Consider the following 136,168-nt stretch of genomic DNA (forward strand, 5'->3'; position numbering starts at 1 on the left):
ACTTTATTGGAAAACTCCTTGAAATACATGAGGAAAGCTATGCTGGGGTTTGGGGTCTTTTTTCAGTAATGATAAAAATAGAGCACTCATTTTAATGATTCAAAACGCTAAACCCATTTGAAATGTAAGGCTTCAGCTTGACATGTTTCTCTAGCCAGACCCACACTGGGGGCTGTATGCAAAGGTTAACCTGAGCAGGCTTAGGAGGATGTGGAACTTGTCTTCTGGTACACCAACACAATAGACTTGGGAAATCATGTTTGCAAATACATTCTTATCTGTAGACCCTCCTTACATATTTGTGACAACAAAGGCAAGAACTTGGTTTTCCCTGCAGGAATTTCACCTGCCTATAATCTTCCCGGTAAGTTCATAATAACCCAGCTTTGCACTAACATGGGTTCAACTGTTTCATGGAGTCATAAGATTGTTTCATTTGCTTTTGTGGAGTAAAGGCCAAGGAACTTTTTTGGAGCAGTACAAACTGCCTCTTGTATTCCAAGACTGTTACGGGAATGGCAGCTGTCCATAGTAAGTGGAAAGGGATTTTGCCCACCATTCACTATTTCAGTCTCTCTTGGGCCCTGTTAAATAATCCTCAGCAAAGTCGGTGGTTGATATAAGTTGGGTCACTGGAGGTACCAGTCAGGAGGAGGTAGGAACCAGCTCCTTTTGACTATAAATGAGACTTTTACCCCAAATGCAGACCTAGATGATCCAACTCATTTTCAATTGAAAAAGGCATTTTTCAAGCAACTGAGACTTTCATAACAGTCCAGGGTGTTCAAACTGATAGGAGAAGACTCCCTGTTGGCAAGTCTGGCACTGTTCTGCTCAACCCAGCCCCAGAGGAGCAAGCTATGCTTGCCAGTCAAAACTGGAGTTGCAGTTGTCTTGGGTTTAGCCATCATTTGGAGAGGGCAGGGAGCTGGAGGAGGGCTGGTTATCAAGGATCTTTGCTATCAGGCTAAACTCAGATGGTGTCTTAGGGCAAGAATGTTTTCTGAGGGAGTAAACGAGCTGGTTTCAGCATGGTGAGTGTGGGTTTGTGGATGAGGAGTCTTCATGTAAGTGGGTTGTGGTGGCTGCTGGCCTGGCGCTGCCATTCCCATAAATACAAACGCACCCAACTTCCACTTTCAACTTGTGTGTGTACCTCAAGGCTATCCTTTTATTAGTGTACTGGGCACTTAAGGAAGTCTCTTGTTTCAATCCAAACCATTATACTTTAAAGCTGCTTTTTATTACTTGCTTTTTAGATCTTAAAGCCTTTTGATATGGGGTCTGTTGGGCCTTGGGTTTGAGTCTTGCCTCTGATTAGCATACCAGGGCCAATGTTTTCCTTTTAAACCTGGAGCAGTTTGTTTTGTGCTGCTTGCATTATAAAGTTGGGAAATGCAAAGCAGGTAGGTCCTTGCTGTTAAAGAATGCACGTTAGCTTTGGTGAGCACAGAAGATTGGAGGTTTAGAAGATATAACACCTGAAAACACAGAACACAGAAATAACCTATTTTTAGTGAACCAATGCAGCTGGTTTGATACCAGACTCTATTTTTAACTACAGGCAATAATCTTTTGCATATATCATCAGTAATACAACACAATTCAATACGCTTTCACCCCCAAACACTTCTCCTTGCTATAAAGTAAGAACTTGTCACTGAAAGGCCACAAGGTTCGTTCATCTCCCACACAGTTACAGCCCTATGTGATTCAGCAGGGCCCTTTGGGACACCAGGCTGTGGAGCAGCTCCTTTCTGCCCCCAAAGCATCACCTTACACTGTACAGTAATTCCAACACCTTTAGTTCCTGTTAGCTTACTTCTGAGGACCATAAGATCTTTACTTTTTATGCAATCACAATTTATTTCTGTAGACTGACTGTCTGTGGTAATATTCCTGGTGGACTTGTGCAAGTCTCTTGTTGTGGGGTATAACAGAGTTTGGGATTGGGGGTTATTTTGCAGGTAAGGCAGTGTGTCTTGTCTGGAAGATCTCTCTGTTTTGCGTTAATTCTGCGAGACGTTTGGATATCGTTTGTGCAGGAGTACCTCCTGTTTAACACCAATGAATCTTGGAGGCAATGACGTGTGCTTGTTTGTTCAGAGCTTGACTGGTTTAACCCTTGCAGCACCTAAAGAAACCTGCATCCTGCTGCAACCCCCACCATGTTGGAGCTTCCACCAAAGCGAAGTAAGTTGGCAGAAGTGCCAGGCTGTGATTTGTATGGAGGGAGTTTATAACGCACATCATGGAAACCCTGTTGTGCTTGAACAACAAGGTTTTCTTTGCCCCAAATAATTTGTGACTTACATTTGTCATGAGAGCTGTAATGGTTTATCAATGCAATGCTCAGTTGGAATGCCATCCAGAGGGATCTTGACACGCTTGTGAGGTGGGCTGATGCCAACCTGATGAAGTTTAACCATGCCAAGTGCAAGGTCCTACACCTGGGTCGGAGCAATCCCAGGCACAGCTACAGGTTGGGCAGAGAAGAGATTCAGAGCAGCCCTGCGGAGAAGGACTTGGGGGTGTTGGTCGATGAGAAAATGAACATGAGCCGGCTTCAGTGTGCGCTCGCAGCCCAGAAAGCAACCGTATCCTGGGCTGCATCAAGAGGAGCGTGACCAGCAGGTTGAAGGAGGTGATCCTGCCCCTCTACTCTGCTCTCGTGAGACCTCACTTGGAGCATTGTGTGCAGTTCTGGTGTCCTCAACATAAAAAGGACATGGAACTGTTGGAACAAGTCCAGAGGAGGGCCACGAGGATGATCAAGGGACTGGAGCACCTCCCGTATGAAGACAGGCAGAGAAAGTTGGGGCTGTTCAGCCTGGAGAAGAGAAGGCTGCGTGGAGACCTCATAGCAGCCTTCCAGTATCTGAAAGGTGGCCTACAAGGATCTGGGGAGGGACTCTTCATCAGGGACTGTAGTGACAGGACAAGGGGTAACGGGTTCAAACTGAAACAGGGGAAGTTTAGATTGGATCTAAGGAAGAAATTCTTTACTGAGAGGGTGGTGAGGCACTGGAATGGGTTGCCCAGGGAGGTTGTGAATGCTCCATCCTTGGCAGTGTTCAAGGCCAGGTTGGACAGAGCCTTGGGTGGCATGGTTTAGTGTGAGGTGTCCCTGCCTGTGGCAGGGGGGTTGGAACTGGATGATCTTAAGGTCCTTTCCAACCCAAACTATTCTATGATTCTACAATGTTAGGATCTGTAACATGCAGGTAGGAAGCACGTGGCATCAAAAATTATAGGCCATAGTAGAATAAAGGATGTTGCTAAAGTTAGCTGGTCCAGAATGCAAATGTAGGATCTGGCCTCTGCCAAAGCAAACCCTTTGCTCTACACACCTCTAAAATTGTGGGAGAAATTCAGCTCCTGCCACAAGGAGCAGCTCAGCCTCAACCCTGGAGAAGTGTCAGCACTTCCCAATTTAGAGAGTCATGGAATGGTTTGGGTTGGAAAGCACCTTAAGATCACCCAGTTCCAACCCCCTGCCATGGGCAGGGACACCTCCCACTAGACCGTGTTGCCCAAGGCTCTGTCCAACCTGGCCTTGAACACTGCCAGGGATGACCAGAACCTCCAAGAATTTGGAAGGAAAATAGATGTGGCAATGGGAGCTGGAATCAAACTGCCTCTGTGGCTGTGATGTGTGAGTATTGGTTTGGAAAGCGATACAGAGAACCAAGTAGGGTTGGGACAAATGTGCTTTAAATAAGAGCTGAGGATGTGCCGTGCGGTGGACGTGTAGCATCTTGATCATGTGCAAGAACAAACTGTGAAAGAAACAGCTTTGTGTGGGAGAAGTGACATCAAAGCCTCAAAGAACCAGTGCTGTAATAGGAAACATTTGCCTTTTGAGGACTGTTACTGCTGCTGGTCACTTCTCTTTTATTTATTCCTTATTTGTTTCCCCTCCAGTACTAAACCCCAGCAGCATGAGCAATGTGAGGCAGCTCGGGTAGGGTGGGCCAGATGGGCAGCAAGGAGGGGTGCAGAGGGCTCGCTGAACTTGTGTGGACTTCCACAGCTTCCCTCCTGCCCCCTTTACACTCAGTTGCATCAGCCTTGAAGGTTCTGGTTGCATTTGTTGGCCAACCAAAGCAGGGCTGGATGCTCAAGCAGAATAGTTACTGAACAGGATTGCAGCTTCCATCAGACCTGTGCCGGACAGCAGTGGGCAAAACTCCTCATGGGGGGAGAGGAGAAATGAGAAAGGGAATTGAGGGTATAGGAGTGGGACAAAGATGCCCAAAAAGCTGCTGGGGCAGTGGGGGTCATGGGGGACCTGGTGGCACAGAGTGCCATAGTGGAGGAGCAGGAGGAGGAATGTCACCCATCAGGAATGAGATGGCATGGCATGGCAGGAGGCTGGTGTTGGCTGTGTCCGGCTCTGGAGCAGCAGCACAAGAGGGACGTGGAGCTGCTGGAGCGAGTGCAGAGGAGGCCACGGAGATGCTGCGAGGGCTGGAGCAGCTCTGCTCTGGAGCCAGGCTGAGAGAGCTGGGCTGGGGCAGCCTGGAGAAGAGAAGGCTCCTGAAGGGGAGACCTGAGAGCAGCTCCAGTGCCTAAAGGGGCTGCAGGAAACCTGGAGAGGGGCTTGGGACAAGGGCCTGTAGGGACAGGCCAAGGGGAATGGCTTTAACCTGCCAGAGGGGAGACTGAGATGAGCTCTTAGGCAGAAGCTCTTCCCTGTGAGGGTGCTGAGGCGCTGGCCCAGGGTGCCCAGAGAAGCTGTGGCTGCCCCATCCCTGGCAGTGTTCAAGGCCAGGTTGGACACAGGGGCTTGGAGCAAGCTGCTCCAGTGGAAGGGGTCCCTGCCCGTGGCAGGGGTTGGAGCTGGAGGAGCTTTAAGTTCCCTTCCAACCCAAACCAATCGGGAGAGCATCTGAAGTTTTTCAGCCTTGCTTTACAGCAGCAAGAAACACAGAGCACTTAGAACTGCTGATGTAGCAGCAGTGCCAGCACATACAATGCCCGTTGAGCTGGGTTGGATACTTGGAACAAGCTGTGCGAAGTTCCCGGGATGGGATGACCACGGGATGGCGTCTCGTGGCTTGCAAAGCACGGAGCAGTGTTTGATGAGCACTCGGAATCCTGCTGGAGCATCTAAACCGGGCTCATCCTGAGGCTCCTCCAGCTTTCTCCTCACTCACAGTGTAACCTCTTCCTTTCCCAGTAAATGCCAGTTCCCAGGGTGAGGTTTGCACTTCAGTGTACAGATAACCTGAAAACCGATACAGGAGAGGCAGATGCTCTTTAGTTATAAGGAACAACACAATCCTGCTCTAAAGGAGGCTTTGATCAGTTTGCTGACAACCCGAAATGAACGAACAGGCCCTATCACAGCAGGAGAGCTTTTCTAGGAGCACTTTGCACAGTGCCTGTCTTCCCAGCCCTGTGAAGTCCTGTAGAAGCATGCTGGGCACATTTCAGTTGGTTTCAGTGAACTGCAGTGTATATGCTGGGGGTTTTCCCATCAGACCACAGGCAGGAAGCACATTTCTGTTATGTGTCTGCGTGGGCACACACAGAACCTGGATCTTGGTGAATCTGCAGCGGTTCCAGGTTTGTAACCTGCAGCACACAGAGAACACCAGCCCGCATGGAGCGAGCATCCCTCCAGGCAACTGCTCCAGTGCTGTGTCCAGGTGAGTGCTGGCTGGAACATGGCTGCTGCTGACACAGACTGTGTTATTTGCTGAAAGAGGGTCGATTTAGCTCTACCCTCTATTTATAGGTCTATTTAGAGCTTTAAGCTGAAGAGGGGAGATTGAGATGAGCTCTTAGGCAGAAGTGCTGTCAGGGCACCCAGAGAAGCTGTGGGTGCCCCATCCCTGGCAGTGTTCAAGGCCAGGTTGGACACAGGGGCTTGGAGCAAGCTGCTCCAGTGGAAGGTGTCCCTGCCCGTAGCAGGGGTTGGAGCTCAATGAGCTTTAAGGTCCCTTCTAACCCAAATTCTATGATTCTCTGTAAAGACAAGCAAGCATCAGCCTCGCTCTGTGTGCTGGGTCCGTGAGGGTCCGACCGCTGCCCTTCCAGCGCTGTGGTCTAACCCAGCTTAGCAAGGAGGTGAGAGAAGATGAGTGAGCCTGCTCTTCCTTGGGACCTCTCCATGGCAAGCACTGTGCCGGGCTGAGTGCCACCAGCACCACTGTTGCTGGGGATTCTGGTTCGGTGCCTGGCGCAGCGGCTGGCCCTGTTACGCTTGCGCCGCACGTAGCCCTTCCTTGCGCTGCGAGCGGTTTCTCTGCTCTTTCATAGTTTGCCTTCTCCTTCGCACGTCTGCAGCAGGAAGTGCAGATTCAGCAGGCATTGTGTGCCCCAGCAGCCTGCCAGCTGCCTTGCTGATTCACCATTCCAGTCCCTCCTGATAAGTTTGCAAACAATGTGCAGTGATTTCGGTGCTAGATAGCAGCTGAGCTGAGCTGCTCGGCCTCCAGCCACGTCTGCTGAGTGGGGCTGGGCGTTTGCTTTGGAAAGCTCAGGGGTTAAACCTGGTCCGAACGTTTGGTGCTGCTGTGACGCGTCGCGGGCTTCTGATTTGTGGAGCAGTAACTTTGAGTCTCATCGGTGTTATTAAAACTGGGTTTGGAGGCACAAAGAGGTCCTCTGTTGGTTTAATAGGAGCTAGGAATTGAACCCAGGGCTTCTGACTTGCGGTTTAGTTTGTTTGATCACTGGATAATTCTGTTCCCCCCTTTATAACCCTCTGGAATAGCCTGGGAATAGCTCCAGTGACAACAAGAGCAACCTTTTCTCTTGGGTTAACTTCATGCGGCAGCCACTGAAAGGGTGCCCTGAGGAACTGCCCAGAGGAAGCGACCACACTCCTGGCTCATCAGCTGGGCAGGAAACAGCAGGTCAGGGTTAGAAGGAACTGACTTAAAAGCTAATGACTGAGCTGTGCAGCAGGCACTGAGAGAAAGCCTGGTTCAACAGGCAGCACAGGGGCTTGGGGGTCTCCATCTCAGTCCTTGCTCCACTTGCTCTCTGTTGGCTCACATCTGTTTAACCAGGGATGCGGAGGAGATGATCCATCAAACGCAGGTCTGTAGGTGAGAGGTGCCCCCTCCTGAGCTGTGCTCAGCTCTGCCTGCTGTTGGTACAACACACACAGAGTTCAGCCTTCATGTGCCTTTATGAAATGAAGTCCTTGACTCTGTGATTCTGACTTTGTATCTCAGCTCAGCACATAGTGCTTTTTTCAGGTGTGTGTGAGGTCCGCGTCCCTTCACCCTTAGGACTGCAGGGTCGGTTTCACACAATCACAGAACGTTTGGGTTGGAAGGGTCCTCAAAGATCATCCCATTCCGACCCTGCCACGGGCACCATTCTGTGCAAACATTGGTACAAGGCAGGGGCAGAAGGAGGAATCTATCGTGCTCCTGCCACAGGACAGCAGGGTTTTATTCATAGGTGAGCTTGGGGACACTCACCTTGATGCACTTTCCATAGGGCGTGAGGCCACAGCATGGGCAGACTGAGGTTTGAAGTGTATCTGTCACTGTGCCACACATTGGGGTTTTGGGGTTTTTTTACTTCTCCTTTAGTACTGGAATTGAAAACTCAAGTTGGAGCAATGTGAAAGCAATTGGGCCTAATCCATCCCTGTTGTTACTCCTTTTGTTTTCACTGGAGTTACTCCAAGGCTGAATTCAGCAGGCGATGAACAACTTGTTCTCCAAAGTTGGAACTAAGGGGAGAAGGTTTCAGGGATGCTCACGCAACTCTGAGTCTACTTCTTGAGCCGCTGAAGCTCCCACAAGAGGGACAATGTGTGGTGAGTCCAGGTTATTGAATTTGGTACAGCATTCTAGCATAATAAGACATTATTATTCATTAGAACAATTACTTGAATGAAACCCAACTGCTGGCTCGTTCAGATTGGATGGAAAAATCCTAGCTGTTGATCCCAATTTCTAGTTAGCTGAACAGATATTAACCAGGAGCAAACAACAAATGGTTCTGAGCCTGGTAATCCTCTTCCCACTTCCCTTTCCCCTCTCTTTTCTGGAACCAGCTCCACCAGGGTTGCCACTTACGGAATGTTGCCTGCTCTTCATGCATTGAGCATCTCAGCTGCAGCTCAGGGAACTCTGTGAAGAGGTTACAAGCCCTAGGTCTGTTTTGGTTAGATGGAAAAAGGAGAGTGCTGTAAGCTATGGAGAAGGAGCACATTAGCAACTGAGGACGAGGTGGTGTGGTTTGGGAGGGGGTAATTGCAGGAGAGGGGATATTTCTGTTGAGAACTAAGATGAAACTTCATAGATCTGCAAGAATGAACCAGTCCTCACTGCTGGTTAATGCCTCCTGTGTTCCTGTGAGCTGCCGGAGGGGTCATGGCAGACACAAGATCCCCATGGTAAAATTAAGCTTTTCTTTCTTGGAGAAAGAACCATTCCTGTCTCTCTGGCTCAAGCCATTTACTTTCTAAACAACTCAGGTCACAAAGGGCTCCAGGAGGGGTGCAGCACTTGCAAAGAAAAGGCCTGGATGATTTTCTCCATAGGAGAGAGTCCCATGAAGGTTTGGCTTCCTGCTCTTGGCCAGAGAAGAGGGTTTATAGCAGATGCTCCTGCAGCCTTCACTGTGTGCAATTCGGAAGGCGGAGGATGCACCAAGCCTGGGAGAGCAGAGCAGCTTCTGCTCAACAAGGTGAGTCCTACCCGGCTAATGGGACACCTCTCTGTCCCAGAGCCCAGCTGACACTGAGACAGGAGATCCCAGCCTGGTTTGTGTTGAAGGGACCTTAAAGCTCCTCCAGCTCCAACCCCTGCCACGGGCAGGGACCCCTTCCACTGGAGCAGCTTGCTCCAAGCCCCTGTGTCCAACCTGGCCTTGAACACTGCCAGGGATGGGGCAGCCACAGCTTCTCTGGGCACTCTGTGCCAGCGCCTCAGCACCCTCACAGGGAAGAGCTTCTGCCTAAGAGCTCAGCTCAGTCTCCCCTCGGGCAGGTTCAAGCCATTCCCCTTGTCCTGTCCCTACAGGCCCTTGTCCAAAGCCCCTCTCCAGGTTTCTGGTAGTCCCCTAGAGACTAGAAACCCCTTCTCATATTAGCTCTGACACGCTGGGACCTGTCTCCTCTGCAGCTCTGCTCAGGCAGTTTTCAGTGCCACAATCACAGTTGTGTTCTCCAGCAGTTGTGTAGTCAATAAGCAGGAAGGAAGAACAGTTTTAAACCCAAACTAAACCAACTTCCCATCTTACTTGCCTTGACTGACTTCCCTCCACCACAGAAAATGCATCTCTAATAAGCTGGTTAGTGCCATGGTCAGTGAGATGCTGCTTTGCTTCTTACTTTGTCCCCTGTATGGGCTTTTGCTTCACATTTGGCTCTAGGAGTTGGTGCATCTCATCTTTCACTTTGAAACCCTCTGTTCCTCCTAGCTATTGAGCCACCTGGGAATTGGGGATCCTAAGAGGTCAGAAACTAGAAGACAAGCAAAAAAGCCATCAAAAACTGTATTGTCTCAACTCCTGGGTGAGGCAGATTGTAAGCGATGTTCTTGGAGCCTGTGGTTAGTTGTTCAGCCCTTCTCTTCTGCAAGCTGTTGCTCACTGTTATCTGGTTTGCCCCATGAAGTATTTGCCTAAGGACTTTATTCTATTCCCAGGTTAGCAGTAATGCCCGTGGAGAAAGACTAACTGCTGCTTAAAGACCTGAGTCCAATCTAGGGGGAGGACACAGATCAGCCGCCTGGCATGGAAAGCTGATGGGGATGTTTTGGATGACTTATTCCTTGAGTGACACCATCCTGTGCTGTACACGTTTATCTGGGCATGAGCATTCCCGAAACAGGGAAGTTTGGGGTCCGGGTTCAGCGGAATGCAGGTGTTTGTGCCTCTCCTTGAACAAAACCATGGCTCAGCCTTGGCCATCGAGGCACCAGATTTCAGCACTGATGCTCTCCTTGAGCCCCAGGAATGCTCCTGTCCCAGAGGGGCTGTGCCCAGCTGGGCTGGGGCTGTTTGTGTGCAGAGGCTGCTGGAAAAGACAGTGCCAAGAGGTGCATCTCTGAGTCTGGCCCTGGCAAATGCTGAGGTTTCTCTTTTCCTTTTTCCTTTTTTTTTTCCCCTTTTTCCTTGTTTTTCCCCTTTTCCCCTTGTTTTTCCCCTTTTCCACTTGTTTTTCCCCCTTTTCCCTTTTTTTCCCCTTGTTTTCCCCTTTTCCTCTTGGTTTTCCCCCTTTTCTCCTTGTTTTCCCCCTTTTCTCCTTGTTTTCCCCTTTTCTCCTTGTTTTTCCCCTTTTCCCCTTGGTTTTCCCCTTTTCCCCTTGGTTTTCCCTTGTTTTTCCCTCTTTTTCCCTTGTTTTCCCCCTTTATTCCTTCCCCTTGACCTTTGCTGAGATGCCCAGTCACCCTTCAGGACCTCCCAGGGCCGCTTCTCTAATCTCCCTAGCAGGATTAATGCTGCTGGAAATCACGAGGGCTTGGACCAGCTATCAACTTTATCAGGAAAGCTTCTTTCCGGCCAAGCTTTGCTAAGCGGGAATCTTGGGCTGGAGCTGCTCTTCTCATGTTTCACAGATGGCCTCAATGAATGATTTACTAGGAGAGTAAAAGATTAACCAGATTCCTCCAGCGGCATCTCGAGCCGCATAAAGCACTGGGTTTTACTGGGGCCTAGGCAAGGCCTCGCTCTTTACCCTCGTTAGCCTGTTTTACAGTGACTAATTGCCCTGCGCTCCCTTCCCTGGGAATGGGGAATCTCCTGGTGAGGAACCCACGCTCCTCGCACGAGCAGCTTTGGAACAGCCACAGCAGCGAAGGCTTCTCCATGCAGTCAGGTACCCAAAGACCCCAGACGCTGTGTCTCTGGCTGTGTTTTATTGGGGAGGTTACTGGGGCTTCGGGGAGGGAGACGGCCAAGGGAATGCTTGAAATATGCAATGAGGTGTTCCCATAAAGTTATCGAAAGCTTTGCAGAATCCTCCTATGGAGAAGAGCCATTGCTGGAGAGGTCACACAAACGGTGCTTTGGGTAGGGCAAACCCTCTTGCTTAGTGCTTTAGGGCTCAGCTGAGCTCTTTGGGGGGAGGGAGATTACCCCATGTTTGCCTGTTATGGAGTTTGCCTGTTACAGAGTCAGACACAGGATTCTGTGTCTGTAGGCAATTCCTACAGTTAAAGGACTGCAGCACTGATTTAGACATCCTAATTGGAAAAGAGGGTTTAAATGGACCTACCTTTCCTTTTGGAGTGCGACTTATTAAAGATGTGGTCATCTCCACAAGATCAACAGATCTTTGCATTTAATCATTTGCACGACTTCCATCATGCTTTCCCCCTTTGTTCGTTAAATAGAACCCCATAATAACCACAAGAGCACTAAAGGGCTGGCAGGGATGGGTTGCCCATCGTTATCCATGGATGAAGTACATGTGCTATGAAGTGGAAAGCAATGTCCGCATGTGCTGATCTCATGTCAACGGTCTTTGGTTGACAGCAGTCAGAGATGAGAGCTCTGAGGCTTGCTGGGGGCATCAGCCCCTAGCAGAACTGTTTAAATCTACTGGGTTTAGCCAAGAGGCTGAGGAAAGAGGGTTCGGTGCCTTCCTTTGCTGTGATCTCCTCACACAGGCTAAAAGCTACCTAGGGAACAGGGACGAGAAGCCCTGACAGTCTTGTCCTCGAGGCACCAGAAGTCAGAGCTGCTCAGTCTGCCCCAGAACCATAGGGGTAATAAAACTGGCTTCTGTTCTGATTTTTGCACGGCTGTTCATACATATAAATTGGTGCTGAACCTACTCCCTGGCAGTCCCTTTTGGATGAGTCTATGGCATAAAGAAGGCGGAAGCAGCCCCTGGAGCCTCCTTGATAAAAGCTCCCCAGCCACAGTTCTTCAAGGCTAAAGTTTTGCCACAGGCTATAGCAGGGGGAGTTATTCAAAGCACGGGAATGCAGAATCCTGTCCTCAGCGAAACGAAACCAGGGTGCATTTCCAGCATAGAACATAACCAACCATCATCTGTGGCTAGCACAGATGAGCTGTGCATTGGCATCTGCTCTATGTACCAGTTTTGAAGTGTATCAGTTAGCAGAACAGCTGCTGCAGCATTTATTTGGAGGTGGCTATGTCCTCCTCACAATGCAAGTGACTTGTAGACACACAATATTATGACTAAACATCACTTTCAAAGCAAATGTGAGCCTTTGATGCTTAAAAAAGAACGAAAGGCAGTATTTGCCAAGCCCGTGTTTATGAGGGCAGCACCAAATCTCAGAGGATTACTCACCATGGCAATTTTTGAGGCTATTAAGTCACTCACGCAGGTTTTATACACAGACTGTCAGAGCAGGGGATCCCTGGGGTTGTGATCTCCCATCAGTGACCATCCATGGTCTTGGAGCCCTGCAAGACCTTGCAAAGCCTGTGTCTGCCCTTCTCGCTGCCAAGCAGATGGGGCTATAGATAAGGAATTGAAGAGGCACAATCAAAAGATGTTGCAATTAACAGGGTCAGTCCAGAGCTGTGAGGCATAAAAGTGAATTTCCCTGATTTTTTAATATCACCCTCATTATTTTTAGCTGTACAGTCTTCTTGCCAGATGCATTGAATGGATGCCTGGGATCCTGACTCCGAAAAGGCATCAGGCCGTGATTCCAGCCTTTTGCTGAGCATCCCACCACTTTTGGAAGCCTGTGTTGGCAATGGTGGGACAACTATGCAATGCACTGCTATAAAACACTCCTCTTGCACTGTTGTCTTGCTTTTCATTCTATCCTTCCTGGAAACTGTTATTGTCAATATAACAGCAGCTCTGCTCCTAGAGAAACGGCTGGTCCCTGAGTGCCTGCCCTCATCCATGCACAGGGATCAAAGATGCTCCTTTCCAAAACCAAACAGGAATCAGGAAAAGGAATGAGCTAAAAAAGAAAGTAAATGGATAATGAGTTTAAAAAATTACTTAAAATGCTCATTTCCCCCTGATATTCCTTGCACTTTGTCAGGATCGCATCTGAGTGTGTCCCAGAGCGTGGTAGCCCAGGCTCACACCCAGCATGAGGATGATTGCTCAGTGGTAAGGGTAAGTAAGAAAGGAAACAGCTGTGATCCCTTTCTGAAGCATTTGCTCTTATTCATCCCCTCAGATGTATCCCAATGTAAATAACCTTTCATATCGCTTTACAAAGTGATTGCTGAGTGGGCTGGAGGAGAAGGTATTCTGTAATGTAATAATTTCTGTCTTTTCTCTTTATTTTCCTGCTTGGTCATCGAAAGGAAATCTGGCTGGTTGTTAATTTGAAAGCATTTGGAGTGGTGATGGCATAATAGATATGGAAGTTCACAGGACTCTGGCAACTCCTGATGTATGAGGCTTTTGGATGAAGAAATGAAAGCTGCCTGTGAAGGATTCCCATTTGTTATGAAAACCCCACAGTACCACGGGACAGCTGTTTGCCTGGGATCTGTATCTCAGATGTAAGGAACCAGAACAGACATGTGCTCTGTTGTACAAAGACCATAACTCCAGAGACAGGTAAATCACCCTTTATAAGGAAAAAGCATCACACAGAATTAACTTTTTCTATAAAAGATGCTTTTCAGGTTTTATTCGCTATTCTACATAATCAAAACCATGGCTTGAAATGCGTAAGTTGTGGTCTTTTATATTCTTGTTCTCTACTCACTTTTCTGGAGGTGGATTTGGCATTGCTGCAAGCGTGGCTGGAGAGCTGGCGGGGTTTGGGTTGGCAAAGAGCTCTCTGTTGTTATACAAGAGCACTTTTGCAGGTGGCAAAAGTTTCCTGGGAGATACTGGGTCCAGAGTCTTTACTCCCCTCAAGCCACTCCATGCTCTGCCTTGTTCCCCATATCAGAAGTCAAGAAACCCGGAGAGGGGCTTTGGACAAGGGCCTGCAGGGACAGGCCAAGGGGAATGGCTTTAACCTGCCAGAGGGGAGACTGAGATGAGCTCTTAGGCAGAAGCTCTTCCCTGTGAGGGTGCTGAGGCGCTGGCACAGGGTGCCCAGAGAAGCTGTGGCTGCCCCATCCCTGGCAGTGTTCAAGGCCAGGTTGGACACAGGGGCTTGGAGCAAGCTGCTCCAGTGGAAGGGGTCCCTGCCTGTGGCAGGGGTTGGAGCTGGAGGAGCTTTAAGGTCCCTTCAACCCAAACCATTCCATGATTCCATGAAGCTTCACCAAGCTGTGATAAAAAGAAAATACAAATTTCATGCGAAGGCCAAACCTCCTGGGAAATCTTCCCTGGTTTTCTTGGCGTGTTTTTGTTTTCCATATGGCATCTTCGCCATGGCTGAAACATAGCATTGGGCTTAAGCGTGACCTGGTTGCTCAGGAGGCCAGCAAACAAAGGTCTTTGACAAAGCAGAGGTGCTGCCATGAAGTTCAGGGTGGAGAAATAACCCCCCTGAGCTCCCCACTAGCTTCCCAGGGGTATATTTTTAGCAATGACTCTTTAATTCATTCTGTGTCAGGAAGCTTGGTGACACTGAGCTTCCCACTGTGCCATGCTGTGCTGGTGCATCACCCAGGCAAAGCATGGCTGCATGGAAGACTTTACCTAATATGAATTTCCTTAACTTTGGAAGGTCAAAGATTTCCTCCCATCCTTCCTTCTCCCCTATCCTTTTTAGTTGTTGCTTCAAACGCATACGATGACAAACCTTGTCAATAAGGGATGTCAACTATATGCAAACAAAAAGGCAAGATCAACCCAACTCAGTGCATGCAGGCATAGGAGATACTGAAGGAAGCTTTCAAAACTTTGTTTCTTTGCCATAGCTCTATCTCCAGAAACCAATTTAGCTGTACTAGTAATGCATTTAAGTGGGTTCCTCTGTTAAGCAATATATTCCCTATGGAGCAGTTCTGGAGCAGCCAAAGGCTGAGGTCTTTGGGTCAGGATCACTTCATCTCCCACCAGCACATCCCCCTGAGCTGCTGCTCCAGGCAAGGAGGGTTCCAGGTTTCAAAGTGCTTTGGTGATGCAGAGGCTGAGGTGGGCTCAACTGCTCCCTGCTGGGCACAGCATCATGTGTGGAGGAGACTCAGCACTGTCCCTGCTCCCATCTCAGCTGAACATAACACCAAGTTCCCTGCAAGGAGCTCTGCTGTGCTGCTGCATGCTCCCCGCAAGCTGCAGAAGCCAATGCTCCCATGCATTCAAACACAGACACCTGATTTTCTGTAAGCTCTTCCTTTTCCTCCATCATCAGACATGAAATCATGGAAGTGCACCGGTGGTTGCACAGGGCCCCGGCAGGGTGACACCAGGGCTGAGGGAGGACAAGCTTGACTTTGTTGCTGCTAAACCCAGAGGTTATTTTTCAATGTAAAACTTACTGTCTTGGGCAGCCTTCATCTCACCAGTGCACAGTTTCAGAATGCTTTAAATTAAGTCTGGAGGCTAAAAGTGTGTTAGTCATTGCCCATACATCTTAGGGGAAGCAGGGCTCTCTAAAGTTATTGTTAGCATTAGGCATCTGGTTCGTGTTTATGATGATTTATTCAATGGTGGGAGACAGGTAAGGAGCCATCATGGAAGACAAACTAGAAAAGATTGGGTTTTTCAAAGCTCTGAAGCCATTGCTAAATCAAAGTTGTCTGACTTCAAAAGGAACACATAACTTGATTAGATTCTTTAAACAATGTCCGCTGCTCACAAAGTTGGCAGATATTATTAGAGGCAGAGTTGGTAGCACAGCCTGCGCTGCAGGTTGCTTGTGCCTTCAAAGTGCAAGATCCTTGTGTCCTGACTTCGGCTTTTTCTTTTCCTTCTTTTTTTAGGGAACATTTCAACCCAGCCCTTCAACTGCCTGCAAAGGCCAGGGCGCAGAAGAACACATCGCTTTGTCAGGGTTAGAATAATGCAGGAAATCCTTTCTTTGGAAAGACCCAGTGCTTCCATACTTTGAAGCAGGGACTTGAAATCCAACAAGAAGATAGGCTTTGTGCTAGAGGCGGGCGCGTTGCCACTGCCATGAGGATCCGACCACAGTTGTTTCAGTTCTGTGAGCCTCTGGAAAAGCCTGGTTTGTGGATGTGCAGGAGGGTTTGCAACAGCTTTGCTGAGATTGGAGAAGAGTCTCTGCTTGTGTCTCCTGGTGCCCGGCGCTCACTGGGTTGAAGTGAAGCAGGAGCTGGTGGGACAGGGCAGGTTGGGAATGGGAGGCTGAGCACAGAATCACAGAATCAACCAGGTTGGAAAAGCCCTTTCAGCTCATCCAGTCCAACCGTTCCCAGCCCTGCCAAGGCCACCACTAACCCATGGCACTGAGGCCTCGTCTCCACGGGGTGTGAACCCTTGCAGGGACGGTGCCTGCAGCCCTGCCCTGGGCAGCCTTTTCCAATGCCTGAGCACCCTCTGGGGCAGGAATTGTTCCTCAGCTCCATCTAAACCTGCCCTGGTGCAGCTTGAGGCCGGTTCCTCTTGTCCCATCCCTTGTTCCTTGGGAGCAGAGCCCAGCCCCTCCTGGCTCCATCCTCCTGTCAGGCAGTTGTAGGGAGCGATCAGGTCCCCCCTGAGCCTTCTCTTCTCCACACTGAACCCCCCAGGTCCCTCAGCCCTTCCCTATCACACTCATGCTGTAAGGCCACGGCAATGAAATGGCCACTTGGATGTGGGGACAAAACGCTGCTCATGGAGAGCTTCCCAGGGCTCTGCTATAAGCTCAGCACTGTCCCACCAGGTTCAGCCAGCATGGGGTAGTGTCACTGCTGAGGCAGCCACAGCAACATGCCTTCCCCATGGGGACAGCTTGTTGCTGACCAACATCTTCCAGACCTGCAGCTACCCCACAATGGACATCAATGACCCATGTTTTGCACTGGTCCCATTCAGCTGGGGCAAGCCCGGCATGCACCAACGAGCCTGTTGCTCTTTGCCTTGGCCGAAGCACCTTGTAACAGAGTTCCTGGGGTTGGGGAAGAGCACAGGGCTGGACACAGCGCATCCTGACCAGCTCCTGGGGATGCGCACACCATGTCATATGGATGGCACAAAGACCACATGGATGGCACGAGGACCAAACCAATGCTTGGCCTGGGAAGTTTGTGGAGCTGCTGGAAGGGAGCCAGCATCCTGCTTCTGCTCAGGTTGGAAAACTATCCCGGTGCTGGATCCATCCAACCCAGCTATAGAGCAGGGCTGCTTGGCCGGATGACAGGCCTGGCTCTGCCTCCACAGTGGACGGGTGCCAAGAGGGATTTTTAATTTCCAGATGCTTTTAAAGTAAAAATAAAGGCTCTGCTGTAAACTGGCTCTGAACGGCTGCCTCCCCTGCAGCCAAAGAGCCGACTGATACGGGCTAGAGGAGTGGGCAATAAAACCTTTTACTGCAGTCTGGTGCATCGGGAGTGCTGGGGTGGGCAGCCTGTGGTCCCTGCCCAGCCTGCTCACCCCAATGCTCTCCAAGGGCCCAGTGTCTCTGGATAAAAACCTTGATGTGCTTTTTGATTTCATTTGTTGCTCTTTTGCAGGGGAAAGCTCCCTGGGAGAAGGCCGCTGGCAAGCGCAAAATGGGAAGTAATGGAGGGAATATTGTTCTGAACGTGCTGCCAGGAGCCAGGCGAGGCTGGTGACAGGGATGCTGCAGGACCCCTCCATGTGCACCTCGCTTCAGACCCGGCCACAGGCACATTTCTAAGCCAGCTGCAAGCAGCTCCAACCTGGCCGCTGCCCATCGACATGATGAGACTGGTGAGTTAATGTCCAGTGTCCATAGGGATGCAGCTCCCGGGACAGCCACCCAGATCTGCTCCTGAACCCTGGAGCTGGGGAAAGTCCTCTATGGCGCCCTGTAACCACGTTTTCCTGGCACACCAGGCATTCAGGCATCCCGAGCCTGCACAGGGTGTTTCGCATCATCTCAGACCTCCAGAGCAGCTGGAGGTGAGCACAGCCCAGGACCTACACCATGGCTATAGGCACATATGGAAGATGGCTCCTGTGTCCCTGCTGATGCCAGTCAGGAAGGGCCATGGTGGGTTGGGGGATGCCTGAGACTGAGTTTGCAGACAGATAACCTGCCTGCTGGCTTCCTGCTGCCAGTCGTCACTCCCAAACTGAAGGCAATGGCTTTATCTTGATGAATTCCTTACCGCTGCAGGCATGGCTGCCTTCCCTGGCCGGCCAGGTTTCACTGTGCTGGGATTCACCCCATTCCTGGCACACAGACGGGCAGCAGAGCCAGAGATGCTGGTGTTCAGGGAGCTCAGGGTGCCATGGGGACAACACGGGGCTGGAGTCTGCAAGCAAGCCCAGGAGCTGCTCCCGGGCAGGTGATCCTGGAAGAGGAGCCAGTTTGGGCTGTTCCCACAGCCTGTGGCTGGCTGCAGCAGGCAGGGGGTGAGGATGGGCTTGTCATGGGTCACAGCAAGGCTGTTTCGGCAGGGATGGCCATAAGAAAACAGAGCAAGCCTGGACCTGCTCTGCTGGTACCAGCAGAAATGCCTGTGATGGAGACCTTAGAGCAGCTCCAGTGCCTAAAGGGGCTGCAGGAAACCTGGAGAGGGGCTTGGGACAAGGGCCTGTAGGGACAGGCCAAGGGGAATTTCAGAGTGCGATGGATCAAACCAGGCACTCCTGGAGGGGTGGTCTGGGAGAGAAGCAGCACTCCTCTGAATGCAGCAGCATCACTTTGGCTTTGCAGCTGCACTGGGCTTATACTTGAGACACTCCAGCATCAAAGCTCTGCCTGTTCTCTTCACAGGCCAATGGACACCACCACACACCCGGGTTTCTGCTCATGCATGGACCAGCAGCATCCAGCCCTGGCCATGCCATGATTCCATGGATCCATGTGCCCGGGCAGGGCTGTGGGTGCAGGCTGTGCCCAGGGAGGTGTGTGGTGCTCAACTGGTCCATGCAGTCCTGTTTGCTCACCCTCTGCAGGGGCTGGCTCCTGTGTGCTGCCCTTAATTCTGCTTCTCCTCCACGCTGCTGGGGGACATGAACCAAACAACAGGGAACAAAGCTTCCCAGGAACCACACACGCTTCCTCCCACAGCAGCAGGGCTGGGGTTAGAGTGCTGCAGAAACACCCTGTGCTCGAGGTGGCCGCGAGCTGGACCGGGATGGGTGAGCATCCCTCCTGCTGGTGTCCTGGTTCAAACCACAACAACAAAGAACGATTCACGGCTTATCCCATTTGGATCTCCAGCAGTCTGGGGGAGGTGCTGGAGCAAGGACCAGAGCACTCGTGGTTTTGCACATTGGTGTTTCAAGGACGGCTCAGGAAGTGCTGATGAAGCATTTGGACTCCGGTTCGTACAAACTGGAGGGGAACGCACATAGGGAGAGGCTCGTTCCCATTGCTCCTCCAAACAAATCCTTGCCAGGGTGCGTTTGCAGAGCGGGCTGCATGTAAATGATCCATAAATAAGCTTAACATCAGCGAGCAGGTGGAACGGGGCAGGGCTCAGGAAATTATGCAAAGAGAGCAGACAAAGAGCCGGGCTGCCAGTGCGCTTTGTCTAGGGGAGCCGGGCTCACTCTCTGCAGTCACAACGAGTTAGCGCAGGGCACAATGGGGAGCAATCTCAGATCTGATTAAACTGTTTGACAGCATTCATATGTTAAATGATTCTATGCTGCTATCTGCTGCTGCAGTATGGCGTATCTCAGGAGAATCACCAATGGATCTGCTGAGACCACAGTAATATAACAGGAGACGTAATTAATAACCAAAAGGGGGAAAAAAGGGCATTTGTTGTGGTTTTCAGCCAATGACCACGCAGGTCAGAACACAGATGCATTTTATGGCATTTGAGAGTCTAATCTGGATGCAAATATTTCAGGCAGGATCTTCTCTTCCATCTCCAAAACTTCAGACATGAGAGCTGTGCATCATCCCCTGCACCAGCAGATGCCTGCGGAGGCAGGTCAGGGCTATTCAAAGGCATTCCCAGTGTAAGGATTATTTTGCCTTTATGTTTGCTGCCCATTCAAGTCTTTTGTGAGATGCCACGAGAAATGGAATGGCATTTGAAGCAAGAGTGAGGATTAGGAGCCCCCCTGTCAGCCACACAATGTCCATGTGGAGGACCCGTGGAGGATGCTGTGAGGCAGAGGAGATGCACACTCTGCATCACCTTCACTGCAGGAGAGGACCACAGGGACCTTGCACCCCATAATGCTGCAATCAACCCTTGCCTTCCCCTGCACATGGAGAGATGTCTCTGGAATGCACAGCTTCATAGAACCCCAGCCTGGTTTGGGTTGAAGGGACCTTAAAGCTCCTCCAGCTCCAACCCCTGCCACGGGCAGGGACCCCTTCCACTGGAGCAGCTTGCTCCAAGCCCCTGTGTCCAACCTGGCCTTGAACACTGCCAGGGATGGGGCAGCCACAGCTTCTCTGGGCACTCTGTGCCAGCGCCTCAGCACCCTCACAGGGAAGAGCTTCTGCCTAAGAGCTCATCTCAGTCTCCCCTCGGGCAGGTTCAAGCCATTCCCCTTGGCCTGTCCCTGCAGGCCCTTGTCCCAAGCCCCTCTCCAGGTTTCCTGCAGCCCCTTTAGGCACTGGAGCTGCTCTAAGGTCTCCCCTTCAGGAGCCTTCTCTTCTCCAGGCTGCCCCAGCCCAGCTCTCTCAGCCTGGCTCCAGAGCAGAGCTGCTCCAGCCCTCGCAGCAGCTCCATGGCACTGCAGAGCAGATTTCCACACCGAAACCTCTGAACCTGACTTCTGAAACAGTGAGGCCAGGTGAGGACGTGCTTCCAGGTGCAATGCTTCAGATGCAAGGGGTATTCCTTCAAGGCAAAACCCAACAGAGGCTCCTCTACCCACGGTATTTCCCACCAGGTCCCCAGCTTTGCTGTTGGTGTCCTTCCATGATCTCTTCAGCCAAACCCCCAGGAGCCAGCTCCATAACATGCCCCATACCTTCAATGCTCATTACTTCTGCTCACAAGGTTCTACAGCCCAGTGCTGCTCCCTCCAGGGGCTGGACACCCCTCTGTGCCCCCCAGCCCTCCAAGCACCCCTCTTTGCCCATGGGCTGCAAGGCCAGAGCAGGCAGCCAGGATCAAGCCTAGCACAGCAGTGCCAGTGCCTGCCCGAGCCAGGGACTATCGACACATCTTGGCACAGGGAGTGATGCATTGTACCAAAAATAGGGCTTCCACCATTGTGTTGTTACGCAAACATGTTCTGTGAGTAAATCAAACTCGCTGGGATTTTCCAAGCCGCCTGCCTGGGATTTCTCGGGGTCATTTCACTCCAGCTGCTGAGATTGCTACCGGGCACACCAAGACCCCAAAGCCCTGGCAAAGAGGGGCCTGGAGAGGCAGAGGCGACGCTGTGTGCTCCATCGGACAAGGAAACTCCATCTCCTCCTGGTCCCCTGGCATCCCCATGCCTCTGCATCGCTCTGCCAGTGCTGCACCTCCTGGGATGCCTGGCAGGCAGAGAAAACCCAGGCTGTGTGCTGAGCAAAGGGTCCAGGAGGAGGGAAAATAAACACAGGAAAAGCCACAACGTAAAGAATGTTGCTGGATGCTCAAACGATGCCAAGGTCCTTAAAAGCTGCTGGCGTTTGCAGAAATGCCTCAGAAATGGCATAAATTCTCCATGAAGTGAAATATTAGCAAGCAAGACAGCATCACAGATAGTATCTGTCTCTGCACTGCTGATGGGGTGACCTCCAGCCACAAGGCTCTCAGGCTCTTGAACGGCAGAGTCAGACCCAATGGAGAGACAGGGAGCCAAGGCACGAGTGCATGCCACAGCTTTTCCCCAGAATGCTGGAATCAGGAGGGAACTGCCCCTGGATGCTGCTCTGGGACCCCATCCTGCCCTATCCCCATCCCAACTCACTCCAACCCATCCCACTCGATCCCATCTCTCATCATCCCACCCAATCCCAACCCTTCCATCCTATGGCTCTCCATCTCCTGGCCATGTTGGACAACAACCCACCACACTGGGGACCCTCGGGGACATCCTGCTCCCATTCCAGATGCTGCACCAGTGCCACAGGAAGGAACCCACAGCAGCTTTTGTCTGCAGGGGAAGCCTGGACTTGATCCAAAGTGGTCAAACTCCTATTGAGTGGGCACCAAATCCTTCTGGCTTCCGGTGCAGAAAAGAGCTTCTCCGTGGTCTTTTTCTGTGTAGGGAATGAAAGGGAGTTTGGGTGAGCTGAGAAGGACTCTTGTTCCCAGTGGTTGTAAGGGACAAATGGTGCCTTAAAATATTGCAAAGACTATTTAAAGTCTTACTGATAAAAGGCAAGAAGCTGGGAAAAGAGACTGGATGGGGCTATTTTTAGAAGCGATGGCATCTGGACAGCATGAGAATTGCTTTGTATGGAGTTAGTGCAGCTGATCTGGACAGAGGGTTTGCTGGCTAAGCACAGCCACTGGCACCAACCCACCACCCAATGAAGGCAGGAACCCCACGGCCAAGAGGTGCTCAGAGACACCCAGAGCAAAGACCTGAGGCTCCCAGCCAGCCCCAGCGCTCGGGCGGGCTCTGGCTGAGGTTGCGCTGTTGTGATGCTCCCAGTGGGGATGGCTCCTGTGTCCCTTGGTTAGGCTGAGCAGCGCCTGTGCAGGCAGCTCTGCTCCAGGTGGGCCCGGAGGGGAGGCTGTGCAGAGCTTGCGGCCAGCAAACAGACCCCACCACCAGTTTAAATAGCCAGACTGTCTAAAAGCCAAGTGCTGGCGGCTCCTGACCACAGACAGGTTTGCCTGCCTGCAGCTCTGCAGCAGCTGGGCTTGGAAGAGGAAGAAGCACTGCAAGTGCAGTGCCAGGCTTCCTGGCGAAGGGATCTACCCATCTCACATCCAGAGAGCCATTTAAATTGCTGCAGGAAACCAGCCGTTCCCTGGGATGTATTCTCGCCACCATGCAAGGAGTGAATCTCATGTTGTCCCTAATACGTCCCTCTTGCTGTTATCTAATGATGATTTGGATTTGAAATCAGCCTCTGGCTGACTCCAAGTGGGACTAAGGGGATGTTGGCCTGGACCAGTGATGTCTGAAGAACAAGTGACACACTTTCCCCCTGCAGACTTGTAGGGTAGAAGAGGAATGTGGGGAGACCCAGCCAGGCACGTGTCTGCAACTGCAACCCCCAGTTTGCAGGGTAACAAGATGCAGTTATCCCCTGCAGTGCATGGGACCAAGCACTGTGGGTGCTGCATGAAGCCCAGAACCCTTTAGGTACCCACCCTAAGCCCAGACACCAGCCTGGACTCCTGTGTGCCTTGAGGAGTGGGGTGCTCCCTGTGTGATCAGGCAACATCTTCTCATAAACCTGTGTAGTCAGGGCTGATGCCAGGGCTCTGGGTGCTGTGATCGGCGCATGGGTGCTGAGCCCTGGCCTGATACATCCCCATCCCCACCAGCATCATCACCTCCCAGGGTCCCTCCCTGCATGGCCCATCTCCTTCTCTATCCCTGTGGGATGTGGCTCTGATGGCTCTTACCCTGCAATTGGACCCTCTCTGAACACAGCAGCCCCTGCACCTCTACTCCCAGTATGGCTGTGTATGGAGACACTGGTCCCAGTGCTGGCAGGAGAGGTGCAGGGGCTGCCCATAGACCGCAGCCAGGGCATGGTGTGGGGTGAGAGGGAACCCTCCAGTCACAGCAGAGATGCTCCCAATGGCTGCATGGTGATAGCGGTAATGAAAAACCACTCGAGCTAAACCCTTGCCGTCCGTCCTTGTCTTGCTAACCCACTTCCCTGGCTGGAGCTGTCATCGTAAGCCTCACACGGCCACAGACCTTTTGGAGGTTGTTGAAGGCAGCATCTTGCCACAGCCAAGAGCTCCCAAGGTGATTTCTGCATGGAAAAAGCTCTGGGTGAGTCCTAGACACAACACTTGGACATGGACAGGGCAGTTGTGTGCTGCTGGGAGCCCCTCAGAGCCAGCACAGCCGGTTTGCAGCCCACCAGCTGCAGAAGGGGCAGGCACGGGGAGAGGGAACTGGGACCATTGAGGGGATCTGGGCACAAAGCATCCTTTAGTGGCCCAGACACACAGCAGCCACAGCATCCCTGAGAGACCTGACAAGTCCCTGTCCCCTTGCTTGTGTCAGAAAGCAAAGCAGTCCCCTTCTCCATGCTGCATTCGCTGTGGTTCCTGCTATCCACTGTTTGTATCTGGACAGCTGCTGGTGAAAGCACTCAGAGCCTAGACTCACAGTCTCATATGTTTCAACACCAGTGATTATTCACCCAAACCCCTCGGGATGGATGTGTTATTCCTGACTTGCTACTCTTCAGTCTCCTGTTTAAATGCCCCCAGACCAAGCATGGGAACAGCCGCCCCATGCCCAGGCACCATGTACCTGAGTACCCATGTCAGGGCTCATTGTCAGTGTGGGCACAAAGCACTGTCCATACGTCTGTTGAGCACCTCAGCACACAAAGGCAACCCAGCTCTGCCCAGAAACCCTTCTCTTCCCCCAAAGGAGACTCATTTGCTATGATCATTACCTCTGTCTCCACCAACAATCACTGTATCACAGTATCACAGTATGTTAGAGATTGGAAGGGACCTCAAAAGATCATCTAGTCCAATCCCCCTGCCAGAGCAGGAACACCTAGATAAGGTCACACAGGAATGTGTCCAGGCAGGTTTTGAATGTCTCCAGAGAAGGAGACTCCACAACCCCCCTGGGCAGCCTGTTCCAGTGTTCCGTCACCCTCACTGAGAAGAAGTTTCTTCTCAAGTTTAAGTGGAACCTCTTGTGTTCCAGTTTGTACCCATTACCCCTTGTCCTATCATTGTTTGCCACTGAGAAGAGCCTGGCTCCATCCTCGTGACACTCCCCCTTTATATATTTATATACACTAATAAGGTCCCCCCGCAGTCTCCTCTTCTCCAAACTATAGAGACCCAGCTCCCTCAGCCTTTCCTCATAAGGGAGATGCTCCACTCCCTTAATCATCTTAGTTGCCCTGCGCTGGACTCTCTCCAGCAGGTCCCTGTCCTTCTTGAACTGAGGGGCCCAGAACTGGACACAATATTCCAGGTGCGGTCTCACCAGGGCAGAGTAGAGGGGAAGGAGGACCTCTCTCGACCTACTGACCACCCCCCTTCTAATACACCCCAGGATGCCATTGGCCTTCTTGGCCACAAGGACACAGTGTTGGCTCATGGTCATCCTGCCATCCACTAGGACCCCCAGGTCCCTCTCCCCTACACTACTCTCTAACAGGTCGTTCCCCAACCTATACTGGAACCTGGGGTTGTTCCTGCCCACATGCAGGACTCTACACTTTCCCTTGTTATATTTCATCAAGTTTCTCCCTGCCCAACTCTCCAGCCTGTCCAGGTCTCGCTGGATGGCAGCACAGCCTTCTGGCGTGTCAGCCACTCCTCCCAGCTTAGTGTCATCAGCAAACTTGCTGACAGTACACTCAATTCCCTCATCTAAATCATTGATGAATATATTAAATAATACTGGTCCCAGTACTGACCCTTGAGGCACTCCACTAGATACAGGCCTCCAACTGGACTCTGCCCCATAGACTACAACTCTCTGGCTTCTGTCCTTCAGCCAGTTCGCAGTCCACCTCACCACCTGATCATCCAGACCACACTTCCTCAGTTTAGCTATGAGGATGCTGTGGGAGACTGTGTCAAATGCTTTGCTGAAGTCAAGGTAGACCACATCCACCGCTCTGCCATCATCCATCCATCGTGTTATTTCCTCATAAAAGGCTATGAGGTTGGTCAAGCACGACTTCCCCTTGGTAAAGCCATGTTGACTGCCCCTCATAACCCTCTTATCCTTGACATGCCTTAAGATGGCATCAAGGATAAGGTGTTCCATCACTTTCCCAGGGATGGAGGTGAGGCTGACCGGTCTATAGTTACCCGGGTCCTCCTTCTTGCCCTTTTTGAAGACTGGAGTGACATTTGCTTTCCTCCAGTCCTCAGGCACCTCTCCTGTTTCCCATAATTCTGTAATGGAGTATTTATTCCCTATCTTCTCCTGTTTACCCCGGAGGATTGTGTCCCAGGGTCAGCAGCCCGCAGAGCCTGAACAGAGGAAGAAGGGCAGCAGATGCCTAGTGTGGTGCCTTGAGTTACCTGCCCAGACCCCACCAGAGGATGCCTTCAAGAGCCTGGATCTGCTGCCTGCCCTGATTGCACATCCCAGTGGATGCCCAGTGTGCAGGGAAGAGCTGTGCCACCCGCCTGCCTCGCGCCGCTTGCAGTGGCAGTGCTTAGTCATGTCCAAAGAGCACATCTGGGCTTGGAGTGGAGGGAGCATCAACCCAGCCAGACTGTTGGGCTAAAAATAGAGCAGAGTCTGGGTGGAAGCACGCTGTGGTCAGCCGGGGGGGTTGCACCATGAGAAAGCCTGTGCTGAGCAGGGTCCCTTCGCTCCCGTTATTGTCCACTTGCCCCCTCTCCCTCTGGAGACACCCTGGGGATTCACCAGCAAAGAAATGGCTTTCCCCAGGACAACAATGGCTTCTGCAATCAATCTTCATGAAATGTGGTTTGGGAGCTCTGCAAGAATTGAGCCCAGAATAAAGGAGGGAATAAATGGGGATGGAGAGACAAAATGCTCGGGCCTCCTTGGGGGTACCACAGGAATGGGGAGCCAGGGATGGAGCCAGGGATGGGTGGCCCCTGGGAGCTGCAGTGTTGGCTCTGTGGATGCTGCAGAGGGAAGACAATCAAGAAAAGACAAGTTTAGGGAAGTACTGACTAAAGGAGCTCATCTCAGGGCACTTCGTTTGAGCAAAGAGTCAGGCATCTGTGGGCTCTTGTTCAGGAGCCTCTGTAACTTACCCTGGTTTGACTTGGATGGTTGGGGTTTCCTTGAAGCTCCTTCCTGAGCCACAAAAGCTGAATTCCAGATTAACCAGAGTTTGCTGCTGCAGTTGCTTATGTCAAGTTACAGCATTCAGGCTTACGGCTGAAGTCTGCACCAGACCTTACCCATGCGGCTCCTTCATAGATAGAAGCCCTCCCCCTTGGCTTTTCACTGTCCAAATGGAAAAGCATAGGATCAAACAGGGTGGAAAAGCCCTTTCAGCTCATCCAGTCCAACCATTCCCAGCCCTGCCAAGGCCACCACTAACCCATGGCACTGAGGCCTCGTCTCCACGGTGTGTGAACACTTGCAGGGACGGTGACTGCAGCCCTGCCCTGGGCAGCCTGTTCCAATGCCTGAGCACCCTCTGGGGCAGGAATTGTCCCTCAGCTCCATCTAAACCTGCCCTGGTGCAGCTTGAGGCCGGTTCCTCTTGTCCCATCCCTTGTTCCTTGGGAGCAGAGACCAACCCCCTGCCCCATCAATGCCTGTTGCGGAACCAGTCCTATCGCTCTCTCCCAGCACCCCAAGCAGCATCCCTGGAGCTTACCAAGGCTCATGCCATGGAACATGAAGGAGGTGAATTAAGATTTCCCACCTTTACAGCACTTCGGAAGCCTTGAAATTCTTACCCGGTGCGAAGGAGGGGGTTCAGTGCCCCATTGAAGGCTGGGCACTCACCCAGCAGTTGGAGCATGGGTTGGCTGGGACACTGCTGTTCCCTAGGGAGGGTGCCTCGCTGCCGCTGGATGTTATTGCTGGTGGAAAAAGAAGTTTGTGGCTTGCTCAAGGCAAATAAATCCTTGACCCTTTACAGGACCTGTGCAGCAGTGGCGCCGGTGACTCCTTGTGAAAGCGGGTGGGTGGGAAAGCAGCCGACGCCGACGTTCCTGCTCCGTGTGAGCCGAGCACGGCCCCTCGGGAGATGCCTGATAACGCTCAGCCACCCCTCCGCTCGCAGCCCCTGCAGAAACACCGGCTGCAAGCACGGAATCAAGAGTCTCCCACTCATTACTTGAGCAGGACGCGGCTTTCACAGCCAAGAGGCCTCGAGTTGCCTGGGGGGAAACGCGTGCTTATCTCTTCTTTGTGTGATTTATGCCTTGAGATTAATGCATCGCATTGGCTGGCTCCCAAACTCGCTGCAAAGTCTGGGTTTTTGTGGGACTGTCCCAAACCACGCAAAGTTTCCCTGCTTCTGTCTTCTGAAACTGAGAGGAGGGGTTTTATCTCGGTCGTAAAGCTGAAGCTGGGGGGTTTGCAGATATAAGGCAGGCAGCATTGTTTTGATCTGCAAGCAAATGATAGCCCTCTCCGAGTTCAAGGAGGGTTATTAAATCAGCCCTGTGGAGATAGAGCAAACAAAACCAGACGGAGCAGAGAGGGGGAATGTTTCTGTTCATGTAAGAAGGCACGAAAGCAAAGCAGGGGAGGCGAGTTAATGATCAGCTCATCTGGGGTGTTTACTTTCACATGCCACTGGGGTAAACAGAGCCATGTCATCCCTCCAGCCTGCTCTTGTTCATAAATACACACTAACGTTTACAGCTGAGCCAGATGGATTCCCCTGGGTCCGGCCTGGAGAAGCCAGAGGGGTCTCATCTCCCACTCCTGCATGGGGCAAGCCCTACTTCTAGGGCTCTGAGGCTGCAAATCCACCTTCCAGCTCTGTGTTTGCATCTGCCTGTGCCAGAAAGGCATGTGTGCATCTCCCAGTGCAGCCCCTCGCAGATGCCCCATTGGAGATGCCCCATTGGAGATGCTTCAACAATGTCTTTCCCACCTGATCCTTGTGGATACTTGAAGTTGCCTTTTTGCGTTTCTGAGTTCAAAGCAACAGTAGGTCCCAAAGCCCTGTTGGTGCTGTAAAACAGCCTGAGCATATACAGAAACCAACAGGCTCATCTTCATGTCAGCCAACCTACCATGATGACAGTCAGAGCAAGGACTGGTGGTTAATGACTGCAATTCACGGTCATCCTTGAAAGAAATCACAGTTCACCTAAAAATAAAGTTTCTTAAATGCCATATGTATACATATATATATAAGCTCCTATAAATGCTATAAGGTTCATGTGAAAGTTACCATTCAGTGAGATCCAATGGAGGAAGCAGAACAGCCAACACCACCGGGTGATCAATTCATCGCGGCTGATGCCTGAGTGCAGCTTTCTGTCCCCAGTTCATTGATCACCACAGACAAGCCTTAGTGATCTCCCATGTTTTCCAGCTCCTGCTGCCCTAACTCGTTGTGCTGCCCTGGCTTGCAGGCAGCACAAGAGGCACAGCGTGCTGTGAGTGAGCCGTGACCCTCCACAAGGACACGCCACGCAGGGCTTATCTGCGCGCCAGCTTGCATCGGCTCAAAGGCACTGAAGCAACTTCCTGCACAGGCACGATCGGGGCGGTTTAGAGCAGGCTTTTTTGTAGCTTACTTAAAACCCACTCCTAAACAATATAAATGGGGCGTATTCAGAGTAAGACTTACTGGTGCTTATATAGGGATTTTTTACATCTTAAACGATGCATCTGTAGTTTAATCAGTGCAATTCATTTCCATGTGTGTCTATAGATCCATATGGATGCATCGAATCTAAATGACGTTTCTAGGAATCACAGATCCCAGGCTGGTTTGTGTTGGAAGGGACCTGAAAGCTCCTCCAGCTTCAACCCCTGCCACGAGCAGGGACCCCTTCCACTGGAGCAGCTTGCTCCTAGCCCCTGTGTCCAACTTGGCCTTGAACACTGCCAGGGATGGGACAGCCACAGCTTCTCTGGGCACCCTGGGCCAGTCATTGAACAGTCACTGGTGTTTAATGATTTTCTCTTAAATAATTCCATTGGCACATTTGTCCAGAGGAGGCGAGAGTGCAGGGTGTTCTGGTGCTGTAAATGACCGATGTAAAGAGTAGGGAGTATTCCTCCTCGTTTTCATGACTAAAACCGTGACCCATAATGATGGAAGTCATAGTAATAATGAATAAACTGGTTTACACAGGAATACATATTTGCAGCAAGTTTTTGTTCCCCGCATGTGCAGGCCTGACAAACACATCTCCCCATTTGCATCTGTCCCCGAGGGGGACTCGCAGAGCTCTTAATAACATTAAAAATAGCCAAATGGGCATCAGAGAGTTGTTTGTTTCTGAGGGGGAAGTAAGTCTGAGTTGCTTGATGTTCCTGGCCTATAGAAAGCCAATAGTGCCCCTGTTGGCATGGATGCTGGCTCTTGTCATCACGCTGCTGCTGTTTCAGGCTCGTATTGAGATTATCAAAGGGTAAATACTAGACAAAATGTAATCACTAATTATTATGCAATGAAAACAAAAATGCCAAACTTTGCACAGAACCTTATTCACAACAGATTATACAACCAGCTGCAATCAAGGTCATTTCAATCTGAAAGCATTCTCTATTGAATTCCACAACAATATTCAGCGAGGAAGCCACAATTGCTCTTGTGTGTCTGGATGCCCCAGGGTGGTGGGTGCGAGGATGCACCCACCAGAGCCCTTATGCCTGCCGAGGGAACTGGCACAGGCTGCACATCTCAGCCTTGCTATCTGGAATGTCAGACCCAAGCATGATTCACGCAATTCCAACCCTGGCATTAGCTCTGTCCCTTTCCTCCATGGCAGCTCCAGGTGGATGCTCCCTGTGCTCTGTGGTTTGTGTTTTAAGCTGAGAAGGTGCTTGGATCCTTCAGGTCACTCTTGCTTCATGGACTTCATTCATGGTGTTACCTGCACCCACATCCCAGGGACCAGTGCTGGGGTCTGCAGCTGGGCATGGGTGCCAGGGCAAGCTGGAGCTGGAGCTCGGCTGGTCTCTGGGAAAGCTGGCTGCAGGCACAGGGAAACCGCTGGCAAAGGGTCATGAGCAGGACGGGGGATGCTGTGAAACCCATTGCTGGGCACACGGAGGGCTGCAAGAGATGGTTTTGTAGTTAAGGCTCAGGCCAAGGCCCCCAGAGACTGAAGCTCAGCCGCTGTGAGCCCCTGAACACAGCTCTGCATTTCCCATCCGCACAATGGGACAATAACCCTCCCTCAGCACAGCTGGGACACGGACCCACTGCCCCCCTACGTAAAGCAGCCAAAACTGTGCAAAACGCTGGCTATGCTTTCCTATGTACACGCTGGAGCTTTGCTAGACAAGACCGAGCAGTTCTCCCCACAGCAGCACCAGAAGTAACTGTGCAAACTCCCCAGTGTGATTTAATTCCTTCTCCGGAGTGACTAACACCTCCAGTACTCCCATCTGACCTCTGCAGACATCCTGCCACACAATTGTGCTCAACGCTGCGGCAAGAACGATAACCCGGCCTAAAATTAAACCATCCAGCACGTTTTTAATATTAGCACAGGCAAGGAGAGAATTCCTGCCGGCTGGAATTCACCTCTGCTTGAAAGAGCAAGGAAAGCCAGCCCTCAGCACCACACTACTGGTGACGGGCTGCAAGTTGTCTTTTCCCTTTGTGAGCCCCTGTTTCAATCGCCTGGCCTAGGAAGAGCCTGTTTGGTGCAAGGATCTTGGCTGCTGCTGCCAAGCACAGGGAGTCCCATCACGGGCATCACTTTGCAAATGCAGACAGTCATTTGATGAAGACGGGCAGCTCCAGACATGAAACATGAGAGCAGATCCCCCCTCCCTGTGAATAACCTGGTGCAAACTGGAGCCTCGTGGTATCTTTGGCTCTGGGAGGAAAAGCGTTGCAGAAAGAAAGGCAGCGCCAAGCTGCAGCGGGGATATCACCAGGTCCTCTGGGTACAATTGGGTGGCTGCTCTGGTTTCATTCTAATACAGTTTTCCATCAAAACCAACCCCCTGGATTTTGCCATGGTGTCTTTTACACAGTGAATTCCAAACTTGAGTGGGGTTTGGAGGTGCTGAAAGCTTCTTTGCACAGCCAGAGGGCAGCCGGCACTTGGAGGTGCAGAACATGCCTGCTGCCTCTTCCCCTGGCCCCAGCAGGGTTGGGGTTAGGGGTTTGCTCACCCCAGCAGTGTATGGAGGAGAACAGCTTGGTTTAGGGGACAGGAAAATCTGAACTGAAATGAGAGCTGGTGAGCCTGAAACATCGCTCTGTGCCGATGCCTTATGTTGCGTGCCTGCGCGGGCTGTGCGGTGAACACAGGACCCGTTATCTCCACCGTCTCCCACCAGACAACATTGCTCGGAGGCTGCTGACGGCCAGCACAAGAGACGGAGGCTGCTGCAGGTCCCGCGGGCTGGCACTGGGGAGCCCGCAGCTCGGGGATGGGGCAGCGGGTGTCTCTCCCGTAGGGCAGAGGTGCCGTAGAGCCCACACTGGACCAGTGCACCCCAGGGCACCCCAGGGCACCCCAGGGCACCCCAGCACGGCCGCAGCCCTGGTCCCCCCAGCTCCCAGGTGGGATTTCTGCACTCTTGTGCTCCCTCTGCTGGTCCTCAGCCCGGCGCTGTCGGCACCGCATCCGCACCGCACCGCACAGCACCGGCACCAGCACCGCCAAGCGCTCGGGCCAGCAGCACCCCAAAGCACGTCTCCGAGCAAGGCTACAACACGTGGCTATGGTGAGGATTACACAAACTGCACTGTACTGCAGGGATCACTGTATTGAATTGTCACACATGGGAAGCAGCTCCAGTGCCTGAAAGGGCTGCAGGAAACCTGGAGAAGGGCTTGGGACAAGGGCCTGTAGGGACAGGCCAAGGGGAATGGCTTTAACCTGCCCGAGGGGAGACTGAGATGAGCTCTTAGGCAGAAGCTCTTCCCTGTGAGGGTGCTGAGGCGCTGGCACAGGGTGCCCAGAGAAGCTGTGGCTGCCCCATCCCTGGCAGTGTTCAAGGCCAGGTTGGACACAGGGGCTTGGAGCAAGCTGCTCCAGTGGAAGGGGTCCCTGCCCGTGGCAGGGGTTGGAGCTGGAGGAGCTTTAAGGTCCCTTCAACCCAAACCATTCCATGATTCCATGATTTGTCAACCCATGTTTTACAAACAGCTTTTTGCACCAACACCTCCACAGCTCGCACTGTGTAACCTGCACAAATACCACCGCTGTCAGAGGTGCCCCCCCTTGCTCTCCCATCGCACAGCCGCAACGTGCCACCAGCGGGAAGGGGACAGCATCACGGAGCAGACGCTGCAGCTCAGCTCGGTGGCCACCGTCCACCACCCTGCAGAAGGGGACAGGGAAGCGCCAAGCCAGGCTCAGACATCACAGAGCCAGGTCTGGGTTGTAGGCTGCGCCCCGCGATCGCGTGCGGTTCTCCTGCGTTTCTGCCTTGGCAATGTCTGCCAGCTCTATTAGAAAGCTGGTTGTTGTTTCAAGGCTGCTTTGTAGGGGTTATTGCCAACAAGGGACGGCGGTGGGGGTCTGCACACTGCACGGTGTAAGTGACAGCTGCCAAGACACCTTCTCCAAGGCCCTGTTAAAGCCTGGTTATGGCTCAGGCTGCCTCGTCTCAGCCAGATATCTCAGAGGGTGACCCCGAGCAGGAGGCTGCTGTGCAGCCAGCCCTCCCGGCTCAAAGCCTCGTGTTCCCATCCCCATCCCTGTGCACACAACTGCTGCCCCACTCGCTGCCATGGTTTGGTCACACTCCCGAAGTTCCTGGGGTTGGAGAGGAGGCGCTGCTTAGGGAAGGAGGTGGAATACCTGCTGCAAGTGAGCTGAAAGCCTCGTGATGCCCCAGGAGCAGCCCGGCACAATGGGGAGCTTCAAGGCATGGGCGAAGGAAGAGAATGGAAACTGAACAACAATAATGCTGTTATCCTTTCCTTCCGTCCAGCACTGCCACTGCACCCCGGGAAGCCACAGTGACCCACTGAGCAGCACCAATGAAGGAGGCTGTTGTGCCAGGCACACGTTGCACCCCAGCTTTTCCACCACCCCCCCCCCAAACCTGGGTAGCTCCACACAGGGTCCAAGTCCAACCTTGTGCGGACTCAGCTTTCGGAGCCGCTTTCCAGAGCAAACAATAACTCCTCAAACCAAGTGTGGGGTTCTCTGAAAGCGGCTGGCTTCAACAGCTCAGCCCTGCAACAAAGGCCCTTCCTGAGCGCGGTGGCTCCTTGCCCACCACATTCCCAGTGGGACAGCAGAGAGGAGGTGAGCGCTGGCTCCACTTTGGTTTGTGAACTACACTGCTGGGGCAAACAAAACCAGCCCAGAACCTCCAGTAGGCATCCATGCCTTCTACTCATGCAGCCCAGAGGTGACCAGCACCATGCGCTGTGGCTTCTCGCAGCCCTAAGGCACCCACCTTGCTATGGGCACCCTGTTGAAGCCCCCTCGACACCAGCTGCAGGTGCTGGGTGATGCCCCACAGACACTTCTGCTCATGCAGGGCTCACTGTTGGTTTCCGAGCATCACGGAGCTGTTCCCATCTAACCACCACCACCACAAGTGGTGTCCTTGGCAGCACGGGCAGGGGACAGCCTCCCATCAGTGCAGGCACCCACCCACGATCCTAGAGCTGATAAATGAAACAGTCAAAGTCTTTCCATGGTTAGGAACAGCGCTGTTACCTCTCAGGGAGGCAACGCTTCCTCTCTAAGGAGTAGGTGAGGAGGCAGCACCAGGCAGGGCAGCCCTGGCACACGTGTGCTCAAAGAGAAACACCACCATACATTGCCATACGCTGGGAGACACAAATAACCCCCATCACCGTGGTTCATTCTGCAGCGAAATGAGTTTTCCAAATCTCCCCCAAACCAGATGTGGAAATATTGAGCTACCTCCGCAATCCTCCAGCCCCTGAACAAAGCGTTTCGAGGCAGATGAGAGGCAGGGGGAGGTGGAAACCGTGACTGGTTTCAGTGAAACTCACGGATTTCCCAATTCGTGGTATCATTTACTGACATCAGGAAACTAATTTGGGCTTCTTCGCCTGTCTCTTTACTGAAGTATTTTCCCCAGGAGGCTGAAATTTCACTCTCTTTCAAACAGAATTGGATTTCTTTCCCGTGCCGAGTACAGAAACGTGGATCCCGGTCCCAGAAGCAAGATTCAGAACTCTTTATTTCCTTTTATTAGAGTATTTTATTAGCTGGAGTCAGTGCGAAAGACTAAACTGAAAGGCAGCGGCTCCAACAGACCATCCCGTCAGCACCTCTCCCACATCCCATATCCGACTGGAAAACAAAAGGGTGCCCCCTTGCTTTCCACCTCGGCTTTGCCCTGTGGGTTCCACAGCCCTGCTCCTCCATAGGTTCCCATGTGTCCCACCTCCTTGGCACGCTCCCATGAAGCCAAGCTGCTCAGAACCGGGCACTGCACGTGTCTCCTTACCCTCCATTAGAAGATATTAATGATTTCGCATGGTTTTCAGCATCCCTGGCAGTGTTCAAGGCCAGGTTGGACACAGGGGCTTGGAGCAAGCTGCTCCAGTGGAAGGTGTCCCTGCCTGTGGCAGGCGTTGTAACTGGATAAGCCTTAAGGTCCCTTGAACCCAAACCATCTAGATACACAACACTGGGTGAACTCAGACACTGTACATGCTTTTCAGATCGTGCTGCTCACAATGTGGATGAATAAAACTCTGCCCTACACAGCTTTTAAACCTGTATGCGCATTCCCGCAGGCAGCTCTGCTCTGCCCCATCACACCCCATTGTGTCCCCCCCCACCAGCACCATTCAAAACCAGACCCATACCCAGCAGGACTGGCTCTGGGGCTGGCACGGGGCCCAGTCCCGCACCCCATCCCGAGGGCAGCCCGGAATGCCTGCCCGCACCCTCTCCTTGCTGCCTGCACACCCTTCTCGCATTCCCCCCAACGTGTTTTCGCACCTCTTTGACTTGAGATCTTGAAAATGAATGAGAGATGAGCAGGGAGAGCAGAGGGAAGCACTGATTTAGGAAAAGCACCAATTAAATGCGTTCTGGGTGGTCTCATTCTGGCGTTCTGCCTTTTGGGTTAGACTGATTTTGCTGCTGCTTCCCTCTCCCACGTTATCTCCTCTCTTTGTGCCTTTCCCAGCACATTTGCAAGGGATTTCCTCAGAGGCTGGTCCTGGTGCTGGGGATGGGGGGGGGGGGGTGCCTTAAAGCCCCTCCAGCTGCTCCTTGCTCAGTGCAAGGAGTTTACCTGCATCTCCCCGAGCTGTGCTGCATCCGTCCCTGCATGCAGAGCTCCTGTTGCCTGCAGCCACAGGCACAAGCCAGGGCAGATCATCGATGCAGAGAGACACAGAGGCATTGAAACCGCAGGAATGACTGCAGCTCTCAAGGGACAGCTGCCCAGCCGTGGTGTTAAGCATAGACATACATATACTATTTCTTTCTTTATGAACAGAACCATACAATCCCAGACTGGTTTGGGTTGGAAGGGACCTTAAAGTTCATCCAGTTCCAACCCCCCCTGCCACGGGCAGGGTGGAGGAGCACGGTACAACAAATATTCAGCTGGAAATATCAGTTATCCTACTACACCACCATAACAAGAACTATTGCAAATACCTGATTTGGGACTGGTTTGTGTTGCAAGTGTCCCTGTCTAATCTATAGCTCTTTATTAAATAACACCTTACCCAATCATGACATCTTGCTTTGCCGGGAGAGCACACCACTTACACATCCAGAATACAGTATTAGTGACAAACTGCAGGGTTGGTAACACAAGTCAAGGAAGTTTAAACCCACCAGCTTTGGGCAGTAAGAGGAGCTTGTTCAGACATAGGAAAACCACCACAGCAGACAGAGTTATCGCACGGCATGTGAAGAAATACTGATCTTCAGAGTTGTTAACAGCTTTGCACTCAGAGGCCAGAGCCCTGCTGTAATAGATAATGTCTCAATGCTGTGTCAATGCATGAGCATAGCGCTGCTATCAAGATGCCCATTTGAAGGCAAAGCCGGAAGACATCTCCCCAGCCGCTGTGCTGGTGGTTATCCCATGAAGAGCCATGCTTCTGCTTCTCACAGCGAGAGAAAACCGAGTGCAAAGTGTTCCAGCCCTTTTCGGAGTGCAGCTCCCCTCCTGCCCTTCTGAGCTCTGCTTTTCATATCCTGCCTCTGTTCCCTCTCACGCTGCATCAAAAAGCCTCCGCAGCAGCTCCAGGTTGTGTCTCCTTTGCCCTCCTTTCCGTGCTTTCAGTGTTTGGTGCATCCATGGGGAAGGCTCACACTGCAGCCAAGCTCTCAGACCAGAGAGGGCTGGAAATATCCAGGGAAATGGGTCCAAACTACACCAGGCTCTGCACAGGTCCAGGTCACAGCAAGGGTTTGCTTGGGACAAACTGGAGGATCTCACTCTTCCCTGCCCTGAATGCAGTTAGAACACTTCACAGGCAGTTCGAGCTGCACAACCAACCCATCCCCTCCCTGCACAGAATCACATCTTTTGATATCCAGAACCTGTCAGGGAATGCAGCAAATTCTGCGGCCCAAAGAACTGCAAAGACAAGGAAGGGCAGAGCGAGGAGCGGGTGCAGAAGGGCTCCATCCCCAGAAAACAAAAAGATCACAGAATCCCAGCTCGGTTTGTGCTGAAGGGAGCTCCAACCCCTGCCACGGGCAGGGACCCCTTCCACTGGAGCAGCTTGCTCCAAGCCCCTGTGTCCAACCTGGCCTTGAACACTGCCAGGGATGGGGCAGCCACAGCTTCTCTGGGCACCCTGAGCCAGCGCCTCAGCACCCTCACAGGGAACAGCTTCTGCCTTATACGCATTTTGGGGCTGTTCAGATGCTCCTCCAGGAGCTCAGTAGCTGTGGAAAGTTTCCAGACCAGGCTCAGTGCTCTTCCTGCAGCAGGAAAGCAATGGCAGCATGGGCAGCACGGCTCTCGAAACCCAGGGGCTGCTCTTGAAGAGACATCTCTCTTCAGCCATTTGTCCCTTCAGATGTCCCTTATCCCCACCAACAGCACTCTCGACAGGGCAGGTAGCCTCCAAGCTGTTTCCTTTATCCTCCTTCCACTGTTTGACACCAAAGGTGAGCCTGGTACTTGGGCAGGAATTGGTCTCTCCAAAGAGTTTCCCACCTTTGCCACAGCACAGAAGGAGCAGCCACATCTCATCCCCCCTACAAGGAGCAGGCCACGTTTAGCAGGTATGGCGTGGGGATGCTGATGTCTTTCATGGGTTCTGTAGCTGACAGCTCTGCAAAGGCATCACATGTTGGGTGTTTGATAAGCCCCAACCCGGCCAGGGGTCTATATCCTGCAGGAAAGGGAACGCCAGCAGGCACTAGTGCTGCTTGACACTTCGTCTGGAGCAGAATGGTGATGGAGCAAGAGCTGGGGCTGCCGGGGAGGCAGCACCCAGGCAGCGGTACCCATGGCAGGGCAGCATGGGGAAAGCAGCAAACGGCTTCCCTGGGGAATGTGGGGCTTTGTGCTTTCCGCCCAAGTGATCTCTGGGGCACAACTCAGCTTGAAGGCAGCATCCATGAAGCATCCATCTGCAAAAACAGCCCAGCGAACACAACCCCTGGCCCTCCCCCTGGTTTCTGCAGCAGCATTCCTTCCTTGCTCTCGCTGTAGATCCGGCATGCTGAGTCCTTTCTCCCCAAGAGTATTCTCCCTTTACAAAGCAAGACCATAAAGCAGTGACATAATCCAAGCTTGGCAAACACTTTTGCTGATGTGAAGCCAGTGCCTTTCGTGGTTCTCACTGCAGCTTTGGAGCCCGCGATGTAGATGGTGCAACCGGCTGATTAAATGTGCAGGAGCCTCCCAAGATACCATTCCATGTGAAACGCTGACATTTATATTTGACATTCCAATAAGCGTGGGGCTCTTTGGGTTTTTAATTACTTCTCACAAGGGTGCGGGTCAGACGCAGGCACACAATGAAGTTCTCCATAGGATAGGTAGGATTCCTGGCCGGACTTCCTAACCCAGCTACCTTGCAGCGGTGCCTCCAAGCCAAATTAATTAGAGGCCACCCACAAGCAGATGTGAGAGGTGTAGAGGAATCTCTTCACCCATTCATTCCCCGCCGAGGTCTCGATGTAGGCGCTAAGGGTGAATGGGAGGGCTCTGGTGCTGAAGAAATGACTCAGTTCCTTCCAGTTTGGCACCAAAACGCAGGCAGCCACTGAGGCTGAGTAGTAAACAATAGTAGTAATGCGGAAAAAAGAAGGAGGAGAAGAAAACCAGCATATAAGATGCCTCAATGAAGAGGTGTGAGAGTTGGCAAAATGGGTCCTGTTTGAGTTTATGGGATGTACAGAGTCTTTTTATTAGGGATACTTTTTGCCATTCGTGTAATAAAAAAAAAGGACCAATTGTTTCTGCCATCTGAGAAAACTCTTGGTGGAACAGGCAGAAATCCAGGGATAATTAAGAAAATAATAGCGCACACCCAACAAGAGAATCATTATTTGTTTAAAGATGAAGTCCCTCCAGAATACTCGGCCGTGATTGCGTTGCTTTCAGAACAGGGGGGGAAAACCCCTGCTTAAATGAAAAGCAGCAGCCATCAGCTCATTTCTAAGACCTCGAGTGGAAAAAGCGCAGGGCTGCAATACCCTTCCGTGGTAAAGGCTTTTTCCGCTTGCACCGCTCTTATCAGCCTTGGCAAGTTGCAAAATAATAGTGTTTTGCCCTTACATGTTTCCATCAGAGGCTCAGAAGCGCTTCACGAAGCAGAATTAATTGCGCTTCACCGCTCACCTGTGAGAACAGAGCAATTATTTAGCAACAAGGTTCGGGGTTTGGGGTTTTTTTGTGCTCTTTGGGGTGGGGGTAGAGGTAAAAATAGCCACAGGAAGATGACAAACCCACCAAGACAGAGAGAGACTTCACAGCTCTGCCCATTCCCAACAATGCACGTGGCAAACCTCCGCATATGGGTTCTCCCTTTGGAAGGAACTGCTTTGCCCCAGCATTGCTTCTACCCAGGTCTTGGCTTGCCTGGCTTCCCACTGGCACAGTCAGAGACTCATAGAACCCCAGCCTGGTTTGTGTTGGAAGGGACCTCAAAGCTCCTCCAGCTCCAACCCCTGCCACGGGCAGGGACACCTTCCACTGGAGCAGCTTGCTCCAAGCCCCTGTGTCCAACCTGGCCTTGAACACTGCCAGGGACGGGGCAGCCACAGCTTCTCTGGGCACCCTGTGCCAGTGCCTCAGCACCCTCACAGGGAAGAGCTTCTGCCTAAGAGCTCATCTCAGTCTCCCCTCGGGCAGGTTCAAGCCATTCCCCTTGGCCTGTCCCTACAGGCCCTTGTCCCAAGCCCCTCTCCAGGTTTCCTGCAGCCCCTTTAGGCACTGGAGCTGCTCTCAGGTCTCCCCTTCAGGAGCCTTCTCTTCTCCAGGCTGACCCAGCCCAGCTCTCTCAGCCTGGCTCCAGAGCAGAGCTGCTCCAGCCCTCGCAGCAGCTCCATGGCCTCTTCTGCCCTCGCTCCAACAGCTCCACGTCCCTCTTGTGCTGCTGCCCCAGAGCTGGATCAGGGCTGCAGGGGGGGTCTCCCCAGAGCGCAGCAGAGGGGGAGAATCCCCTCCCTCAACTGCTGCTCACAAGACTGCAAGCACACATTGATGGGTCAAATCACCGTCCTCCCAAACTCTGACTCCTCAGATTAAAAGATGTTCGGTACATTGGGTCTCCAAAACACGATTCTTTCCCATGAGTGTGTCCTGGTGCCATCCCGCAGCCAGGGTGTGTGTTGTGGGCTCCCAAATCCCACTTTCCACATCCCTGTATGGCTCTTGGCAGGTTACAAAGCTGTGCCAGCTGCCTGCCGGAGCAAGGTGTGGAGCATGGCCAGGAAGTGAAGGCTGGAACTGGTGATTGAGAACTCAAGTATCACAGTCAGGGAGGAAAAAAGACCCCAAAACAGTTAGAAACCTGGCTCCGATCTCCTGTGCTCGGTCAGAACCACGCACTGAGCAGTAAGACATCATCTTGTACCTAAGGAGGGCTGAAGGAGCATCATCCCTCCTCGGGGCGGTTTGTGACCCGCGGAGGGAAGAGGCCGTGCAAGGAACCCGTTTGCCCAAGTGCAAAGCTGAGGCTCCCGCGCTCCTCCAGTGACTTACAGAGATCGCCTGCCCCTATTCCCCTATTGCGGGTGTTTCCCTGCACGCAGCTCCGGGGGCGCAGGGGCCCGGTGCCGGTTCAGGTGAATCCCCGCCGGGCACCGCGCATCCCTTCCCGGTCCTAGCGCTACCCACGGCGCCGCTCACCCCCTCGACGTGCCCGGCCCCGCCCCGCGCCCATCCCCGTCCCGCCCCGTCGGGCGGTGCGGGTTCCCCCCCCCCCTCGCTCCCAGCAGCCCTTGCAGCCGCCTACAATGAAATTTGCGAAGTTTTTTCGGTTTCGGCGCCATTTTCGAGTGGACTCGGAGGTGAGGAGGGAAGGAGGGAGCGCGGGCAGGGCGGCGGGCACGGGGGGGGGGGGGCACGGCCGGCACCCGCCGCCCGCTTCCCCGCTCCCACCACCGCGGGCGGGACGGCTCGGCCCGGCCCGACGGGAGGGACGGGGTTGGGGGGGGCACAGCGCGGTGCCTCCCCGCGGGAAAGACGGACGGGGCGGATGAGCGGCGGCACCGGAGCGGGAGAAACTGAAGGGAATGGGGTGGAAATAAGGGGAAAACCCCCAGAAAAGAACTTTTTAAGGGGGGGGGGGGTCGGCGACCCGTGACGCAGCGGCAGTGACAGCGGGAGCGGCCGGGGCGGTGCCCCCCCCCCCCCGGACCGTTAGGGCGGGAGCGGGACGGTTCCCACGTGGATGCTGAGCGGCGACCCCCCCCCCCCCCGGGACGCCTTTTCCTTATGGGTTTGTCATTAGTAATAATCGTTTTAATAGGATTTGGGGGAGCCGCGCCCGCCCCCCCGCAGGTGGGGTTCGGGGTCCGGCGGTTTTATGCGGTTTTACCCGTTTTAAGCCGTTTTTTTACCCGTTTCTTACACGTTTCCCTCTTTCTCATTAAGGAGACCTGGAGCCCGGTGGCCACCGGCCCCTGCTTCACCCGGGGCTTCACTGTACTTTTCTATATAGTGTTATACCTGAAAAATAGGTTGATACATTAAAAAATAGTAGTATCACCAAAAATGAAGCAAAAAAATGGGTGGAAATAATTTAAAATACATTAAAAAAGGTACTGATTCGCACCCCGTTTCTGCTGTTTTTTCCTCTCCCCCCTCCCGTGCTGGTGACTTGCTTTGTACAGGAAATTTGAATATCCTGGCAAAGGCGACGTCCAAGTGCGGCCCTGGGAGGTTTTTCCCTTTCTTAATGTACCCTAAATACAACCTTTTCCCCCCATCTCTGCGTCAGGTTTATAAAGACAATTTTTTCCTTGCATCCAGAGTGGGTTTTCCAAGGTGAAACCGGGAATTTCTCCCTCCAACAATGAACCCCAGGGATAAGTTGTGCCCGGGCGCTGCAGGCGGGTGTAGGTGAGGGTCCTTCTGCCAAGTTTCATCATCTTCTGCGCTGGAGAAACCCAAAGAAGCTGCTGTCAGCAGCTGAGTTATCCCCCTGTGGGGGGATGCTCTAAAAGGGAGCTGCGAATGCAATAACCACTGATGAAATGCAAGAGGAGAGTTTGCTGCAGGCAAAGGGACCCGAATAGATTTCATAGCGTAAATGCAATTACTGTGTGCTTGTTAGGGTTTGAATTATTGCTCATCTGACCAAAAACATATATTATTATTTTCTGGGGGTTTTTTTCCCCCTTCTTCTTAACAAATCAACTTTGTAGGAATCGGGCTTCCAGATCCGTCCCTTGTTGTTTAAAACTGGATGAGATGACAGTGCAAAAAACCCGACTGGAACTAACAAGGAGCATCCTACTTTTCCTCTCCTCAGCCGTGGTGAGAAAAAACTGTGGATCCCGGAGTTTCCCTGTGGATTGTTCTGGTTTTCCTGGAGCACTGTAAGTTCAAGCCTTATCCCCAGGCCTGTTGAGCACCAGGCGCTCCCGTCGCGATAGCTCCGACAGCGCTGGCAGGAGCCGCTCCGGGGTTGAGTTTCAAAGGGATCCAAGTTAACGAATTGATGCCGTGCGTTGTTTGAATCCACCCTTTGGAGCTGCCATTTGGTTTCGGGGCTTCAGCCCCACCTCGGTGCACGGTGCTTTAACGGGTGGAAGGTGCGCCGGGTTGAGCTGGGATAGCGCTGGGAGCCGTGTGGGGTGCTGCTGCTCCTGCGTGGATTGGTGAGGAAGACGTGGGTTTCATATAGAACGTGAGCAATGACCCGCTCTGCCGTAGCTCGGAGCAGCAGATGGGGACAAACCCCGTTTTATGCATTTCCTGCCACCCAGGGTGAAGTCTAAAACTCAGTAAGGGTGGGTTTTGGGTGCTCCGAGGGGATGCAAGTGAACGTAACGTGGCTGCGTGCAGTTCCCTCCGCGACAGTCGCTTCTCCTCCCGCTGCCTTTCGTGTTGGAAGTGTCAGAGCTGGAAGCGCTTGGGGGTTGTGGATGGAGCGTCGGGGCTGATTGCGGCTGTTGGCCACGTCTGTGAAGCTGAATACGTGACTTTGGGGTCAGTTTCATTGTTCCGACGGGGCAGGGATGGACGTGGTGGGGTTTTGCAGCCCCGGGCACACACGAAGGGTTCCGCTGGTGCCGCTCAGCCCCTGATTACATTATGCACCGTAATTCTGTGTCCCTGATTTACAGCCGGGACCTTCAGCTGGAACGCGGTGCTTTATTTTTAGGCTTTTTTTGCAAAATAGGAAATGCTGTTTTGTTTGGGTTTTATTCTTTCAAATGAGAACAATGACTGCAGGGTTTGCCCGTGTGCGTCTCCTGCGTGCAAACTGCCTGATAGCAGAGTTGTTTCTTGTGCTTTATGAATAGAGGAAATACTTCATATTTACTTGTCTCTGGGCTTAGCCCTGCTAAGTAAGTGAAAGCTCTGTATGCAAATCGGCCCTCTCACTGGCTCCTGTCTTTATTTCCTTCCCTTTCCCATGGCGTGTGCTCTCACTTCTTTTTCCCCCTTTCCATTTCTGGTGCCAGTGGCAGTGAGGAGAGCCCCGGTTTTAAGGGAATCCTCTGCTTCAGGGTGACTTCGGTTTAGTTCTTAGCACGGCTTTGGGCTTGGGGTGGGAAGGGGGGGGTTACTTAATTGCCCAATATACTTTGGCAAGCAGAAGCCACATTGTTTTGTGAGCTGCATTAATGGGTTTCTGCGTGTTCCAATTCCCCGGTCCTTTGGGGGATTTAATTAAACCTCTGTAGGTGGTTGGCTTGTGCGGATGACAGGTAGGAGTCTTGATTCCTAGAAATAGCTGGTGTCGCACCCCAGGCACGGAGCTGTTGCCGTGCTTTTGCATCGAGGTGGAACTTTTGGGGCAGCTCTCTTCATGGTTGGGGCTACCAGCACGGCAAGGACACCCCTGTTCATGGCTGGCAGGGTGCTCCTTGGGTGCTGCCTCCCCCTGGCAGCAAGTGGCTGAGCACCCATCAGTGCCACCACAAAACCCCAAGCCCTGAATAGCCTCTCTGCATCTTAGCTGCTTGTCCCAGGCGTGGGTTATCACATCCATAAGATGTTCCTTTAAGGCCAATAGGTTGTTCTACTGCTGCTGGTTTAACCCCTTTAGGGAGGGGAGGTGGGCTTGATGCTGGCTGTGCTTTTGCCTGGCAGCTTCCCACTCACTGCCAGAGCTGCCACTGGTTTTGGCTGGTGGGACCTGTGTTGTTCCTCCTCGCTGGGTTATGGTTTGGTCACCGTTGTGCCTTGGGTACCACTGCCCCGAGTCACACTCCTGGTGGCAGTGCTGCCTGTGGCCCCAGCTGCAGGGATGGGGAGAACAGGGAGAGGAGGGATGCAGTTGCTCTTAAGCACTGCTTTGTAAGTGCTGCTTCGTAGTCTGCCCTCTCCAGAGGTGAAAACTTGATTATTTGGGGTTTTTTTCCCCCTAATTTTAAAACTATTTGTGCCCATCCGAGTCTTTATGGTCTGCATGGGCCTCGGGAGGGGATGCTGCACCTCATAAACCCTTCTCTGTGTTGCTTTCTAGTTCTTGTTGAGACAGTGATTGCCTTGTGTCCAGGGAGGGTGAGTGCAGGAGGAGCCGATGTGCCAGCATCCCCAGGTGAGTTGGGGAGGTAAGTTCACGTGTCCAACCTGCTCTGAAATGCAGGAGCATCCCCCTGGATAAATAAATACAGGTTCCAGTGAAACATTCCTGGGGCACTGCTGGGAGCACCTTGGAGAGGTCGGGATGAACTCAAACCACTCCGGTCAGCCGCCGTCTTTCCGATTCCACATTGAGAATCCAAAGGGATTTGAAAGGAGCTGCAGTGTCAGATGGGATGAGTCAAGCACAGAACTTTCTAGCACTGAAAATAATTATGCTCTCATGTCCTAAGCACACGTATACATATCTCAGATACGTGTTTCACTGCCCGTCCCAGATTTCCACTTGCCCAATACTTGGTGTGAACGTTGATTTTCCCTTTGCACTAGAGAATAGGCTGATGGAGGTGTATTGAGCCCTCACTTTGCAAAGTCCTGCTTGCTCCTTCTCAAACTAGGGTAAAGATAGGGGTTTTTTTATATATACATATAAAACCATCAATTGAAACATGAACGTCAAACACAGAATGGATTTCAGAGCTGAGATTGATTGTTCACAATTGCTTTCTTTTTGAGTCACTGGAAGAGATGAAAGAAATAACTGCACAGGTACAGTCAAGTAAAACGTTACCGAAATACTCATGGTAATTACAGGGGGGTTGTTTGCTTTCAGGTTTTAGCTTTAGGTTTAACTTTCTCTGGGTACTTGTTGGCTCTGTAGCGGTTTGCTGGGGAGTTGGACCCGGTGCTGTCAGTGTTGAGGATGCTGAAGTGGTGAAAAACTGCTGGGGGTTTTTGCAGGCAAACATTGGATTTAAGATCTGCAGTGATTTGGGTCAGGAGAGCGTCTGGAATTCCTGTGTTGGGGTTTGCAGCAGAGGCAGGGACGGGGAGCAGGACAAACCCACAGCGTGTTCAGTGCGAGGGGACAGCACCAGCCTTTGAACCGGCGGCGTCATCTCTGGCATTGTCCAAGGCTTCTTGTGATGCTGCTGCTGAAGAGAATGAATTGAAGGAAGTTGTCCCGTGAAGGGGAAAGGAAGCACAGGAGATGCCAGGCTGCCTGCATGGCTCCTGCACAGGCCTGCAAGCGCCTCCCGTAGCTTCTGCTCTGCCCCACGCTGGAGGTCACTGGTACAGGCAGAGGGGGTGATGGAGTTCTGGGGTGTCTTTAATGTCCAGTCACGTTGGGTTTATTCGTTCAGGCACTAACTGAGCATAATCTGGTCTGTCCTAAAAAATACGGGGCTTTATTTTTTACATTTCTCAGAAAAAGAATATTTTCAGGCAAACTGAACAGGTTTGAACTGTTGGAACCTGGATTGATTTATCTGACATGTTAACATTGGGACTTCTGGAAACATCCTTGATGTTCAGCAGCCTCTAAGAGGAAAGCACAAGGTAACGTTTCCCCATAGAGCATTTGGAAGGACCAGGCTCTTTACAGCAGCAAAAGCAGCAGATCTGCGGGATGGACCCACATATTAAGGATGCTTAGGGGTTCAGGGGGGGACAGTTAATGGGTGGCTTTGTTTCTGACACTGTTTGCCCTGTGTAACTGCTTGTTCTCTTCTAGTTACAGACTTTCTGATAGCACCCGTGAAGAAAAACCAAAGTCCTGTGGCGGTAATGCATGCACGTTAAATGTCTTCATTGTAGAGTGTTCTTCAGTGCCTTATATCATGGTTTCAAAATACATACACACACATATATATATATATAAATCCAAAATACCATTTGGAATGTCAACATTCAGTGGGCTTTGAGGAGATGTAGCAGCACATCATGGTTTGTAGGGACAAGGAGATACAGACCATTCTGGGCTGCCTCATTACCTCAAGGATAAGACAAGAAAGTGAGCTTCTGGTTATCATAGATGTGGGAGCTAACGCATTCCCATGTATCTCTTTAGTTGAGTTGAACAGGTACGTGTAGATCTTGGTGCTTGATCCTCTGCAGCTCCAAATACATTCCCTATGAGCTCGTGTGTCCATGCGTGTCTCAGCGGGGCTGGCCCCGCAGGCAGGAAGGACTCGAGGCTCCTTTTTGCCCTGCAACATGGGCACAACCAACGTTGGCACGAGCACGGTGCCTTCAGCTGGTGCCTTGCCTATTGCTTTCCCCAGCGAAGGATCAGCCCAGGTACTCTTGCCCTGTGTTTTGGGGGGGGGGGGGAAAGGTGGGGTTTGGGGGCCGTGGCGATGGACAGTTGTCAGCAGTGCTCTAGCAGCACGGAAATACTGGAGTTGGGGCTTGCCTGTTGCTCTCCAGTATTGCATTGCTGCTTTAGTGAGGCTGGAAATCGGTCCCTGCCGCAGGAGCCGGGCTCTGCTGCTGCGCACGGGGGCTCTCGTCTCCCACCCCAATAAATCACTGCGGAGGCAGCAACCACCGCGGGCTCCGTGTTGTTCGTGGGGAGAGGGGTGCACCCCGCACCCCTATGCTGGTGGCTGCCCCATAGCCCAGTGGGTGGGGGGGCTTTGGCTCTTCTGCATCTGTGGGGAGGGAGCTGGGGGGGGGCCTGGTGGCAGCGGGGACAATGGGTGATGCTGGGCGCTGTGATGGGAAGAGTTTGGAGGGCCTGGAGCATCTGAGGGGTCTCTTGAATGTCCTAAAGCCTCGTTTTTAGGGTGCAGAGCTCTGATTCTGGGGTTGAAAAACTCCTTTTGATGCTCCAAACCCTGTTTTTAGGATACCGACTAATGGAGGAATCCAAGCCTTGTTTTCTTCAAGTCCAAAGCCTCTTTGACCACCCAAAGACCCATTTTTAGGTGTAAATCCCCATTTCCAGGGCCAGAAATCCTCATTTTCAGGCTCCAAGCCTGTCTTTTAGTACCTACAGCCACCTTTTAGGAGCCAGGGTTTCAGTTCTACATTCCAGACCCATGGTGCTGAGGGTTTCAAAGCCTCCTCGGTAAGTCCCAAGGTTAGTCTGCGGAGTCCAGAGGCTCATTGCAAGGGCACAGCCTCTTCCCCAGGCAGGGCTGGGTGCAGTGTGGGGCTGAGCACCACCAGCAGCTTGTCCCATCCGAGGTGCTGGAGTGGGGCCGGAGAAGGGCAATGGAGCTGGTGCAGGGCCTGGAGCACAGTGTGATAGGGAAGGGCTGAGGGACCTGGGGGGTTCAGTCTGGAGAAGAGAAGGCTCAGGGGGGACCTGATCGCTCCCTACAAGTGCCTGACAGGAGGATGGAGCCAGGAGGGGCTGGGCTCTGCTCCCAAGGAACAAGGGATGGGACAAGAGGAACCGGCCTCAAGCTGCACCAGGGCAGGTTTAGATGGAGCTGAGGAACAATTCCTGCCCCAGAGGGTGCTCAGGCATTGGAAAAGGCTGCCCAGGGCAAGGCTCCTGCACTGATCCTCATGCCATGGGGGCACTGGTGCAGCCAGGGGGGGACACAGGGCCAACACTACAAGCCCGAGCAGCCCCATGGCAGCAGCCGCTCTCCATCAGCGCTGTGGTCACCTCCCTGTGCACGATGCCCCTGTACAGCCTGGCCTGGTGGGCACTGGGAGCACTGGGAGGGTGGGATCTGAACCCCCTGAGATCCCCTGGGGAGGGCTGGGACCCCTGGGGGTGATGGGGAGCATCCCAGAGCCTTGTGGAGGCCCTGGGGGAGACTGGGAACCCCTGAGGGCAACCCAGGGCCTTTGTGGGGCAACTGGGAGCAATGGGAAAGCATGGGGAGCCTCTGGGTGGAACTGGGAACCCCCAACAGGTAATGAGAGCCTTTCTGAGGGCAACTGAGAGTAACTGCGAGCCCCTTGAGAGACCCTGGGAGCAAATGGGAGTACCTGGGAACACCTTGAGTCCCTGCAGAATACTGGAGGTAACTGGGAACCCCTAATGACAAATGAGGACCCTTCTGTGGGCAACTGGGAGGAACTGGGACTGCGCTTCACAGCTGCACAGGAGGGGGTTTGCCCAACTTTGAGCAGTGTGAGCGCATCCCAGGGCTCATCTCCCAGATCTCCCCCCTGGAAAGAGTTTGTGCCGGGGGGGGATTTTTGCCCTGGGGAGCACCAGGACTCCCCTGGAGTGATGTTGGTGCTCAGGGACAGGACAGAGACAGGGAATGGTGCACGGTGGGGCTGCAGGGGGGGGTTCAGTGTCAGTGCCGCTGCCAGGCCCTGCCCCTCGCTCAGCCCCTGTCCCCCATGAGAATGGGAAGAACAGGAAACCCTGGAGGAACAGTTTAATGAGTGAGGTGCCATGGCACAGTACTGATAATGCCAATAGTAATCAATAATGTACAATGGAATAATAATAACTGGAGGACAACCTAACACTAATAACAATATCTAACGTATAACAATAGAACTGCTGGCTGCTAATGTATATTGGAATCCTAGCACTACTAATAACAACGTAATGCTACGACTAACAATAGCAACACCTATAGGATAATGTAATGCTAGGAACAGGAATAACAATGAAAATATCATCAATGAGAACAAGAAGAACAAGGGGAATAACGATGGGAGGGGACCTGAAACTGCAGCGGGGCTGCTGCACTCTGGTGGTATCACAGTTGTGGTGGAGGAGCTCAGCCCGACTGGATGGCGGCAATGGGTCTTTGTATGGGAGTTCCTGCCCTGAGTGGTGCTGAACGCCCTGGAAGTTAGAAAACACGCGGGGATTTGTGATTCCTCTTGACAATCCCAGCACCACCCTCAAGCCAAGCTCCCGAGTTTCAGATTTGGTGGGATTTGGGCAGGTCAGTGTTCAAACAAAGCACATGGCCGGGGTGGAAGCTGGTTGTAAAGTGCAGGAAGGCCGAGGGGGATCCTGAGCTCCGCCTCCCTGCTCGGGACTTTCCATTTTAGCCCAAATCGGTGTTTCCAGAAGCAGCTAAATCCAAGTCCCCTTTGGCACCCAGGGCAGGGGAATCCACTTCGGTCATCGCCGCCACGGGGCTGCTCTGGAGCCTGGTGCCGGTTCTGCTGCTCTGGTGTCACGTTGTGGTGTGGCAGAACACGGCGCTTCTTGTTGGGGCTGCAAAGGGTCTGTAAACCAGAGAGAGCTTAGTGCTTTATTCCTTCTTTTTCCTCCTCTTCCCAGAAGGTGGAGGAGAGCTGAAGGGCAAAAAGAGCTGGGAAGGGCCGGGCCCATGGGGATGTGTTACATCCAGCACAGAGCCCAACTGTCAGCCTGAGCCTGCCCCAGTGAGCTCCCCTGAACACCAATGAGCCCAAAAATGCTTTAATGGGATGGTGAGGACGGGCACCTTGGCAGAAAACCGCGAGGATTGGGAGTGCTGGGAGCGGGGTCGCCTTTCCTGCCCCAAAGTTGCAAGTGGGGAATAACTGAGCACCTTCTCTTCAGCCTCCTCCACCTCCTGCAGCAGCCTCTTGGTCTCCCCTCCCATCAGTGGAAATCGGTTGCAGCCAAACTGGATCTTCTTAAACGTGTAACAGCGTTCAGTGCATTCAGACACAGTCTTAGCTAGAATCTGTTGTGAGCAAACCAGAAGCAATCTGTAAGGGCGACGTTGGAAGCAAACCCTGAAGGCACACACATACAACACATCCATCCAGCAGCTTTACCTCCTTCTGTAGCTGGTGGAAATTGTTCTTGTATTGGCAAAACGCTTTGTCAAAGAGCTGCTGCTCCAGCAGGGTGCACGTGTCCGTACCTGGGAATGACCCACAAGGTATAAATGAGATCACCGCAGGCAGAGAGATGTCAGCACAGCTCCTCACGGCCCTATCGATATCTCTGCTCCTTCAGAGAGCAAGTGCCCAAGCCCAGAGCCCCACGCTGGAGGTTACCTGAGTGATGGTACCCAGCCAGAGGATGGTGTTGAGTTGGCTGGGGACCCCCCTGGCGCAGCAGCTCCAGAGCCTCCTGTGGAAGTGAATGGAAAAAGATGTTACTCAGCCCCAACAGCGCTTGGTGACAGCAGCTCCAGGATCCCCTTGGCCATGGGAAGGTGGGGGAATGATTCACACATCGAGGCAGGTCCGTGCTCCACCAGCCTTTCACTACCTGGCTGGTGCTGGCACCATCCTTGTCCCGGCAGCCCTTGGTTCTTCCATGGTGCTGAAGCTTTGCACTTTTCCAACCCTCTTCACTGTGATGGCTGCAGTGACTGCGACCTTGCTGGGCACTGGCAACTTTGCAGGGCAATTTCCCCATCAGAGCAGTCATCAAACGACATCTGCTCGTGAAATTCAATACATCAAAGTCCTTAAATACTACAAAAAAGAAGAACCCCAGCTGCTGTGATGTCTCATATTGCTTATACAAGTACTTGCAGACAGTCGAGATCTGTGAGGTGTAACCTGAATAGGAACTAAAGGCAGCAGACACCACAGGCAACCCTTGAATGGATCATGAGCATCCAGCTCCCTCGCAGTAGTATTAGCTCCTCCGTGCTGGATTACCCTGGACAGGAGAGCATCACACACACTGAAGCACCAACATGGAATCACTCAGGATCTACACCCACAGGGCAACTTAAAGACCTCCAGGTGCCTCACTTTTCCAACCGGGATTCACCCCCACACACAAGTGAAGTGCCAGCTCTGTTCACATGAAGACTTCTCAGCCCATCTCCCAGCTCTGCCTGGAGCACTCTGGTTCTGAGCAGTGAGAAGAATAAACAGCACAAAGCAGAACCACCCATCTGTGGTACAAGGCAGGCAGATGTCGGAGGGTGAGACAGCGCAGCAATGCCTACAAACAGCCAATCCCATTTTTCCAGCATACATTTGTGATTCATACAACATGGAACTAGAATGGATTTCGAATGCCACATCAATGTTCAAATACAAGATTTTCCCTGAGCTTTCATAATGCTTTAACAATACACGTCTGGCTTGCAGAAAGTTGGCATTTAACTTGCAAAGTTGTGACTAAAACCCCAGCCTTTTACCCAAAATGTCTGAATAAAAGTACCAATTCCATTTTCAACTTTGGTCAAGGGAGAATTTCCCTTCCTGTGGGTGCTGTGAATGGCTGCAGTGTTCGAGCTGGTCCAGCAAGGCTGGAGAGTGGTTACCTTCTTCTCTGAACCATTTTCATAGAGCAACAAAAGCCTTTGAAGGAGGAATCCCTCTGGGGTGATGAACTTCATTGGACAAACACCTACATGAAGAAATGCAACCAAAGCCAAGTGCCTGTTCCCCAGTGTTTAGAATGTGGGAACATTCAGCGAGGCTGGGGTTTCTAAACCTGAACCTGCTCCGTCTGCTCCAGGTGAGGGGTGTCAGGAGGCAGAGCTGGGCTCAGTGCAGCTCAATGGCATCTTCCCAAACGTCTTTTGTGACTACCCCGCATGTCCCTGCAGTTCCAACCCCCTCAAGGGCTGTGATTTCCCCACTCCAGCTCTTGTTTGGGAGATAAACCCCTTGTTCTGACTAATTCAACCTCTCTGCCCTTTCCCAAATCACAGCATTTGTGTAAGCATTTTAACCGAGACAGGTATTTTAGGGCTGCTGTGAACTACTACAGTTGTAACTGGGCATGCCATGGATGGACAACAGGACAAGTACAGAAACATGACTCAAACTTCAAACCCACAGACAAAAGCCTTCAAAACAAGCTCTCAAAACCTTCACTACATGTTGAGCACTGAGGAGTGTTACATCCGAGCATACAGTGGAAGAAGGGCTGCCACACTGAGAATTAAAAGGCAGTGCAGAGGTGTTAATGAAACAAACCCAAATCACAGAATCCCAGCCTGGTGTGGGTTGAAAGGGACCTTTAAGCTCATCCAGTTCCAACCCCGTGCCATGGGCAGGGACTTAGAAGAAGGTTGTATTTGGATTTTTTACACGTGTGTGTGTTTCATGACCATACAATCTCCACTCTCTTTCTGCCAGGACAGAACAAAGGACAGTGCTTAAACCATCTCCGACATCCAGTTTGGTTACAGAACATGCAGGTGTTTCAGTGTTTTCCCCCAGCACTTTATCATCTCCCTTACAGACAGGACAACATCACCCAAAGGCTCTACAAAGATAAACACAGAGTTTGCCTCCACTGACAGAAACACTCAGGAAAAACCTCACTGAGAGGAAAATGTCAAGAGCACTTTAATATACAGAATGAGGGGCATCGATGGATGGGGCTTATTTTAAAGAGACAGCCTTTATTTAAAGTACTTTGTTTTGCAGCTCTTATAAAGTAAAACATTACAATACCTTTTTTTTTTCCCCCACAAATATATTAAAATTGTTTAAATTTCAAAGGCAATTCCACTGACTGATGGATAGTTGGAAAGACAAAAGAAACCTCTAACAGAAACAGGCAGCTCCACAAGAATGAGACTTTAAACATTCTGCTTTGTCACTCCAGCTCCTTAAAAAGGAAAGAAAACTACGGAACAAAAAGGACATTTTCCACCCAGACTTTCCTTTACAGCAGTAAGGCAACTCCAGGAGACCTCAGCAAGCTCCTTGGAGAGTACAGATACTGTAACTGGCTGCTCCTCATGCTTTCTAACACCCAAAGGTGCAACGATCCATTAACCACAATCACATTTTGTGCATTAAAATATAAAACTTAAATTACAGCTTTTAAAAATATTACTAATAGACTTCCCTATCATAAAATGTTTGACATTTACAGTACTTGGAACTATTTCAGTTCTGGGTTGATGAGGTTTAAGCAATTTACCACTGCAAGAGTTAGACTCTGGAGCTCACAAACAGCACAACCCAACCAGGGGCAGCAATAGTCGGTAGAGTCATAGTGCAAATCAAAATCAGGAGTGCAGAATTGCACTAGTTGTTTCCATCTCTAAGATACAAATGAACAAGACGAGCTCTTATATTGTACATGCAATAAATTATAGTAAGCACAGGACAATGGGGGCATTCTACAAGTTTAGCTGGTGGACCAGAGTTGAAGCCTGTGAAAGATGGGACTCGGTAAACAAAACCTGTGAAAGCTCTGTTGCCACACACAGCACTCCAACTGTGCTTTCATGCCTTGTACTTCTGCTTCCCCGTCTCGCTGATCACACAGATATGCTGAAAGAAAATGAAGTTAGAAAAGTCATGTAAGAGGCCAATGGTTCACATGCATTTTCAGTGATGTGCTTCTGAGAGAAGCACAAGCACGCTACACGTTTCAGTACAAAAGCCACTTGTGATGCTGCTTATGCAGAACGCATCAAGCCTTTTTTTGGTCTAAAAATCTCAACATTGCCTTTTTCCTCCTCCCCCCCTCATTGCCCCACCCAACGTCTGCTGAGTGAGACCCAGATGAAGAATTAACGACTTAGAATTAAAGCTGAACCCCTTTTAACGTCCAAGGTCTCTCTTTGCTAACTCTAACATAACCAAACCGATGCACTTATTTGTTGTAGACATCTGGTAACCTCAGAAACTTTCACAAACTGATTTCAGAGCTCACAGGAGACGTGTTGCCTCAATTCTGCGTGCAGCAAAATAGCTTCTAGTTTCCTAAGAGCTCCAAAACGCTCTCCTGCTGCTCTAGGATTTGCACTCATCGTTGCATCACCAATGGAACATTTGCACAAGAGGCACGATTTAGGGAGAAGGGAGGGTGATGTGAGGAGCCTTCCCTTCCTTCCTCCTCCCTGGTCTGAAATGCACAAAACCATACAGAAGAAACGACTTACGTTCAAATCTCTGAAGTATTCATTGTAATCTAGGGCGTATCCCACAACAAATTTGTCTGGCACTTCAAAGCCAACAACTGAAAAAGACCATAAGGCACCATCATGTTAGAAAAGAACTTCCCAGAGTTCACTGGACCTTTTTACAGAGGCAGTGTGGAACGCTATAGGGATATAAACATCCCCACTCGTTTCATTTCTTCCACCCAAGTACCCTCAGATTAACACTTGAGCTGTTTTACAAGTCTAATTGACTTTGCTGATTTAATTTAACAAGCAAAATTAAATGGATACATTTATTGGTTCCCACACAGCAGCATGGTGCAGGAGAGGTACCCACAGGCATGATGAAAAGGAAGGTTCAGCCGTCAGCTCCTTCAAAACTAAGGATGCTCAAATCCAATAGGACTTTCTGTGAAAGGCTGGGAGAGTGAGCACGGGATAATGTGAGTCTGCGACCCACAGTTACTGCAGGGAAACCAACACTTCCCTTTTCAGGAACTGCCTGCATGGAGGCTGCTCTTGCAACTTGCAGGCAATGGCCTGACATGCAGGAATATACTATGACTGCTAAAGCACATCTTAGATGCTGATTCCCTGGTATAGAGAAGAGTGAAGAGCAAAGAGCACTCTGTTCTCTATGGAGTCACTTGCAGGTTACAGAAACAGGTAGTTTGGGTTGTTCTGAAAGGCTCCTGAGCCCAGGGAAGCTGCGTGGTTTCCTCTATAAGGAAAATAGAGATGAATTGTACAGGTCAAAGAAAAGGCTGTGTGCACTTGTGGAAACATTGAGGTGATGTTTACTGTCTACTTGGCCTCAGAACACAGAGATAAAAGAGAGGCCCAGCCTTGTTGTCTCTTCTTTCAGAGCTCCCATGTCCTGCACTGAACAGGTTGCCTCTGTGCACAGATGGCAAAATAAAGCTTCTGCAGCAAGATGCTCAGAAGCAGGCCATTAACCCAGCTAAGCCCATAATAAGATCTCAGGAATAAGGGGCATCCTTGACTGAGGGGAGCACCTCAGTCAAGCTTTAAGGCATTGAAAATCTTCAGCTCCAGAATATCTTACAACGTGGGAAAGAAGGAGGAAGAGGATGTGATTCTGCTGCTAAATTCACTCCACTTCCACAGTGAAAGTACGTGGTTCAGATCAACAGGAATGTAGCCTCTGGAGCTGGATTACAACACAAAGCCCTTCCCAAGGCAGGAGGAGCTGTCACTCTGGTATCAGTGTCTGCTGTGGATCCTGTTCCTTTCTTTATGGCCTTGGGATAGACAGGAGAAGACAAGAAGGGAGTAACCCAGATGCCCAGACATAACCCGGTTTCTGCCAATTTAGGCATCTTATCACAGTAAACTTTTATCAGACCTGCTATCCCACGTGGTCCTCCTACATTACCGGGGACATACAAGCAGCATGAGGCAACTAGGTGCAGGCACTAAAATCACTCCCGAGTGTCAAAGGGGTATCCAACAAGTTCTGCTGACCAAAGCATGTGACTACAACCGAGCTGGGAGGATTTACCCATCAAAAGGGTGTAACTCAGACCAAAATACCAAAGTTTGCTTTACATATAGCAAAATGTTACAGAAAGGGGAAGAAAAAAAAGCATCAGATCAAATCCAGATTAATTCTGTCAAAATAAGAGCAAAAGGGTACACGATACATTGACATCTGCTTAAAAATGAGGAATGGTTGTCAAAAGGTCACTTACAGTCTGGCCGATATCCCACGCTTCGAGGAGTTCTTTTTACCAACAAACTGTCAAAGAAAACCAATATAAAACTGAAACACACAAAAGAATCACATCCATCTTGATGACAAACAAGCCGAATCTGGGCTTTGTGTGCATAAATGAAGCCATCGCTACACATATTTCAAGCCATTATTTGCAGGTGTAACAAATCCTAACGACAAAAGCAAAACTTTCTCAAATCACGAAAGGTTCACAGCCTAAAGGATAACTAACAGGTCTGCAAGAAAGGGGCCGGGAGATACTGAGCTGGATGGATTGCCATTGTGAAAAGTGTGCTAGGAACTTCAGGTGCAATTTAGCTTACAGCTAAAGAGCTCTGGCCAGACCAACGGAGCTCTTTTCAAAGGCATCAGTATGACAAAACAAAAGTTCTGCTGCCTCAATGCAACCTCCACTGCACCAGTGCAACAAGTCCTCAACTGCTTTTTACTGTCAGTACTAATAACTCCATGAAGAAAATGTAATGGGCTCTGATGATCCTTCCAGAATTAAGTCAGAGGTGTAAAAAGCATGGAGATACAGAGCTGGGGGTACTGGAGCAGAGAGAAATGCCCTGCTAGTTTAGTTTGATTCGCTCTTTATTCAGTTGAGCACTTCTAACCCTCAGAACACAACCCCCCAGGCCTGACATCTGTCTGTCTGTGAGATACAGAGGCTTTAGGAGGAAAAGAGAAGGTGGCTGATAGCTGAAGAGGAACAGAGGTCATCTTAGCTCCGTGCATTAAGCACAGAGCTCCTTCTCTCCTGGGTCACCCCTCAAGGTGTCAGAGTCAGTTTCCATTTTAAACAGTTCTGAAACTTGTAGTCATGAGAACTGGTCTCAGATTTGATCAAAGAAACCCCCAAATCACAATAGCATTAATTCACATCTCTCTGCTACAGCTGTTTAACTGTCAGAGAGGAGGACGGGAAAAAGAAAGAGAAGAGGCAAGTGAAGTGACTTGAGAACATTACACTCAGAACTATCTAGACCAGCTCAAGTCTTGAACAGACCCAAATTACTGCAACAGGTTCAAACAACAGGAAACTGGATTCTGCTCATACCATCTTATATTCATGCTGTACACTGCAGTGTGAGGGCACTTGTCAGTGACAAACACTTAAAATTTGGCACACCTAATCCAGCCAGAGAGAAATCCTCAAGCACCTCACCTTCAGCAGGTCACCTCCAGATTATCAGCAGGAAGAGCTGTTCTCCTGTGTCTAATGACTGCTTTGACATTGTTATGGCAACACAAACTGATTAGATATCACTCACAGCTCTGCTTTATCTCTAATCCCCAGCAATCACTATGCTTTTCTTGTAAAATGCACACCCACAGCATAGCAGTGCAAAAGATGCAATTTTGAAAGGGAAGTAGGAAGAATGTTGATACTGGTCAATAATATAGTTTTATCCTCAACATTTTGTGGTGTTTGCAAATTATTTAATTACAAACTGCTTCAAAACTAATGGATCCAAGTACACCGAAAAGCCTGGAAGAGCATATGGCTGGGTGACTGTCACAGAATGACCTCTAAAGCTCAGCTGCACCATGGACACTACACAAACAGTGATGTTAGTGTGCAAACTAATTTAATTCTACCATTAAAGAAGGCAAACTGAAAAAGGTTTCTATCGCACAGGGACACCACAAGCAGAAACAAGTATGTTTGAATAGATACTACATATATGTGCATGGCAACCACTGATTTTTTTACCTCCTTTTCTAGTAAAGGTGTACACTTACGAAGTAAATGTGTGTTGAAAATAACTTTACCAACTTCAGAGGGTGTTTTTAAGTGCAAAAGATTCAAATTCTTCCATATCTTTCTAAACCTAATGTGGACTTCAGTGGTAAAATCCCACAAATCTCACCATAATATCAGGAAAGACCTAGCATTTTGTAGGCCAGGCTGGAAAGGGCTGGGACCAACCTGCTCTAGTGGAAGGTGTCCCTGCCTACGGCAGTGGGTTGGAACTGGATGAGCTTTAAGGTCCCTTCCAATCCCAAACCATTCTATGATTCCATGTACCAGGCATACACAAGCTATTCCCTTCTGAAGCACTGAAATTCTTCCAGCAGCAAGACTGGAGAGGGCCAGCCTTAACCATATGTTCTCATAATAAGCAGAAGTGCTTTTGGAGCTTATATACTTAACTTCAACAGATCATATCACATAGGACTCCTGCAGAAATGTCCCCAGCCTTTTCTCTCCCATGGAAATCTATTATGCACTTTTTTCTTTAAACACTGTGTGTCCTTCTTAATGTGAAATACAGCACAAATAATCATAATGGAAAACTTACCTGGCTACCTTCACCATCTTTGGATTGTACTGCTTAAGTAGAGACAGCAATGTCTTCATTGTTTTACCAGTATCAATTATATCCTGAGAATAAAAGAACCTCACATAAGAAAGAATAGTAACCATGTCAGAGAAGCATTTTCAAGTTCCTATCACAGAAACTGGTCATCCTCAACAGCATCAAAATATGCCAAAATCCTATCTGCGATCAAATATATGTGACACATAACACCACGCTGTGCTTATGCAACTATGCTCAGTCAAGTGATCACACACATTAACAATAGTCCTTAATTGTGGATAACTGTGACTTTGAAAGCAGCTACTGAACTATGACATTCTTGGCTCCTTTTGGAGATTTTATGGCTTGTGCTCCTTGTAGCTATTAGACAAACAATGTTTAATTTGAACATGATAAGAGTAACGTTAGTCTTGTGCTGAGCTCAGTTACAGCAAAGGGAAAATAAGCAGAACAACCCATTATTGCAATTAAAGAAAAAGGAGTGCAATATACATTACAGATCCAAGCAATAGCTGGAGAAATTGAATATCTAGATGTAGTTCTGAAGCCTACACTCAAACATGCTAAAAAGCAATTTTGACACACACTGCTTTAATCCCATCCACTGCACAGATAAGCACAAAAGCAGAATATATGGCTTACAAGTGAGGATCAGAAATGGATTCCTCATCTGGACTGAAATAATAACACTGTCTTTAGAGGAACAGTCCATACCCTGGCCTGGAATCAAGGCTGTTTGGAGTGACGGAGGCAGATAACACAGAAGCAGCAATGTCCTGGTTTCAGCTTATTTTCCCATGACTCCCAATTAAAATATCAAACAAAGAACTCGACAGAGCACCCAGCAGCCATACCACCTTTCACATGTAATGCTTTTAATCAGGGTTATAAACTCAAGAGAAGTTAAAGACATACAGATACACAGATTAAAACAGAAGCTGGGGAATAAACAGACGTAGCTCCTTCCACACTGTAAAACAGAGCTTATTACTGGGCATTTATTGTGTGATTATCTGTATATTGGAGGTGAATCTCCATTTTGATCAGCTTCTTCTGCACATTAAAGGGATGCAATATAGGAAAGCCTGGTGCTCTGGAGCACAAGATACTAAACCCCCAATAAATGTGCATTTGTATTGTTTGACAGTTAAAACAGTGATCTGTAAAAGGTTCGTATTTGACAGTGTCTAAGACAAGTCATGGGGTAATGATTCACTGAACACATGAGAAACTAACCTAGTTAACTGTCTGGGGCTTTAAAGACATACATTCATCTGCAATGGAGCGGATATGTCATTAAATGCATCTGCCTATCTGAAGCAAAATCTACTTCAAAGGACACCAGTGGTCACACAGATGACTGCTGTATACATACTATTTTAGTAGGAGTTTTGGAACTGAATGTGCTTCCTGTGGAATAATATAACCTTCTCAAAGAAAACCTTCAACAACAAAACATCCTTAAAACCACATTTTATGAGAGGAAACATCCTTCCTTTTGGCTGTTGAAGCAGTTGCCATAGCTGTTTCTTTGCTTACAAACAAGCCATTTCCATTATTGGGGGCGTGAAGACATTATTAGGCTGTACATCCATTTTTGCTGCCTACTGCTGCTGCCTCCCTATCCTAAAATTGGCTATCCTGAAATTGCTCCTTCCCTATCCTGAATTACTCCAGAACAGCCCTGTCAAAGCCATGATTTCCAAACATAAGCGACTCTGCCCATCAAGAGAGAGGTGTGAGAGCAAGAATTAAGCAACTAGGCAACCAAACTGAGGTGTACTGTATCTGCTATCACCCAAAGCACCATGACAAAACAGAGGAATAGGAATTTAGCCATTGCAAGATGCTCATTGAGAATTACTGCTCTCTATGTCACCATTGTCTAAACAAACTACACACAGGGACACTGGGCTCAGATGTGTTTCTCATGTATTCTAGGATATTCCTTCAAGGAACATCTTCCTACCCTTGCAGTTTAATTTCTAGCTTGCTGCTTTACAAACACAGAACAATAATAAGCTTTAATACCACCTGATCAGGCTACTTTCTAAAACTAAACAACAAAAGACATTTTAGAATTGCAAGAATCCCCGACAACTGAAAGCAAATGTGAACAATTTTACATGGGTATTTTCCTTGTTAAATTTAGCAGCTGAATGCAACTGGAAAATTCAAAGCACAGATAATTGCAAATTCAGAGCCCACTTGCAAAATTCAGGCCTGGAATCAGAAGCCAGAAGCCTTGAAACCAGAAACCATAGGTTTTCTGGCTTAAGAACAACTTCCATTAGAACTCTTTCAGCAGTCACACATGAGAACATGATACTTACTTCTACGATCAAAACATTCTGGTGGGAGGAAAAAGAAAAATAAGAAAACTCCATTAACATTTACAGAATGTACAATTCTTTATATATATTAATCTCTAACTTATTTATTTTAATTGCAGTTAAATAGTTGTACCAACATCACTTACGTCGGTTTACACACGTAACAGTGAATTCTACGTAGTTAATGAATCTGATGCTCCAACAACCATTAGCTGGCAATGAGATTCTCCTCAATGTCTCATGCTGAGCACAAAATGGTCTTTAAATTATTTAGACTCTGAGAATTCTAAACATATGCAAAAGAGATCAAAACAGAGTCTACACCATTTGTATTCTTCTAAAGCAGAGTGTCATACTAGAGACATGCACATACCTGTTATTACCTACATCCTTTATGTTGAACTGTGACATACCTGCCTTAGACATCACATGTGTAAGGAGAAGGGTAAGGTAACGTATTCTGACAGAGCAGGAGGCAGTGATGCTTTAACCCCAGATATCTGGCTCAGTGATCTCCATAGAGTCACTGGAGAACAGCAGATTCCCAGTTTACATTCTCCCATTTCCTTCTCTTCTCACTGACTGTAACAGGAATCTCTGTTCTTACCTTGGGCTGCACATTACACATCTTAACAACACGAATTCCCCCCCCTGTTTCAGTGACACACCACTACAGCAAATAAGTAAAGCTGCTGTCTTTTAAAGGCAGTTTGTAGACAACAACCCCCACAAGAGCATTCTTCTCAGGCACTGCAGAAAAACAAATCTCATCAAACTTTGCTGATACTGAATGGGGTTTAGTTAGGTTCAGACTAAACTCACAGCCGCGGTGGGGCTTATCCACTCCCCTATATACAGTGGCAAACATTCAAATGAAACTCATTAGTTTTCATTTAACTCTATTATCTTCATGCAGTAAAAGAGCAGCCTTAACACCATGCAGGTATGTGTGTTCTTGTGGTTTGGTTTGGTTTTAAACATACAAAGAGCCATACCTTTCCAGTCAAGGTTGAGAGGTCATCTCCACCAATGACTTTTATATCTCCAGTTGACTGATCATTCTAAGAAAGAAAAGAGTGAGCATTAGCATTACCAGAATTAAAGTAATTGGGGGTTCTATTCCAGTAAATATCAAACCTGCAAAGTACATAACCAGTGACTGCTAATGCTTGCAAGAAATAGCACCAGAAGCGTCTATTAACTAAGAAACTGCAGGTGAAATTAAAAGGTGGTATTTCAGATTCAAGACTGTTCGACAAGCACTTTCAGTGCTTCTGTAACAATGCAAACAATCACTCCACTGAACAGCAGCAACCTCACTGCACTGAGAAAGTCCCAAAACAAAGATGTCCCAAAGGGTGCTGCTTGACGTAGCAGATACACACACTGCCACTGAACGCCTGAGATACTGCCTAGATCGACCACAAAAATGTGATTCAGTTAAGCACTGTACTCATAAAACTAAAGGACATTTCCTGTGTTCACCCTATCTTAAAATTATCTTCTTTAAGCTTTGCCTTGTTTATGTTACAGGATTCTGTCTTATCTATTCCTACGCTAACAGGGACTTCATCCTCCTTCCATGGAAGGCTGTAAAAAAAATCATCGTTCCTTACAAAATAACAATACAGCAGATATTACTGCTATTTTTTCCCATTAATTTATGTGCAGAGATGACAGACTTGTACTCCTCAACAAATGCACAGGATCAGGTGTCTGATAATCTGTCTGGCTACAAAGCAACGCACTATGCTCAAACAAGACATCACAGAACTGTAGGTTACCGTAAACCTTTGGATTAGGCATGCTGAAGTAAGGTGATGAGCAGAGGAAAACCAACCTAACCTACAAAGCCTTTCCTGCACCACAAACCATACCAATTGCTACACTTTTGAACAGCCACATAAATCTCCATTAGCCCATAAACCTGCATTCCTATGCAGGGGCTGAGTTCCTGAGCACTGAAAGGATAGAACAAACCAGTTGAAGAATTTCTGACACTGGTTGTAACCAGATTTCCACTGGAAAGAACTTTCTTTAATGATTAAGCAGTGTTTAAATTACCTTCAGGTGCATTATTTCTGATTTCAGGACTGGTAAAGCTTTAATGCTCTGTGGTTTAACACATCAGAGTTTTACTGTCTGGATCTGTTTTCACTGCCTCCTCCTTGTCACAACTAGAAAACAATAATGCTTCACAAGATTGTAACTCCTGACTCAAGCGATTCCAAGTTCACCTTTTAAAAAGGCATTGTAGGTTCCTTATGGCATTTGCTCCAAGGCTTGATGACCAGAGATCTCTCAGAAAACCGCTGTGATCAGCCTGACCAGAGTTTATCATGTACTCCACTGACAATCCCTATTGCCCCAAGTGACAGAGCAACACATCCATCGTCTTTTGGCTGCCCTTCATGACTACAAAAGCAATGCTTGCTCATTTCCAAGTTGAAATGCAGGAGCCTGGTGAAAACCATGCTTCCTGCAGCACAAACAAAATCAACTGTTTGTCAAGAATACCAAGCTCTGGGGCTGTTCACAAACACCGTCTTTCCATTTCTTAACAGCTTGCCAGATCATCAAAATTCATCTATAAGGGCTTGGAAAGCTGGAGTTCTGAGCAAAGTTTAATCACAGCTTGCTCACGTCAGTATCCTTACAGAATTATTTTTGGGTGCAGAACAGTATGAACTTTGCAATGCAACACAAAAAAAACCCATATGCTGGTAAATCTTAAATGATCAGTTTGAAACAAGAATAGAACCTCAATTATATCAATTGCAGAACCATTACAGAAGTTCAGCTGCTTTGTTTATGTGCCCAGGGTATTTTTAACATCTTTTATCCAGTGTGTAAAGGCAGGCAGTGTGATCTAGTAATCACATCCAAAGACAGCAACAATGAGCTAGCTTCACTTTCAACTGTCCATCGCAGTTTGTGATGGTTTTCTCCTCATTAAACATAGATGCTTCCATCTAGTAAAGCACAGATTAAGAACTACAGAGCAGATCCAGCATTTGGACTCTATTACGGATGGAAGACCCAGTCAATCTGTTACACGCAGTTCGTGTTAGGACGATTTTATCTGGTCTATCAAGTTATGCAATCTAAAGGACATATGTCTGGATATTAATAACCACCTAAGAGAATCCACAGAAATTAAATACTCATAAATGCTGTAGTGGAGGCAATAGGTAACAAGAGCTCCTCACTCATCTAGGACAAGAAAACATTCTTTTACAGAACTGGCTGACAGAACCCAAAACCCTGAAGCCAACACCTCAAGGAAAACATTCTGCTTAGACAGCTTTCTGCCTAAATTCCTCCACTTTTCCCCTATTCTTTTCTATTACAAAAACAGGCTTTTAACTTCCATAAAACTTATTTTGCTGCTCACTCCCCTATTGATATCAAGGTACGGTAGTTCTGTGGAGTTATAAAGGAAAGCAGCTAGCAGTAATAGTAAAGAAATTAACCAAAGCATGCTCACACCACTATGAGCAAAGAGAACATGCATGTAATAAGGCAGCCTTGCTTTTTAACAGAGGGTTTTCTCCAGGTGTTTCAAGCCATTTCTCCACTAGTTTTTTCCAAGTTAGCAAGTGGAGAGAGTGAAAGCATGCAGTCCTTATATTGCTTTTTAAACAAGCCAAGTAAGTGACTGGAAGTGTTCCCTTCTAACTTAAATACAGTGCAGAAGCACAGGGAGTGCCTGTGAGATACAACCAAAGCTGGCACAAAGCTTTCTGCCCAGCCTTGCCTTCTCATTAAAGAGCATAGCTAAATTACTGCCTCGTGTACAACAAACAGGAGCACGGTCTCCAGGGAAGCGCTGGATGGCCCAGCAGTGTACATGCCTCAGACACCAAGGCTGCTGGTCCTGCAAACCGACCTGCCCAAAGCCCCACACAGTTCTGGGCTCCACCGTGACATGTTAGCAGATAGCTCACCAGCAATCATGAACTGATGAGGTTCTTTGACAGTCCAAACTAAGTCAGCAATAACTCCTTCTCTGGTTGCACAGTTTAATGAAATGAAGGATGAGGTTGAGTTTTCAATTTAGTAATCTATCTGGTTTTTTCTACTGGCACAGGCACTCGGCGACAACTGCAGCAAATAAACTATAGCGTTGACTTGAATGCAGAGCTGCTGAGACAGAACTAACAGCCGAACCTTACAAAACAATTCATTCCAACACTAAACTGAAACAAAATAAATGGAATTATTTCCATGCCACAGGTGGCCTTATGGAACAAATCATAAATACCATCCTAACATGAGTCCAGGCTGCTGCTAAGCCAGGAAGCACACAGTACTGACATACACCTGCTTCTGCCTTTGACCTGCACAACATAACCTCGTGCTTCCTCCTGTAAAACTTACACATGACCTCACATTACAGAATGTTCCATTTCCCCATAAAGTTAAATCCTTGTGTTCAGAATGAAAACAAATCCTTTTCCAAAAACACAAACTCAAAGCAACCTATGGCTAGTCTTGAAAAGGTCAAGCCACTGATCATAAATCTACATTTACGCATATAGTATTTCCTCAAGGACAAATACAGCTTATTTTGTTCACTGCATGGTTGAGCCAAACAAAAGATGAGATAGGGAACTGGGGCAGAACTGCTTGTGCAGCTCTCAAGTCTTCCTGTCCAATGAATGACGTCTAAATCACATAAAAATCCCTAGAATTAAGTTTTTATAACTGTAATTGTGGGAGAATCCTCTGTGTTCTTCTAGATCCAGAGCTTTAGAGATGGGGTAGTGCGCTGAGAGGAAATTGTTTAACAAGTAAAGGACATGGTCTCTCGGCTCTGCATGATTTTACTGGGCTGCGGAGATAAAGGTCTAAAAGATAACAGGTTATATAATAAAGTAGAAAAAGAGTAAATAAACTTGTGACTCTTAATTCCCTTAATTATTTAATATTAGCACATTCTGGCAGTAACAATATTAAACCATGACTGTTAGTAATTTGAAGTTAGTCATATTTATAGAGAAATAGCACAGTACTGTAGAGATACTTACACAATAACTCTTCAACCTAATGAAGTCGACAGTCATGGGGATCGATTTGTCACTGTTTCTGTTCAGTGCTTTGATGTAGTCTAATAAATCAGCAAAGAATTTATAGCCACCCTTGAGTACGCAGAGTGCTACAATGTGGTGTCCTCCCATGCCCTTCATAATTTCCCGTGCCAGTCTCTCCGTCCTGTACAAAACCAAGAGAGAGTTAGCTCTCACAACACCCTGCATTTGTTCGCTTACAGCAGCAAACTTGGAAACACGTTTTGCTCAGCAATAATTGCCTACCACTTCGGTCACTTTTACACATTATTGGTTAACAAAGTTCTGCTTTTCAAGGTTAATCTAACAGCAGTGTTGCCAAACGCCTTTGTTTTCATACGCCACGCTCAGCCAAAGCAAAGCTTAACACTCTGAAGTTGTTTCACGCTGGGTATGTGACACGAAGATGTGTTTTCTCCTTCCAGAGACAGGTTCAGCGTCATGCAAAGAGCAGCATAACACAACCCAAAAGGCAGCAGCCCTAACTGAGGAGCAAGGAAACCCTCAAACTGTAAACTAAAGAGTGTATTTGCCAAGTCAGAACGCCAGCAACTTGTCCTAACTGCAAGACACAATACCAAGGAAGCAGAGGAAGAGAACACTGCAACGGCTCCTCCGCAATCACTGTTCCTAAATTTATCCTGTCATTTCTTTCAGAAGCACGGTATGTATTTGTTGTGTGCCAGCTGACACGAGATTTCCCACAGAAAGCCTACGACTGCTTTAAGTCAATTACTTAATGACATGTACTTTGTCCAATTTTTTCCTTTATATGGACTTGCAGCACAAAGTTTTTATAGTATTTAAAAGCAATAATTACAAGAAGGTTTATATCTAATCAAGCAGGACCACACAGGATTTAGAGGCATTCCCGTTCACAAGATCTCCAGGAAGATCTTCCACATCACATCATACGTTTTGGCAACCACAGGAGTGACAGGCTGATACTTGTAGGAGCCAATGGCTATCCCAGAAGGCAGGAGGAAGGCGGGTATTACTTATCTACCACACGGACATGAGAAAGTCAAGGTGATGTGATTAATAATTTACTCTTAATAATATCCAATGGAAACCCAAGAGACTGTGCTTGTTTTCAGACTGAACTGGCACAACATCGTCTAGTTGGGTTTTAAGGAGGTAAAAGATCAAAGAACACTGGAAAGAAAGCCACAGATTGCAATATTCCACAAAATTTCATGTCAGAATTATGCCAGATTTCCAAACAACAGCATAACCGCAAATGTACAAACTCTTTACCAGCCAAACACCAGCTACTCAGCACTTGTGCTTCTTGGTCTCTAAATGAAATCTATTTAGACAGTCACCAGGCAGCAAAAACTATCCCTGGAAGACTGTTTCTTCCAGCGTTAGGGCATCAGCTGGAGCAGTGCGCTGTGTGAAGTCAAACCAACCTGTCCATGATGAGCCCATGAGGAATATAGACTTTTTCCAGATCATCCGCATAATGTTTAGGTATGCAGAACAAGTCCAGGTCGTAACCTTGCTCATCATCGCCAATCTGAAAGGGAAGCAAGGTGAGATTTTTACCAAGCCTTACGGCAAGTCTGTGGTGAGAAGCTGCTTTAGTAAACTACCAAACCCATTGCTCTCATCAGGATCACCTTACTTCCCTCCCTATGGAATTGTCAGTCGCACTGAACACAGTGTAAAATGTAATCTAACAGAACCTACAGTTCTGCTGGATTCCGTTAAAAAGATAATCCATTAAAAAACAATCAAGGAGCTTTCTACACCTTGGATTTTCCCAGTGTAACGCAAAACCTGCATTTGCAAGTAAGCGAGCGGAGGTTTTGACACGGACATTGTCCAAATCTCCAGAACAGAACACGGAACAGCTTCCGGAGCATGCCAGGTCCTGCTGCTGTGAAACAAGCTTCCTCAGGCCACCATGTGCAAACTGTGGAGGCTCAGGATCCTTCCAAATCTGAAATACAAGCCCTACTGCAGCAACCTGTTCCACATGGGCAAACTCCCTGTAGTGAACAGCCTGCAACATTAGCAAGCGTATATTAATTAGGACAAGGAAATAGTGTTTGCGTATCATTATACCAAATGCAGCATCAAGAATGGCTTTAACCCTACTACAACCTGAAAATTACAATGTGCTTTTCAGTTACTTCACTCTCCGGTTTTGCAGCCAAATGTTATTCGATGTAAAACGAAGGTAAGAATTCCATAGGGAAAGCTGAAGCTCATTACTCATAGTTCACTAGGGCAAGCATTTTAAGCATCCGTTCTGGCTACTGCTGCTCTTGCAGGGTACAATCATTTCAGTGCCTAAGGAAGCACTTACCCGGCCCATGATCTGTTTACACGGGGTTGTGGATCACCTAATGGGGAATTTCATGTCTATTTCACCCTCCCATCCAAAACAGACCCTCCATGAGCTCCCCCGGCACCGAGCCCCTCATCAGGGTGCCTGCAGTCCAGAGCGGGCTGGTACTTCAAGCAAGAAGCCAAGTCGCTCCCAAAACACACGGCATTTCCCAGCGGTCCAGACCCATCGTTATACCCAGCGTGTCTCCTAAACTTTCCTTCCTGCATTGGGTAAGGAATGGGCCCTTCCTGCGGGTTTGTTACTGCCTGCAGGGATTTACAGCGCTCAGCCATCGGGCACCACATGTATTTCATGAGCACTCGGCGCCGGCTTTGTAGAACACCCCAATAATACCTAAGAACCGTAGCAGACAGAGCAATAACGCAACGAAGCACCCTCCGAACGCTCTCCCTGCGGGAATACACCCAAACATCAGCCCCTAAGGGACCCACGGGCAGCCCGGCTCTCTCCCACCGCCCGCAGCCTCCCCAGCACGCTGCGGAGAGCAACAGGAATAGGAAGTTGAGCCGCGCCGCGCTCCGACCTGCCGGGAAGTTCCTTCACCTTCATCCCCAAGACGGCGACTCGGCTGCCGGCGCCGTGCCCGCGCTCCCCTCCACCCGGCACCGCGAACCCCCTCCCCGAGGGTGCAGCAGCAGCCCCGGCCCCGCTCGGGAGAGGGAAAGCGCCTCGGGAAGCAGCCGCGGGCCCGGCGCCGGGATCCTCTCAAGGTGACTCGGCGGGGCCGCGGCTCCCGCCGCTGAGGGACGCCCCGCCCGGGCCGCGCTCCCTCGGTGAGCACCAGGTTTAAGGGAGCAGGCGGGACCCTGCTCCCCTCGGCCGGCGGCGGCAATGCGGCGGGCACCGCTCATGCAGACCCCGGCCGCAGCGGGCCGGCTTCCCGCGGAGGAACAGGGGGAGGCCGCGGCCGCACTCACCACGATGCAGGGGCTGGGGGTCGCCATGGAGCGGGGCGGCCGCCGGCGGCGGCTGCGGGCGGCGAGGAGGAGCGGCGGCGGCGGGAGATGAGGAGCGGGAGGCACCGCGCCCCGCAGCGGCCCCCGGCGCCGCCTCCGCGCCCACCGCGCTCCCCGCCCTCAACATGGCCGCGGCCTGCAGTGGTGCGGCCCCGCGCGGGGACAGCGATGGGGACGGGTCCGCCCTCCCGGCCGAGGCCATCCCCGCGGCATGGCGGGTGCCCTTCCCTCAGGAGGGTTGTCCCCGTCCACGCAGCGTGCATGGCTCATCCCCATCCCTGCTCCTTCAGAGTTGATCTTCCCCAGCACGATGTGGGGATCACAGAATCGCAGCCTGGTTTGGGTTGGAAGGGACCTTAAAGCTCCTGTCCCTGCATCCCTTGTCCCAAGCCCCTCTCCAGGTTTCCTGCAGCCCCTTTAGGCACTGGAGCTGCTCTCAGGTCTCCCCTTCAGGAGCCTTCTCTTCTCCAGGCTGCCCCAGCCCAGCTCTCTCAGCCTGGCTCCAGAGCAGAGCTGCTCCAGCCCTCGCATCGTTGTTGATCATTTTGGGTATTCCTGGAAATCCCAGGATCTGGTGGATCCTCCTTCTCCTCAGGTGTAGCAAATCCAACCCCTTGGCACAGGCAGCTGGAGGGGGGTACCAGACCTGCGCTTGTAGTGGGGTGCTGGGGTACCAGCAGTCCTCAAGCACTGGGGCAGGGCAGAGTCACCCGCTGTGACCCCAGCACACCAACAGCAGGGACAGCTTTGTGTCGGGACAACCAGGATAACCACATCTGGTGCTTCAGGGCTGCAGGCGACCATTTGCAGGGTTGGCTCCCTGCTAAACACACTGGGGGGTTTTCTGCTCTGCTTCCTATGAGTGTGTTCACAACCAGCACCTGCCCATGGCTCTGGCACGGTGCAGGGAACCCTTCACAGATGCTGCACCACATTGGACATAGAGATAGGGCAAGAGGAACCGGCCTCAAGCTGCACCAGGGCAGGTTTAGATGGAGCTGAGGAACAATTCCTGCCCCAGAGGGTGCTCAGGCATTGGAACAGGCTGCCCAGGGCAGGGCTGCAGTCACCGTCCCTGCAAGGGTTCACACACCGTGGAGACGAGGCCTCAGTGCCATGGGTTAGTGGTGGCCTTGGCAGGGCTGGGAATGGTTGGACTGGAGGAGATGAAAGGGCTTTTCCAACCTGGATGATTCTATGATTTAAAAGTAGGCTTAGCTCTGCCTTGACTCTGCCTTTTCAAAGGTCAAAGGAAGGGACAGGTCCCACCTTCCCACACACAAATGGAAAGGGATCCCCTGCAGACCGGTCACCTCCCTGCACACCGTGGATAGAAGATGCACATTCCATTTGGTGTAAGATAATCAACTTTTCCTGTAGGTCTGGAGTTAAGGACAACACAACAGTGCCAATGGAAATCCATGGTTTCTTCAATTCAAGGCCAGGTTGGACACAGGGGCTTGGAGCAAGCTGCTCCAGTGGAAGGGGTCCCTGCCCGTGGCAGGGGTTGGAGCTGGAGGAGCTTTAAGGGCCCTTCCAACACAAACTATCCTGTGATTCTCTGATCTAGTATTATTCATGTTGGCTCAGAAAACATGATGAATTCAATTGAAGTGTTCCTTTTTATGAAACAACTGATTTAAGCACATTTTAACTAAGCAAATAGGCACAATCCCCAGGGAATGCAGTATTATTGCAGCTAAGGTGTTCGGCTACAGTTGGGTGGGTTAACTCTGGAGTGGGAGGAAGGAGGCTTTATCAAATTGCTTATGGCAGCAGAATGAAATACACCCTGCAGCTAACTGATCTCAGGAACATGTCATAGCTGGCCTCTTTCCAGAGGCTTGGAAGAACAGCAGCTGCCCTGTCAAGTTAAGGGAGAGCCTGACATTATGGGGCACTGGGCAGTGCCTGTTGGGAGACTGCAACCACAGAAGTGCTTCAGGCTGTAAGATTTTGTTTTCTATCACAGAACCCCTGGTTTGGGTTGAAGGGACCTCAAAGCTCCTCCAGCTCCAACCCCTGCCACGAGCAGGGACCCCTTCCACTGGAGCAGCTTGCTCCAAGCCCCTGTGTCCAACCTGGCCTTGAACACTGCCAGGGATGGGGCAGCCACAGCTTCTCTGGGCACCCTGGGCCAGCGCCTCAGCACCCTCACAGGGAAGAGCTTCTGCCTAAGAGCTCAGCTCAGTCTCCCCTCGGGCAGGTTAAAGCCATTCCCCTTGGCCTGTCCCTACAGGCCCTTGTCCCAAGCCCCTCTCCAGCTTTCCTGGAGCTCCTTTAGGTATTGGAGCTGCTCTAAGGTACAAGGATGCAACCCAGCGCGTGGCTGTTACTGAACACATTCCTCACTAATGACTGAGACCCGTGTCTGCTGTTTAAAGCAGCATCCAAAGGCACCTCTCTAAGGGCAAGAAAAAATTGTTGGCTTGACTTCTGTGCCCAGCAGACAAAAGCATTAGTCCTGTTTTGCCCTTCTGGGTGAGCGCTTTCTTTGTTCCTCCTGCCAACCAGCACATTCCTCGATCCAAAAGCATTCCTGGTCCCACTGGCACCCAGTTACAGAGAGAAGCACAGCTTTACAAAAGCAGAAGTATTTGCTGATACTACAGGAAGCTGGTTAGCCCAGATCAGCAACAGGTTTAGTGATGACCAGTTTTGTTCTTGCTGGTACAGGGGCTTTGCAGGGGAAAAGGAGGGGGTTCAGGGGTACCTGGGAGCTGCACATCCTCTGGCTGGGTGGTGCATAAGGCAGGAGAGTCAATGTTCTGGTGTCTCTGGTGCACACAGCCTTTAAGAAGGCAAATGCATTCAAAGAAATGTGTTGTCTCCGAGTAGATTTCTGATTTCAGACCTGCTTTGTCCTCGTGTTGCCAGTCAGGCGCATCTCAGTGCTTGGGCCTGGTGACTTGTGACCTGTGTGGGCAGCAGTTGTAAGTAACTTTATTAACAGCCTTTTACGAACAGCCTTTTAAACCCCACGTGCCGCAGTGGTGGAGTAGCTGGTGATAACAACTGAGGGTTTGCTGTTTGGAAGCACTTGAAATAGTGCGTTCTGAGTCAGCGCTCGAGGTCACCCCTGTTCACTGATTCCCCTCGTTCCCTCATTTCTTCCTCCCAGCCTTGCTGTTGCTGCCAAGTGACTCACAGGGAATTTATCCAGTGTTTGAGGTTTTTCAACAAGGCTCCTAAAAAGCAAAGAGCACAATGGGTTTTCCAGGACTCCCTTATGACCAGTGCAGAGAGAATGGGGGAAAATGGGATATCCCCAGTCCTGAGATGAGCATCCTCAATCATGAGGAAAATCAAAAAGCAATATCTAACTGGATGATCTATAGAGCAAAAACCACATGAGTTTAGGCTGCAAACATCCCGTCTTCCCCACGAGCAACCCCACCACTCTGACTAGGAATTTAAATTGCCTAAAAGCAGTTCCTAGCCTAATGCTTCAGAAGGGAGAGGAAGCCAGATGTACCAAAACAAGTCAGAGACTCACCCTTCCTCAGGAATTCAGAATAGGTGCTGTTTGTTGCAAAATACCTTTTGAAATGATGTTATTCCTGTTCTTTGTCTTGTTGACTTCTGCAGAAATTAGCCATCAAAGTGATTCCCAGGGACAGTCTCCATGGATTTTGGAGAGGGGGTCTATTTACTTACTTGTTTCCAGACTGGGACTTCCTGGATGGTGAAGAGTTACCAAGATTTCACTCTCTGCTCAGCTAATAAATGCCAATGTACTTATAAACCCCTCTTGAGCCAATGCACTCCTCTGGAGATGCAGGTAGCATCCTTTATGTACATCATTGCCTCTTTGTACAGAAAAGGTTTTCACACTCTGGGCAGGGGTTGGAGGACTTCGAGACATTTTGCTCTTGATTCAGTAGCGCAAGGAATGGGCACTGGCACAAGAATGACACAACAAAACATCAGCCATCCTCAGCAACGGGATTGCTGCAGACCACACCAGCCTTTCATGCTGTTATTTGTGCTATTCATCACCTTTTGTCTGCAAACATCCATTAGGAATTATCCCAGTGGTTCCTGTCCAGCAGGACCAGACACAAGTGTCCGTCACAACACAGAGAGAGGCTGGCACTTGGCATCACACGTACCTAAAGACACACTGATGTCCTGCTGACAGGATTTACTGAGTGCCAAGGTCCAGCCTGAGGGCCTGCAGAGATTTAAACAAGGATTAGCTGAAAATGGCACAAAACAAGCAAAAGCAGATCCCATCACCGGAGCGAGCTGCCAGACCCAAAGCACGACCCTGTGTTGTGGGGTCTTGCACCTTTGGAGGCACCCGAGACTTTGCGTAGCCCAAGCCCTGCTGCCAAGACCCAGCTCTGGGGTCTGGGCTTGCTCCCCCTTCCTCCTCACCAAGCATCCCTGATGCCACATGAGGGGACCACCAGTGTTTATCAGAGATATTGTCACGTAGCACTGAAAACCCAGGAGGACACCATAAAGCCCCGTCTGACTCCCTTTTACTCCTCTTACCCATCTCATCATCTGGTTGATGAGAAGCTCCCCACTGACCTGGTTTCAGTGTGTGCTTGAGCCCAGAACCTCTCCATGTGCTGGGCTGCACCCCCAGAGCATGAGCAGCAGCTCAGGGAGAGGATCCTGCCCCCTCTTGGGGTTTGCTGGGTAATGCCATTGCTCTCAGACCTGCAAGTAGTGCACAGTATTATACAAGTATTTATGAACAGGGTGCCCAAGGAAGCTGAGGCTGCCCCATCCCTGGCACTGTTCAGGGCCAGGTTGGATGGGGCTTGGAGCAAGCTGCTCTAGTGGAAGGTGTTGGAACTGGATGAGCTTTAGGGTCCCTTCAACCCAAACCAGTCTGATTCTGTGATTCTAGGATGTGGATTCCCCTCCTTGCTCAGCTGCTTTCTGAGTAATGAACAGGTAAATCTGCTTTCACCGACCTGCCTGCAAACCCCAGGCAGCATTCCTAAAGCTGTAGGAGAACAGCTGGGTCACACATCTCACTGAGGTGCCTGTGCAGCTACACACAAGGGAACCAGGTTCAAGCATCATTTAAGAACCAAATTAAACCTGTTGATACCAGCACAGACAAAGGGGCCAAAAGGCTGTGGCGTGAGAAGGCAAGAGGTGGCAAGACTTTTAACAACAGGGAGAAGAATGAGGAAGGCCACAAGAGAGCAGGAGGCAGCACCCTGATCAGATGACTGCTGATAGAAGGCTGTACTGCAGATCCAGCTGGCGCTGCCCCAGTGCAGATCACGCTTCAGGGAGCAGGGCCCTGCCTCCCATCCCGTGCATTGTGGCCTCAGCTCAACTATCCCAGACATCTTCTCCAGGCAGAGTACAAGGGAAACTGAGAGGAGCGGCACACACCAGGAACCGCGCTTCAGGACTCCCCTCTCCTTCGCATCAGGCCTGCAAGGCAGCAGGGAGCTAGAATTCCTGCGTGCTGTCACCCACCCATGATCCTGCTTGAGAGCCCCCCTCCGAAATCCATCCTCCAAAATCCACCCGAGACAAAAGGACCCAGCGCAAGGGGAGAGAACAGCCTTGCTTTGGGACAGAGACAACAGGACCTCCTCTGAACCTGCTCTCCAGAGAGCTGAACGAAACAAGAAATAAGCCTGATGCTTGTTGAACCCATCTGGCTCCAGCCACTGACCCTATTGCAGAAACCATGAAGCGCTCCAACAGAGAAGACACCAGGAGGATTTTGCTTCCCATAACACTTTTGTCTTCATTTTATCTATCAACTGCAATCCCCTCCTCAAATAAGAAACCTCTGATAGCTGATGGGCTAATCCATGTTTTCCACAGCTTTTAAGCTCACCAAGGCTCAGGTTGCTTGGCTTCTTCTGAGTCTGGCCACGCTTCCCAAACCACAGTCCCCTTCTGATGTAAATACTGTTGGGCAGCAGCAGAGAGGCCTTCCAAGAGCTCCTGTCTCTTTGAACCCCTGCCAAGCACATCTTAAATTACAAACATCCAGCCTAGTGTGGCCCTGCTATCGATGAGAGCTGAATAAGAACATAAGTACAATGACATTGATCTTCTGTTTAACTGCAGCACAAATCAGGTAACTGGATACAGAGGATGCAAATAAAGCAGAATATTTGACAGTACATAAAGAGAACAAACAGCTACGCAAAATTACTGCGTTTTCAGTGATTCCTGTGCAATAGCTGAAAATGATCCACAGATTTAATAACTATCTTGGAAAATACTCTTGCTACAAGTGAGCAATCATTATAAAGGCAAATATGAATCTTGTTAATGTCTAAACAATCAACAGCTATTGAAACAGAGAACAAGGAAGCCTGGTACTTCAGTTGAAACATCAATCAAAACATCAGTCTTTGTAGTCAAAACGTAAAGAATGCGATGTGATTTCTTTTAGGGCAAAATGCTGGCACTAAGAAGTGGGTAAAAGTCACTGGAAAAGATGGCAACCCCACAGAACTCATGGGCTTCACAGCCTGAATGAATCACTTGTGTCTCTCAGTCCAGCTGCCCACGGCCTGATGTTTATCCTTTCTAGAGCAGAGAACTGACTTTCCAATTTCACATTGTTAAAGCAGAATTGAAGGGTGTTTCATTCACAGCAATTTGGAGTTTCAAAACCTGTTGCAGCCCAACAACTGCAGCTCTTAACTCTGCAGGAAAGCACTTCTGGGATGTGTCACCTGACTATTTCAGGGTTAGATTAAAGGCATCCTCCCTGCTTTGAACTTTGCAGACTTCAGGCATTGCCAGCACCAGTTTTAACCATGGTTTAAGTAAAAACCAACTTAACTTAGATCCCAAGTTTGCTGCCTGTGCCCTGGAAGAAGCTAAAATTGATCCAGCGCAGCAGGGAGTAATGAGATTAAAAGTGCTGCTGATTGTGTTTAGCTTCAGTGACTTGTTTTGGAGAGGTATCCAGGCTTCAAACTGTCAGGCAGCTGCACGGCTGCGTGCCATGAGGAAGTTCACAGCCGAGTGTTTGCGCAGCATCAGCCTATTTTTAGTATATGGCCAGGGAGGGAGCTTTCTTCCTGCCCCAAGCCTCTGCAATGCCCTCCATGGGCAGGCAGGAGCTCGATGGGAGTCTCTGCAACGGAATATAGACTATTTCCTTTGGCCAGCAGCGTGAAATAGGGCATTGCACGTGTGCCAAGCAACCTGCAGGTCTATCCAAGGAATATAAACCCAGCAGCACCAGCCCTGGTTACTCTCTTCTCAGCTGGAATGTTGCTTTAGGGAAAATAAAAGCGGAGAACTCGGGTTTGAAGTAAGAAACCTCTGGCAATAATTCAGGGAAAGGTTTAAGATACCTGCTGCAACAACTGGGGAAGAGATCAGTCACTCCAGACTGCTGCATCCCACGTGCACACGCAGTTAAGAAGCATCAAGGAGTTGCGTGCACGAATCCCACACACAGGTTCATATGAAGCACTGCTGTCACTCCGCTTACTCTCACACAATAGAGATGTGCATGCAAGGTGTGGGACACGTTCACTCAAAAGCTGGAGGGTTTAAGTGCTCCCAGCACTTTGGAATGGGAGCATGGAAAGTGCCTTGCACTGGGTGGTGTCGGGAAGTTCACAGCAACCAGGCAGCCTCCTGCAGATGCTCTTATTACCACAAGAGCTATTTTAAAAGATGAATAAAGCAAACACATGGCTGTGTGCCCTGAGGTCAAGCTCAGGAGCCCTGCCAGTGGTGCTCTGCTCCAGAACAGTAGTTCTCTGCCTTGCAGAAGGCTTCAGTAGGAAAACATAAGCCAGGAGGCACTCAGGTCCCCAGCATCTCCGACATGTGCACCAGCCCCACAAGATGCTGATGTATCCTTTAAAACCTCAGATTCCAGAGATCCCACAACCAGCCCAGAAAGGCATTCCAGAGCCAAACTCCTGCTGCTGCCCATTCTGATGTCCAAGCTAAATGTCTCTGCTGCAGTGTAACCTATTTTTATTGCCCTACCTGCAGCAGTGAGGGAAAGTGTTTCCTTCCTTCTTTGCAGCTCTTACCGATTTGAAACCATGTCTCTCCCCCCACCTTGAAACAAACCCCTTCATCCACCCTGTCACCCTTTCCATTGCTTTCCTCTGGTTATGCCCATGGAAAGCCCCACTTTCCATGAAGTGCAATGCCTACAACTGGACGCCACATTCCAAGAAAGGCTTTTTACTACCACATGAGGAAGAAGGACCACGTCATGCATCTCACGCTACATTCCTGTTCATACATTCCACAACATCATCAGCTATGTTGTTGCCAGGAACAGGATGCTGTTGAGTCACATTCAGCTGGTGCCTGGCTGTAACCTCAAGGGAACTTTTCTGCACAACTGCTGCCCTCACAGCCTGTCCTGTATTTGTTCAGCTGACGTTGCTTCTGCTGAAGCGGACAAACACGCTTTGTCAAACCCACCCCTGGATTTAGTGAATCCCATTCTAACTCTTTGGAATTAACCAAGTTGATTTTCAACTGTGATTGTCTTCTACCTGGTCAGTAGTTAGCTCAGGTCTGGGGCTTCCTACAATGAAACAAAAACCCCATCAAACCAGAGCAGAAGTGTAGAGAACCCCAACCAATTCACCCCTGCAGTGGGGCTGTGGGTGATGAATGATCACTCAGAGTAGGGTTTTCCAAACAGGTTTTTGTAACCTCACTTTTAAACCGGTGTCAGACCAGACTCCCCTGCTTCCTTACGGAAAGTCACTTAAAGCAAAGCTGTGTCCACTGCTTTTCCTGTTCTGGAAGCTTGTTACTCTGGTGCAGGACAAACTACATTAGGTCTTTCTTTTAGTAGCTTACCAATAGTTTCTCTTTCCCATTAATCTTCCAGTTTTAACAGTTGATCCCAAGTTCTGAACAGACGGGTGGAAGCAGAGACAAGCTGAGCCTTCAGAGTTCACAGCATGTGGTCCGGAACATCCCTTTGGGCAGCTAGGGTCAGCTGTGGTGGCTGTGTCCCCTCCCAGCTCCTTGTGCCCCTCCAGCCTGCTTGTTGGCAGGGCACGAGGAGCTGAGAAGTCCTTGACTTCGTATAAGCACTGCTTAGCAACAACTAAAACCATCGGTGGGTTATCACCATTATTCTCATCCTAAATCCAAACCACAGCATGGCACCAGCTATGAGGAAGAAATTAACTCTATCCCAGCCAAAACCAGGACACACTCTGCAGTCGCTTGGTATCTCAGTCTAAATTAATTCACCTTTGAAAGAGAAAAGTTCTTGAAAGGTGAGACTGGGACCCAGCAGTGAGTCAGCCCCTTCCCATTAACTTGTGGTAAATGCAGAGCAGCACCATGTTAAGAAGAATACACCAGTATGAAGAGTTATCACTATGTAAGTGCCATACTCACAAAGCACGCATTCTCACTTCTCTCCTGGTAAAACGTTCCTGGGTCTGTAACCTCTATAGGAAATACAGCATTTATGCATTAAAATGACAGTTGTAGAAGTGATACGTTCAGAAAAAGGACAGATATGCAAAGATGAAATTCGTAACTCATTTATTGAATATATATATGCAAGGATACCAATAAAAAGAAACTAATACTGCAAACTACAACTTTGGAAGTAAAGCCAATATAACAGGAACAAAATATACATAACATTGTAGATAGGAATGCATTTACCCTCTTTCATACATTCCTTGTCTTTACACCTACTGTAAATGTATGTTAGAGCAAAAGCTGCAAACATTAGGCTAACCTGAGTGCTTTTTGACAAGCAACAGTTCTCCAGGATTCTTTAAGGGTTGAGATGTCACTGCTGGCTAATGGATGTGCATATATATGCATATATAGAAACTGCCTCAACGAGTATAGAAATCAAGAGCTGTGTTCTGGTTTTTAACCCCCGTCACTAATACAGTGGAGTCTGGTGACATGGAAGAAGAGTTCCTATTTGCTATAATATACTTTCAGTTCTCTTTTAAGATTAATTTCATCTAATGAGGATTAATTTTCTTGTCAGTCTGATTCGGCATGTTAATATTTTTGGAATGCACTGATTATCACCTGCCAGAGCAGTCTGATCTTTCACACAGATGATCACCTCTTCATCTTTCACTCTGGTTTAACAGGAGGTTATTTTTCACACAGGCAGCAGGGAGAAGCAAGCTCTCTTCTCCGATTCCATGTTTTAGGGCCAGATTCAGTACACTCACACCATCCTAGATCAGCACAGCTCTTTGCACATGAAGATGGGACTTTGTGGAGTGTGGGTGTAACTCCTAAAGCCTTCTCACAAAACCTACCTCCTTGGGATCAGTCCCTGCTGAAGGAGTAGAGCTTTTGATCACCTCATCTACCTCATCCTAGCTCACTACATTGAACCAGCCTCTCACCCTTCCTTGCAACGGAGAGACAGCCCAGCTTACTGCTACGGTGTGTGAGACTCTGGCATGACACCAGCTGTATCCTCAGTTATTTGAAGAATAGCCTTCTGATGCCTGTCCTTCCTTGGTACAGTCCTTTCCTGGTATAGCACAACTGCAGATCGGTTAATATAGATACAGTGAGTTGGGGAGATCTCTTCATACAGAGATACAGTGAGTTGGGGAGAAACCTCTTCTCTCAGAGGGTTCCAGGCATCTTAAACAGCACAAACTATTCTTGTGAGCAAAATAAATGCCCAAAGGCCAAAAAGAAAGGAAAAATAAAGTGAAACCAGTTTCCTAAGACAAGTCTTGTTAAGTTCAGGAGTTCTCAGATCATGAGATGAAAGCAGAAGGTGCCTATTAAAGAAAGTTCTTGGTAACAAATGGACTGCATTACCTAGCTAATTGAAACATACCTATTTCACCTATAGAGCACTTTCTTTACTTCTAACATTCTGGTAGATGCTCCAGAAGAATCTTCAATATACGCTTGCAAAGATTACATTGCTTTACCAAAAGAAAAACCAAACCAAAACATCAGACAGACCGTCTGAAATTCCAAGCTAAAATACACATAAAAAGACAGCAATGGCAGTATTTTGTCTTAAAAAAATGATGTAAATGTTGGATACTATCATACATTGTCATGCTTTTGAAAACTACAATTAAGGATGTCAGAGATGTACAGTAAATACACTGCTGAGGTACATTTCTTCTAAATATTAACTCCACGACAGAATTACTCCCCAGCAGGTGATGCTACTTGGGAACATATAAATACAATTTGTACATTGTAAGGCACTTTTACCCAGCATACATGAGTTGAAGTCAGTTATGACACATTTGAGGCTCATAAGAAAGAGTTTCGCTTTCGACTTTGCTTCCATGAATTAATGACAGTTTGAGACAGGCCATCTCAGCACAAAGAGGTAACAGGTAAACCAGCCACTTACTTCTCTGCTACCTGAAGGTAAAGTGCTGTTCTGGTTCTTCGAGGCATGGAATGGGGTAATCTATTTCCTATGAGATGAGTGATTGGACTGAATATTACACTAAGCAACCGACACACTATGAATTAGAGCTCAGTCTCAAATACAATCAGTATGCTGGCAGATCTACCCCATGCAACCGCAGGTAAAATACAGTAGCTGCAAACAAAGTGCCTTTTTCCCATGGGAGGGCCATGTCCGAGGCACGCATCTAGAAGTAATTTCAACATTGAAGGATGGCATTTTGCATTCTAAAACTGTTCTGAGTGGCTGAAAAATGGTTATGTTCTAGAAGAAACAGCACACCTCGATAGACACTGGCAATAATCGATCTGTCATTGCAATTCAAGTCACGCTTTTAATTGTGAAAGTTACAAATACAAAAGAAAAATGATCAATGGCATCATGTTTAGAGCAGGAACTGAATATTTTCTGTACACAGCAAAGAGTTCTTTCCAAACGGCATTATTCTCCAGGAAAGCAAACAGACTTGATTGAATTCTAACAGGTAAAATGTTAGAAACTCCAAGATACAGTCATTGAGTCCCTCAAGACATTAAGGGAATGCATAAGAAGACAAATGACACACGTTAAATCTTTTAAAAATACAAGTAAAAAAATGCTACAGAAACTCGTGTTACAAATGAACTGGTTTTGCAATACCAATCACAGAAGAACTGTAGCAGTTTATAGTCAAATCAGTGTCTTTTGCTTGTTTCCTTCCTTCAAATCCAGGAGTTTTGCTGGGAGTTCAGAGTGAAACAAGTCAACCCCCTAAACAAACAATTAAGGTGATGCGATAGCAACAGACAAAACATGTGGACTAGGTTCGGCTTTTTGGTTTTATTTAAGTCTGAGCATGTGCTTTAACAGACCAATTGAAGAAGCTAGTAGCCATTAGAAATGACAAGGTGTTTTGACAGCAGTCACAGGACTGACCTGTTAAGTTTGGTATAGTCTAGATCTGATTATTCCCTAAAGGAACATCAAACTCTAGCAAGTAGAATCCCATGATGCGATTGTTGACTTGACAGAAAGAGAAAAAAGAATCACTAAAACAATAATGATGATAAGCAAAATTTCTCATATAGTGGTCATAGGATTAAAAAATAAATACCAATCTAGCAAAAAAAAAAAAAAAAAAAGGCTGTTTCCTCATTCTTCTTACAGAATATGGGACCTTTATGCATATTCTGGACAAAACATGAAGTGTTCCACACACCACAGAACACTTGAGGTATGGACGTCAGATACGGTGGCTAAATTCCATAGTGAGTTAAGAGTTGTAACTCTCTGAAGTAAAAAGAGATTGGGCTGCAGAGTCCAAACATTTGTAGAGTAAGGTTTTAATCACACTTGGTGAAGTGTTCTTTGTAAATCAGGGACACAGAAAGGGATGGGTCCTTGGGGAAAAGAATGAACTACAGCCCTTTGGCATGAGTTCTAAAGCTCACAGCTCAGAACCAACAGCTGCTCAAGTAAATCTCCGGCAAACAATGCTGGGCGGAATGAGCAATCACAACAGGAACAACCTGAAATGTTCAAGCGTGATTTGGTGTACACTGAGTCCTTTTCTACTGTGTGCTTTGCAAGCAAAAACAGAGAGCAGCTTTCCCATGTACAGCCTCCGTAACTTGTGTATGAAGAGAATGCAAAATTCACAACGTACCAGCTTGTTGCCACCACGAGCTTGTCCATGTTGTTCATTAAACTAAGCTAAGACCTTCCCTCGTTGCATGAATCCACTAAACAACTTACACGTTCCAAATCGTAAGGTTTTTATTCAGTCCAGAAATATAGATCTTACTTCATTTCAATGTCTGCCTTAACTTTGGACACTGTACATATTACATATCATTTATATAGTGTTTCATTTTTTTTTTCCAGACACTGCAGACTACAAACTACATAATATTGACATGTAAAACTCTGCCACTTACTGAAGGCTCACACACATGAACGTTTCAGGCAGTTCAATGAAACTTCTAACAGAGTTGGGCAGTACAAAGTTACTGACCCTTTTCTGAGTTTAGAAAACAATTGAAAAGAATTAGTAGTTATGATGTCTTAGCCATTCCCAGTTCTATAACTCTGTCCCTTGAACCTGTTTAAAAAACGATGAAAACAATAGTAAATTTAAAATCGTACAGAAAAGCATTCAGCAGCTCTGACATTACAGCTAGCTTTAGCAATAGAAATGAGGGCCTCCCTTCTTAGACTGTTACAAAGTCAGCTGGATTTAAAAGAAACAACAAATCCTCCCCAGTTTTCTACAGTCTGCCAATAAAAAGTACTTCTCTGCATACACTAAATACTTCACTGCAATAAACTACATTAAATGTATATTGCGTTTTGGTCTCGGTAACAGATCTGTCAGGAGGAACTTCCATACCTAGTTTCCATTGAGCTGCTGCTGAGGAATGTCATTATGGTCAGTGCCTAATTTGCCACGGCTTTTGCTTTCTCTTTCTTCATCCTCTTCATCTCTTTCATCATTTCCACTATGGTTTTTACAATAGAGTCTAGTACAACAAAGGAGATAGTTAGGACTTGGGACTGAAAGTATCTACACCCGACCTTCCTCTCAAGTCATTTGGAGATGTGCTACAAGTCTGTCACTAACTCTCTGAACTCATTCATGGCCTTCAGTTAGGCATCGGTTAAACTGAGAAAGAAAACAAGGTTCAAAACCAGGCAACAGAACTTTGCTGATGCTGGTTTTGGAGAACTGCTGCTGCACTGCTCAGAGAATGCCCTCTTGTGGCAAAGCCACTCTGGCAACTCCACTGACACGAGCAGTTCTGGGCCAAAACCCCCCAAAATTAGCTACAAAACATATCAACGTGGAAAAATCATTACAGAAATTGCCCAGGGTTTCCTCAAGATAAATCACAGATTAACCGAGGAGAAAATACAATACAAGTAAATGCATTTTCTCATATGACAACACTACTACACAGATTTTAAGTCAACAGAGTATTTTGCAAAGTCAGCAATTACTTAAAAATACCAATTCAAATGAATTCTTTTTTTTTTTAATAATATACTTAACTAGCCAAGTTAGGCAGAAAATGTGCCATAAAATAGCTTCACTTTCAATATAAATTCAAGAATGACATAGGTCCTTACTTATAAATTCCTCGTGACATATTCTCAATGTATTTAGCTTTGTCTTCTACTCCACAGTGGTAATGGTATGTTTTTATGCAGGCTTTAATTTCACACCCAATAGTAGCACCAGGCTGGCTGCAAAGTGTGCATTTCTGTGCAGGGGAAAGAAGAGAATGGCAACCTTTTAGTCTCTCACCCCTCAGTATTCAGTTTAGTGTTCCTCATACTTATGACTACCGTTTTGGAACAGAGTGATTTCTCTGGCAGATCATCCTTCCAATATAAAATTAACCAAAGATATAGGAAAACAGAAATTATATAATACTAACCTATTCAAACCCAAACACTAGGATTTAGCTGTCCATTGCATTGAAAATTGCATGTATTACTGCACTTCCAAGATCATTTTATTGGTATTGAAGTTAGTGTCTTAATATATGGGGAATCTTCAATGGGTTTTTTCAAGGAACAATATTATTAAGGGTCGTTCCCTCCCTCTTTATTTCTTATCACTTGAGAAACATCCTGAATGTTAATAAAATACAATGTGACATTTTACCAACGTCCCCACCTCCGAGGCCTTAATACATTTTTGTACAGTTGGAAACACATCACTGCAAGAACACATTCTCCAAGTATATGTGTAGTTTTACACTGTGCTGTTAGAAACACAGGATCCAAAGCTGCTATCCTATGATTACAGAAAGACTAATAGTAATTTACTACGTACATTGTCATAAAGAACCCTAAATCCCGTAATGCCAAACCACCACTAATTTTTAAGGTGATGCCTACCCGGTTACCTGTTGTGAAAGTGACAATACATTTAGATTTTGTGTTTAAAAACAGATGGAAAAGACTGTTTCACAAAAGGCAGGAGGCAAAGCCATATACACCTTAGTAGAATCCCATCCTGCAGATACGTACCATTCTTTTTCCTCTCTTGATTTCCTGAAGTACAGTTTTGATATCAAAATCACCAAACTCTGCCCTTGAAGTTGTTGTTAGCTGGACAGTGCCAGAAGAGAACAACTGTAAAACAAGCAAGTCAAAAATCACTTCAGGTTACCAACGTGATTAAGAGATTTTTCCTATGTATTGGAATAACAGAGTACTGAACATCCCTTCTGTGGTTTCAGACAGCATGTGTTTACCAACAAACTAGGGAAAAAACCATGCTGAGTAATGAGTATGATGAGTATTCCTTCTGGTACCTACCCCTCTGCTTTAACCGTTGCCTTGGAGAAACGTATTTTAAAAGACAAAGAAGTAGACAAGAAATAATGACATGCTGAAAACACAGAGTAATAAATGGGCAATATTATCAATCACACGACTCAACTTTTTGGGACTATTCCATTTCCTTCCCTGTGACATAGATATAATTCGGCTTCATGGCAGAGCTGATGCCAACATACCTGAAAAGTCCTGAGGGTTGACAATAGAGCACAGAATTACCATCCCTACTATCATCACCCTGGCATATTCAGTTTAAACTGTCTTAAAACTGAAGCTCAGGTACACAAGGTAGTGAAGAACACTTGAAGAAGCAAGGCTGCTGGCACACAGCAGCTTCAAGTATAGGAAGACAATTAACACACCACAGATTGCCTGGGCTATTTGTTCATTTTGAGGTACAACAGGGACCACTGAGGCTTGTTACTCAAAGCCCTACCTCATTCATAGAGCTAGCAGTATCTGCTCATGCTTATGGGAATTAGCAGATACTTTTCAGGCTGACTGTTCTCCAGATATGATCATCTAAAGTCAAGGAGGGTTTTCTAGAACTTCCATGTCCCACTTCTGAATCCACCGGTTAGTAAATTAATGAAATTCATGGATTCTTCCCAGATTTTGTTTGAATGCCTCTGGAGTAAAGGGATTTTATTTTTGTAATGGATTCTTTTAGTTGAAGCTGTTTTTTGATTTCCTTTGTAAATACTGTGTGTGCATTTAGATGTTAAGGGAGCATTTTTAATAAGCTAAAGCATCTCCCTGAGCTAATTCCACTCCTAGCACGTAGCCAACTTTTATCCATATTGCCCACAGTGAAAATAAATGAATTGCTCACTTTGCAACATTTCAGTGCTTAAAGAGATCATCAGCACACAGACAATCCTCATGCATAATTACATGCGAGGGTACTGTATTAAAATGTAAAACAGCAATTCAGACAAAATCCACGTGATAGACTGGTTCACAACAACGCCGTTACTCACCATGCACTTATAGTGCGCTGCTGCCTTTTTGGCATTAAATATATGAAGCTTTCCTCTAGCTTCATTTTCTTCTTCACCTGCATGACAGAATCCACATTTAGGTTTTGTATCACTGGGGCTGCTTCTGTGGGGAGACCTGTCTCTCTGAAAGAAAAACATTTTACTAAAATATACTGCTGGGTTACAAAGCAGGTTTCATTTTCAAAGCCTGTGGCCACCAGCTGGAGGCTCAGACAAATGCAAGCTTTAAGAAAAACTACATTTGCAGAGAAGAAATACGCAATTCTGCCTTCTAAGAAGTTTAGCATATTTACTGCTTACATAGGAACTGCTTTCTATGTCATCTGTGCCATGTGAGGACGTAGATCTAGTGTCTTCTGATTGCCCTTTTAAGTTTGTTTTTCTTGGCTTTCCCTTACGACCCCTCCTTTTTCCTTTGGGAGGTGAAGGCTCCAACTCGTGTTCATTGATACTTTCTTCTAAATCTGCTTTAGAAGTTAGAAAACATCATCAAATAAGATTCTAAAAGATCTTATGCAAAACCAAACCAACAAACAAATGAGACATAACCTGTATTTCCTGTATTTTAATCAGAAATAAAACCAGCAGCTTTCCCCCATTTATGACAAACATGCAACTGCAGATCCTGAAAACATTTACTTCTTTATATAGATCACACAGCTTTGCATCTTTATAACATAGGAAGAAGGTTTAGCATTTCATAGAATGTCTACTTTCAGACCCAAAACCTGCCCTCAGATACATCTATTCACCTCCACTGAAAATAAGATGCATTTAAACTACACTGAAACCAGAAAATGTCTTCAACCATGAAATAAGCTTTTAATTTAAGATGCATAACTCCAGTGTAAATTGCCCTTGATGGTGTGCCAGTGTATCCAAATAACAGCCCTCCCCTTGCTTTATTAAATAATGCCTTTTGACTTAAGACAAAATTCACCCGTTCTGACTGTAACATTAACATCAAGTTTTAATACTGAAATGTATTTTGCCTCCATGAAACAAAACCAAGATTTCATTTTAATACAGTGTATTTTTACATCGATAGCTAAAAGCAGCTACCAGCTTACAGAAAATCACCCACACTCACAGTATTCCGGATAAAAGATTTACAGACCATTAAGAATGTAAGAATGGGTATTTTTAATACGGACACACCAAAGAGGTCTGATGAGTGCCTTTGAAAATGTCACCTCAACTGCTGAATCACAGAACCCCAGCCTGGTTTGGGTTGGAAGGGATCTCAAAGCTCCTCCAGCTCCAACCCCTGCCACGGGCAGGGACCCCTTCCACTGGAGCAGCTTGCTCCAAGCCCCTGTGTCCAATCTGGCCTTGAACACTGCCAGGGATGGGGCAACCACAGCTTCTCTGGGCACCCTGGGCCAGCGCCTCAGCACCCTCACAGGGAAGAGCTTCTGCCTAAGAGCTCATCTCAGTCTCCCCTCTGGCAGGTTCAAGCCATTCCCCTTGGCCTGTCCCTGCAGGCCCTTGTCCCAAGCCCCTCTCCAGGTTTCCTGCAGCCCCTTTAGGCACTGGAGCTGCTCTCAGGTCTCCCCTTCAGGAGCCTTCCCTTCTCCAGGCTGACCCAGCCCAGCTCTCTCAGCCTGGCTCGAGAGCAGAGCTGCTCCAGCACTGGCAGCATCTCCATGGCCTCCTTGGGACTCACTCAAGCAGGTCCAGCATAGCCCAGTATTCTGACAGACTCTCCTTTGATACTTCAAAGCTCTACAGTTGATACAGATCAATTCTGCAAACTTAAGCTTGCTTCCAGTATGATCTAGTTAAGTCACATCTAATAGGAAATAACCAGCTCTGTTCAGTTGTTAACAGCTTTCCTGATCATCAGCTTTTCACAAGAGGATCTTTATTCAGTACGTAACCCCTATCCCTGCTCAAATAGCAATCCATTTCAGCAGACTGGTTCACGGAAGCATCCACATACACACACCCCCCCCCACTAAAGAACTCCCTTCTCAAAATCCAAACCACAAACATCAGTTATGAGTCCCCAAACAAAAGGAATTCCTAATCAGATGATATGGAACATCTTCCTTATACATTAATGGACCACTTAACTGTATTGTTATTGTTATTGTTATTACAGCATTGCTATGGCACTTATCACCATTGTACCAGGCCTCAGGATCCAGACAAGACATCCTATTTTGAGACTAAATGCTGCTTCTCCAGAACTCGTCTTCCACATCTATTATCACATAAAAATCAAATCAAATTCCTATTTCCTGACTCAACTGCGCAAAAGTTTGAAGTCAAAGACTTGAACATACTCCACAGCCATCAACTTGGAGGAGACAAGGGGTAACGGGTTCAAACTGAAACAGGGGAAGTTTAGATTGGATCTAAGGAAGAAATTCTTTACTGTGAGGGTGGTGAGGCACTGGAATGGGTTGCCCAGGGAGGTTGTGAATGCTCCATCCTTGGCGGTGTTCAAGGCCAGGTTGGACAGAGCCTTGGGTGCCATGGTTTAGTGTGGGGTGTCCCTGCCCATGGCAGGGGGGTTGGAACTGGATGATCTCAAGGTCCTTTCCAACCCTAACTCTTCTATGATTCTATGATTACTACTGCCCAAGGCCTTGCATACAAGTGTATCCTATTAAGCTCAGCCTATTGTATCTTCTGCTAACCCCCAAGAAAGCTCTAGCTTGTTGCACATTCATTAATGAAGGACAGAAAACTAACCCAGATGCATCACAACACGTTCATTCCCCCAGAGCTTTACTCTGTTGTATAGGCAGAAAGAGGCAAAAATTGAGGAAGAAGTGAATAGAAATCTACAAATTTTTCTGTCTTAAAATGACAGATTATTCAGCTACATACAGATATATCCAAGTCGCTACTGAAATACAGCAGTCCATCTATTACAACATTCCTATGCTTTAATATATACTATTATTTTCTAATTAGATGATAAAAGTACCATTTATTTTACTCTGAAAAAATGGAATCCATGACAAAATGGATTATCTACCGAAACAATGCACTTCCCATTTCCTTCTCAGAATTTACTATAGAATCATAGAATAGTTAGGGTTGGAAAGGACCTTAAGACCATCCAGTTCCAACTCCCCTGCCATGGGCAGGGACAGCTCACACTAAACCATGCCTTGGGCCTCAACTGTTCCAACAGTTCCATGTCCTTTTTATGTTGAGGACACCAGAGCTGCACACAATGCTCCAAGTGAGGTCTCACGAGAGCAGAGCAGAGGGGCAGGATCACCTCCTTCGACCTGCTGGTCACGCTCCTCTTGATGCAGCCCAGGATACGGTTGCTTTCTGGGCTGTGAACGCACACTGCAGCCAGCTCATGTTCATTTTCTCATCGACCAACACCCCCAAGTCCTTCTCTGCAGGGCTGCTCTAAATTTCTTCTTTGCCCAAGCTGTAGCTGTGCCTGGGATTGCTCCGACCCAGGTGTCGGAGCAATCTATCTAGTGTCTATCTAACACTACTTTTCATTTATCATAGCTGTTGAATCCCCCAAGCAAGATGATGGAATTCAGGTATCGCACTGCTCAGCCTGCATACAGCAAGTTTTAACAACCTCCTTCAAAGGAAAGAATTCTCTTATCTTGTCCCTCATCAGCGTATTGAACCAAATTTGTAGATCTTTGGTCTCTGCTTTTACATTGACAGAAATCAGATGGTTGTAGTAAACAAGAAGAAAAGCCTTACAAAAATATGACTATTGAATTCATGACCCCTTAAATAACATCAGTAAGAAGTTCAAACTGTCCCTGCCACAAGCATTCCACGTATTTCCCTACTGTATTTGATGAAGCAAAATGCAGTCCATTCATCAACATTCCTTATGTTTTCCAAAGCTCCTTAGCAATCCTGTCAATCGTGCTGCTTTCCACCTCTTAGTCCATCCCTAAATGACATTAAAGCACAGCCTGAACTCTCCACAGTCACGCTTTCAAAACTGGAACCCTAACCCAAGCACACATTATGAAAACCCACGTTTTATACGAGATGTCACAGCCCCCTTACAGAACCAAATGCTTTTTTTCAGTCTACAATTACTAGAATATTTAGGATTTAAAAGGTAAAAAATGCTCTATTTTGAAAAGATCGTTTCAGTGGAAGATAAAAAACCCCCTCACCATTGCTGGGCTTTCCGCACAGGAGAACCCCTTCTCTGCGCTCCAAACTAACAGTTCCACATGAAGTTCAGAGTTCACTGAAATCAAGATGCTACCTGACCCCTTCATTAAGAATCATAGAATCATAGATCATAGAATAGTTAGGGCTGGAAACGACCTTGAGATCATCCAGTTCCAACCCCCCTGCCATGGGCAGGGACACCTCACACTAAACCATGGCACCCAAGGCCTCATCCAACCTGGCCTTGAACACCGCCAGGGATGGAGCATTCACAACTTCCCTGGGCAACCCATTCCAGTGCCTCACCACCCTCACAGTAAAGAATTTCTTCCTTAGATCCAATCTGAACTTCCCCTGTTTCAGTTTGAACCCGTTACCCCTTGTCCTGTCACTACAGTCTCTGATGAATAGCCCCTCCTTAAAATACAGCTCCTTCAGATTTAGGTCTCCTACTAACAGTGACATGGACCTATGCCGTAACAGCATCGAGATGGGAGGATCTGCTCTACCACATCTATCTTCAAAACCGATACCTCAAGCCGTTAGGTTTCTCTCAATTTTAACAGCACTATGAACTACAGTAATAGTACAGGAAGAGACTGTAACTAGCTTTAAAATATACCTGCCTTGGATGGTCTTGACTGTTTAATACACAGTTAGGACTGTGCCCTATCCCTCCCCTCAAGCCCACTGCCAGCTTACCCTGTTTCCCTGGCATCTGATGGCTGGGTGTTTCCAACTTCTCATGTCAGCTTGAACTAAGGAAAACACAAAAAGCTGTTCAACACCTCCCTGACCAGATGATGTTTTATCATGGATACCACCCTTTCTCTGAATCCCCTGAGACTCCCTAGACGTCCTGCAAACGCCCCCTATCCCATAGCCCATCACTGCATCAATTGTTACAATCATCACAATAATCTCAACATAACTTTATCTAGAGTCTTCAAAGGAGGTATCTTACGAGCTTCCTTCACAAGTCCCTAAGTGCTATATCTGGAAAACCAAGCTCAATACGCAATATGGTCTGAGGAGGAGGGTTGGGGGTAGAAACCAAGAGGAAACATTCTATGTTTTAAAAAGCACCTAAGAACATGACACTGTAAATTCAGATGAATGAAAAGATGAGCAGCAATGAGCCCCAAATGCGCATGTTAGAAATCCATGAGCAGTACAAGGTACCACAAAATGCTGGATTACACAAACTGTTAACAGGGAGACTCAGCTTCAGTGAGAAGCCTAAAACCCCTCCTTGATCATGACTAGAAGGAAAAAGGATCAAGATGTTTTGCTGCTTATAATAAGGCTTGGCAGAAGAGGTTGAGATACCACCCATCTATTCTATATTGCATAAGCTCAAAATATGCAGGGAATCACCCTTTTCCAAAAGCTAGGCTAAAACAAAGTAACAAAAGAATTAAGTGATTTAAAGGTTGTGAAAGAGCAAATAAAAAGAGTATGTACACAATAAAGGCTAATACTGCTCTCAGTATCCACCTCCTACACTACCTTAAACAATAGATTAAGTGATCCAGAAGCAAAGGGGGCCAAGTCTGTACCAGGAAGATAACAAACACAACTGACTGGCAAAACAGATCGGCAAGTAGGACTTGACATAAAAAGAAGCCAAAATGCCACATGAGGAAGTAGCTCAGACAAGCTGTTATGTAAATCTGCAATCTCACATGTGTATTTTAAGTTTACAGTGCATTTGGGATAAACCAGGCTAAAAATGACAGAGAACAAAAGCAACCTTACTGGATTTTTAGAAGAGAAACAATCTAGAGAAAGAAAAAAGCTCTTGAGCATGTTAAAGAAAGATGTGCTTGAAATATGGCTGCAACCCAATGAACCGTATGTGGCAACATAATCATTTTAAATTGAAAAGAAACGTCAAAAAACCTGGCAAAACCTTATTGTCCCGGTAGTCATTAATAAAAACATGAATGCATCTATAAGCATTAATAAGAACCAGAGATTTGCATAAACGTCCTTGCAAGCAAATTCATTATCGGGTAAACCCATCATGAAATAATAGCAGCTTTTATCAGCAAATGATGTGAAATGATAATCAAAATGCTGAATATCATTTTTAGGTTGTTTGGGGTTTTTTTTAGCTTTGTTTCTTTTTATTTTTAACGGACAAAGACCAGGTTACTTGAAACATATCTAAAATGGAGAAAATAAGAGTGGAAAGGAAAAAAACATTAAATTACCCCTTCAGCCCCATCACTAATATATGTTCCGGAAGTACCAGATACAGGAACTGATGACTCTCGTCCATAAGGTGGTTTTGGTTGAATAGTAGCCATGTTATGAAGTACCTGAGATTATTTCTTTAATTCAGTATATTTAACATAGAAAGTGAATAAAATAATCTTCCATAAGCATACGATTTAATGCTTTTTCAAGCAACTAATGGTTGGCAAAGACAATACGCCGTCTGCATAACCAGAAAGCTTGTGACAACTGGTATGAGAAACCTGTTAAGCAGAAGTTGGCTGACCAAGTTTCTATTTGTATTATCTCTTGCTTAGATAAGAAGGAGAATTACAACGTAAACACGACAGGGCAGCTCCTCAAACAGGACAAACCATTCACCACATTTCTTTTACATCTTTTTCTTTTCCATTAGCTGTGGAGTTTCCCATGAGAAAACACCATTGTGGTGCTTCTGCAAAATCCCTTCTTTAGTCTGGAACAGACTGCATAGGAGATGGCTAACTTACTGCCTGGACCCACTGCGTACATTCAGTGTCATGTTCAGAGCAGCATTTTCCAGAAGACAGGCAACAAGAAGGTTGAGTTAGCAGAGCTGAGGAAGGATTTGTTACCATCCACCAGCAGACCTGAAATGACACCCAACTCCAACATCACAGACACTTTTATACCTGTCTGCACTAAATGCATGCAACGTTAGGCAATTTATGTCGTGAATAGTGATACAGAAAAGGCAACTATGAACCAACCCTGATTAAAGGATCCATAGATGAATCAGGATGTTACCTAACTATAAAGCCAAAAGATTGCAACTGTTTTTCCTGCCAGCATCTGGCTTACAGTGCTTTGAAAAAGTACATGGGTTGATATAGATCTCACAGAGAAATATTACCCTGCCCCAACTCACACAGTAGTATGTGAAACATAGATTTCACATTTAATCTTTAGAAGAACATGAAAAGGATGCTGAGACAGGGAATGTCCTTATTTCCACTGTGGAAACAGTTCCTTGAGGTGCTGAGGACAGCTACAGTAAGAATCATTATGGACACTTTATTTTCTGACCCCGCAGTTCCCAAGTATCTGTTTTAACGTCCACAATAGATAGTTACATTGCTTTCTTCATTATTTTTTACTTTACTGCTATGTCACAGCAGAATGAAAGTACATCCTTATCTTAGTTTATATTAAACTATTGATGATCAGCTGAACTTGTTCTAAATTCACCACAGGGGCAGGTGCAGCCCCACCTGCAGGGAACAAAGATACCAGATTTCCAACTCTTCAACAACTATTTCCAATATACTGGAATAAATCCCAACAGTTCCAAAGCCTCGGTTCAACAATACCCTATTCTTCAAGGAGAATAAATGCAATTGTATCAAACTGAACAGTAATTCAACTAACAGTTAGCTGTGACAGTCTGAAAGCACTGGCACCAATCCCTGTAACCTGTTAGGTACTGAAAGCTTGGATGGCTTCCCTAAATTCCAAATTAAACTGTTCCTTGGAGTCCAGGTCAGATTGTTTTGTTAGGTCTGTAACCAGCAAGACACAAATCTAGACATGAAGCTTTCTAGTAACTTGGTCTGCTTCTCTGAGAAGGTGGCTGCAAATCTGTTGACCTCCCAGCCTAGTCCAAAGCGTGAGATCACCTCACTTTGTTCTTCTCCCAGTTACTGGGAACACAGCATAGAAGAATCACTCTGAAATATATATACACACACACACACAAAGGGAATATAGAAGAAATACAGTTTTCCTATAATACATCATCTGAAGGCTAGGTCATACAAATAAATGAGACAAACAACAACCTGCTGTAACAGGCAATGAATTTCAGAGCACAATACTTCCTGTCGTGTTTCATATTTTCCTATGCAAAGAAAAACAGGAGGTTGTTCAGCAACTCCTGTCAGTGAAAGGAAAATGAACTCCCATTGCTCATTAATTTTGTCTTGATGAGTAGAGAGATACTCAGTCTGACGAATTCTCGTGCCACTTGAACTTCATGACAGCAATAAATAACATCTAAGAAGTCCTTTTTATTAGGTTTGGATTGGGTAATTTTAATTCTAACACAGGTCCTTCAACCACATTTCAGTGCAGCCCCAAAGGAATTGTCTTGAACTGTTATTAAATGACTAATAGATACTCTTTTTAAGCTAGAACTTCTAACAAAAGCAACATCAGTCAGATTTTAGACTTGAACAACTATTCCCCTCAAAGCACCTATTTTCTAGGGAAGGGAAATAAAAACCACATCTCACTATCAGGAACAGTACAGCCTACAGAAAATGAACTCTTCTGGACTGCACCAAACTGAACCCTCCCCAAAACTCTTCGAGCATTCACTAGTAGAAGTGATATAATAAAAGTATTTGGACTGCAACAATTAAATCTGGATACAGAGAACAAAGGATAAACCCCTCCCACACCCAGATGTTCTACATTGACCAAGGGAAAGGCAGAAACAAACCACATCCCAGAGCAGAAGCAATAAGCTTCCATTAAAAAGGACTGATAATTCCAGTGCTTCTGTGCACCTACATTGAGTGGCATAGCCACAGATGAGCTTTAACTGTTCTGTTATGAAAACACTGCTGAGAGCAAGGATGCAGGAAAACGGAACAAAACCAAGAGAGTAAAACCTTTCTGGTTTTACACACCACCATTCTTTCACACTGAAATTCCTCTTTGCTATTAACATCTTCCTTGAGAAATGAACCAACAAAATACATCTATGAAGCTTAACCTCACCATCCGGTTACCATTCCAGCGAGGAAATTTCAGCATTTAAGTACTAAGAAACAAAATTCCTCCATCAACTCTGAAAACCACATGGTTTATTTCTAAAGGCAATTAAGTTTTCAATGGAGCAAAATACCGTTGCTATACAATGCTGTAAGTCATTGCCATGAGACAGGTGCAATATGGACTTTTACTTTCTTTAATTTAAGGGAGGTCTATCACAAAAGAGACGTGGGTTTTGGCATTATCAAATCCCTAACTGTAAGTAATTATATCCTATGGGTACAGTTCCCTAAACTATGTGGACTAAAAAGAGAACATCCTCTTTGGAACATTAAGAACATACTGGGTAAAATTCCAGTCAAATATTAAATTAAAAAATCCCAGAAAACAAAGGAGTGAATTCCAGCTACACGTATTTAATAACTAAATATTTTAAACCAAAAATATGTGCACAGTTCAATGCTAAATAAGTTACTATTGGGTTCTTCGGCCTCGGCTTTTCTGAATGATGGTGTTTATTCCTCCTTTTCTTACTGTCAACCTAAGAGTCTCTTTGGCTGAATCTAGTTTAATGCTTTCATAAACTGCCATCATCAACACTTAAGAAAACAGCCACTATGCCTCTAGCAATTTTTCCCACATCCTCCCAAATATATCCATATAAAATTGAAGAGCCTTTGCTGTTAGAGAATGACATTGTAGCACTGGAGATCATGGTTTTCTAGAAACTCTTAAAGAAAGCACAAGTTCAGATCCTGCAAGGAATTCCAAGCAGAGAACTCTTCCACAGGCACTGGGCTCCATACAGAATTGGAGGCATTTTTTGGTAGATATCCAACATGGAGCCATTTGGGAGGTAACATAAAAGATTTTGTTGAAATACCAGTTGAAGTGGTTAATCTCTCTCTGGACTCAAATGTCTTTGATATTTTGTTTCTAACCCCAAAACAAAGCGCCAACTACAGGATAATGTGGCCCTGTCTCTCTCTAGAACTAATACAACATGCATACTGCTTTTCTTATTTAAACCTAGTAATAGCAAAATCAAAGAGTGTTTCAGACAAAGTGCACAACAACAACTATGTAAATAGCCAAAAAGTAAAGTGTTCATGTGGGATCTTCTACTGCCTTCAATATCTTTCTGAACATTGACCTAACATCCAAACCTTACCATTAATGTATCCGCTACCCAGAGCATAAAAGTAGGGCATTAAACCTTAAAAATGCATTTGGCAGAGAGAGACTGAAGTATTTATGAATGTGATCTTCACTAAATAAAGTCATATACATGTTAGTTAAATCTGATGACATTTCAATTGAAAGCAATGCAAAAAGTAAACTAACAACTGTTTGCTTACCCAATTCAGACACAGTGGAAAAATGGGAAAAGGAAAAATCCCTGCATAAATACATAACAGCACAACTAGTTTGGAATTGTAATGGACCACATGATTTATCTACGTTTGTGGCATATCATTGCTCATGCATTTCACTACTCTCCTCTGCAAAGAGGCACAGGTTTGATGAATGTATTCACAGCTTTTTTTGTTCATCAGCATGACTCAGAACTATATTTGCAAGTGACCTGACCACAAACCTTTGCATTTACTATTGGGTCCTTCTTATTCAAAGAGTTAAACTACTTAATAGTTTAAAGTGAGTATTTAGAAATATTAACAATAGCAAAAATCAGCTGTAACCTAACAATATATTTTAGATGTTAATATTGTGCATATTTAACTACAAATACAAGCCAGCTTTTTTCCCCAGAAGGGAATGCATTACTTTCAAATCTTTTGAACATCCTAAAATTGATGGTTTGGAAGGTTTTTCTCTACCTCAACCAATAATGTTTAGAGAAAATACAGCAATCAGATGGGCTTCCAAACTCATTGTTTCTCAAAAAAAATGTACTTCTGATTTTTCCTGAAAACATTTCTATTCTCCAGAAAAATTCAATGTAACCAAGTATCTTTCTACAATGGGAAAAATTTATATTGAATAATTTTACCTTCAGAGTTATGCGTAGTTTTCTTGTGTTTTCGACATAAAATCCTATAAACAAAGTAGTTGAAAACTGTCAAGTCAGTCACGATTCACAGATTATTTACTCATCTTTTAAATTTAAATGCCAGTACATTTTTTTTCTCCCACTTCCAAGACAAATCTTGCAGTGAAAATACGCTTTTCTGGCACATCACTAGTTTGAATGCCACAATCATCATTAGAAAACTTTAAAATAGTTTTGTTTAGATTCCAAAGTGGGGTTTTGGGGTTTTCTTTGGGGGGTTTTTTTCTTTTTTTTAAAACAAAGAATGTGAAATATAAATACAAAATAAAGATAACAAATAAATAATAGTTACATGTAAATGCCTTGTGAGGGTTTCTCTCTTATCTGAGCTTTATCATGCAAAGCACAGTAGTAGTGATATGTCTTGTGACATGTTTTCACATCACAGCCAATGGTCGCTCCAGGACAATGGCATAAAGAGCACATCTGTAAAGAACAAGAAAGCACAATTCATGTTACTGTTGGCTTAGTATTTCTGAGTTCAAAACCAACACAATAATCACCTCTGGTGACAAAATAAATGAAGTTATGCACTTGGTGTTGCTCTTCCAGCTCTTGGGTGGTTTTAATCAAGGAGAAATTTGCTGCAATTCTGCAACAGTGTCAGAACCATCATATTACATTATCAGACTAACCATTAACCATCAGATTATCAATTAAATGAAGAAAATAAGTAATTTACTTTCATGGAATGTATTTGATGATGTGATGAAAGCAACACAGCTGCTCACCTCAATAAGCCCCTCCCAAGGACAAGCTGTTTGTACCAACCATCTCAAAAGTTAAAACTCGAATTGTACCTGTTGCATTCTGAATTACATTATGAAGGTAGAAGGAATTAAAAAGACATCCATTTGGCAATGAGTCCTGCAGTCAGAAATGCTGATGACCTGCAAACCTACCTTAGCCTCAGCAGTTCTCTCTTTTTTTTCCCTATACATTAAGTCATTTCCAAAACACTGAATTTAGTGAAGTAGTTGTTAAATACAATGAATTTATTTCAATTAGACTAAATTTTGTTCTTTAGATTTACATTACAGAAAAGGTCAAGTGGGAGCCTGCTGCTTTACTCTTCTTTCCTGCTAACTAGTTCTTATTGTAGTAGACTCATCATTGCTTAGGATACATCAACTATCATGCTCCTAACCCTATCTTTGAGGAATATACTTCCTGTCCGCAGCACTGGCTTAGTCAAATTCTTGTTAGTCCCAAATATGCCAGATAAACACCCCATCACTGTTATGTATCACCATCCTGGTTTTCAATTTTTAACAATGTTAAACTGAACAGTAAAAATGTCAAAGCCTTGGATCATCTCCATTTACTCCTCTGCAAGCTCAGAAATGGTCTAGCTACATACTGTTCCTCAGTTGTTATCCAATTTGTATGAGTATTTCACCTCATAAATTTGTTATACATTATGGCTTAAAATAAAACCACGGCTGATCAAAGCTCTTTATAAAAGCCTAGGTTTAAAATATATCCATCCAATCCATTTTAGTCAGTACTCGAGTATTCTGAAGGCCAGAAATGACTAAAAGAAAACTTTCTTTTTATGAACACCATGATGTATGACCAAAACAGACCACAGGTATTTTTATATTGATTTATTGCTCTGTTTCCTGACAGGAATAAAATATTTATCCCCTTGGTACAAGTCCTGCTACTCAAATGGTCACTGTCAGGACATTAATTCGTTCCCAAGTTAGAATAGGTACATGTGAAGTCTGACAAGCTGCAAAATAAGTAAGCCCTTTGAAAAAAGTCCTCCCATGCACAGCTAACAGCAAGAATATCACAAGTGCCTTGTACTGCCAAATATTTAGACAAGTTCTTCAGTTTTTATGACTTGCTTATTAAGGTTTAAACCCACAAACTTTTCTCAGACAGGAACATATTACTATCAGAAAGGTTCTACATGTCAGTCACTGTCACTTCAGTAAGGACCAAGCCTGTTTCCAGCTCACACCTGGTCAGCAGCAGCACCTCCTGAAGGAAGGCAACTACGTAAAGTCTGTCAGCAGACAAATTTAGTCCAAGCTACCAATATAATTACTTAACCCAGTGCACCACGCTGAGATATTTTTGCTCAGTGTGCTCCCACATAAAGGAACAGGCTGGAACTGAAAGCAGACCTGAGAGGGGGTAGCTGGGCTAACGATAAACATTTCACTTTAAGCTTCCCATACAGGTCAACAGAGAAAGATAGAATCCTCCAGAGAGAGATTCAGAGCTGTAGTTCTCTGACAGCTACAGGCAGAGATAAAGCACTTAAATTAGGATCTAAAATGGTCCCGTAAATTCTCTCCACATAGGAAATATCTCAGGACTATGAATCTACTGGATTAACCAGATCCAGGGTTTCTGCAGAAAGCTGAACAAAGTGCCTGATATGTACAGCTACCGAGCTCCAAGAATATATCCATCCACTATGCTGTTCCTTGCATGAGTGAAGGAACACAAAGAGATTCAGAAGCAGAAAGACAGAAATCACAAATGACATACAAAGAACCTTAAGAAACCCCAAACATTTAACAGACCCAAGAATCAAAAAAGTTCCTTTCCAATCTCTAGTTCCATTTAATACCATGTTCTTTGAAAATTCCCAACCACAACACGAATGACTTGTGAATAGTTACTTCTTTATGCTTCAGCTAAATACAGCAAATAAAGTTCCCTGTGTTGGAAAGGATTCAGATGAAACATTGGATGAAATATTAGACTATTATTATACAATTGCAGTTCTACAATAATACTTGGGACTACTCTTCGTAGTCCAAGACCTGGTGAATGCATTAGAGTGCTTTAAATAACTAAGCTGAAAACGTTTAATGTGAGGAGTGAATTGATCATTTGTTAAAAGTATTTTTAAAAAGCCAAATGGAAAACAACTGGGTCTAAATAAAAAAAAAAAAAAAAAAAGAAAAGAATAGTAATAAAAAATAATGAATCAGCTTCCTGGGAATTAAAAAAAGTCATTGCTGCTCAGTTCTCATGTGGAGCTGTAATCACTATTGTACCCACGTATCTATGTTCATCTGTACTCACAGAATCATCTGTTAAACCATATAAAAGGAAGCAATGAAAGTACTTTAACTTTGGTAGTTAAAACCAGATTTTGGCAGCAAAACCTAACACTGATAAAGGCACAATAATACCCTCACGAGGTCCCTAGAACGTGGGTTTCTTTCTGGAATCTAAGAGAAAATATTCAATAGATTAGCAACATAAATTTAGGAATGCCGCTGTTCATACGCAGCCCATTAAAAACGGGCATAGCCTGTAAATGAGTTTGCAAATTGGCTTATCTGCTCCATCTACATTTGCCAATGAGGAAAAAAGTGAATGTAAAAATAATAATTCTGGATTTATTTATTAATAATGCCATCATTAAGCTACAATTCTTACAATGAGATATTTACATGAGACCAGAATTTGACTGGAATAAACAAGCTACTTTTTATCCTTTCCTAAAGATACTTCAGGGGTTAGTTAACAGACACTGAAATTTCATTTCAATGTCAGTAAAATCATATGTACTGTGGGTTTCTGTTCATAGATCAGAGACCAATTTTACTTCAACATCTTCTAAAAGTTGTCTATTGCCTCGGAACACAGACAAAGGGAGCACTTAATAAAAGGAAAACAACAAACCAGAAAACATACATATATATATATATTTTTATAATACACTGAACAACTTCATGGTAAACTATATAGAAGGTAAGAAAATATTGTCTTCCATTTTCAAGAGCCAAAAATAGAGACTTACCAGTTTAGTGCCTCTCTTGATTTCTTTCTGAATATCTTCAATAGAGAATCCACCAAGACTCTCATTATCAGTGTGTGAAGATACCAATGCAGATGAGAACAGCTAAAATTATAAAACAAAACCCATTTCTTTTAAGTTTTAAGGGTAAAAGGGATACAGAACATTCACATCTATAAAACCCACCAATATTTCAAACTACAATGATCAATCCTTTGTGCCAAAGCCAGAGCTGGGTGAATCTGACACTGGTTTGTAGTCTTTTACTAGCTCCCTACATTCCTTTTCTTTTTCCTATGGTAACTTACCATACATTTGTGATGTGCTGCCACCTTCTGGTTTTCTGACATCAATAATTGTCCACATTCATTATCTTTATTAGATCTACAAAACCCACACTTCCTTTGTCTTGAAGAGACTTTTTTCTGTCCAACTGAGCTTGTCATGATTTTAAATGATCTCAGAATGCCACTCCAATCCTCTCAAAGCTACAGGGAAAAAAAGGTGCAATGAGCATGTTAACATCAACAAAAGGCAATTTAAGTTACATTTATAAATACAATATTGATTGCTTGAAAGCGATCTGTCCCTCTTTACCCTTTTCTTAATGCCACTTCAGGGTATCCAAATAAACATACAGTGCCATAAAAAGCTGGCAAAATACGACATGAGCAAGCAGAATTAATTCTTCAGGCAAAAAAGGCCTTAACATTAATATAAAACTTTGGATGCTAATACAAAACTTATGGGAGAATAGAACAAATAAGTGGAAATACAACACAGTCATTAGGGGAAAAAAAGGTTACTGCAACTCTTTCATTTCATTCTTACAGTTTTATATTACAGCAAAGGAATCTCTAGAATAAATGCACTGCCTGTGCATGCAATAAAATTCATGAGACCAACTTCAACAAGAGAAGCAAAGATAAACCCCAGAGTCCAGAACACATTATGAGTGCTCCCAAAGTCTCAGGGCAGAGGAGTTATTACTCTTAGATGAGGATGAGATGACAAGATAAAACCTGGGCATTTCAGGTACTGCACAGATATATGGTGGCCAGTCAAACAGCATTAGGTACCAGATTTTAGCAGTATCTCCGATTACCCTGCTATAATGCAAACCTTTTCAAGACCCACAATTTAGGAATATCATTCTACTTCTCAGTAAGTGCATGAGAGCTGCTATTAGAAAAGTAACTGAAGATTAAACCCAACATATGACAAACTTTTCACCTGTTACCATTTTAAATCACAACACCGAGGTCTCAAACCAGAGGCAGACACTGCAAGTTAAAATGGGAAATACCTAACGTGATGCTTGGACCAGTATTAAGTAGTTTGTGTTCATTTGCTTCTACATTTCCCAAGAAAAAAAATACAATTCTTTTCAAACAGACCTTCTTACAGCTTTTCACTTGGAAATCTGAGCTTTACTGTCAGAATTCGCCACAACTGCAATGAAAGCATCCTCCTCAGCCTTTGTCTTCATTAGACTCATCTAAGTAAGAAAAGTCACTATATAGCTTGACGTTTCTGTTGGAAAAAGCAACCCTAAAATCCATTCATAAGAACTGCAGACCTGCAATACATCCGAATCATGCTACAGTGGCAATCTGCACCAAAATGCATGCCTGGGCTCTGGAATTAGCACAGGCAAACCTGCCTGCTTCCTGGTGCTAACGCTCAAATCACTCACTGGTTTTCTAATCGAAGGCAGAGGAATGTCATTAAGTTACTGCTGGCATCTAATCCTGGTAAAAGACAGTCCCACTGGAATCTCACTCTCTTATTTCAACAGCTTTCAGTTTGAACTGTGTGTCTTGTGATGTTTACTATGAAACTCCTGCATCAAAAGGTGTCTGTCCTGTAGCTGTTACTGCCTTTGCTGGATCAACAGCTTCATTTGCTGTCTTTCCTAACTGAAAGCAGTTTAGGAGCCAGTGACGCATACTCATAAGAAGAATGCACAGATTCCAGATCTTGCTGATTTGCACAAAAAAATGTGCCAATCTGGATCAACTGGTCACACCCTTCTGCAGTGCCAATAGAGAGTCCTTAAGTGTCAAACACAAAAGAATTACTATACTGTATTCTTCTGGAGCAAAAACAAAACAAGACCATTCTGTAATCCCTTCTGAGTAGAAAGAAGGAATGGTTCCTGAAGGAAACTTACACAGATTTTTAATTAAAAAATAATAATTACAATTATTAAACATAATTTTTAAAACTCAAAAATAACATTTAGGAGCAGGAAAAAACCTACAAAGACACGTGCAAAATAGTATCCCAAAGATTTTTTTGTTTCCAGGTCACATTAAAAGGCTTAACATAAATCCCATAGTGTTGGGTTAGAAATACATTAAATTAATTTAAAATGCAAGAAGTTCTGCTTTGGTATTAAGAATTTGATACACACAATCATTTGGGTCTGTTTCATTTTATATACAGACTGCATTATCAATATATTGACAGCAGCGATAGTAGTTCTTAAAAGGAAGATCAGGAGTTTACTTGAACACACACACACACATTCTACTGCTTTACAGGAATAAGAATTTCTGCTATAAAACCCAGCTATCTTTCCATTTAATAAGCAAATTCGTATTTTAGGAAATGCAAGCAATTTATAGAACACATAAAAATGTACTAAGTGACTCTCATCATCTTTCATTTAAAGAATAGTAACTTTCCAAACAACAAGATGCTAAAGAACCTCCTCACAGCTGGCTACAGTCAGCAGCCCTCAGCTCTCTGCCTTCCCATGCACTAACAGCCTGAAAGAATCCGACTTCTTCAAGTACTTTGGCATCATTAGATTTTTTAAGGCTTACAGTGAGGTTAAAACTAATGCCACTATTTACCTGATGGTGCATTGGTGTTGATATTAAAAATCAAAATAAACCCCTAAATCCTATGGTTTGGAATATTTCTTCAATTATAAATAATTTAACACTTGAAAAATTATTTGTAACACAAACAGACAAAAAGCATCAGGGTACACCAGAAAGGGAACCCACGTTCCTTTCACCATCACATTAAATTACTCCGGAAGCATTTTACAAGGATATTTAAAAGTTTTCTTTCCAATCCTGTGCTCTTTGCATTAGTGTTTTCTCTATCACTGGGTATTATCACTGGATATTAACACCATTTATCTTCCTGCACTTCTAATAACTGCAGGAAAATAAATGAGCATGAGGAATATTTCATACGCATTTCAGTTGTAAACCTCTCCCTAAATTATGTGTGTTTGCTCATAAATGTGAGAAGACACTTCCCTGGGATCACTTTTCTTGTGCCAAAATCTACTTCTTCCCCTGTCCACTTAAAAATACCCATTTTCTGGACAACAAGGATCAAGTTACGCAGCTCTGCTACAGACCCAGAGTCATTCTGAACACAAACACTCCAAATTCGGTTTTCATCTCTGGAGTTAAATCACCCCAAAGCAACCAATCCAGTTTGCCAAGTACTGAGCTGCATTTCCTCGAACAAGAAAAATAATGCACCTTCCAAACAGCTCGCTCTTTCTGTTTTTCCATGTTTTAAAAGCTAACAAGTGAATAAAAGACTTAGAAAATAGCATTTAAATATCCCATTGCCAGAATCTTGCTTGTCAGAGAAAGTCTCACAGGTTTGATCACAGAGAGCAATGTGCTATGGAACCGCTGACTGGGAGATCCTGATCAGAACTGAACACGTGTACCACAAACCACACATGATTACATACAGGTAAGTTTTCCACAGGCTTGGTCTCAAAAAGAAAGGGAAAGTTTCACCTACCCTCAAGTCACGAAAGAAGAAACCCATTCAGTGATTCTTCCCTCCAAAACTGGGGTTCATTTACATACACATTTCTCAGCATCCACTAAGGTATTCTGCACAGTGCTTCCCCCAACAGCACCTTTCTTTTTTACCTTTAAAGCAAAGTGTTTGACAAACCCCTACAGTTTGCATCCTGTTTACTGAGTTCTAGACGATAGATTTTGGAATATAAAAGAGAAGTGCAAAGGAGGATGCCCTCGGTGCCCAAGTCATCGTTCAGCATCCAGGAACAGAAAGTAATGTGGATTCTGATTTTTATTTATTGCCTAAATACGCTTCAGGGGCTTCAACCTGTTTCCAAGAGTTAAAGCCCCACTTGTATTCCCAACAAAGGGCAGTAACCCCCACACTACGCTCTCCCATGGGAAGCTGGGTTTGCTGTGTGATTCCAGATTTGTAGTTTATTAAAATCATGACTTTTACTTACAGAAAACCTCCAAGAGAAGTACACAAGTGTTGTAAAATACCAACACTGCAGTGGGTTGGACTCTCAGGAAACATTGTGTTCATCTTTCCCAAGATGCTCACTACCAGATTCTCTATTCAAGAAACTTTTAGGTGCTTTCTAGTTTCTAGAGTCAATCACCCATCACTGGGGGCAGTATTTGGAGAAGGGGGGTGAAGCCGTGGAGAAGGAGGGGTCTGCAGTTGAGAGCCCAAAGTCACAAGTCCCATGGAAATCTCTACTCAAGAGTTAAGCTCACACAGCATCCTACAGCCACTAGAAAAAGCGGGATAAGAACTTCTCCATGTAATTTCCTCAAAGGAAAAAAAAAACCAAAAACCAAAGGGGGCAAAGGCGGGTGCAGGGGGAAGGCCCAACGCTGGGAAGTCTGAACAATAAGAACAGCGCAGGTTAACTAAAAACTACACAGAGCCCTCAGCGACGGGGATCGGGCAGAGAGCACAGCAAAGTTTCCACGCTCCGCGGGAAGCAAGAGATGGGTCGATAACGGCACCTCTGCCGCTCGCCTCCCCGGGGGTACGATGGGGATCGGCGCGGCGCCCTTTAGCGAGGGATCGCTGCGATTCCCCCCTCAAAGGCCAGGCCACAAGCACCAGCGAGGCCTGACCCCCCCTCCCCGCCGGAGGGGCTGGCGAGGGGGGCTCGGTGGGACGCGGGGCTCCCGGGAAGGGCGATCACCAAATTTTGGGGGAAACGGGTCTCGGAGACAAGGGGGGGCGGATCCTCCAGGGAAGGAGGGAGCGGGCCGCGGCGGGCGGAGCGAACGGCTGCCGTCGGCTCAGGGAGGGGGCGGGGGGCGGGTAACGGCACCGGGGGTCGCCCCCTGAAGAGGCAGCGCTGGGTGCCGGGTCCTGCCCGGGGGTGTGCAGCTCGCTGAGGCCCAAGCACCGGCGGCGAGGCGGCGGAGAGAAAGGGCGGGCTCCGCGGGTCGCGGGGGCTGCGGACGGGCGGGCCGGGGTCTCTGTGCCTGCCCCGGGCGGGCGGCAAAGCGGCAGTTGGGCGGGCAGCGAGGCGGTTGGGCACCCGGGCGGTCACTCAGTCAGTCACTCACCCGTGTGGCGGGTGTGTCGCCAGGGAGAGGCACAGCGCTGGCGCACCCCGCAGCCCGTCACCACCAGTCGCTCACGGCCGCTCAGCTCGCCGGGACCGTCCCTTTCATTCGGGGCAGGGGACGCTGCGCCGCCGCCGCCGCCGCCGAGCGCAAGCACGCACGCACACGCACGGACGCACGGACGCACGCACGCATAAGCGGACGCACGCACGCACGGCGCACTCGGGCCGCGACGCCGCGACGCTGCGGGGCGGCGCCCGATTGGCGGGAGCACGGGGTGAACGGCGGGAGGGGAGAGGGGGAGCTGTGCGCATGCGCACTGATCACCCGCAGCCGTTGGCGGGGGGAGCGCGCAGGCGTGCGGCGGGGGATGAGCGCATGCGTAGAGAGCTTCAGGGTGGCACCGCGGTGTGGGGGGGCGGCCCCTCAGAGCCTCGGGCGCGGCTCCGGGGTTAGTATAAAAGTGGGTCTGTAAAGCACACGTCCAGAATTCGGTGTGGCTCGATCATCAGTATAATGGTTATATAGGGCAGGTGATAGGAGCCGTGTAGCGGGAGATTGGTCGAGCTGGCCCAGGCGCTGAAGTATGGTGTAGCTCAGGGCCCTGTGTTACTGTGGGGATGTGGCAGAGTGGAGGGGGCTGGGATGGCTGTGCTTTACAGTGCTGTGTTTAGCAGTGTAAAGCTACCTCGAGAGAAAAATCTTAAGAGACGAAAGCTGGAGAGAGGTTTTGGGGAAGGGGAATGGCTTTAATCTGCCAGAGGGAAGACTGAGATGAGCTCTTAGGCAGGAGCTCTTCCCTGTGAGGGTGCTGAGGCGCTGGCCCAGGGTGCCCAGAGAAGCTGTGGCTGCCCCATCCCTGGCAGTGTTCAAGGCCAGGCTGGACACGGGCTTGGAGCAAGCTGCTCTAGCGGAAGGTGTGCCTGCTCGTGGCAGGGGTTGGAGCTGAATGAGCTGTAAGGTTCTTTCTGACCCAAATCATTCTATGATGTTGATAAAGCTAGAGCAGTCATGGTTCCCTTGGCTGCCCAAATGGGAGCCATGCTGTCGTTGGCTCACACTGTGAGGAGAGAAGCCAGGGCTCTACCACAGCTCCCTGGTCACAGCTGTGAAGGCAGGACTCGGCCAACCAAAATAATGACCAGTGTGCTGAGACGGCAGGGCAAGGTGTCAGCCAGAGAGATTATGGACTGGAGAGGAGGGAAAGGGGAATAAGCCACAGAAGACAGCCACAGCCAAGCAGCTTCCTAGGTACTTCTGTGTGAGAAAGGGTGGGGGAATGGCAGTTACTGAAGATAAATGAGCTGAGCAAGACAAAACAGATAAGAGAGGCAAGCATGGCAAGAAACTAAGGTAAGGAGGTGCTGAGAGCAAGGAACTGTTGGAAACAACAGTGGTCAGTACAAATCCCTGCTGGATGCCCTATGCTCACAAAGCCTTAACTGAAAAGCACAATTGTCATTGCATGGCACATTGTCACTGTGCTGGTGGTATCCACATGGACTGAGATCTTAAGCGTTCTTCCTACCTTTTACTAATAACATATGGCAGAGATACAGAGGTATCACTTTGATACTGGTTTCTCCAGTTGGGTTCATGTCCACAAAGATTTTGCTCCTTCCTTGGGAAGGATGGATTGAAGGCTTTGTCGGTACAGCTTTCCATTCACAGTCAGAGGAACTCCCAGGTTATTTTTGCCACTGCGCAAAATAATTCAAAGTGCTTACAGAAAGTGGGTTGTCACTTTGAACAGGTACAAGGTGAGAAAAATGGCAACAATAATGAAGTGGTCTGAGCTCTAAGTGTTTACTGCAGTTTAACAGATACACAGAGTGCACACAGTGTGCTTGAACAGCACAGGGGAGCACAATTCATGATGGGAGTAACTGTTCTGTGTTGAGAAACTGTATTGTAGCAGGTTGTATCAGCAAAACTGTTTTCTCTGATCGGATCTGTTGCATCTGTGGAGTAATGATGATTTTTAAACACTGATGTTGTGCTCAATGGTAGAAGACAAGTTGCAGCTGAGTATCGTACTGGTGCAAGAATAAATCAAACTGATAAAGCACTTTCCCCGTGGCTAAAACATTTTAAAACATCATTTTGGTTTGGGAAACAGCCATGAGCTATAATTGCCATAATAACTAAATACAGAAATGGAAAGCAAGGATCAAATTCCAGGACATGGCTTATTTTTCTGAAACACAGCAAATAACAAAAATAACACTTTTTCTTCCAGAAAGTTGTCTTCATATTGAGTGTGTTGACTGAATCTGCATTATACTATAGTGAGAAACTCAACTACTGATACACATTTAAATATTCAAGATGCTGCCATTTTACATCATAATATATAGTTTATTTGCACTTCTATCCCTACGGAAATTATTCTGCCATCTTGTTATTTTATCCCTTTTATGTTGCACTTTATGAGTAAAGACTTGTCTCTTCATTTAGTTCCAGAAAACACCATGTGTCTTGAGGAAAACAGTTCTCTTTGGTGTTCCTTGGTTTTAGCTTTGCAGTGAATGCTTATTGAGTATCAGCTATTCGGGGGAGGAAGCCGCAGAGGCAGTTGCTTTGGTTTTTGAATGAAAAACTTTCCCAGTGATTTTGTTTCCTTCCTGTGACAATTGATTTTGTTTACCCCAGCAACGTTTTTGTTGTCCTTTGCAGAAGGAGCTTTAGAGGGGACGGTTTGAAAATACGTCACTAAAGGTATTTGTGATCGTGGTTTCATTTGAAATAGAAGCTGTGCAGTGTGTTGCTGTGTACCCTGGCACTTGCAGAACTGGGAAGAACAAGCTTCCCGTGGTGGACCCTACTGTTTCCATGAGAGGCTGTGAGCCAAAGGTGTGAGTACAGGATGGAGGCTCAGGCAATGTTTTGTATGCATTATCAGATGGAGATGTTTATTTCTCCATTATGTCTGATTTTCCAAGCACAAGTGTATTTTGCCTTCTTTCCAAAGGAACTTAACATAGCCAGTTGCTTTATTCTCTTACACCACAGTATTTAAGAGCACCCTGGGGATGCTGTACCTCACATGAATGCTGAATTCTTACCTACTTAGTTTTACTGAAAGGCTCAGCAAGGCAAAATAATGAGTTTTAGGAACACCATATCCAGCTGACTTCATGTTTTGTCATTGTGGTGGTTTACAGCCAGAGATCTCATGAATCATGGTCACATTCAGTAGCATCATAGCTTTGTTTTTAATTCCTAATGCCAGGTTATGGGCAGCCAGTTCATGGCAGTGGGCAAATGACAACACAGGGAGATCCTAACTTTATGCTGTAGTATTTTGACCATCTTGGCTGGGAGCCCAGCAGGCATTAACCACCACATACACAACTTCTCAGTGCCCTGTGGTTGGCAGCTCATCACCCACAAACTCAATTATTTACTTTCTTCCTGTTCAAGAGAACAAGAAATGTCATAATCAAGACTCTATAAAAAGGCTAAAATTACAAACTAGAGCTTGTCATTTGTTCACAGATACAGTGTTAACTCAGTTGCTTTATAGACCTCAGACTTCTATAGAAACCATTCATGTTTCAGCAAAGACGTGATCAGTTCTGTTGATTTTCTATAGCCCAGCTGTAGTGGAGTACATTTTACAGTGACTTCAGTGTGTGCAGCTAAGTTTAGGGGTATTTTGTTACAATGGTGGGTAATAAAACCTCATTTATTTCCCACAAAGCAGTGCTTGATTAAAACAAACCCCAAACATTTATATATAAAGTGTGTTAGAATATACAGGGGGGAGCTATTTAAGTAAAGTCATGTTAGAAATAGGTTGAATCCTCTAAAAAAACATCTAGCTGTTGTTTCTGCTACATGGTTTAAGTACAGTCTAAACAAGTGCAGTCAGTCAGATCTTACTGTTTCTGCAATCTGGTTTTAGGTACAAGATGTAACTGAAATAAACCAAGGTGAGACCCACACCACCACTTCAGTGCTGGCAGCTTCTAAGCACAGACAGCTCAACCCTGGCTACTTGCTCAAACTACCCTCGTGTTTGATTTGGACAGTGCTTTCAACCCTGTGAACAAAGGCAATGTGTTTACAGGGTAAGACTTCAAGACAAGTGCTGCCAGCTTTGCTTTAAGAAGGTCCCCAAAAAGCTGATTGCAAGGATTGAGGAGAGAAATCAAGATAAAACAGGAAAACTGATGCTGAGTGGAAAGTGTCCCAGGGAAGGAGAATCCTGAACTGCTCAGCTGTCCTGCAGGTACTCCCAGTTTTAGCTTAACAGGAGGAAAAAAAACCCTTCTAATTTGATTAATGGGCATTCATAATGTGTAGTGTTGTCCTCGTTGGTAGTCAAATATGGACATGAAAGGCTTGTGCCCGGGGAACTTGCATCCAACAAGCTTTGAGCTCTTCTCTAGAACACCACAGGCAAACAAGTCTCTTCTCTGCTTTTATTGTACAACAGAAGCTCAATTTTAAGCTCTGGAATAATTCTCAGCCAATATGTATTGGATACTTGATTGCATTTGCTCGGGTTTGTACAAGGCTGTTAATCTTATATTCTTTCATTCTTAAAACAGCTATGAAATATCCAGGCTTTAGCCTAAAGTGGAACAAAACAAGCCCCCGTAAATCTGCTTCAGAAGAACAAATGTTGCCAGTGGTAACTGAAACCTCAATTATTTTGCCACATATTGTTTTAGCATAAAGATATGTGTAAGGTACAGCATTCACATGCCTGAATTAGCTCTTTCATCTTCCAGGCTTACAAAATACAGAGGCTCCTTCCTTCATTCATAGCAACTGAGTTCAAATAGAAGCTCCAGTACAGGAGTATGTTGGCTCTGTGGGGTGCTGCAGGGTGCACTGAGGGCTGTGTCCATGAGGACACCAGTTTAGTGTTCCATCATCTCCGTGTATGGATTTTCTATGTGCTGTGTTCATATTAGGGACAAAACAACAGTGAATGCTCTGTTAATACATGAACAAGTGCTTTGCCCTGACGTAAGTCCAGGTTTGTCTTTCTGTGGCAACTAAAAAATGATTATATATGTTGAGATTTCACATGATACATGTTGTATTATTATTAGGATCTCATGCTACAAGTCACTTCAAGAAGAATTGCTACTTCAGCTCACTGCTTATGAGCAAGAGCTGTTTATTTCTACGGGCTTATACAGCAGCTAGTGTAATAGCACTCTGATGCGTTCTGAGGCCTCTAGCCACAATTTTATACAAGTATTTATGAACAGGCTGCCCAAGGAAGTTGTGGCTACCCCCTCCCTGGCAGTGTTCAAGGCCAGGTTGGACGGGGCTTGGAGCAACCTGCTCCAGTGGAAGGTATCCCTGACCATGGCAGGGGGTTGGAACTAGGTGAGCTTTAAGGTCCTTTCCAACCCAAACCATTCTATGAGTCTATGATTCTATAAAATGCCAACAAGAAGTGAGAGTTTTACACCATCTATGACGTATGAAATAATAACTCCTCATTCAGATTTTTCTTTATGAAATGGAGAGCACTGTGTTAAGCATGAATGCTCCCCTGGTTTATCCAGGTGGACTTCACTGCTAACATCAAGAGTGTTGGATTTTGTATGATTTTATTTCCAAAAGTAATGGCACAATTTCAGACAAATGTAAAAAGGATTAATACAAATCCTCCTTGTTTTGATTTATGATGTATTCAATTCAGACTGCACTCTTGTTTTAGATATACAGCAGATGTTTGTGGTTACAATCAGTAACTGGAACATGCAAGCTGCTGAGGCTAGAGGTAAGATACATTTAAAGATCAGTGAAGGACATTAGAGCCATTTGGGTTCCAGTATTTTAACAAGACTTTTTTCTGCTAAAAACATACCAACACAGAAATAGCTGATGATGCTGTCATTCCAATAACCATCTTTAAGTTTCAGAATTAAACCAGTTGAAGGCACTGAATGGTTCTTGGAGCTACTGTTTTAAGCCATCTGTGGCTTATGGAAAAGATCACCTCATTTGAATTCAATGTTATTAAAACCATCAGCACTTCCTTAAAAATAAACAAGTCTCAGATTGTAGACCTGAGCTTTCCATCTTGAAAAGGATTTTACTGCTATGAACACCCTTGTGGGTTTTGAAGTGCTAGAACTATCCAGAATATATGTTTTACAGTCAGACAACAAAGATATTTTAGACCAGCAGGTCCCCTACCCATGGCAGGGGGATTGGAACTAGATGATCTTAATGTCTTTTCCAACCCAAACCTTTCTATGATTCTTAAACTTTCTGGATGAACAAACACTGTTCACCTTTTTACATGTCAGGAATCACTGTCAAATATAACTGAAAACACTCACTTGTGAGCCCTGGCAATGGCTTTGAAGCCTGACCTGTGGGAACACCTGCACTAGGCAAGTAAACCCACAGAATTTATGTAAAACGTGAGTGTTAGAATGACATTCAGCATTAAAGTATTCAGAGAACAGGCCATAGTTTTGGTCAGGCTCCCTCAAAAGAGGTGGATGTTCTGTGTGCATGATTTGGGACTTGGCTCTTGCGTATGTGTAGTTTATGTCCTTTACCACAGAGAATTTAGATTCTTCTGGCTCCCAGAGGAGGAGTTGTGTGATCATCTGTAGCTTCATTAACTGGGAGGGTGATGGTGATGGAGAGGTTTTAGTTTTCAGCAGCCTGATCTGACTGGTTTCAGGCCAACACTACTGCTAGAGCCAGGGAATGACAAATGTGGTCACAGAGGAGACTCTCCTTCACTGGCCATGCAGCCCTATGCAGTTTTACAATCCAGGACAGTTTGATGCTGGAAACCCATCTGGCACACAAGGGAGCTTTCTCAGAGCCCCAGGCTCTCCACGGAAAGAAGCATGGAGATTCTCCATTATTCAGAAAAATCAGTGATCAGCACACCACTGTCCCTTACACAACCACTGGCCATGAGTGACTTGTGGCCAGCTCCTGTCCTACACACTGCTGCCTTCGAGCTGAGCTGATAGAAATCACCCTTTGAAGCTTTTGGTTACTTATACTCCAGCAGTGTTGTCTGTTTGGTGTGGAGCAGTGAGGCAGAAAAGCTGCAGCAAAACACATGCTCTGCCTTTGTGTTTGATTGCAACATCTATGAAATTGTGGACTTTCCAGGAATTGTGTTAGCACTGCTGCACAGTCTTTGTGTATTGCCATTAAATACCTGCCCAGCAGCACCAAAGCATCTGAATCTTGTCCCCGTTTTCAGTACTTATGAAGAGGTGTTGAGCAGTACCATGTGTTGCCTTCATACTCTCGTATCATCTTGGAGAGGACAAAATTTAGTTATCACGTGAACTGCTGCCTGACAGGGAACCAGCCCTCTGACAGAGGTGTAGCAAAGGCTTCTGACAGTAAGAGGATCTGTGTGTGGGCTCAAACTCACCAGCATTTTACAGTTGACATCCAACAGTTCTTGCTGGGTTTTAGCTCATCCTCTCATAACACTACACTGTGGTTATCAGCAACCTATTAAATTCAAGTTTAAGAAATGAAAAGCAATTCTCAGTGCAAATAAACTGTGAAGTATATTTGAAAAGCAATGGAACAATTGCAAATGATGTTTTATGAGCTTTCTTCTAGCAGTAAGTACCACACTAACAGTACAACATTTGGGACGCTGGGAATATTTAAGCTTGATAGTCTAGCCTAAGGACTGCAGTTAGCTTTAATAAGACTATAAAGTCATTATCCTGAGTACTATTTAACATGGTTTCACTCGACACAAGTCAGAGACGGACAGTACTTTCACGACCCATGGATCAGCTTCTCCGGCAGTGTACACTGCAGTGCTTCCAGGGACTGAACCTGGGCAGGAATTCTCATAAATGCCCTGGGAGTAGGAAAAAAAAGTGTTAATCCAATTAAGTGCAGTGTTGGACATTTCACTTTCAAATGGTACAGCCTTACCTTAAACACTGTGAAAATCCAGCAACTGTGATAGCGCCAAATTCTTGTTTCTGTCTCTTTTAAGATGTTCTTTTGATGATCTTAAAGGTCTTTTCCAACTAGTGGATTCTGATTCTATGATTCTTCCATAGGCTAATTTGGTGACATCCTCCACACAACAAATTAGGTGGAACTAAAGCCACAAAAGCACTTAAACAGCACAAGGAAGCTGCAAACCATACTCTCTGAAGAGGTTTGAAATAAAATTAGGTTATAAACTTCCAGGTTTCTCCTTGCAGAACAGACATGACAAGAGAAGGTGCAAGTGAGGGCAAGTGAGAGAGTTGCACTGCAGGGGAGAGGACAGCTCGGTGCTGCTCACCAGTAAAGCAGGAGGTTAGCTTTCCTTTGGTGTCATTTTGGTTTCATTAGCTTCAAGTCAAACATGCTTCTAAGTCATCAACAGAGAGAGTGCAGTGTTGGCTGTGGGCTTGGGAGGCAGAGGGAGAAGACTGACACCAAGGAAGCCTTTGGCCACAAAAGAAGAGCTGAATGTGAGCTTTGCAGACCTCAGCTCTGTGCAGAGCCTCATGGAGAAGACAAACCTCAAGCACAGGACAGGACAAAGGCCAAAGAAAGCTGCTTCAGCCTCTGAATGGGATTCTTCTGCTTAAAATACCCCACACAAGTCAGCAGTCTGGCTCCTGGCTCCCCTTACCCAGCTCCAGACTCAACTGTAGATTCAATCTGTGCAAATCATTTTACTTTTTTGCACCCATTTTGGTTCTTGCACTCTGCCTCTTCCCAGTTGCTCTGCCAGCTTGAGCATCCCATCCCCCTGTCGCCTCCCAAAAGACAGCCTCTGCTTCGCGGGTAGTTTGCTCCTATACATTTTTATAACTTGGGGTTTTTTTTAAGCTAGCTATTGTTTAATTACTACTTTGAAGTCAATTTAGCAGAAAAAAATTCCCTAGTGTAAGGTGGCTTTTTGCATCCCCACCAAGCTATTCAGCAGGGCATTCATCCAGGACACAAAACTGGGCTGAAGCTTTAGTAGTTGAATGGATCACTCCAGTAGAGATTTAATTTCCATGAAATTCCTCCATGAAAATCCACTCAGTCCTCTGAGATCTGACAGACAGGCAAAGACTAGCCACTACCTTTGAACCGAGTGATTTTTAAATGCCTCCCACCCCTCTTTGCCCCCATGTAAATATGGCTTGCTGAGGCTCAGAGTGCCCTGCTCGATTCTAAACCACTCAGCTCTTCACAGAGTGCAAGGGGGAGGGAAAGCCAAGTCCAGCCCATGGATAAACTTAGGGGGGTTATATGAATTAGCCCCAAAGTGATCTGCTGCCAGGGCTGTCCTGAGGTGTCCTCGCAAGGAGAGTGGCTTGGCAGTGGGAGCACCCATCGTCCTGCACGCCTGCAGGGAGACCATGCACAGAAACCTGCGGCAAGCCACTGCCTTAGCTAGAGAAGGTCCTCAGCTGCTCCGAACACCTCACCTTGTCACTCCATAGCAGCTCTGGATACTTCATCACTGCATAACAGCTGCAGACACCTTTCCTTGACACTCTGTAATGGCTTTGGACATTTTGTTGCCCCGTAACAGATCTGGACGCCTCACCTTCTTGCCCCTGCATCTCACAGGGATTCCTTCCACTGGTGTGCTTTAGAAAACCCAAACCATTCTATGATTCTGTTTCCTGAAATTCCAGTCATAGTCCATTATCTGCATACAAATATACAGAATCCTACAAGTTTTGCTAGAGAAACAAACTTCTGTAAGAGCTCCAAGGGTATCTCAAAATCCTCATCACTTAAAACTATATCAAGACATGAATCAAAACCTCCTGGAGTGAAAAATTCAGAGTGCATTGTGGTCTGAGTTACACAGGGTTATTTGTTCAGGTTTGTTTCATTGCCCTGAACTGAGGAGATGAAACCCGCTTTACCCACTGTTAGAAATAGAGAAGTAACAAATTTTATCTGGATTTACATTAAAATCCCATAAGAACAACTGCATGAGGTGAAATATATTGACAAGGATGATGGTAAATGTTAGTCTGTTCCCAGAACTGGATAATCTAAGTATAATTTAAACTTTTATAAGTAGTATAAACTAGATGTGAACAAGATTTTGGGCAAAGACTTTGTGGATGAGAAAAGGTAATAACTAAGTAACTGCAGTAATAATTCAGTTAACCAAAATCAAACCATTGGGCAGTAACGAGTTCAGAGATGCTTTAGTATTTGTCGAGGTGCTCCTGTATGGTGTGAGTGTGAATGAACTGAAATACAAATGCTGCAGAGAGGGTGTCTTCTCCTCTGGTTGCCATATACACTTCTCACTGACATTAGAGGAGAAGCAGTGTAAATCAAAGGCAGTTTGAAGTCCTGAAAAGAAAGGAAAGGAAAGGAAAAAGGAAAGTAAAAGTATGCTGAGTTCCAGTGCAGCAAGTGTAATAAATTAAACATTAGATACTAACAGAAAGAGGTGTCAAGCCGCTATTCCTGGAGAGCTCCAGGTGCTCTCTGCAGCTCTGTCCTCTTCTATGGCAAAGGTAAATTATACAAGTCAAAAGCAATCAGTGTGAGTTAGAATGACCTTTGTTACTGCCCACATGGAAGCAGCAGTTCTTCAGCCACGTGCTGATGCCCCCAGCTCTGTAACTGCAAAAGTTCTGGTCACAATCTCAGTCTCTGGGACTGGCAGCCTGTCCTCTCAGGCTTGCCCTAAAAATGGGCTTTCTTACATGATGTGTATTATAGCTCTGAGCTACACTGCACAGTACTTACGTGATTTATCTTAATGAGGACTAGAAAGCTTTAAGGTCCCTTCCAACCCAAACCAGCCTGTGATTCTATGATGCTGTGTCATGGAACTGTGTGACACATTATTGTGTTTCAGCCTCAGCATTTATGTAGCCAAGAATCTAATGAACACTGTGATAGAATGGAGCACCTCCAATTTTCATCAAGCAGTGAGTGATTGGTCTATGTTGAGCAAGAGCCAAACCTGCGTTCATTGGAATGTGCCTTCCCTCTCTATTCTTTCAGCTTCTTTCCTTGTATTAAATGGAAGTGCCAAATGAAGCAGAAATTAACCACTCTTAGTCCCCAAATGTATTTTTATTCTGATATTAGCTTCTGCTTGTTTTATGAGATCCTACTTGAAATAATCCTTCAGGCTACTGGAGATTCGGGGCTGAGATGAGCACATGGACATGGCAAGTCAAGTTTAGGAAAAGCCTGTGGTCAAACAAGATGAGATGTTTGGTAGCAGCCACTCACTGCTACTTCATTAGAAGTTAAATCTTCACTCACTAAATGTCATAGTCACCAACTGCAAAGAAAATTATCTTGCTGTATGAGTGTGATTCTTACACTGAACCAGAGAAAATAGATCTAGTATTAAATATCAGTGACTCTGATGCCAATCTATTGGTGGCTCTCCAGTCTGGCATTAGATATAGCCAATACGTGAGCATTCCAGCTGCTGATAGATAAATGGGTTTAATTGAATTCTGGTATATTAGAAATACCTTCCATTTCTGAGGTAACAAGATATCTGAACAATAAGAATGAAGATGACTTCTGGACATGGAATACTTCACAGAGTCTGTTCTTTCTGTTTCCAGGTGCCCTCCTTTTGCTCCTAGAAAAATCAGCATCACACCTTGAGAATGCAGGGCTGAATTCCTTGAAAGGGGAGGGAGTGTAAGGGATCCATAAAATATCTTTAAAACACTCTCTCGTCTTGTTTTTCAGGGAAGATTTTGAAGGCTTTGGCATACATTTCAGTACAAACCCCATTCATTTACAAAGTGCAGTGTTTACATTGGGAAACGTATCCTGCTCTTTCTGTAAGCAAAATGGCTTTATCTTGTCCTTTCCTAAAAATAAGAAGAAAAAAGAGAAGTCTCTGCCTGCCTAGTGGGAATTTGGTTAAAAAGGGAAGATGGGCACATGCAGCAATCCACTGACAAGTGCCATGAAGCTGTTCCAAATTAGGCTGTTCCAGGTTTCTCACACATAATATTATGTTTTTCATTAGGAAACTAAACTGAGCAACAGTCACTCAGAGATGGCACACTTTTCATGGAACAGTTTACTTTGGTAAATAACTGTTTTTCTCTCTTCAAAGACTATGTTCAGCCTTACTCCTAAAGCAGGAAAGAGTCTGACACAGCACCGCAGGCGCCAGTGCATCCATAAATAAATCAGGTGTCTTCTCCCAGGCTCCAGTATCAGTGAGCAACATTCTGCTCTTCCAGCCGAATGTAGCCTCGTGTTTGATCCCCTCCCCACCCCTCACAGCCCTGCTCCTGCACTTCTTCCACTTTTCTCCACCCAGTAGCTGCTATTGCTCTTGCTGGGACCTTGCAAATGGCATTAGGCTCCTTAAATGTGCAGGTAGAGGGGAGAGCACCATCTGCTTTCTTCTTTTGCAGTCCTGACTTTATCCAGGGCAGGATACCATCAAGCCACAAATTCCCGAACCTTGGAATTGAGGCTGCATCTCCTCTTAAAGAGCTGTCTTGTATTATGCACATACATAAAACCTGAAACTATGATGGGAACATGCTGTGGGGATGTTCAGCGGGTAGACTGTTGCAAATAACACAATGCATTTAGTGTAAGTAATTCTGTTTTCAGATTGCAGGACACAGAATTAGGAAATGTGCATATTTCTTTCATGAAAAATTTTGGCTATTAAATTTCCTGTCACAAATTCAGTTTTCATGAGTCTTTTGGAAAAAGCAGAGGGTCCTGAAGAACCATGATTTAGCTGAGAGTAGATAATGATTTGTTAGTGTTTCTCAGCAAAATGATATCGTAAAGCCCATTTAAAAAAAGGACATTAATTAAACCAATTCTAATTATAGATATGAAAATAATGCTGGATTTTTGTTGCTTGGTGATCATTTTAGGAGATATTCTGGGATTAATTCTGTGACTTTATGAATATATGTTTAATTTTTGGATAGTCTAAACGTGTCTTTAATGGTATCTTCTCTCTGGAATTGCAATCTTAACTGTAATTAAACAAAGCATGCAGCTTAAGTTCTGCCACAAAACCCACCCTCCATGCCTTAACCAACTTTCAGGTCCTTTAACTGCCTTTTTATACTGAATTTTAGGCGAGGAGGAACAAAAGGATGCACTTTTCACGACCCTGGAACCCTGTGACCACTGGGAAATCAAAAGGGTGGTGACACGAAGGAAAACTATTGTCCACAAAAATAAGCTCTTCAAGGGGCACCAGGAATGCACAATAAAATCCCAGTTTCCTTTGTGCAGCTGTTTGTGCCTATGGCTTGCATCAGCCGAAGCTCAAGAAAAGATCTAAACTAAAAAGGAATCCTGGTTTCTAAGAAAATTCCATATTCTCTAAAAACCACCCCTATGTGAAATAGAAGCTTTTAAGAATTCATCATCTCTTTACAAATGAAATATGTAACCCCGAGGTGATGAAAATCCTTCAGCTGCTCTGTGGGAATCGGAGAGGGAGATTTTAAAAGTGATTCCAGCAAACAGGAGCAGATGGGAAAATAAACTGATTTGTCAGGACCGGAGGATTTAGTGCATTTGTTGCTTTCTAACTTTATCGCTACTAGAACGTAGCAGCGTGTAAGAGCTTAATTGGGGAATCAGCTCTACTTTGACCTGAAAACATTTCAAGTAAAAAGCCAAAAAGTAAAAGAGTTCTGCTCCTAACTTCGTAATTAAGCAAAGCTGCTGTGGAGGCTCGGAGCCCTTTTGCCACCGAAGACTGCAAAACATGGGGAAATCGCAAATAGAAGCTAAAGAGAAATAAAATGAAGCGTCAGCCTTGTGTTTCAGTCTCTGAAAATAATCTGTTGTGTCAGAAATCGTTATACAAAATTTAAGCAAGTTCTTGTTGTTGAAGTCTTTTTCAAAGACTTTTTCTAATTTGACTTGAAATCAGTGAAGGGAAAAAAATTCCATTGACTTTAATCAGCTTTGTATCAGGGAATCGCCTGGTCATTTGGGCAAAACATTGTCATTACATTTTCCTCTAGTAAAATCAGCTCCTAAAACTGGACTCAGGTAAAATACAGGGTTAGCACACTTCTGTGTGTGTGTAAATGTTACTCAGAGATCTGCAGAGTTAAAGTGCTGTGCTAATGGAGCCAGGTCGGAAAAAGCAGCAGGGAAATCAACTGATTTTCCTCATTTCTTGTTAAAGACTTTAAAGAAAATTAAGCAAAAGCATATTTAGAGGGGAAAAAAATATGCAGTTCAAAAAGGTGCAGCTTTAACAGCTACATTTATATCAGGAAAGTGGAGAAGTATTTATTTGGGTTAAGATTATTTTAAATTGTGTAATTTAACAATTAAACTGATTGTGGGAATTTGTGGGGTTGATGCTAATGGTGCTGATACATTTCATGTTACAACTGGTGGTCACTTCTGCAGAAATATATAAACTAATCACAATTAAACTGTCCCAAAAGTGATCATTTTGAAGTTGCTGATGCATGTGCTCTTTTTGGTTGTAGATTTTATAGTGGGAATAGATGATACGACACTGCTAAAAGGGATTATGCAAAAGCTGGCGGGAGCAGCATAACAAAAGCCGCAGCCTAACAGGCGTGCTCACAACTTCGTCAAAAGCCCAAAGCTACAAGCGACCTCTCGAGCCCTGAGGCACCTCATGCAGCTACAACACGCTGAAGATAAACTGTGCTTATTCCTAGGCATGTTTTCGAGCAGTTTGTGAAGTGATTTAGTATATTTCCTACAAAGCAGAGAAGAAATTTCTACGGAATTCTGTGTAATCTTGTACTGAAAGGTAAAGTGAAAGGACTGAAGTGCTCTTAAAGGTTGATGTATTTTTTTCCACATTTAATCAAAACTTGATGTTACAGAGGGTCAAAAGAAGACTGCAATCACAGAGGGGGAAATTCATGTTAGAATTCATCTTATTCTCACTGAATCTTCAGTTTTCAGAGAGTTTTGTGCTTTCTGGTGAGTACAGAGAGGAACTATTTACCTTCTAAACAAGCAAAGCGCCCTCACAAAATGCAGTGAGGCCACAAGCCAGAGCATCCATCAATGTATTTTAATGCAGCCACTCCTCAGAAGGAATGCAAGAGAATAGGATCTAACCAAATGAGTAGCTCAGGAAGGAAAGGAAAGCTAAACCAAAATAAACAACCCAGAAAGGCACGTTGTTTTAATGCTTTATATTGCATTATGTGTGAGGTGCAATCTCTCTGATACATTGAATGTTTAAATTACAGAGGTTCACGTGGAAAATTCTGCTTCAGAATCCACATTTCACTTTTATATGTGGTAAAATAGAAAACACATACCTACTGAGCATACTCTTGTAATCTGCCTTAAAACCTTAGCTCTTCCAAATTACACATTTCTTTTTAAGCAAAACAGCCAAAATCTAGTGCAGGGGTACATGGCAGAAAATACACTTTAAGTCACTGAACAGAGGTCTTCTTGCTGCCTTTTTATACAAAATTCTGGGTCCATTCTAACAAAAGGATGCACTTTGCACGACCTTGAGAGCCTGTGACCACTGGGAAATCAAAAGGGTAGTGACACTAAGGAAAACTATTGTCCAGAAAAATAAGCCTCTCCAAGGGGCACCAAGAATCCACAATAAAATCCCTGTTTCCAAGAAAATTCAGGCATTTCCATCAAAAAAGACTGGTAAGATAAATAGAATGTCCTCATAAGCCACAGATTCTTAATAATACAAAATGTCTAAGTCCAGGGTAAACAAAGCCCCAACGAAAACCAACATCTACAAACTCAGGCTTCTCAAGACCTGGATCGTGACCCAGCGCCATGCCACGAGGTACCACAAAAGCATTTCTGAGCTGAAATGGCACAGACTTGGCTTTGCATAAAACACACTGCAGCCAGAGTTTCACTCCTGGGCAGAGCTCAGGAACTCCTACAACCATCTGCTTGCTGACAGATATGATTTGGGTGTTAAGAATTATTGCTGCCATGCTTTTTTGGTGTTTCAGCTTATATGAGAGCACACGGTGGTCTGGAGGAGACCCCAGCGGGCTGGGTGCTTTGTGGCTGTCCGCCCTTCAATTTTGAGCACTTTTTTGTTGTATCCCCAAGTTTTTCAATTAATCTGTTTTGAAACTTTAAAAGAAAAAGAACAGTAAATTCCTTTTGCTCTGCATTTTGCATTTTGCTTTATAATTCTGTATTAACACTTAATTTTTCAGCTCCTTTTCTTGGGCTTGATTCTCTTCAGTTTCTTCTGATTTTTTCATCTCCCACTGCATGGGAGAAAACATAATTGGGGTAGATTCAATATAGTATTTTGTGAACAAAAAGTGTGGTGACGAGGGTGAAGTCGTTTGAAGAATGTCTGGGTTTTGATTGAGCCCTACCTGTGGTATTAAACTCCCCTTTTTTATTCTCAGTCCTGTAGGAGGCAGAAGTTAACAAATCTTTCGCCATTTGATGTGGCACGAAGGCATTTTTGTGCTGGAATGCCTCGTTTTTGCTAGTCAGTACTGGCAAGCACAGATTGATCAGGGGAGTTTATACATATCAGTATCTGTAGTTGACATGTACTTTTTAAAGGCTCATCCTGCAAATATCTACGTGGATGATTAACTTTACTCACCTAAATAAAGCTCCTTGTGTGTTTAGGTGTTTGCAGAACTGGCTTATATATTTCCATGAAAATCTAAAGGAAATAATGGGTGATTTTTCTCTGAGAGTTAACAAAAGGGCAGATGGAATAGAGGGCTTGGGAACTAGGTGACTTATTTATCCACTCAGTTTAGTATAAATTCTTCAGGGTTCCTGCCTCCAAGAATTTCTACCCATTGGCTTTGGTTTTAACTTTCATCCTTGGAAAAACTGGTGGGAAACGTTACGAAAGGTACAACATAACGAGTTTCAAGAGCTGAGTCACAATAAGCGGAATGTTTTCACTCGTTTTTGCAAAGCTGACAATGCTGCCATGTAAACTGCAAATGTGCCTCAGCTGGTTGCATATGGCTCATGTTTAACCAGAAAATAATGAAATGTAATGACCTGCACAGTAACCTCTTTCTTAAACATTAACTTGGTGTCTTGAGATAGTTGATTTACATGAAAAAATACCTTTCATGCACACCAATTCCATGTTCTATTTGGGTTAATGAACTTACACGGCAGAAGCATTGCTTTTAAAATAGTCTTTATAGGTTAATTTATACAGTAGGAGTAAATATGCAAACGGGGGAAGGAGGTGTCCTCCCAGAACTGACAACTGCTACGTTCTAGGAAAAGACAAAGACAAAAGGGATGATATTTTGCAGATCCGATGGGGCAGGGACGGGTCTCAGCCCCTCCTGCTCGAAGGCAAAGGGGAGGCAGCAGCGGGCACTGCATCTTCTGCCAGATCACTGTGGCTTCAAGCCAGTCTTCTCAGCTGGTCAGAGGAGCTTTTGCCGGATCCCAGATTGGCATCGGATTCTGGACTGCCATCAGGCTCTGGAATACAATTGGATTCTGGACTTCCATCAAGGCTCTGGAATGCCATCAGGTTCTGGACTGCCATCGGATCCTGGACTGCTGTTGCCACAGCAGAGGCGCTGCTGCACATCCTCGCTACCAGCAGCCCACAATTGCAGCCACTTCCTGGCACCTGGACCCAAGGCTGGGGGGTCTTTTCAGCCTCTGGCCTCACCGCCAATGTCCTGTGCTCTCCCTCTGTTATTAAGGCGAGCGGGTATTTTTCGGGGTTTGGGGATACTTGTCTTCTCTTCCTTAGTGCTGTACTTCAACCTGCTTGCAGCTTGGGGGCAGAGCCACACTGGCTGCTGCTGGCAGGGAGGAAAAGCCGCTTTCTGGAGGTTTTTGCAGCTGGGACAGGTTCTGGAGAGAGAATTCCACCCCCTTTCCTCGGTTAGACATTGAGTTACCGCACTTGGATGCAGAAGGAGTTTCCCTCCTAGAAAAGAAAGTATTTTTGCCCCAACCCCCCAGTCTTTGCATCTTTGGTTTTGTATTCCGGTGTGCGTCCATCCTCAGCCTTACTTCCAGGCTGGGCTGGATCTGTGGACTTTATTACTCAAAGCAAGCACGTTTTCCCCACTGTGCTGAGATAAATTACACGTTCTCCCTCATGCTGAGGTGTGTTTACCTCCTGTCACGTTTTTCTTCTCCAGCAGAACATTCTGAGCATGGCATAACAGCATCGTTCTTTAAGTATGCAGAAGTGTGTTAAACTACTGTTAGTACATTTTATCTCCTCAGTAGGGACCTGGAGCATGCCCAACACATGCACTGGAAAAAAAGCATTGCCTCGGGATGAGAGTGAGATTCGGTGTTATGCCTCCAGCCATAGCTCTGGGTACACAGAGCAGGTTTAAGCTGGGTTTATGCCCTTCTAATCCTGAGCTGCTCTGCGGGCCGGAGCAGACATCTTTTTGTTGAGTTTGCCTGAGATCTCTGTGTGTTTTAACTGCCCTGTAAACTCAGCTCTTCCCTGAGTTCCTGAAATGCTGCTGTGAGAGGGAAAGCTGCTCTGAGCTGGACCTTCTAGTTCTGTCCAGCTCCTGCACAACTGTTTGGGAGGGAAAGCACCGAAGGGCAACTTTGACAAGCTGCATAATGAAATGCCTCCCCCAAATGGATGTAAAAACCACTTCATGTTGCCCTGCTCCGAAGGAGCTCAGCCTAACAGACAAGATTTGGAATTTAATGGCTGCATACACTGCTTTCTGTCTAGGATATCTGCTTCTGTGCAGCTGATGCTCTCGAAGACACACTGATCATCAGTGCTCTTGAAGCACAAGCTGATGCTGCAGAGAAGAGGGCCTCAGGGATTCTCTGGGTGCTGATGCGACCCAATGAAGGACAAGCATCCTGCCAGTTGCAGGTGGGGTTATGGAGCCTGCCCCATGAAGTTTTGTACATTTAACAGGCAACCTGGGAGCTCCTGCCTGCAAACAGAGAAGAATCCTGGTGTTTCCTATCACATGCAACTGCAGGAATTCAGCGTTGGGGACCAGTTGGTTTTTTGGCTGTGCATGATGTTGTAGGCACAACGACCCATTCTTCTGCCTCCTTTCAGAGGCTACCTTTCAGAAACAATGCCCAAAGTGTCCCTCAGAGACACACTGGTAACAGGGGAAACATTGATCAACAGGTGAAAGGTGTTCCTTTACCTGAGAAGGAACATTTGGACAAAGAGGAACGTACAGACCATGTGATGCAATGGAAACATGAGGACGAGCTCTGGGGCTCCAGGTCTTCTCATCAGGTCCTTACATCGAACACTGATGATACCTATGGGCTGCAGAGAGCAATGTGGGCAATGCTGTACTGCATCCTGCCGTAACAGAACTCAACAAATGATGAATTTTCCATGTCACCTGTGGTCAAACAGCAACTGATTGACTCATTTCTAAGATGTCACGTGCTGTAAGGGAAGTGTATTTTGGAGGGAGATGTCTCATCTAGAAATGACTTGAACATATTCTTAAATTTACACAGTGAAGATGTTTAATCAAGTCCTGGTTGTTCCGCTGACTCAAAGGAGAAGTGTCCACACACAGCTGTGTGCAGGACCAGGATCGAAGGCTTCCCTGCCCTTGCACAGGTGGACTGGGCTGGAAAATCAGCAGGATCTCTCATCCCCACATTACCCAGAATGTATCTAAAACGTCTGTAGGTTGCCTTTGCAATGTGTTTTGAGGGAAATACTACTGCTCCGCAAGACAGAGCTTTCAGTTTGCAAACCTATACACCCTCGTTTAAGCTACTCACACAGCTTTAAGGGCTTAAGCACATATTTGGATATGTGGCTTATCCAAAAATGAAGGTTCACACAAAATCGAGGCAGTTCACAACATACTGTGATTGCCAGCTGGGGGGAAAGAAAATCTGGTCAGCAATGTGACAAAAGGGGAAGTTGTGTTCTGTTACAACACTGAAAAGTGTTCTTCATAATTAGTGTGCATGCATGAGTTAAAATGCCGCGTAATATATACAGATAAGAACACTTATCAAAATGCCAGTAATATTTGGCAAAATGGGAAACCCGTCTGTGGGAAGAATGTGGACATTTGGACTGAAGCAGAGAAGTTGTAACACAACGAAAACCTGATGAGAAAGGCACATAGCAAAGCACAGAGACTTTAATGAAGGAATTTGAGACAGGTACAACCCATGATCGCAGTGAAATGGCAGAGGGATGTGTAGTGTGTCTGAAGATGTGTCTAACACGACAGCCTATCTATAGAGAATCTGAAAGGGAAAATACATGTTAATATGGGAAATGTCTCCAATACAGCAGTTCAGCATCATATAGGGCCCTATCCTGTGAACACAACATGGTCATATAGGCAGGCAAGTAGCTGCCTTTTCAGTTAGACAACTTACATCCAAAGTTCAGGATTTAACCCACCCCAAAATGGAACGAAATAGAAGGAATTAGGACCGTGAAGGGATGAGTTCATTTAACTTCCCATGATGTGAATGGATGTAGAAGCAACTTGCAAGATCAAACCCTCTAGAAACTGCATAAAGGAGCTGCAGAGAAATTTCATTTCAGCACACTAGAAAACAACATAAATCCAAAAGAAATGAGAAGGATTGGGAAGCTAAAAGCAGGGTTTAGCTCATTTACACAGCTCCAAACTGTGAACAAACTAGGAGAAAGAGCTGCTGTTCTTGGCATTTTGTTTTAATAAAAATGTTTATAATCAATTGTCTTTAAAAGACAGGTTTGAGGTATTAGTGTTATTAGTTATGAGGTATTATAGTTACACTAGTGTTATTAGTGTATAGTTATAGATATACGGCACATCAGGGATACAGCACATTACATCATTTATCACAGCAATCGATATTGTGATAAAACTATTAAAATTAGCCATGAAGTCCATGCCCTCAGCATACGTTCGTTTCTCATTTTCCATGTGAATTGGTCTTATTTTGGAGAGGATTTAGTGTGTTTATAAGCATGTTTTGCAGAACAAAATGAAAGGTAACAGCTTATTCGTATCATGTATTTCTATATTCAATAGTTTTATGAATAAATTAAATAGAAATTACAAGGTGAAAGGCAGTTTCAAATGTTTTACTAACACAGTGACAAAAAAGTGAAGTCTTTTGTAACAAACCCTCTATTATCACTAATTTTTCGTAGGGAATTATGAATACATAGCAATTATTCAGAAAACTAATCTTGACTTAAATCTTTCATTGACATTAAGGGAAAAATTGCATTGTAATCTTAAAGTATTTCTTTTTATTCTGTCATAAGAGGAAATCATTTTCCCTGTGCATGTTTTTCAGCTGAATGCTTTAAAACAAAGGCAGCTCAGCAGCAGATGACAGGTAACCCAGAGTTCGGTGGCAAACGCAAAGCGTGCAGGAGGCAAATGGAGACACACCTTTAAGGAACCCCGAAGATCTACCCAAGCACTGACTGTGAGCATTCACAGGAGAAGTGATCAGCCTCTGCAGGATCAGAACAACTGCAGCTAACGATGACAGCCTTTCCTCTTAAATATTCCTTTGCATTTTGTGTTTCTTTTTAAGGTGACTTGATCTCCCCAAACATTTTCTTCCAGAAGTACAAAACATGGGGTGTGAAAGGCTCCAGACCTGGCTGTAAAACAGGGCTTTGGACACTGATTTCATGCTGCTGTTCTGCACGCTTAGCAGAAGACCTCCTCAAGACTTCCAGCTATTCCCAGAGTTTTGAGAAACAACTTAGATTTTACACATCTGACAGAAATCTCTCCATGCAGCAACTGATGCGCAACTTGGGATAGTTTGAGCTGAAGGAGTAATTCTCTGTGTCACAAAGATAAATCCCTCATACTTGTTCCTGATTTTAATTCCTTTTATGCATCCGGATAGTCCAGCACAATTCACTGCGCTGGAAAAGGTTAGACAATAGTTCTGATTCCTGAGGGAAACAGGAGTGGAGGAGACAGTCCAGGGCAATCCTTGGACATAGTTGTTGGTGTATGAATGAATCAGTAACCAAGAAGAGATAGAACAGAATTATCTGCAGCAGTGAAAAGTGCAATGAAGGAAACAGAAATACCTCCCTGGCACGTTCGCATGCACATAATCCCAGTAAAGATAAAAAATACCCAATTTCTGCGTTTCTGGCAGAAGAAAAGAGCTCTTTAATTTCACAATAAATTCGGAAAGTGATCCTCAGGAAAGCACACTTTTTGGGGTGTGTCTGTGTGTGGGGATTGCACCTCCCTTTAAGCTAACTACCGATGCTCCTGACCTGGAACCAAACCTCCCTACAGAGAGTACCGTGCTTTACAAGCACCACCTTACAACCCATAAATCACGTGTGTCCGACCAGGCCGTCCCCACACACAGAACTCCAGCAGGAGAAACGCCTGAGCTCTGCAGTGCCCTGGCAGAGATGAAGAAAGGCTCCAGCGCTTCTTCCTTTGAGCACTCCTTTTCTTAGCAGCTGATGTATTTGCAGACACCAGTCCCCCCCCAGAACTCCCAAGATCCACAAAAATACAAGTCAAAGGTCAGCAGGAGGATGTAAAAATACCATTTAATCTTATCTGTGCCACGCTTCATGTAGACTTATTTCACCATCTCCAGGCTCTCTTTGTTGAAAGACTCGTTTATTTCTGAACTGACAGAGAAGAGGGGATCGGTTTGCAGCATGTGTTGAGGAAAAGCTGTTCCACTCGCTTTATTCGCCTGTAAGATTTGGTAACACTCAGCGTAGAACTTTTTATGTTAAATAATAACAACACAATACAAAATGATTCTTTTCTCATACAAAGAAGACAGTTTTCTAGCACTTGTGTCACATTTAGTGCTCATTTGCTACAAGTTCTAACAAGTTTTGTTTCACAGTTAGCCATGAAGTTATCTTTTACTTTGGGATGGTTTCTATCCTGTTGTGCATGTATGAGTTACCAAGACGCTTTTGTATTTCTCATTCCTGTGTCAATTCCCTATCCCATTTCTGCAGGGGAACTGATAACAAACTTACACACCCATGCTAAGTTATTCAATTAAATGCTGAACATTTCACTCTCTTTTAGCATTCGCACTAAATTGCTGGATTCATGTTGAGTGTTTTGCTCTCTTTCAGGCACCTCAGAAAGGCACCAGGAGAACACCCCAATTCCGAATGTCACTGCATCCTCCATTACACAAACCCTCTCCGCAGCTCCCAACCAGGAGTCAGTAAATCCCGCATCTACGCCAGGCGTTACAACATGAAGTTTGCGGAGCACAACCCGGCCGCGCATTCCCACTGATAATGAAGAAACAAATTGCAGCTTCTGGAACAAATCCGAAGCCAGGCTCGGACATGGGTCTGCCTGCGGAGAGCCCTCCCGTCCTGCTCCGGGAGCGCTTTGTTTTAGGCCTCACACACACACAACGCGCAGGGAGGAAAGTCGGGGAGCTCGGCACAACTCGCCCTTCAAACCTGACAGAACTTGGCTGGGGAGTGTGAAAGAAGAAATTAAACAGTAGTAAATACAGGCGGGACAAAAGCCCTTTTCTCGTTGTGTAACGAACGCAATACTGATAGATTACTGCCCGGTTTCCATGGGGACCTTTTTGTTCTAACTCCAGATACCGATGATTAGGGTTAAACGAGGCACCTCACAGTGGTTTTTTCACGAACTGAACAGAGTGGACTGGAGGAAAGTGCGGCAAAACTTCGTTATCGATCAGTTTGGTGATCGCTGGCATTAGTTTTAACGATGATGCCTGCTAATCCCTGCGGAAGGCGCCTGCTCCCAGGGCACAATTAGCACATTTTTGGCATTCCTGCAAGGGCCGCCCGGAGTGTCGGGGCCGGGGGTCCCCAATGCCGCCCGGTCCGCGCTGCAGCCCCTCGGGGGGGTGTATTAACACCCGTCGGGGTAAGCACAGCGTTATCGAGACCCCTCGGGGTGCTCAGGCGTTGGAAGGCCACAGAGTGCGGGCGCCGCTGGCACCGTGGGCAAGGCCTGCCGCCGCACAGGCCAAGCCAGGAGCGCTCACATACCGTTTTGGGGCTTTTCACCCCAAAACGAGCACAAGCCGCCCCCAAGCGCCGAGCTGGGGGTCCCGAGTGTCTGTGGCCACGCACGGCCGCATGGCTGCTGCATCCCCACGGAGGGAGCCCCCGCAGAGCCCCGCTCCCCCATGAGCGCTTCCCCCCGAAACCCCGCCGTCCTGCGGACACCTCCGTCCCCCCCCCCAGCCCCGAGGTCTTCGGCCATCGCCATCCTCCCCGGGCGGGAGGAAGCCGGAGGCCGGCCGGCGGTGGCTGCCATTGGCCGGGGAGCGGCGGCGGCAGCTGCAGGACACAATTAATTATGCTAATGGCGTGGGGAGCGGATGTACTTTCTTCCCCCCTTTATTCCCCGCTCTGTTTTTGGCTGGTCGGTGCGGGAAGGAGCCGCCCTGGCCGCGATCACATGATATTGTCTTCGCGCCACTTTCGTAAAACCCTTTTTATTCCAGGGCTGCGCTCGGGCTCAAAGGTAACGCGTTTATGGTCCCGGTCCTTCCCTTCGCGCTTCTTTCTCGTTCCCCCTTCCCGAACGCCGCCTCGGGTCCGGCGGTGCTCAAAGCCTCCGCACGCGTTCAGGGTTTTATTCCCTTCCTTTATTTCACCCCTTTTCTTGTTGTTTTTACCGCTTTTCCCTCCTTTCCCCGCCGCAGTCCCCGCCGGCAGCGCGGGTTACCCCTGCGCGGGGGGATGCACACCCGGGGCGAGCAGCCCCGGCTCCCCCCGTCCCACCGCGGGGTGCGGGCAGCAGCACCCACCTGTAGGAGTGTGCGGGGCTCGCCCTGCGTTCCGCGTGGGCCCGCAGCTCCCGGCCCCCCCCACCCCTGCACTCCGGGGCCCTTGTCTCTGTGTGTGTGTGTCCTTCGTGGGTCCCGCGGCACCAACAATGGACGGGGCCGCGGTGGGAGGCCAAAACGTGGGGCTCAGGAGCGGCTGCTGTGGTGCGGGGGGGACCCCGCGTGTTTTTTGTGTGTGTATCCATGCCCCCCCCGTTACCCGCCTCCCGCACTATGCGTGTGTTTGGGGGGGGGATGTCGGGTCGCGTGGCCGGTGCGGGGGAGGGGGGGCCACGCGCGGCGAGCACATGGCGGCGGGCGGTGCGGTGCGGGGGGGGTGTGGGGGTGTGTGTAGTGCGGTGCGTGGCGCATGCGCGGCGCGCGGGGCGCGCTGGGGGTTGTAGTGCGGGGCCGGCCGGGAGGCGGCGCGCGCGGCGGGCGGGTGCGCGCGCGCTCTCCTGCTTCCCCCCCCCCCCCCTCGCCCCACCGCGCTCCCTTTCGCGGGCGGGCGCGCGGGAGCCGCACCACGCGCTCGGCGGAGCCGCCGTCGGGGCACCGCGTTCTGCAGCGTTCGGACGCGTCCCGACGCGTTCCCGCCCGTCCGGCCGCAGGCAAGAGCAGGCGGAGAGGGGGGGAGCGGCGGCGGCAGGAAGGAGTGAGGGGGAGGCGGTTGGAAGCAGCCGGGCTGCCCCGTCGGGCCGGGACAAAGGGGCCGCCCGCAGCCGTGCGGAGCCGCCCTCGGCGCGGCTGAGCGCCGGGCTCGGGGCACCCGCGTCGAGCGCTGTTGTTGCCGGGGGGAGGCCGTGCCGGTGCCGGGGCGGGGGGTTGGAAGCGGGCGCTCGGGCGGCTTGGCGCGTTTTTGGGTCTTTGAATGGGGAACTGCATTTCCCACCGTGCTTTGTTCCTGCGCTTTAATCGGCGCCGCGCGGCCCCCCGGACGGGGCGGGCAGCACGTGGCGGGGCGCCCCACACCCCCTGCCCGGCTTCGGGGTGCGGCGTGGCCGGGCCCCTGCCCTGGGGATGCTCCGGGTGCACCCCCCCCGCTCTGTGTGTATGTATTGGGGGGGTGCCGCTGTGCACGTGGCGAGCGCGGCCGAGCGCTCCCGGTGCCCGCCCCCCGAGCGGATGGGTCGGTGCGGGGCAGCACCGGGACCGGCTCCGCTGCTGGAAGCGCCCTTGGAGCGGGCAGCAAGGGGGGAGGACCGGGGGGGGGAGGCGGCCCCCGGGTGTCCCGGGAAAAGCCGTCCCAGCTCGGCAGGTTCGTAGCGCCGGGCGCTGCCGGCGTGGCGCAGAGGGAAGTTTAAACGTGTGTGTAGGGATCCGCGCGGTTCCCCTTCCCGCTGTTGCTTTTGTGCTGCGCCGCAGCTCCCGGCATCATCTGGAGGACAGATACTGCATTATGGGGTGCGGGATCGTGTGTCAGATCTGTGCTGGTTGGGTGATGCAAGGTACAGGGTGAAGCTTCGCAGAAGGGTCAAGTCAAAGGTCTCACGTGCTGTAGCAAGGCACTGAGCACAGGGCAGCAGCAGAACGGGGTGTTTTGGTGCCTATTGCAGTGCTTTGTCACTGCCGTTGGGAGCTGGAGAAGCCATTTCCACCTTAGTTCCAGTTTGCAAAGGCTTCCTTGCCTGGTGTGCTCGCAGCTGAGCTGCCTCCTCCAAACTCTGAACCCATTTCTCCCCTTATACTTCAATAAGAACATCTCTGCTACATCGAGTAGCAAATCCATATCTGTGTGCTGCAGCATTATCATTAGTCCAGCATTAACATTGGTCTTCTCTCTTGGCAGGTACCGCTGGCTCCCGAGCTTCAGTCGAGGCACTTGTGCGATGCTGTGGCTCTGCTGAAACAAGAAGAGCTTTTAAAGAAGAGTTTCTCTCTGGTGACTATGGGCCTTGAGTTGTGCAAAAGTGCTTACAGTGCAGGTAGAGTTCAGGATCTACTGCAGTATAAGCACTTCTGGCATTACTGTGGCGATGCGGTGACGGTAGCGGGGCATGGACATAACCAGGATTGTTGTTTGGCCACCTTAGAGCTGCGTTGTGAACGGTTCTTGTGTTAAGGTGCATCTAGTGCAGTTAGTGAAGTAGCGTAGAATCTACTGCCCTAAATGCTCCTTCTGGCACAAGCTGCTGCCTGCACATCTGAAACACCCCCAATGCATCCATCCGGCTCTAGCCCAGCAAGGGCAATTCTAGTTCAAGCAGTGTTTTTATTGAAGGCATTGCTCAGGAAGTAGTTTTGTCCTAGCAGTATCAAAGTGCTCATAGTGCAGGTAGCTTGGAATCGGACCTACTGTAATGTGGGCACTTACAGTACTGCTAGATAAAGCGCATCCTTAGCTAGGGGCAGGCTCTGGAGAAGATGGTGCTGATTACAGTCAGTTTTGCAGGTTTGCATCCCAGCTTGCTAAGATTGCTGTGCAAATCCATGCAAAACTGACTGTGGTGGTGGTGAATCTGTAGTGGATGATGGGGTTTGAAGCTTCCCTTCCTCCCCTCTTTTTGTGTTCCGTGGAAGATGTGAAGGTGCCTTGCGCTGGTTTCTCCATGGGTGGGGATTTGTTGCATTACTTGTAGCTATATGTAGAGTATTGCACTTGTCCCGGCCTGTGGAGGAAAGGAGGACTTGTCTTCAGGCTGCGCTGCCCCAACCTGGCCAGCACTTTGCTGAGCTCTGTTTTGCTGTTGTCGGGTGGATCACGATGCAATTTTGATTAGTTTGGTAGGAGAAAAATTGCACGGTATCCATCTGTAAACCGCAGGACCTTCATCGCTGACAGCGTTGCTCTTGTCAGTCCTCAGTTCCCGCAGCAGAGGCTGTAGTCATTGTAATGGCTCGCTGGTGACTCCGCAGCTTGAAGGGATGGGAAGAAAGAAACTTCTCCAGACACTAAGGTTTGTCTACTATGGAAAGGGAAAAACCCCCCCCCACAAAGCCAACACCAAGCAGTGGTCCAGGGAAGGATGTTGTGGGAGCTTGTTTCTGTAATAACGTGTGAATGACTATGGTGGACTTGCCAATAAAGAGATTTTGATGTTGAAAACTGGTGTTTAATGGTGTATCTCACTGAAGCGTGGTTGCAGTTGACAAAGGCAATCCAGGAGACCCTTTGGGTTGCAGCCTTGTCCTGCTCCAGCATCCTCCTCAAGGTGGATCTACTACAAACCTCTTCTTGCTGCTGATGCTTCAAGGAGGCTCTTTGCTGTGAAGGGGGGTGTTTCTCCTCCAGAAGGATGCCCTCAAGTGATGGTGCTGGACACTCACCCTAAGCAATAGTAACGCTCCTTTTTGGTTTATTCTTTGCCTGCCTGAGCCTGGAAGCTGGGATGGGAGCTGCAGCGTGTCTGGACCGCAGGGAGTCCTTGGTGTGTCCCAGCTTCATTGCTGACATGATGGATGTGGGAGCTGGGGCTCTGCTGCGCAAGCTGAGATGTGTTCTGTGCTCAAGGGGTCTGGATGCTGCCTGGCAGAGGGGGGAGCTGGACCTGAGCTGAGTGTTGTGGGGCTGCAAGCAATGATGTGCCTGTGAGAGCTCAGTGTTGCTGAGGCTGCTGTCTTGCTCGAGTGTGTAAAGTTGCTCTGTGGTTTGGTTCTCGGGGTGGTTACCTGCTAAGGGGAAACTGGGTGCCTTAGGAAGAGGGTTGTTGGGATGCTTAGGCTTCAAATGGGTTATTTTTCCAGTTGCCTTCTTAATGTGCATGTAAGCATCCAGTTTGAAGAGGGCAGAGCTCTAGAACCACAACTCATGGTCGCTGCAGTTGCTCAGTGCAAACAGCTCTGGTTAAATGAGCAGCACCAGGGAGTTTCCGACAGCACTTTGGACATCTGATGGGATGATTTTGCTGGTCTGGTTTATGGTGGCCAATGCAGCCGGGGTGAGGCCACGATGGATCCTTGATGCTGTCCCTGTCTACCCAGACCTGGTCCAGGGTTGGTTGTACACAGCAGGGAATGCACCGAGCAGAAGAGTCCTTGCTTAGTTCAGGTGCAGCTGAGGAGCTCCTGTGAGGGCTCTGGTGATGTTCCTCTGCCCCAGGACCTAATCCGAGGCTGAGATGTAATTCTGTGCTGTGGAGCGCTGTAATCTGGGCTTCAAATCCCCGCACAGACAGAAGGCAAAGATGTCCCCCGAGCGCAAAGCCCTTCTGGCTGCACCTCTTGTTGACAGTGAGGAGAAATGGGTTGGAATTTTTGCTGATAGGAGATCCTTTAGGAGAGCATCTGGTTCGAGAGCATTTTAAGAACCTGGACATGCACAAGTCCATGGGACCTGATGGAATCCAGACCTCACTTGCAGTATTGTGCACAGTTCTGGCGTCCTCAGCATAAGAAGGACGTGGAACTGTTGGAAAAAGTCCAGAGGAGGCTACGAGGATGATCAGGGGCTGAAGCAGCTCCCGTATGAACACAGGGTGAGAACACGGGCTGTTCAGCCTGGAGAGGAGAAGGCTGCGTGGAGACCTCAGAGCAGCTTCCAGTGTCTGAAGAGGGGCTATAGGGATGCTGGGGGGGACTCTACATTAGGGACTGTAGCGATAGGACAAGGGGTGATGGGTTCAAACTGAAACAGGGGAAGTTTAGATTGGATATAAGGAAGAAATTCTTTACTGTAAGGGTGCTGAGGCACTGGAATGGGTTGCCCAGGGAAGCTGTGAATGCTCCATCCTTGGAGGTGTTCAGGGCCAGGTTGGACAGAGCCATGGGTACCATGGTTTAGTGTGAGGTGTCCCTGCCCATGGCAGAGGGTTGGAACTGAATGATCTTAAGGTCCTTTCCAACCCTAACTATTCTATGATTCTAATGATGATTTACGGGGGAGCATCATACCGCAACTGCGTGGGAAGCATCAGGATGTGTTCACAGCAGGAACCAAACCCAAGGTTGCTACTGTGTGAATGTGCTCTTGTGAGATGCTCCAAGCCTGGCTTTGCATGGCTGATGCTCTTGTGCAGTCTTATTGGGTGAATCAGGCTTGTGCTGGAGGGGATTTGGTGCCACAGCCAGTGTTTGATGCAAGGACCATCCCAGGGTGTCTGAGCACCGTGGTAGGGCCAGAGCTATCTGTTAACAGTGCTGGTGTCTGCTGTTGGGGTGAGTGTCTGCACCGTCTGTTCCGAGTTGCAGGTTGGGTGGTTTGGGTGGCATTCACTGACTTTGCTCCAAGCGCTGAGCTGTGGATGCGGGATGAGTGTTCCTGCAGTGGTAAACCAGCACGGGGAGGACAGGGGTGGGAAGTGCTTGGAGGGATACCCAGAGCCCTCATCCGGACCCCAGTTCCTCAACTTCCCTCTTTGTTTCCCAAACCCCATTTGGAGGCTGCATTAACCCTTTGCTGCAGCACAGGAGGAAAGGGACGAGATCTCCCCGGCCACACGCGGGTGCTGCGGTCACTGTGCCAGTGCAGG

General features: G+C 47.2%; 2 protein-coding genes across 7 annotated transcripts; both read right to left on the reverse strand.

Annotated features, from left to right (window-relative positions):
• Positions 1-50,809: 50,809 nt before the first annotated feature.
• HPRT1 (hypoxanthine phosphoribosyltransferase 1) lies at positions 50,810-71,916 on the reverse strand. 3 transcript variants are annotated; one of them, XM_080625068.1, is made up of 10 exons: positions 69,050-69,183; positions 67,186-67,292; positions 65,735-65,918; positions 61,700-61,765; positions 60,705-60,722; positions 58,351-58,433; positions 56,019-56,065; positions 54,307-54,383; positions 53,602-53,692; positions 50,810-50,911 (listed from the first exon to the last, which is right to left on the reverse strand). In XM_080625068.1, exons 1-9 carry the CDS (start codon positions 69,074-69,076, stop codon positions 53,645-53,647), a joined length of 657 nt encoding a protein of 218 aa, XP_080481194.1. In that variant the 5' UTR covers positions 69,077-69,183; the 3' UTR covers positions 50,810-50,911; positions 53,602-53,644. The 3 variants fall into 3 exon arrangements, with proteins under 3 accessions (XP_080481194.1, XP_080481195.1, XP_080481193.1); XM_080625069.1 differs by lacking the exons at positions 50,810-50,911; positions 69,050-69,183 and adding an exon at positions 71,802-71,916 and having other exon boundaries at positions 52,755-53,692; XM_080625067.1 differs by lacking the exon at positions 50,810-50,911 and having other exon boundaries at positions 52,755-53,692.
• A 1,710-nt stretch (positions 71,917-73,626) lies between these two features.
• PHF6 (PHD finger protein 6) lies at positions 73,627-106,316 on the reverse strand. 4 transcript variants are annotated; one of them, XR_013957582.1, is made up of 12 exons: positions 106,074-106,316; positions 101,040-101,219; positions 100,735-100,836; positions 97,255-97,388; positions 96,903-96,946; positions 86,093-86,259; positions 85,772-85,915; positions 84,480-84,584; positions 83,571-83,704; positions 82,834-82,963; positions 78,431-78,483; positions 73,627-73,759 (listed from the first exon to the last, which is right to left on the reverse strand). XR_013957582.1 is itself a non-coding variant. In XM_080625064.1 (11 exons), the coding sequence occupies exons 2-10, from the start codon at positions 101,175-101,177 to the stop codon at positions 82,834-82,836; spliced, it is 1,098 nt and encodes a 365-aa protein (XP_080481190.1). In that variant the 5' UTR covers positions 101,178-101,219; positions 106,074-106,316; the 3' UTR covers positions 78,569-82,545. The 4 variants fall into 4 exon arrangements, 3 of the variants coding, with proteins under 3 accessions (XP_080481190.1, XP_080481192.1, XP_080481191.1); XM_080625064.1 differs by lacking the exons at positions 73,627-73,759; positions 78,431-78,483 and adding an exon at positions 78,569-82,545; XM_080625066.1 differs by lacking the exons at positions 73,627-73,759; positions 78,431-78,483 and having other exon boundaries at positions 78,569-82,963; positions 86,093-86,256.
• Between the last annotated feature and the right edge of the window lie 29,852 nt (positions 106,317-136,168).

Source organism: Psittacula echo, assembly GCF_963264785.1.
Source record: "Psittacula echo genome assembly, chromosome: 8".
NCBI classification, from domain to species: domain Eukaryota; kingdom Metazoa; phylum Chordata; class Aves; order Psittaciformes; family Psittacidae; genus Psittacula; species Psittacula echo.

What these genes read in the sequence shown, in the direction of transcription:
- HPRT1 (XM_080625068.1), bottom strand. Translation starts at nt 69,076, where the DNA reads ATGGCGACCCCCAGCCCCTGCATCGTG. An exon ending in CCCCCAGCCCCTGCATCGTG is followed by an intron (nt 67,293 to 69,049) that starts GTGAGTGCGGCC and finishes CTTCCCTTTCAG; the next exon opens with ATTGGCGATGATGAGCAAGG. An exon ending in CATGGGCTCATCATGGACAG is followed by an intron (nt 65,919 to 67,185) that starts GTTGGTTTGACT and finishes GGTTTTGTACAG; the next exon opens with GACGGAGAGACTGGCACGGG.
- PHF6 (XM_080625064.1), bottom strand. Translation starts at nt 101,177, where the DNA reads ATGACAAGCTCAGTTGGACAGAAAAAAGTCTCTTCAAGACAAAGGAAG. An exon ending in AACTACGCATAACTCTGAAG is followed by an intron (nt 86,260 to 96,902) that starts GTAAAATTATTC and finishes TAACTTCTAAAG; the next exon opens with CAGATTTAGAAGAAAGTATC. An exon ending in CAGCGCACTATAAGTGCATG is followed by an intron (nt 84,585 to 85,771) that starts GTGAGTAACGGC and finishes CTTGTTTTACAG; the next exon opens with TTGTTCTCTTCTGGCACTGT.